The 144179-nt window shown below is 47.9% G+C and overlaps 3 protein-coding genes across 5 annotated transcripts; 1 reads left to right on the top strand and 2 right to left on the bottom strand.

Moving 5' to 3' along the window:
• Positions 1–45651: 45651 nt before the first annotated feature.
• CNIH1 (cornichon family member 1) lies at positions 45652–71074 on the bottom strand. Its single transcript, XM_088447523.1, has 5 exons — positions 70887–71074; positions 66848–66916; positions 63234–63346; positions 48559–48702; positions 45652–47545 (listed from the first exon to the last, which is right to left on the bottom strand). Exons 1-5 carry the CDS (start codon positions 70965–70967, stop codon positions 47518–47520), a joined length of 435 nt encoding a protein of 144 aa, XP_088303649.1. The 5' UTR covers positions 70968–71074; the 3' UTR covers positions 45652–47517.
• A 9710-nt stretch (positions 71075–80784) lies between these two features.
• GMFB (glia maturation factor beta) lies at positions 80785–104973 on the bottom strand. 2 transcript variants are annotated; one of them, XM_088447520.1, is made up of 7 exons: positions 104609–104973; positions 99267–99363; positions 89654–89703; positions 87655–87704; positions 85880–85962; positions 84440–84513; positions 80785–83435 (listed from the first exon to the last, which is right to left on the bottom strand). In XM_088447520.1, the coding sequence occupies exons 1-7, from the start codon at positions 104828–104830 to the stop codon at positions 83364–83366; spliced, it is 648 nt and encodes a 215-aa protein (XP_088303646.1). In that variant the 5' UTR covers positions 104831–104973; the 3' UTR covers positions 80785–83363. The 2 variants fall into 2 exon arrangements, with proteins under 2 accessions (XP_088303646.1, XP_088303648.1); XM_088447522.1 differs by lacking the exon at positions 104609–104973 and adding an exon at positions 104436–104585.
• On the top strand, positions 104792–138211 carry CGRRF1 (cell growth regulator with ring finger domain 1). Of its 2 annotated transcripts, none has more exons than XM_088447519.1 (6): positions 104792–104931; positions 108221–108360; positions 112785–112962; positions 125166–125313; positions 134064–134171; positions 135045–138210. In XM_088447519.1, exons 2-6 carry the CDS (start codon positions 108297–108299, stop codon positions 135345–135347), a joined length of 801 nt encoding a protein of 266 aa, XP_088303645.1. In that variant the 5' UTR covers positions 104792–104931; positions 108221–108296; the 3' UTR covers positions 135348–138210. The 2 variants fall into 2 exon arrangements, with proteins under 2 accessions (XP_088303645.1, XP_088303644.1); XM_088447518.1 differs by lacking the exon at positions 104792–104931 and adding an exon at positions 105204–105373 and having other exon boundaries at positions 135045–138211.
• Positions 138212–144179: the final 5968 nt, after the last annotated feature.

Raw genomic sequence — 144179 nt, 5'->3', positions numbered from 1 at the left:
TCCTCCTTCTCCTCCTTCTCCTCCTCTTTATCATCAACTTTCTCTTCCTCGCTGAGCTCCCTGACTGGGTCATCTGTATCCCGTTCTGTGCTGTAATACAGAGAGAGTCACTGTGTCAGTCATTAGGGCCGTGCTCATTAGATGGACATTTAGCAAATGATCCGCTTATTAATTTAGTTTTTCTGATGTGCAGGAGAACAAAGCACCATTTGGAGCTACATTTCCCTACTCTCCCTGGTGTCTGGGAAATCCTTGGTGTTTGGGGCCTGCAGTCAGGTGTGGCACTATGCGGGTAGTGGGGTAAGCATTGCAGGGGAGCGCTGGGCTGGAGAGGTGCTCTCCCCGGCCCTCTGCTGCTATCCAGGGGTCAGGTGTAATGGAAGCAGAACGTTCTCCCTCTGCCGCCCACCTTACCCAGCTGCAGCAGCATTATAATGGAGGCTGGCTTCTCTTTGGCTGCCACCATCCCTAGTGTTCACGCCAAGGCAGGGCACTGAGGTGCAGGCATGGCTTCCGAAAAGGAGACTGATTGGGAAGGGGTGTGTCCTTGTGACACATCCCCAATTTGTCTCTTGTGGGCGTGTCCAGCACTTACAGAGGTGCTGGGCTTCCCCCAAGCTCTTCCCTCACCGTGTGCATGCGCACAGCATCTGTGGGTGACACTGGGGAGAGGCAGCGGGTGAGCCTCAAAGCAGTTACTAAGATCTATTTGTTGATGAAAACACACTGACACTGTTCAGAAAATGCATGTAGCCATAGGGATCATTGTGCCTTATACCCAATGCAGGGGAATGTTACTAATGACCCCATATGAATGTATATATCTCTGTTAATACAATATCTACATAAAGGGGGTAAGGTGCAATTAGGGAGATTGCTGCTATGTCAGGGAGTCAGGGAGATTGCTGCTATGTCAGGGAGTCTCCCTGACAATGAGGGAGAGTTGGGAAGTCTGACTCTTCCGGGGGTCTAACCAAAAACTTGTATTCTGGGGTGTAACATCTGCAGTGATGTCAGTGGTCAGTGACAGCTACGTTACATCCTCACCCTCCTATCAGGGCTTCTTCTTTTTATCCAATAGGATCGCTTCTAGATAGATGAAAAACTATTCCCTCTGCGCCCCGCGCACAGGCTGCGCCACACTTTTCTTTTCTAAATGTATTTATGAATTATTCTCTTTTCAAAGATGTCCGTTATCACCAAGCTGCTGAATGTTTGTGCAGCCGAATCTATCAGGCGATCACCTGCATTAGCGCTGATTTATGCTGGTTATGATATGATCAGCCTGATGTGGCCGAGTTATCCTATGCATACGGAGGAGTCCTAAATGTACATACACCATAATAATAATACTGTAATACGAGCAATTATAGTATAAACATTATAACTTTTTGTTGTTAAAACCATTATCTGTCAGCTAAATATAAATAGTGCTTATATGACACTTACGTTTCCTTGGCCTCCTCTGTCGGTAAAGCAGATGACCGACCCCGATACACCAAAATCTCTGTCTCTTTTCCCTTACGGATGGTCCTTACCAGACGCATTAACTCCACCGTGGTCCACCCCATGACATTTTCTTTCTTAAATTCAATCAATTCATCTCCTGTAAATGATAACATAATTGAATATAAAATAACGTGAAGGGGTTAGCGACATACAAATATGCATTTGTCATTGTGCCCAAGGTATTAGCTTCAGCTCTTCCTTTTTTTTTATTATTATTTAGGTTTAAAACTTATTTGTAATAATATATTTAAATATATATTTTATATATCTAGGCTGTGTTTTACAACCCCCCCACCATCCCCCTGTGTCTATAGCCCCATTATAAAATAACGTCCCACCCCCTATAGGCAATAGATCCCCCGTGGACCATAAATCCTAATAATAATACCCCCCAAACCCCATTAGTAGTAGAGATGAGCGGTTCGGATTCTGTGGAATCCGAACCGCTCCGAACATTGGGGATCCGAGTCCACCCGAACCCTGTTCGGGTGTTCACCGCCTGACTCGGATCCCCGTTCGGGGCCGAACGGCGGCCGCCTGATGTCGGATTCTCACTAGAGAATCCGACATCAGGTCTCCTCGCGTGTAGGGCAGAGCGCAGTGATAGCGCTCTGCCCTACACAGACACAGACACACAGCCGCCAGCGGCAGCTGTGTGTTTGTTACAGCAGCCAATGAGAGTCACACAGACTCTCATTGGCTGCTGCACGGAGGGAGCCGGCTGGAGCTCACACATGAGCTCCGTCTTCCGGCTCCCTCCTCAGCGTGTGACAGAGCGGACGGCGCGGGAGCGGGGATACAGGTAAGTTTTATTTTTTTTATTTTTTTACTTGTCAAAGGTCCGGGGGCGCTACTGGGGGGGGGTCTGCACTACTGGGGGGGTCTGCTACTGGGGGGGGGGCTATACTACTGGGGGGGCCATACTACAGAGGGGCCTGCTACTGGGGGGGCTATACTACTGGGGGGGGTCTGCACTACTGGGGGGGGGTCTGCTACTGGGGGAGGCAATACTACTGGGGGGGCCATACTACAGAGGGGCCTGCTACTGGGGGGGGCTATACTACTGGGGGGGGGTCTGCTACTGGGGGGGCCATACTACTGGGGGGGATCTGCACTATTGGGGGGCCATACTACAGAGGGGCCTGCTACTGGGGGGGGGCTATACTACTGGGGGGTCTGCACTACTGGGGGGGGTCTGCTACTGGGCAGGGCTATACTACTGGGGGGGCCATACTACAGAGGGGCCTGCTACTGGGGGGGCTATACTACTGGGGGGGGTCTGCTACTGGGGGGGCCATACTACTGAGGGGCCTGCTACTGGGGGGGGCCATACTACTGGGGGGGCCTACTACAGGGGGGGCCATACTACAGGGGGGGCTACTACTGGAGCAGCCTACTACTGGGGGGGCCTGCTACTGGGGCAGCCTACTACTGGGGGAGCCATACTACTGGGGGGGCATACTACTGGGTGGCATGCTAATGGGGGGCATACTACTGGGGGGGCCTGCTAATGGGGGACATACTACTGGGGGGGCCTGCTAATGGGGGGCATACTACTGGGGAGCATTCAACTGGGGGCACTGCATAGTGGACCGTACTACTAAGGGGACTGCATAGGGGGCACCACTGCTGGGGGACATTGTGTAAGGGACACCGCTACTGTGGGCATTGTGTAAAAGGGTCACTACTGTGGGCATTGTGTAAAAGGGGCACTACTGTGTGTCGTAACATAAATAAGAGACACTACTTTATGGTGTAATGTGAATCAGGCCCTATGTGCGGTGTAATGCTAATAAGATTGTGCACTGTGACTCCTAGGGCAGTAGCCCACTTTGTAAACAAGTACTGTGACTCTGCTGGCCGTACCCCACTGGGTGGGTGCACTACTTTTCATTTCTGCCACTGCTGTGTGGCAATGTGTCATAGATGTGCTTTATACTGTGGTGTCTGTGTCGTTGTGCCGCTGCTTTGTCGCTTAGTAACCAGTCAGCTCACTGCAACCTTTGGCCAATAATGTTGAAAACAATATTATAAGCTGTGATATGGTCTAAATTGACTGGAAATTAATGTTATTGAGGTTAATAATACTCTAGGAAGAAAAAAAAGACCAATTTATGTGATTTTAGCTTTTTTTGTCAATTTTTGTAAAAAAATCCAAATCCAAATCCAAATCCAAATCCAAAGCCAGTCACCGCAGTTTGGCAAATCCAAATCCAAATCCAAAGCCGGACGACGAATTAGAACCAAATCCAAATCCAAATCCGGCAAAAATGGTCCGGCGCACATCCCTAATTAGTAGTAAAAAATATTTCTGTTTTCTAAACCAACCCCCCTGTAAAAACACCATTTTTCTTTGTCCCCCTCCTACCCTGTGACAAGTATGTTTTATTTATTAATTTTTACCCCCCCATCCAGCATCATATTTCTATATATTATTCCTCCCCCATTGATGCTAGATAGCCCCCCAACCCCAGGGCCAGATTAACAATGAGGCGGATGGAGCTACAACTCCAGGCCTGCACATACAAATAGGCCCATCAACATGACAGCATGATTACCAGCTGCCTAACTGGCATAAATTAAAAAAAATAAAGTATTTAAATAGTTTTTCTAGTCCCCCCCAAAAAAAATTATGCAATTTTTCTAACTCTTTGTAGTTAGTGTTCATAGTGTACACACCAAGGTAACTCTGACCACACTCACACAGCACCGATCACAACTCCTCCCCTTCTAAGTATAGGCCTTTGAACATTTTCAGCTCCAGGCCCATGTGGGCCTTAATCCGGCTCTGCTCAACCCCCATGGGCATTTTCCCCCCTCCCCCATATGCAGAGAGCAGCAGAGTGTGTGTCAGGGGGGACCGATTATCAGTCCCCCATGCTGAAGCTGATCCTTGCACTTGCCAAATAGTACTTGGAGGGGAAGTAAGTTCCTCTCCTCGCACTGTGATCCCCGGCACATGCGCCCAGGGGTGCTGTTCGCACGGCATTCTGGGACACGATTTTGGAAGTTATATCGATGGTCAGAGACCGCTTATCACTTCCAGGGGGTCCAAGGAGTCTGAGGAGATCTGTTGTGAGGAGAACGGATCTGCTATGGAAAAGCCGGGGGAAGCAGCATGGCGGCGCGGTCACATGTGATGCGACATTGACAGCTGAAGGAAGCACTGTTGGCTGCGATCACATCACATGCGACGCCGCCGGCTAATTGGTTGATGCAGATTTTGTACATTAGCGTGTACACACATGTATTTCTTATACACACCAGGGATCTTTATTCACATGATGTAATTATAGTTAGTTTGGCTGATTGGCCACAGAATTATTCCTCATAGTTCTGAATTATACTGATGTTTTTTTTGTGGCCCTTATCTAATTTTATTGTCCTTTTATTTCCCGTCTTTATGTGTCTCTTATATCAGTACTATAAATGTAGCCATTACACTGCGGCACTATGATCTGTATAAGTGTCACTACGCCCCCTATACATAGGCTGTGTGTGTTCTCCTGAGGACGGTAACATTGGCTGATAACACATGCAGCAGCTGGGATTACTATTACTTCCTTGGTTATAGGTTACTACTGCCATCTGCTGGAGAACCTGATTATGTACTATGGGGCTGATTCTCAGACAGACGCACCTGCGGCCCTTTCCCACACGGCCGTGGCAGCCTCCTTACTCCCTTATGCTAATGCAGGTATCCAGCTGTCTATGCGAGTATCCGCCCCTGTATGGCGAGTAGCTGCTAGTCTGCATGCGGAAGGCTGGCCTACCCACTCATTGTCCATCTGCAGTTGCAGCCACCATCATTAGGATCATCACTTGTGCCCGACTCAGAATCAGGTCCTATATTATTATTATCCTTTATTTATATGGCGTCATGAGGGGTCCGCAGCACCTTACAGAGTAAATACACAGGAACAGTATGTACAAAACAAGAAAACAGGGACTTACAGTACAGAACATTGCAGGACATGGACAGTACTTATACACATTGCTGCACCGGCCGTCATTATAGTCAAATACTGTAAGTAGAAGGGCGGCAGCCCCCAAGGGTTGGGTGCTGTAGGCAGCGGGGAGGAGATCAGTGGCAAAGGGGGGGTTTCCAAATAATTGGTTACAGAACCAATGACAACAAAGTCTAACCAGAATAAGCTGCAACATTCACTTTATTGTGTACTTCAAGTGTTTACATATAAATAACTATACATAATATATATAACAACAAGGCATCTGGGCATAAAACGTGCTTATGCACAATGTGTAACAGTATGTACGAACAAATGTAAACTACCAGTGCAATTTATGCCATACAGTAATCCCTTATTCATGTTATGAAACACAGTAGTGCCCCTTTTACACAATTCCCATATTATTGCCCCTTATACACAATGATCACAGTAGTCGTGCCCCTCATACAATGCCCACAGCAGTAGTGCCCCTTACACAATGCCCCCGGTAGTGGTGCACCCTATGTAGTGCCCCAGTAGTGGTGCCCCTTATGCAGTGCCCCCTATGCAAAGCCCCCATTAGTAGTACCCCCATTAGTAGTGCCCCCATTAGTAATGCACCCTGTAGTAATGCCCCTGTAGTAGCGTCCTCAATATTGATGCACCCAGTAGTTGTGCCCCCACTAGTAATGCACCCATTAGTAGTGTCCCCAGTGGTAATGCCCCCATTAGTAGTACCCCCAGTAGTAATGCACCCATTAGTAGTTCCCCCACTGGTAGTGCCACCAGTAGTAATGCCCCCTGTAGAAGTGCCCCCAATAGTTGTACCCCAGTAGTAATGCCCCCAATAGTAGTGCCCCAAGTGGCAATGCCCCCATTAGTAGTGCACCCATTAGTAGTTCCCCAAAGTGGTAATGCCCCCTATAGTAGTGCCCAAAGTCATTGACAAAATGACCGCAGCTGTAGGTAGTGCTGTTCATGCGCTGGTATTACGAATGTAACGGCGTATGCGCAGCACAGATTACAGCTGCGGTAAGGTAGTGTAGTGAGGGAAAACTATCTATTTCCAGAAAAGCTGTCATCGCAAAAATTACATCTTTTCGGAATAGATAGTGATGGAGAGGAGGAATTATTATGAATTCCTCTGGTAATTATAGAACTCCATGCCAGTACTAATCCTAATTACCTCCAGAGAATATTTAGGTATGATGAATAGTCCCCACAGTGAGGGAAGAAATAGCCCATGAGGGAAGAGGGCCCTGCTCGTGAGAGCTTACAGTATGGGATATATTTGCATTGTCATGTAAGTGCATTAGTTACTCCTTTATATTGTACTAATACAATTACTTTTCTGGCAGCACATATATCTGACTTTAGATAATACTGTTGTCTTACACATATGAATATTTATATTACCTTTTTTTAGACCACTTTGGTCACTAGGTCCATCCTTAGCTACTGTCAGAATCTCCAGAAAGTTATCCTTGTTCCTGGTGGTAGACATCCCAAATCCTTTCTTGCCCTTCCTCACAGTGACCTGCACTGTAGGAGCCAGGTTATACAGTCTGTGTGGTAAGACCTTCAATGGCAGAAAGACCCAGTTATTATTATAATCATCCTTTATTTATATGGAGCCACAAGAGAAGAAGAAATCAGTGACTTACAGTACAATACAATGCAGGACAAGGACATGGCTTATACACATTGCTGCATTAGTGATCATAACACTCAGATAAGCTATTCACTATCTTGTTATATACACTACAATTGTATAACTGCTACACAATAATGTAGACACATATCAGTCTATAATACATGACAGATATAGTGCTAAATCTGCTGATATAATCCCTCATTCCAGGGGTTCTCAACTCCAGTCCTGAACTAACCACAGCTCATGTTTTCTGGATTTCTTCAATCATGCACCAATGAGTTCATCTATTTTTCTGGGATAGCAATTGTCAAAAATCCTGAAACTGTGACCTGTTTGGGGAACTTGAGGACTGGAGATAAGAGTCGATGCCATAGATAGTTACTGGCCCTTCACTCTTGGGAAATGATTTGGTGGGGGTCCATTGCCCGGTGCACTCATATGATGGAGCAGCCACGGCCCTTAGTGCATTCCACCACCAGCAGAGGCCCCCTGATGGGCATGGCCAGTTACCCCCAAGCACAAAGTCTGGATGATCTCTTTGCAGCCCTGATCAGGACTATTGGGAGGCACTTCCACACCTCTCCCCTCACTTAGCATTTTTCTATAATTTTACTTCCTTACCAGAACATTTTAGTCAGGGGCATAATAAGATAGTAGGGGGGCCCATGTGCAGTTTCTCTCCAAGGGCCCCTCCTCTCTACCCAGCGGCCGGCAGCATACTGAGTGCAGCAGTAGACTATGGGCACTACTATACTCTAGCGCTGTGCCAAAGTCTACTGCACATGCGCAGATCATTAGGGAAATGGTGTGGCAGCCACTTATCCCAGTGATTTTCCTTCTGCTTATGCATAAAACGGTGGGAAAATGGGACGGTGATTTGTACATAACTGCTGCCACCAACGTGGGACTACGGAGAGGTGAGTATTGAAGGATGGGGTGCAGGGTGTGTGGTTTAGGACCCAGTGGCCCCTGTGCACAGCACACCCTGCACCCATTATAGATATGCCTCTGCTTTTAGTACTATATTCATACCCCTCATCTGTATGGCCAGCCCTACTTACATTCTGTATGCTATGTGGCATGCTGCTGTTATCACATGATGTTCTAATAATCCCTTTTTGAATATTTTGAAAAATGGATAGTAGCCTAGTTTATTGGTACATACTGAAATGCATGTAATAAATGACTTTTATACATACATTGACCATGTCCCCTCCATTTGTACATAACATAACTGCACTTAGCAGGGAAACACTACCCCAGAGATGGGTGTGATACTCCTCTAATATATATAATATCCTGCACAGCAACAAGCCTGTTACTAGGGACAGCTTGGGTATATGTCGGCATGTTCACAATATTGACATGTTTCAAATGTCAGCAGGTGACATGTCGGCAGTGACATCATGTGACACTGCCAGAATATCCACATTGTCAATGATGATAGTCATGATGTTGATTTTTTAGGATAAAGTTATCCCTAATATGCCTAACCCTAATTCCACATGTTTACAATGTTACTGTCAGCATTTTATTGCACTTGGCTTTGTGGTTGCTGACATGCTGACTGGATGAAGGACACTTACCTCCGCAGCCTGCCCTGAGCTTTGTACAGTCTCTTTTTCTGATTTCTTCTAAAACAACAGAAAAATTAGGAATTAGGTTCCACCCATTTTTGTGATACAATTGTAATCTATATAATACAATATAAAGCCTTGTCAGCCACCAGACCAGTGCAGTGTCTGTGAGAGTCATCTATCCTATCCGAGCCGCTATCCCTGTGTGTGGTTTATAATACATGTATTTATTTATACAGAAAGCGCAGGTCAGAGTGTCCGTCATACACACTGTGGAGGATATGCAGAGCCAATGGTAAGCCAAGGGCGGTATATACCAGCAGGGCCGGTGCAAGGTTTCCGGGTGACTAGGCGACATGTTACCAACCTCCCCTGCTCCCTCCAATTCATAATATGCCATGTGTCAGTCTCCCCAGTTACATAATATGCCACACAGCAGTGTCCCACATTCATATATACTATATAGAATATTGCACGCAGCAGTGTCCCACATTCATATACTATATAGAATATTGCACACAGCAGTGTCCCACATTCATATATACTATATAGAATATTGCACACAGCAGTGTCCCACATTCATATACTATATAGAATATTGCACACAGCAGTGTCCCACATTCATATATACTATATAGAGTATTGCACACAGCAGTGTCCCACATTCATATATACTATATAGAGTATTGCACACAGCAGTGTCCCACATTCATATACTATATAGAATATTGCACACAGCTGTGCCACAAATTCATTATATGCCACTCAGCCACAAATTATGCCATTCATTTTTTTTTTGTGGACTCAGTGGCCGCCTCCAGAGACTGGCGCCCTTAGGCGGCTGTCTAATGTTAGTGCTGGCCTTGTATGCCAGCAGCTATGAAACTACACATCCCAGCATACTTTGCCACAGATTTGCTGTTAGGGCATCCTAAGCTGTGGCAGGGCATGCTGGGATGTATAGTACCACAGTAGTGCAGCATGTTGCTTACCCCTGGCCTATGCTGTTGGGAACAGCCAAGAAGCAGCTTTATAGTGGCAGAAGTATGTCCATTAGCTCAGGGGACCCCGTGGAGACCAGTCTTTTTTTTCTTGCACAAAGAAAAAGGTTTCATAAATAAACTAGTGAAAGTATTCCGTATCTCCAGCTCTTGTAGGACATTCAGATATATTGTACATAATAAAAATCCATTTTATGTTACTATCAGAGCAGGCAGACAAGTGTGATTATATCACTATACATAAGGAACGTCCTCTTCTGCCCAGCATCCATTATAAACATGTGTCACTGCTTTCTATGCGGAGCTCACCCAGGGTGCACTAACCACTTCTGTGTACATTTATATATGATGGTCTCCAGGGCCATACCTAGCGGTGTGCGAGTGGTACTGTCTCCCAGGGGGCAGCTCCATGGGGCGGTACTGTGGCTGCCCCATGGCATCTGCACTTGGTTTGCGGGGGTGCCTGGAATGGCCATCTGCAGCCAGTAACGCTAATGCAGATGCACCCTGTAGCCTGTAGAGCCGCCTGGAGCAATCTAAGATACTCCAGATAGTGCTGTAATTCCTAGGGAGGGCAATCCAGATAGTGCTGTAATTCCTAGGGAGGGCAACCCCCCCTCAGTGTGACATCATGACAGCACGTGATTGGGGGTGGGGCTGGCACAGGGTGGCACAACGCCCTGCTACAGCAGTAATGGTCTCGCCAACTGCCAAGTAATGGGCATAATGTAAATTTTCTGTATTCTACTGCTGGAATCACAGGCAGGAGTATCATTTATGTATCCAGTAATACAGTAACACAAAGGGAAAGTCATATTTACTTACAATGGAGCAGAAAGAAAAGTGTAAAACACAAATCTCTATTAATTTATATGAAAGACCAATATAATGAAATGCAGCAAGATAGAGTAATTACCTCCAGCTAATCATCATCATTATCACCACTATTACATAACACTGTAGTCACTGATATATTTACAGGGCGACTAATATACAAGTTTCCCCATATTATAAGCAACTAATAAATGTATTTACAGCATGAATGATATAACAGTCATTATACTGAGGCCCTTTTCCTTGTTAGGTACAAGCAGTGTGGTACAGAATGGCAGGTACTCATCAGTGCCCCATGTTACAGGCATAAGGGTACATGAGGTGGGGTTTTCATAGACTAACAGGGACTTTCAACATGTGGCCCTGCAGGTGTTGTGGGACTACACATCCCAGCATGCCCTGCCATAGTTCAGTATTCCCTAATAGCTACACTGTGGCATGGCATGCTGGGATGTGTAGTTCCACAACAGCTGGAAGGCTGCATGGTGTACACCCTGTACTAGAACAACCATGCCAGCTCATATGTAACGACTATGATTTGCGGCCACTGAGAACCAGCAATACTATAAATAATAATAATAAATGACCTCTTAGCTTAGTCAGATTTGGGCACAGACACCTCCTGACATTTAGGCCTAATAAACTGGGACAAAACGCCGCCACCTATGCCCAGACATGCCCACTTTCAGGTAAGACCCGCCCCCTTTTGAGATCCATGAAAAACCCTAATTGTGCAAATAACAAAGTACCACAAATAACAATAACCGAGCACTTAACTCTCTCCGGAAGCATCGGCGGAATATGCTGAAGCGGAAACAGCTCATGGCTGCTCCCTAATGTGCCGGCCTAACTCCTCTCCTACTACTATACTAATCTAAATACTAAATCCTAAACTAAATAACTATACTAAAATGCTAACTCCTAACTAAATAACTATACTAAATACTATTCTAAATACTAAATCCTAAACTAAATAACTATACTATATACTAGTCTAAATGCTAAATCCTAAACTAAACTATAAATAATACTTATAAACAAACCTAATATAACTAAACACTATCTAAGCTTAACACTAAGGAAAATAAAACTATAAAAACTATAACCTATAACTACCAATACACTCTCCAATAAAACACAACCAGCTCCAGCAATCGCTTCTCACTCTAAGAGGCACCAGGAAACCGCATACACTCTAGTGTGCTGCCCTGGCTTACCACTCATTGTGACATCATAAGACCACTGTGATGTCATCGCACAGACATTAGCAGCAGCCATACATGCAGAAAATAAAGTATCAGACTATGGGCCGTATTTAATTTGAGGAAGAGACGGATGATGACATTTTTGCCTGTTTCAATTATCCCCGTATTAAATTTTAAAGACTTTTCGCAAAGTAAAAAAATGGGGATAACTTTTCTCCATGTAATACATGGTGGAAAAAAGTGAAGAATTGGGGTTTAGGGGTGCAGCCTTAAAAAAAATAGCCTGCACCCCTGGGAGAGTCCCATAAAAGTATTCTGTGTAAAAAAAATAAAAAAAAAGTCCTCAGGATACCCCAAAAAAGGTACTGTACCATTATTGGTATAAACCTGTCGAATAGATGTACGATGCTGTGTCATGCGCTCCCGAAAAGTCCGGGTTGTCTTATCCACATACATCAAACCACATGGGCACTGTAACAAATAGATTACATGGTCCATTTAACAGCACATGAATTTACCTGAAGGATATGGAGCAGGCTGAATGCTGTGGGCCAGTGTCCGGGTGGACAGTCATTATTAGATGCTACACACACAAGCTGCTGGTCATTTTGTAATTGTCAGTGAGAGGCTTAAGCAGAGGCAAGGGCGGACCGTCGGCTAGACACAGGCGGACGGTAGTTACCATAGCTGGATAACACCTCACCATGAAGAGGCCCCTATTTCCACTGTGACCTTAGCACAGTCTAAGCCTTTTTCTTTTTTTAAATATCTGCCCACCATAATAAACAGCCTTAAATTGACCTGATTTTACGCAAACCACACCCACAATATTTTTGTCATGTCCATTTTTAAAATTGCATTTGCTGGGCCACTTGCTTGTGTTTGCACCCCAGGCTGAAAGTTGCTAGCCAGCCCCTGCTAATGCTGCATAACACTAATGCTGCATAACACTAAAGCTGCACATCACTAAAGCTGCACAATACTAATGCTGCGCAACACTAATGCTGCATAACACTAATGCTGCATAACACTAAAGCTGCACATCACTAAAGCTGCACAATACTAATGCTGCACAAAACTAATGCTGCATAACACTAATGCTGCATAACACTAAATCTGCATAACACTAAAGCTGCATAACACTAATTCTACATAACACTAATACTGCACAACACTAATGCTACATATCACTAAAGCTGCATATCACTAATGCTGCACAACACTAAGGCTACATAACACTAAATCTGCATATCACTAATGCTGCATAACACTAAAGCTGCACAACACTAATGCTACATAACACTAATGCTGCATAACACTAATGCTACATAACACTAATGCTACATAACACTAATGCTGCATAACACTAATGCTACATAACACATGCTGCATAACACTAATGCTGCATAACACTAAAGCAGCACAACACCTAAAGCTGCACAACACTAATGCTGCACAACACTAATGCTACATAACACTAATGCTACATAACACTAAAGCTGCACAACACTAAAGCTGCACAACACGAATGCTGCAAAAACTAATGCTGCATAACACTAGGGGCTCTATTTATTAACATTATTTTTACTAAAATAAAGTGAAAAAGAGGGTTTTCACACCCTTTTCACATTATTTTAGTTTCACCTGTAGTTATTACAGGGCAATTGGAGTAGAATTAGTAAAATTCTACTCCAACCCCTAGTAACAGTTATTTTTAGTAAAGCAGATCGCATTTCCCATAATTGTAATGGGAAATGTGATCCGACCAGAGTTACTAAAAATAAATTGTAAAAAAATACCGGGGGAAGCCATGTGATAATAACGCCACCTGGAGGTGGCGTTATCCAGGGTCTCCCCCGGTTACCGGGCTCCCACTCTTCTCTAACGGGGAGAGCAGAGGCGGGAGCCGGTACCAGTAATCAGCTATGTGGTCTAAACAGACCGCAAGCTGATTGCTGTAAAAAAAAAACAAATTGAAACATTTTTTTTTTACTTACCTGAATCCAGGGACCGGTGATCGGGCCTCTGGTGATGGCTCCTCTCCGGTCAGCTGGTCTCCCATAGTGCACTGCGGCCAGGTCATCAGGTGATCGGGTCCCAGTGCAGTATGGGAAATTACCTGATTGGGAAGCCCGGACAAGATCACCGGAGGCCAGGAGGATGCAGGTAAGTGTAATGAAGGGAGGGGGGGTCGTGGGGGTCCTCAATTGCGGGGGGTGGGGCTTAGCATCGGTGGGGGGTAGCAGCGATGGTGGGTTGGCGCATGCGCGGGCTCTTAGTCGCGGTATTTTTTCCGAAAATACCGCGACTAGAGTGCGGATGGGATCCGCAGGGACAGAGCTTTATCACAAGCTGTCCCTGCAAGGAATTTATAGTAAATCCCTGTGATATTGCCTGAATTTCGCAATGCGAATTCACTTGGTAATATCACACTACAATCCGCATTCAATATGCGGATTGTAGTAAATAGAGCACTAGAGCTTTTCAACAGAGGAAGCTGAAAAGTGTAGCAATCTGGTGATACAAGTTTGCTGACCTGACATGCCATTATTCACAGCGCTCGTATATTGCAATTCCCGTAGACTAGAAATCTCTGACTGACCTATTGTGATTCATTATCGGTCTACGTTCATTCAGCAGCACCTGATGTCTGCAATATCTGAAACAGTGCTTCTAGCTATTATTACAGACACTATGACCCTGGCACAGCTACTTTTCTGAAACGGTAAGGATTTCATCAGCTCATTTGTAATGTTGCAACAGGTAATACAATTGGGACTTCAAGGCCGATAAAAGCCAGCAGTGCCCCGAGTCTCTGCGTTGACATGGACCTTAAGCTATGTTATAATTAAAAACAGCAGCACAATAGGCTGCAGCAGTACACCCCAATGCCACTCACATCAACGCACAAAAGTTTCCTGTTACATATCTAATCCAACAAAGCAGGTTGTAATATGGTAAGTGACGTGTAGTGCTGAAATTCCCATCGCATGTGCCCGATCCGTGTCCGAAGGGACTGGTGCTGTCCACAGCCAACTCCTGTGACCAGACTGCTGGGGTGTGACACAAAGAAAGGAGGCCACAAAGAGTAACCTTTGAAAGAGCTAGAGGTATTTAATAGGAACCCAGATCCAAAATCTAATGATGCGCTATGTTTATTGCTTAGAGCTCGGCCAGCAGACAAATAAACCATGTCAAGTGTATTTTGTAACTTGTCTAACGACCATTTTCATCTGTTTTCTGGCATTTAGGAGCAAATTGCTGATCCTCAGTTACTCCCATTCCTTACCAGATTTCCATTCCAACCAATCAACTAGTTGGCTGGTTGGACAGAAAATCCTTACGTGTGTACCCAGCTTAATTCACACCTCTAAGGAGGGGAAGTCTTTAGAGCATTTACTATGTTCAACCCCTATGTTTGTATGGGTTTCAGATGGGTGCTCAAAACATACTGATTGGTTCATTGGCTTCTAACAGAATGCTGCAGAGAATTTAGACTGTGAGCTCCCATGGAGCAGGGACCTGATTAATACATTCTATACAAAGAGCTGCGCAATATGGCGGAGCCCAATAAAAGGTTAAAAGTAATCACTAAGCTATATCCAGCCGGTCCACTCTCTGATCGTAACCTTCTAACCTTCTTATTTCCAATGTATCTGCTTTATTCCCACCAAATCCTACATCTGCTCCCCTGCACCCAAACCCCCATATAAGAAATCATCGCCTCTGGCTCTCGTTACCCCACCTTGTACAATCTATAGCCACCACCACCCTGAAAAATATAATAGCACAAGGTCATTTGAGCTATCCGCTAGGTATAGTTGGTGATGCCAAACAATTTTGTCCAACCGTCACCTTGACACAGTTGTCTTATAGGGTTTCCTGCAACAACGGCTGCTCAATGCAAATGGGGGATATCTGGTAAAAACTCAGCAATTGAAACTTCTAAGGAGTCTCTAAAACTCTTTCACATTTGAGAACAAGCCTAGACCATTTCCATCTGCTCCAACTATAGCATTTCGTGGCAATGTGGCCTATTTCTAGTAGAAAAAAATTGGTTGTGACATTACACCACACATCACTCCGCACCTACCTGGTGATACCTAACTGCACCTGTCCTTCTCTGACCTCCTGTCCCACTTCAAACTATTCGCCATCTCCTGTTTGATGTCTCATTGCATTATCAAAGCTTAATATGTCCAAGACTGAACTCATTGTCTCCTATCCTTTTCATGTCACAACCACTCTCCACAGTGGCATAAGTTCACCCCAGAAGCCCCAGAGAAGCCCCCCCTCCTCCTGTCACTGCCATTGACACTGTAATGAAGCAATTTGCATGCAGACAGGCTATAGATAGAAGTAGGCGGCAGCTGATGGTCTGACATGGAGCTCTCCACCAGTGTATGGTGGCTTCTCAGGTGCCGGGAAGGGGTGCCATGTATTAGGCGGCCATGACGGTATACTCCGGGTATATAATTATAGCCCTAAGTAAGGGGGAATATGTTGTGGACAATGGAGGAGGTGCCCCTTTAGAGCTGGAGCCTTGCGGAAGGCACCTCCATTGTCTCCCATAGTTCTGCCCCTGACTCCCCAGCTCTCGGGCACTGTCAACATTAGTGTTGATTTCTTGCTTTCATTTACTCCCCACAGCCAGTCACTCTCCCACATAGACCTTTCCTATCCTTTGACTCTACCAGAACACATCTCCACTCCCTCACCATCTCTCGCCTCGACTATTGCAATGTCCCTCATCTCATCTGCTGCAACCTTCTTCTCTCAGGTCTCCTCCCTCTCTCCTCTTCAACCTCTCCTTAATGTTGCTGCTAGTTTGATCTTTCCTTCAGGCCACTCTGCTTCTACCTCCAGACCCTGCTACATCCCTCCACTGGACCCCAATTCCCTACAAAATACAATTTAGACTCCTTATCCTAACCCTGTCCGCTCCCACCTACATCTCCAACCTCAACCCTTCCACCACCTACAAGAAGCCGGTGACCGTCACATCTCCTCCACATTAATCACAGACTGATGGAACACTCCCCTAGTCCCTATCAGACTCTCCCCCAAATCTCCATTGCTGCTAACGCTTACTCACTCTAATTTACTGTGGCCCAGGGGTACTCAACAAACAGCCCTCCAGCTGTTCTGGAACTACACATCCGAGCATGCCCTGCCACAGGTGTGCTAAAACTGTGGAAGGGCAAGTTGGGATTTGTAGATCCACAGCAGTTAGAGGGCTGCATGTTGAATACCCATGCTTTAGCCTATCGGACCTGTTCCCATGACAACATCCCATTTGCGTACTATCCCAAACCCCCCACTCGTATCACCTAGTACCCCACACTCCTTCCCCTCTTACTTACAATGTAAGTATTTATGAGTGAGCTTCCCCTCTCCTGGTATCATTCTGCCCTTTACATTCACATAACTAAGCCGATAGGAATATGCATGTAATTGTTTTCACATGTAATTATGTAGATGCATAAAAATGAACAAAAATACCTGGCCAACAATTTAGGATGAAGTCGCCTCCTTTAATTTCCTCACCTTGTAACAAATTAACTTGAACCAATGCAATTTGATCCCCACCACCACAAATCCACTTTTTTGTTTCCTCTTGTATTTTCTGTTACCTTTAAACATACAATCACCACCATTACCGTTCACAAGAAACCCTCTAGCCACAGATCCATTTCTCTACTCCCATTTGTCCTTGAAGCCATTGGAGTAGCTTGTTTACAGCATACTATTCCTTTATTCCCTCGGTAGTAATCATGCTCCGAAAGCAGATAAACACCTCCTTGCAAGATGGTTACCACCTTTATATTTTCAGAATTCCAAACAGGGGAGTGGCCAAAACCACATTATGTTCTATCTGCTCCACATCGCCAGCCTCCTAATGCACCTTATATGCCATCAGATCCCTCTTCATGCCATCTGTTACACATGCCTGTCAAGGTGTCATCAGAGCCCCCTCATGCACCTTATATGCCATCAAACCCTTTCACATGGCCCTTTATTTGCCATCAGAGCCTTGCCCCTTTACATGCCATGAGACCCCTTCGCATTACCCTTTATACGCCAACAGAATTATATCCTATTGGAAATCCCCAACATGCCCCTTCTGCCATTAGACTCCTAGTAACATGACATATATTGGCTTTACTGATTGTGAATCAGTGCCAAACAGTCTGAATATGGTCACAGCACCGATGGTCCTGCTCTGAGCATGAGCGCTGCGGTCATATAGTAGCAGACTGCACTCCTGAGGGAACACTCAGCAGAGGAGGCAGCAGCCGAGATGGACAGAGAGCCCGTGGGCCACTTGCGAGGTCGTGTTTGAAGAAATAATAATAATTTGTGTAACACTGCTGAGATGTGTAAACGCAAACAAATAAGACCTGTATATACTGAATTCTGAAGTCATCAACTCTATGTAAATAGTATTTTCAGAAAGTGTATATTAGAGGCCAAAAACACATGACCTGTATAAAAGCTCACAAAGTACAACCCTGAGCGTTCCTCCACACAAGTAGTCTTTATCATTTCCCACCTGGGGGCCCCCTAGCAGCCCAATTACGCTCTTTGGGCTCTATTTACTACAATCCACATATTGAATGCGGATTGTAGTGTGATATTACAGAGTGAATTCGCGTTGCGTATTCAGGCAATATCACAGGGATTTACTATAAATCCCTTGCAGGGACAGAGCTTGCGATAAAGCTCTGTCCCTGCAGATCCCATCCGCACTCTAGTCGCGGTATTTTCGGAAAAAATACAGCGACTAAGAGCCCGCGCATGCGCCGACCCACCGTCGCTGCTACCCCCACCGACGCTAAGCCCCGCCCCCCGCCACTGAGCCCCGGACCCCCGTGACCCCCCTCCCTTCATTACACTTACCTGCATCCTTCAGGTGGCGTTATTATCACATGGCTTCCCCCGGTATTTTTTTACAATTTATTTTTAGTAACTCTGGTCGGATCACATTTCCCATTACAATTATGGGAAATGCGATCTGCTTTACTAAAAATAAGTGATAATTAGGGGTTGGAGTAGAATTTTACTAATTCTACTCCAATTGCCCTATAGTAACTACAGGTGAAAACACAAAACAGCCTTTATCACTTTATTTTAGTAAAAATAATGTTAATAAATAGAGCCCTTTGTGACCTGAACACATGCAAAGAAATACATTTGTAAAGCTGCATACACACACAACGATTTTTTTAATGATTATCGTTAAACGATATCGTTTAACGATAATTGTTTGCAAAAATCGTTCACTTTCTGAGTCAAACGATGAACGATTATCGTTCATGCGCGTTCACGTTTGTAGTTTGTCGTTTGTAGTTTGTAGTTCAGTCAGACTTGTCAACTCAACGATTTTCATCAAGGGAATATGCAAAAATCGTTTGTAGTTCATAAAAATCGTTCATGACATTTAGTAAATGAACAACTTTAGTAAACGATTTTAGTAAATTTTTTCAAGGGAAAAAATCGTTTACTAAAATCGTTCATTAAAAAAATCGTTGTGTGTGTATGCAGCTTAAGTAATATAATTGCGATTAGATCAAATGTTTAGATACCACTATACATAACCACTATATATGGAAGCAATACATGCTATAAACAAGATTAAAACAAATAATAATACAATGAATTGCACATGTATATTTCTCACATATTTTAATTAATGAAAAATATAAAAATGCAGAATAAAGCTCTACTCCACGTATGCACATTACAGGGATACAGGGGTAGATCGTACTTTCTCATTTTGTTGTCAGGGTGACGCAGGGGACTAGAGATCCCTAGGACACTGCTTTCCCTATGTGTCTGATTATCACCCGGACGCCCCGTTCCGCCATTACAGAGAGTTTTTAGACTACTCATGGACATCACAGTGCGTTCCCCTGGGGGTACTAAAACCCAACACGTTGATTACAGGCTCGCAACTCCCAGCCAATCAGCACCGGGTTTGTGCCTTGAAAGCAACGCCTCTTTTCTCTGCTTTCCACGAGAGTTGCCGGCAGCCGCTGATTGGCGGGAGGCTGGGAGACGGTGAGGCGGAGTAACAGTGCCCTATCATTGTCAGACTTGTATTAGTTTGTGAACCCGGTGTCTGAAGAAAGTCTGTATGGGTGTCTTGAGGTGTGTATAGGAAGCTGGCAGGCTAAGCAGACCTCTTGACCTGAGATAGAGAATACCTCCCTGCGGTGGAAGCGAACCTGGGTCTCGGCGGAGAGATGCCGGATCGTACCTACTAGACCACCAGGGACTTCTGTGTTGGAGACAGGTTGCTATGTGTTGCAGGGAAGAGTGGAACAGTAGTTTAACCAGGCTGTTACTGGATTATTACTGAAGATATTATATAATGACACTCTGATTACTTGAGACTGTAACCAGAGATACTGGAGGGGTAGATCCCAGCAACGGATTAACCAGGCTGGAACTGGTTTGCCGCTGTAGTCCAGGATCCGGAAGCAGACCAACACCGGAATGGGTAGTGGAAACTGGTACCAGGAACAGAACAGATGGAGAGGAACCAGCAGGCTCACTGGGAGCAGGCAGGATACCGGTTGGGTTAACTGGAACCGGCAGAGATTACCTGTGCAGCCAGTGGGATAGCTGACACAGGTGAAAAACACTTGCAGAGATCCGTGCAGCAATATGGAACAAAACTGCACAAACAGGAATGCAATAGGCGAACAGTATAGCTTTCTCAGCAAGGACTGAGGATAGACATTGTACTGGCATTTAGGTAGAGTCAGCAGCTGCGATTTATACCCCTGGGTTCCCCAGGATAGGCTGAACAGAGTCAGGTGGTACAGGGAGGCTCAGGCTGTCACTCAATTAGACGCTGCAGTCAGCTGATCGGGACTTGTCGTCACTGAACTTTAGCATAGGCTTTGATGTTGTCTGAGGCCTAGCAGGCCGGGAAATACTGCAGCCTGTATGACCAGGATGTGACAGAGAGCGCTGGCAGAATAGGTAAGTGACTCGGCGGCAAGGAAAACAGACGCGGGTTGTGACAGTCATTTGCCTCTATAGGGGCTCAGCTTGCAATACCCCCTGGAAATGGTTCATTTTGCTTCAGAGTCCATGGACAAATATATCATCCCACTTACAAATTGGCGAAATGTTACAATAAAAAAAAAACACAAAAACCATAAAAGGGCGTGGCTTAGCCGGTTATGTTTAACACACATCTTTTATTACGTCGTATTACCATATGATCTAGCCATTATCTAGTGAAGCATTTTCCGTACGTATATGTTCTGGGTTCAAATTGGCGAAATGTTCGCCACGGGCATACTAGTAGGCTTATAATTTGGAATAGCAGGATGTCTGATGTCTTGTTATTATAGATGACAGCCAATGAAATCCCAACATTCTGATTGACACATTATAGCTCCACATAACTGTACAGTTGTATCACAGTCTAATGTGCCTTATAATGGAACACGGCCTGGCAGTAAGAAAGAATGGTGGCATAAATATTCATCACTATTTTAAAGAAATAAAAAACTGTCCCTAAAATACAGTTATTCAGAGCTTACAGAAAACAAAGGCCCTCATTCAGAGCCGTACGCTCTGAGCACAGCGCACGCTCTGAATGAGGGCCGGTCTCCATGAAAATGGAGCGTCCTCCTGGACGCTCGTATAGCTGTGGGTCACCACCCACAGGCTATACGAGCGCGCATTTTGATGGCCGCGATGGTCGTGACCATCGCGACCATCGAAACTGCGAGCCGGAGCCTGCGGTTGAGGTTTTCAACCGCAAGCTCCGGAGTGATTTTGGCTCTATCAGAGCCAAAATCACTCCCACTGACATCACTAGTGATGTCAGTGGGCCGGCTTTTGACGTGAGGCGTTCCCGTTGAACGCCCCCGTCAGGGAGGCACGCCCCCGGCACGCCTACCAAAGGGGGCGTGCTGTCAATCAACATTGACAGCACGCCCCCTTTGATCGGACACAACGAGCGAAGGACTTTCCTTCGCTCGTCGCGTCTGGCGCATGCGCACGACGGAGCTCCCTCCGTCGTGCGCATGCTCAGTCCAGAACATCGACCCACTTGCGAGCGGACAGCCGCTCGCGAGTGGGTCTGAATCAGGCCCAAAATACAGAAGCTATTTAGGTCCATTAAGGCAAGGCTAAAATAACACACACAAAGAGGCCCGTGATAACCTCACTGTACATCACACACTGGTCCCCTCTTCCCGGCCTGTCCCATCATGTCAGCACAGCCCAAAAAAAAGTTTTATTTGGCGGGCACATGTCCCTTTACCTCAGTCTGACTGAGCCAGCCTGACTGTCCCCATGAACCGTCTCTATCTCAGGGGTCTATTTACTACCCAGGATTGCAGCTGCCTGGAGCCACAGGCTACTGACACTGGCCTGTGAGAGGGAAGCACCCTTTGCATTTTTAAGCAGATTTGATTTACAAAGATGTTTATCAAGAGACGTCTGGGGCAAGTTACTCCCTCTAAAGGCCCCCATACATCAGAGATTGATTGCAGCAATCGTGCAATTTGCAATCAATAAAAATCTTTCCCTTTTTCAATCGATTGCTGATTGCAGAGATCCCACAATCGATTGAAAAAGGTAAAGATTTTTATACACAATCGATTGCAAATTGCACGATTGCTGCAATCGATCTCTGATGTATGGGGGCCTTTAGTCACACAGGCTGAATGCTTGTAACTTTAGTCACCGAAAAGGAATGGTCACCCCGGCCCCCCGGGGAAATGTCCATGGAAGCTCAGAAGCAAGTCTTTCATCCATCGTTACAGTCACATTTAAAAACCCACACGTGCACAGTACACATCATTTATGTCACAACATGGGACACATAATGGGCGGAGGGGCGTGATGCAGGCGAGGAAGCTAATACTGTACATTTAGTTTTGTCTGCTCAGATATTAGATGTGATTACAGAGGAATATGCTTTTACACACACAGATATGTATATATACATCAGGGCCGGATTAAGGTCTGTGGGGGCCCCTATTAAATGTGGACAAATTGGTGGCATACATAATGGGGACCTTATGCAGAATCCACAGTAGTGTTGCCCCTTATGCAATGCCCCCAGTAATGTCAGTGCTCACAGTAGTAGTGTCCCATATGCAAAGCCCAGAGTAGGAGTGGTGCCCCTTATGCAGTGCCTATTCAATACCCCATTAGTAGTGCCACCTGTAGTCATGTGACCAGTAGTTATGCCCCCTATTGCAGTGCCCTGAATAGTAATGCCCCTTTATAAATGCCCCCAGTAGTAGAGCCCCGAATAGTAATGCCTCCATTAGTAGTGCCCCCCCAGTAGTAATGCCCCCTGTGGTAGTGCCACCAACAGGGGCGCCGAGAGGGGGGGGGCGGGTACAGATTACCTGAGGGGCCCGGTGGGGGCCCGGGTCCGGCGCCGCCCCCCCTCGCTCACAGCGGCCCAGCAAACAGCGTGTGCTGAGCTGCAGTTGGAGACTGCTCATGGCTGCTGAGCAGCAGCCGCAGCAGTCTCCTATGCCTGTGCGGGGGAGCGATCACACTGAGCTCAGAGTGCCCCCCTCCCCGGCGCGCAGCGGCGCTGCAAATCTTTTTTATTTTTTCAGCAAGGAGGCATGGCCACGCCTCCCGAGATTAGGCCACGCCCCCTATTACAGGGGCCCGCCTTGGCTCTTGGCGGCCCTGGCCACCAATAGTAATGCCCCCTGTAGTGGAGCCCTGTGTATAAATGCCCCCAGTAGTAATGGCACAAGGGGCATGGCCTAATCGCGGGAGGCATGGCCACGCTCCCTTCCTGGAAAAAAATAGGCTTTGCAGCACCACGTTGGGGAGGGGGGGTGCTCTGAGCCCCCTCAGCCCTGCTCAAAGCCAGGGGGGGCACGATCAGTGTGATCGCTCCCCCCCTCAGTCATAGGAGACTCAGCAGCCACGAGCAGTCTCCCACTGCAGCTCAGCACACGCTGAGAAATGTAGAGAATGTAAGGGATGTTTCAGAGGGAATGGGTTGGTATGAGTAACCAGGGGATAGGAGGACCCCAACACCACCACCATGGAGACCCCCAGGTCATGGGGTGTGGGAAAAGGTGAGGCCCCCAGAGGAGAGAGCTGCAGGAGAAGTGGTGTCAGAGGGTAAAAGCCAGGTTTCAGTAATGGCTAGGAGATTCAGGGAGTTGGAGATGAAAAGTTCATGGGTTGGGACCAGTTTATTACAGACTGACCTGGTATTCCAGAGGGCACAGGATAGAGGGACAGAGTTTGTTGTAGAGATTTGGATGAGATTATCAGGGTTGCTGTAGTGTGGAGGTGAGATTAGTTTAGGGGACCAAGATGCATAGAGTGTAGCGATGGTGCGGTCTCCAGTGCTAGAAGGGGAGCCAGCAGAAGGTGGGCAGGAAGGGAGCTTAATGATATGTGGATGGATGTGGGGTGAAGGGACATGGGGCTCAATTTATTAACATTATTTTTACTAAAATAAAGTGAAAAAGGGTGTTTTCACACCCTTTTCACATTATATTAGTTTCACCTGTAGTTATTACAGGGCAATTGGAGTAGAATTAGTAAAATTCTACTCCAACCCCCAGTATCACTTATTTTTAGTAAAGCAGATCGCATTTCCCATAATTGTAATGGGAAATGTGATCTGTGTGCAAGTTACTAAAAATAAATTGTAAAAAAATACCGGGGGAAGCCCTGTGATAATAACGCCACCTGGAGGTGGCGTTATCCAGGGTCTCCCCCGGTTACCGGGCTCCCACTCTGCTCTAACGGGGAGAGCAGAGGCGGGAGCCGGTACCAGTAATCAGCTATGTGGTCTAAGTAGACCGCAAGCTGATTACTGTAAAAAAAAGAAAAAAAAATTAAACATTTTTTTTTTCCTTACCTGAATCCAGGGACCGGTGATCGGGCCTCCGGTGATGGCTCCTCTCCGGTCAGCTGGTCTCCCACAGTGCACTGGGGCCCGGTCATCAGGTGATCGGGCCCCAGTGCAGTATGGGAGATCACCTGATCGGGAAGCCCGGAGAAGATCACCGGAGGCCATGAGGATGCAGGTAAGTCTAATGAAGGGAGGGGGGGTCGCAGGGGAGGGAGGGGGGGTCGCGGGGGGTCCGCGATCGCGGGGGGCGGGGCTTAGTGCCGGGGGCGGGGCTTAGCGCCGGTGGGGGGGTGGTAGCGGTGGTCGGTCGGCGCATGCGCGGGCTCTTAGTCGCGGTATTTTTTCCGAAAATACCGCGACTAGAGTGCGGATGGGATCCGCAGGGACAGAGCTTTATCGCAAGCTCTGTCCCTGCAAGGGATTTATAGTAAATCCCTGTGATATTGCCTGAATTCGCAATGCGAATTCACTCGGTAATATCACACTACAATCCGCATTCAATATGCGGATTGTAGTAAATAGAGCCCATGGAGAGAGGGGTGGGAGGAGGGATTAGCAGTGAGGTAGAAGGACCCCGGTGGAGTATAAGAGAATGAAAGTGGAGTAATGGGAGAAGATGGGGAGGAAGGTAAACAGAGGAGAGGAGATAAGGGGGAAGAGGAAGTGGAGGAGACAAGGGGGAAAGCATAAAGGTAGAAGCAAGGGGCAGGACAAAAGATTAGGTAGACACTGAGTGAAGGTGGGAGTTGAAGAAAACATGGTCATGGTAAGGATGATGTAACTAGGGGAAGAAAAAGTTGAAAGTAGGAATGAAGAAAGAATGTCAGATGCAGATTTCCAGAGATGTAAGTAAGGTACAGTGTGGGAAAAGTGTGTATGTAAAACAAAAGTTTATTATTTAGTATAATAAAAGTGGAGATTTGGTGGGAGCAGAAATTAAATAATAAAATATACAGTGGTTGGAGCTAGATGATATAAGACTTAGAAACAGAGCTAAGGTAAAAGTACATTATCATAGAGGTAAACTGACATTAACACAGATAAGTAAGGGTCTAGCATGTGAGATGCACCCACTCACAGAAGCATGACATAGCATAATATATCCATTTATTAGCGAGATGTACTTAGATGCTAAAATGTAACACACAAAAATTAAATTGATACAACTTTAGTTTGTACATCTCTCATGTAAATAACAAATAAAATCTATTTTCTGTCATAGAGATAGATGAATGAAGGACTTAATTTTGACATAACATCAGGTCATCTTATACACACACGTTCCGCAGCACATATCCTAACCCACTGCTCCATGCTCCTTCCTCACTATCTACCCCATCTGTGTCACCCCTGTCTGTCTGCCCCTCCCCTTTAGAATGTAAGCTCTCGCGAGCAGGGCCCTCGTCCCTCACGTGCTTCTCCTCCCCCTACTTATAATATCATTTACTCCTAACTCCCCAATTGGCAGCTAACATTTGGTTGCTGAGGCCCTGCTGCTTGTGTTATGCAGCTACAGTATGTGTATAAACCATGTTCTGCATTGTTTTGTATTAAACTTTCTATCATCAGATGATAGATGTGACCCATAAACTTAAACTATACTTAACTCAAATAAACACACGAGACCAAGTTATGCCATTGAAAAGATAAATATAAATGGTCAGCTTTATTTTGTTACAATGGTAGGTATGGTGGCAGGAGAAAGAACGGCAAGCAATCAGCGTCAACTCGTCTTAGGCAAAAGGATATCACAACTCACGAGGGCCAACAATCCCAGACAAGGGCAAGTGTGATCTTAAAACTTGCACGGGCCAACTATCACTTTCAAAGCAAGTGATGCGGCCTCCGACACCCATGCCAATGCACCATTCATCCTGCTCGGTCGAGAGGTGCTGCTGACCCCAATAGGGTCAAATCAGCCTAATCAGTGCATTGCAGGGGTGCGCACCGCTATTACTGCCGCAAGATGGACGCTTCAATATTGCCGGTCTTTCGCTGCTCTGAAATAAAGCCGACACAAGACACAATAGGGGAGGGAGGGTGGGAGATCAAATTCAGAGAGGCAGAGCTAAGACTGTAGATTCCCCACACCCTCTCACATAACACGCCCCCTAACCTCTCATCCTATCACCACACCCTCTCACATAACATGCCCCTAACCTCTCATCCTATCACCACACCCTCTCACATAACACACCCCCCTAACCTCTCATCCTATCACCACACCCGCTCACATAACACGCCCCTAACCTCTCATCCTATCACCACACCCTCTCACATAACACGCCCCTAACCTCTCATCCTATCACCACACCCTCTCACATAACACGCCCCTAACCTCTCATCCTATCACCACACCCTCTCACATAACACGCCCCTAACCTCTCATCCTATCACCACACCCGCTCACATAACACGCCCCTAACCTCTCATCCTATCACCACACCCGCTCACATAACACGCCCCTAACCTCTCATCCTATCACCACACCCTCTCACATAACACGCCCCTAACCTCTCATCCTATCACCACACCCTCTCACATAACACGCCCCCGAACCTCTCATCCTATCCCCACACCCTCTCACATAACATGCCCCCCTAACCTCTCATCCTATCACCACACCCGCTCACATAACACACACCCCTAACCTCTCATCCTATCACCACACCCGCTCACATAACACGCCCCTAACCTCTCATCCTATCACCACACCCGCTCACATAACACGCCCCTAACCTCTCATCCTATCACCACACCCTCTCACATAACACGCCCCTAACCTCTCATCCTATCACCACACCCTTTCACATAACACTCCCCTAACCTCTCATCCTTTCACCACACCCTCTCACATAACACACCCCTAGCCTCTCGTCCTATCACCACACCCTCTCACAAAACACACCCCATAACCTCTCATCCTATCACCACACCCTCTCACATAACACGCCCCTAACCTCTCATCCTATCACCACACCCTCTCACATAACACACCCCTAACCTCTCGTCCTATTACCACACCCTCTCACATAACACACCCCTAACCTCTCGTCCTATCACCACACCCTCTCACATAACACGCCCCCGAACCTCTCATCCTATCACCACACCCTCTCACATAACATGCCCCTAACCTCTCATCCTATCACCACACCCTCTCACATAACACACCCCCCTAACCTCTCATCCTATCACCACACCCTCTCACATAACACGCCCCTAACCTCTCATCCTATCACCACACCCTCTCACATAACACGCCCCTAACCTCTCATCCTATCACCACACCCTTTCACATAACACGCCCCTAACCTCTCATCCTTTCACCACACCCTCTCACATAACACACCCCTAGCCTCTCGTCCTATCACCACACCCTCTCACATAACACACCCCATAACCTCTCATCCTATCACCACACCCTCTCACATAACACACCCCCTAACCTCTCATCCTATCAACACACACTCTCACATAACACACCCCCTAACCTCTCGTCCTATCACCACACCCTCTCACATAACACGCCCCTAACCTCTCATCCTATCACCACACCCTCTCACATAACACACCCCTAACCTCTCATCCTATCACCACACCCTCTCACATAACACACCCCCCATAACCTCTCATCCTATCACCACACCCTCTCACATAACGCACACCCTAACCTCTCATCCTATCACCACACCCTCTCACATAACACGCCCCTAACCTCTCATCCTATCACCACACCCTCTCACATAACATGCCCCTAACCTCTCATCCTATCACCACACCCTCTCACATAACACGCCCCCCTAACCTCTTATCCTATCACCACACCCTCTCACATAACACACCCCTAACCTCTCATCCTATCACCACACCCTCTCACATAACATGCCCCTAACCTCTCATCCTATCACCACACCCTCTCACATAACACGCCCCTAACATCTCATCCTATCACCACACCCTCTCACATAACACGCCCCTAACTCTCATCCTATCACCACACCCTCTCACATAACACACACCCTAACCTCTCATCCTATCTCCACACCCTCTCACATAACATGCCCCTAACCTCTCATCCTATCACCACACCCTCTCACATAACACGCCCCTAACATCTCATCCTATCACCACACCCTCTCACATAACACGCCCCTAACTCTCATCCTATCACCACACCCTCTCACATAACATGCCCCTAACCTCTCATCCTATCACCACACCCTCTCACATAACACGCCCCTAACTCTCATCCTATCACCACACCCTCTCACATAACACACACCCTAACCTCTCATCCTATCACCACACCCTCTCACATAACATGCCCCTAACCTCTCATCCTATCACCACACCCTCTCACATAACACGCCCCTAACATCTCATCCTATCACCACAACCTCTCACATAACACACCCCTCTAACCTCTCATCCTATCACCACGCTCTCTCACATAACACGCCCCCCTAACCTCTCGTCCTATCACCACACCCTCTCACATAACACGCCCCTAACCTCTCATCCTATCACCACACCCTCTCACATAACACGCCCCTAACATCTCATCCTATCACCACACCCTCTCACATAACACACACCCTAACCTCTCATCCTATCACCACACCCTCTCACATAACATGCCCCTAACCTCTCATCCTATCACCACACCCTCTCACATAACACGCCCCTAACTCTCATCCTATCACCACACCCTCTCACATAACACACACCCTAACCTCTCATCCTATCACCACACCCTCTCACATAACATGCCCCTAACCTCTCATCCTATCACCACACCCTCTCACATAACACGCCCCTAACATCTCATCCTATCACCACAACCTCTCACATAACACACCCCTCTAACCTCTCATCCTATCACCACGCTCTCTCACATAACACGCCCCCCTAACCTCTCGTCCTATCACCACACCCTCTCACATAACACGCCCCTAACCTCTCATCCTATCACCACACCCTCTCACATAACACGCCCCTAACATCTCATCCTATCACCACACCCTCTCACATAACACGCCCCTAACTCTCATCCTATCACCACACCCTCTCACATAACACACCCCCCTAACATCTCATCCTATCACCACACCCTCTCACATAACACACCCCTAACTCTCATCCTATCACCACACCCTCTCACATAACACACACCCTAACCTCTCATCCTATCTCCACACCCTCTCACATAACATGCCCCTAACCTCTCATCCTATCACCACACCCTCTCACATAACACGCCCCTAACATCTCATCCTATCACCACACCCTCTCACATAACACACACCCTAACCTCTCATCCTATCTCCACACCCTCTCACATAACATGCCCCTAACCTCTCATCCTATCACCACACCCTCTCACATAACACGCCCCTAACTCTCATCCTATCACCACACCCTCTCACATAACACGCCCCTAACTCTCATCCTATCACCACACCCTCTCACATAACATGCCCCTAACCTCTCATCCTATCACCACACCCTCTCACATAACACACACCCTAACCTCATCCTATCACCACACCCTCTCACATAACACGCCCCCCAACCTCTCATCCTATCACCACACACTCTCACATAACACACACCCTAACCTCTCATCCTATCACCACACCCTCTCACATAACATGCCCCTAACCTCTCATCCTATCACCACACCCTCTCACATAACACGCCCCTAACCTCTCATCCTATCACCACACCCTCTCACATAACATACCCCCTTATCCTCTAGTCCTATCATAGCTTCCGATCCACTGTCAAAACAAGCACTAACATTTTGAACTTTATTAACCCTTCTATCCCTGACTAGAAGTTTATGTGCCCTTGGTTCTAGCTCAAACCTCCGTTATCTTACTATTAACTGTTTTCTTGTGTGCTCATTTATGTACTATGTAAGGCGCTGCTGTAGCTTCACCGATATGCAGAGCTGTACACATCTATGCAGCCCATCCACCTATTACTATTACAGCGTTCGGTTTACGTCTGGTCAGGTTTGCGGCTTTGTGCCATGGATCCGCTATTCGTGTTAGCTGTTTTGAGAAGCTAGCTAAACAATGTGGGATGCAAGTGTATAAAAAGCATGCCGGCTTGCTAAGGAGTCAGGCTTACAGTACCCTCACTGCTGCTTGGCTTCCCATGGTGATAACGGTGCAAGCGCAAGAGTTCCTGGCAGTTATTTGTAACTTCAGTCCGCGCCTGTGAGGTGTCCGGAACTAGCACACCTTGCTAGGTGATTGCTGCCAGTCTAGTCAGTTCCTGATAGCTGAGTATCCGCTAGTCCTTGACTCTGTGTACTGACCTTGCTATTGTGCTCCTGTCTACTCTTTCTTGCTACTCCCAGTTAAAACTCCAATGTGGCTGCCAGCGTACCACACCCTCGGCTTCCATATTCATACTTTGCTCCTATTACATCCCTGTGTTACTGATATTGGCAGCAAGTATACCAGACCCTTGGACAGTATATGACCATTATTCTGCTATGCCCCTTGGCTTTCTCAGTTTGCAAACGCACCAGATCTGTGGACTGTGCCTGTGTTCATACCCTCCTGCACTGTACAGGTGCAATACGTTATTATATTAAACAGTTGGAAATGCTACCTTGTCTTGTATATGCTAACTACTTGCTGCATAACATCTCCAGCTTCATACCTAGCAAGAGCTCTGGCCGTTGAGCGCCCTTCTTCGAATATACCAAGGTAGCATCATTACCCCATTTACGTGAAGCTACTCGCCATCATCATCAGCATGCATGAACACCAGTCTATACTTGGTGCAAATCAAACCCATGTATACCCTACCAACCAACTCTGCATAACCTGGAGATGCTGTGACGAGCCCTCGCAGAATTTGCCAACACAAGGACCACCCGTTACACCTCCTCAGTTGCAAGTGGTGGTGCACTTGAAATGCGTGGGCCCCTGTATAGCTGTATTTACACACGCCATCGGTTCCTGCAGGGTGTGCACAGTGGGAAATCACGTGAGATGTAACATTTCCTGACAATAAGAGGCAATTAGGCAGCTGTTGTTCCAGCCAATGCAAGCCCAACAAAATCCCTATATAAAATATGTTTACAGTGCTATATAACCAGAGTCCGGGCTCTCATAATAATATAGATAAATTCTGGCTTAGGGGGATGATGTTCTACAAACAGACTGAATGGGCTAAGCGTACTAATGGGCCCGTATGGCCGTCTGTTCCTGCAGCAGTGACACTAATAAGGAAATCCCAGCCAGGGAGTAATACATACCATTTACAGGGCTTACTTAGCCCATTCACACACATGGTTGATATTAAGGATATTGCATTTTTATTGTCAGATTTTTCTATTGCACAGTCGTTTAGGATTAAGATAACCATCAAGTAATATTGGAATGTGTTTATGCAGAGTCCATCAGATATTGATTGTACTGAATCTGCCATGTGGTCAGTGAGACCCCCCAGAGGGGAGATTAACAATCATCTTCTGCTGCAAAACGGTGACATACTTCTGCGCTTTATACATCGTTGTTTTCTGTGCATGCGGTCAAGTGTTTTGTTCTCCCTCAAGTGTCCGCCACAAACATGAGTGTGTGCAGCTTTCAGCGTAGGGATGTGTACTCGTGGTACCAACAACTGTTCTACAGTCCTCCCCTTCACCACAGGCTTTTTATATAACAGACTATTTCTGATTAGGAAAACGGAACCTCTACTGTCGGTCTAGTGGCCTTCGACACCCCAATGACGCCAGTCACCAGCTGGCAAGCGTGCTCTAACGTGCCATCACTGATCTGATCCCAGGCCACAGGCCTGTAAGGGAAACAGCATGGACAGTGGACAGTGTAGGCCAGTTCACATCCATGGTCTGAAGGTGAGGAATGCCTTTCCACAAAGTCCCCCACCAGTGCTGCCAGGACTCAGACAGGCGGATTCTTGTGGCGAGATTTGTCTGACCCCGTAGATACTTTGGCATTTCAGAATGGCAGATCAAAGAGATCTTGATCCATGTTTACTGAAGGTTGGAAAGGCTACTTTAAGACCAGGCTCATGGGCGGTGATTTAGTTGCCAGTATGTCTTGCTGAACCCGCTCACGTAAAACTTTTAGAAAAAGTGGACCAGGGAGTGGAGGGATGGGATCAGCAGTAGTTAGGACAGTGGCGTATCTATAATGAGTGCAGGGTGTGCGGTGCACATGGGCCCCCGGGTCCAGAGGGGCCCCACACCGCACACCCTGCCATTTTTCCGGTGTTCTGCGCATGCGCAGTAGAATCTGGGCACAGTCTAGTGCACAGAGTCTACTGAATCTGAGGCGGCCGGCCAGCCGCGTCAGTCGGCAGCTGGTTGTCGGGAAGAGAGGAGGGGGCCCGGCCCGGGGAATGCACACAGGCCCCCTCCTCTCTTATGACGCCCCTGAGTTAGAGCCAGAGGCAGGGCATTACACCTGGGGAGAAGGGGGGTACAGACCATACTTGCCGACTTCTAAAAGTCTATATGTATATTCCCTATCACACACACAATATCGTACATTTTTGATGGTAGCCAATTAACCTACCAGTATGTTTTTTGGAGTGTGGGAGGAAACCAGAGTACCTGGGGGAAACCCACGCAAACACAGGGAGAATATACAAACTCCACACAGTTAGGGCCGTAGTTGGAATTGAACCCACGACCTCAGTGCTGTGAGGCAGTAATGCTTACTATTACACCATCTATGCTGCCGTGTGTGTGTCTGTGTCTACAACAATACATATACAGTATATGCATACACACACATGTATATGTATACACATATGAGCTTATATATACACACACACACCAGCTTGTCTACTCAAAGCTACAAGTTGAACTTTCCTGCACAGCTATTGTCATGATGTGTAAGCCAAGGGCAGCCTCTGCTGTTCCAAATAAATAGGCTTCACGAACAAGGTTTATACTGAGCAACTGATCAGAAATTCCTATGTATAATAAAGTGGATGGAATTAGGTACACTGTACCCGGTAAGTATTGTTCTGTAAAAGTAATAGAAGGTAGAAGCTGCATGGCTGGATTCTTGCCATACAGCCAATGAGCCAGTTTTAGAACTATTTGCATTGGACCAAGCATACAGCCAGACCCTATCAAATCAAAATGGGACTTATATCTATCAGATACCAACCTAAGATAGCAAATCCATACAGGGACTGTCTGATCCGCAAATGGTCAAATCTGGTAACCACCATTACATACTGCACTTAGACTAAGTGGTCCGTCTATGAGTACATGGCAAGCTTTATCTTCACAATGATTGCACACAAGTATACTTAGGGCTCAATCCTATTAGGTGCGAGATCAGTCCTACGAGCTTTTCTAATTGCGAATTACATGTGCAATTCAATTCCAAACTCACATTGCTTTTTCAAAGAAGAATCACTGATTTTTGTACGTCCAGCCCCCTTTCCCCCGAGCAGGTGAAAAGTTAGGGAAAATCTTTATTTTAAGGTAGAAATGTCAGGACACTGGGCCTGATTCAGACCCGCTCGCGAGCGCTGAGTGCTCGCAAGTGGGTCGATGGTGGCCCAGTGCGCATGTGCACAACGGAGCCTGCTCAGTCGTGCGCATGCGCGAGACCCGGATAGCGACGGGCAAACCGCCGCTCCGGGTCTCGTACCAAAGGGGGCGTGCTGTCGATGTTGAGTGACAGCACGCCCCCTTTGGTGGGTGTGCCGGGGGTGTGGCTGCCCAGACAGAGGCGTTCCCATGGGAACGCCTACCGTCTAGGGCCGGCCCCACTGACATCACAAGTGATGTCAGTGGGAGTGCTTTCGGCTCTGTTTGAGCCGAAAGCATTCTAGGGCTTGCGACAACGAGACTCTACCACAAGGGTCTCGTCGCAAGCCCGATGGTCGCAATGGTCTTGACCATCGCGACCATCTTCCTGGCCGCTCGCTATAGCTGTGGGTGGTCACCCACAACTATGCGAGCAGCCAGGAGGCCACTCTAAAAATCAAGAAGGACGGCCCTGATTCAGAGCGAGCGCTCTGTCAGAGCATCCGGCTCTGAGTCAGGCCCACAGTGCAGAACATCTGGTACAACCTTCTAAATGCATAATCAAATACTTGAATGGGTTTAAATAGCATAATTTTACCAATAAAAGTTTCCAGGTGAATTTCCCTAAAAAGCTCAATAAATAGTTAAATGAGGTGGGACAGGTATGTGGAGGTGTAAATGATGTGGGACAGGTATGTGGAGGTGTAAATGATGGGGGACAGGTATGTGGAGGTGTAAATGATGTGGGACAGGTATGTGGAGGTGTAAATGATGGGGGACAGGTATGTGGAGGTGTAAATTATTGGGGACAGGTATGTGGAGGTGTAAATGATGGGGGACAGGTATGGGGAGGTGTAAATGATGTGGGACAGATATTTGGAGGTGTAAATGATGTAGGACAGGTATGTGGAGGTGTAAAGTGATGTGGGACAGGTATGTGGAGGTGTAAATGATGGGGGACAGGTATGTGGAGGTGTAAATGATGTGGGACAGGTATGTGGAGGTGTAAAGTGATGTGGGACAGGTATGTGGAGGTGTAAATGATGGGGGACAGGTATGTGGAGGTGTAAATGATGTGGGACAGGTATGTGGAGGTGTAAATGATGGGGGACAGGTATGTAGGGGTGTAAATCATGTGGGACAGGTATGTGGTGTAAATGATGGGGGACAGGTATGTGGTGGTGTAAATGATGGGGGACGGGTATGTGGGGGTGTAAATGATGTGGGACAGGTATGTGGTGTAAATGATGGGGGACAGGTATGTGGAGGTGTAAATGATGTGGGACAGGTATGTGGAGGTGTAAATGATGGGGGACAGGTAAGTGGAGGTGTAAATGATGTGGGACAGGTATGTGGGGGTGTAAATGATGTGGGACAGGTATGGTGAGGTGTAAATGATGGGGGACAGGTATGTGGTGGTGTAAATGATGGGGGACGGGTATGTGGGGGTGTAAATGATGTGGGACAGGTATGTGGTGTAAATGATGGGGGACAGGTATGTGGAGGTGTAAATGATGGGGGACAGGTATGTGGAGTGTAAATGATGGGGGACAGGTATGTGGAGGTGTAAATGATGGGGGACAGGTATGTGGACGTGTAAATGATATGGGACAGGTATGTGGAGGTGTAAATGATGGGGGACAGGTATGTAGAGGTGTAAATGATGGGGGACATGTATGTGGCGGTGTAAATGATGGGGGACAGGTATGTGGAGGTGTAAATGAGGCGGGACAGGTATGTGGAGGTGTAAATGATGGGGGACAGGTATGTAGAGGTGTAAATGATATGGGACAGGTATGGTGAGGTGTAAATGATGGGGGACAGGTATGTGGAGGTGTAAATGATGTGGGATAGGTATGTGGAGGTGTAAATGATGGGGGACAGGTATGTGGAGGTGTAAATGATGGGGGACAGGTATGGTGAGGTGTAAATGATATGGGACAGGTATGGTGAGGTGTAAATGATGGGGGACAGGTATGTGGGGGTGTAAATGATGTGGGACAGGTATGGTGAGGTGTAAATGATGGGGGACAGGTATGTGGGGGTGTAAATGATGTGAGACAGGTATGTGGAGGTGTAAATGATGGGGGACAGATATGTGGAGGTGTAAATGATGGGGGACAGATATGTGAAGGTGTAAATGATGGGGGACAGATATGTAGAGGTATAAATGATGGGGGACAGGTATGTGGAGGTTTAAGGGATGGGGGACAGGTATGTGAAGTGTAAATGATGGGGGACAGGTATGTGGAGGTGTAAATGATGGGGGACAGGTATGTGGAGGTGTAAATGATATGGGACAGGTATGTGGAGGTGTAAATGATGGGGGACAGGTATGTAGAGGTGTATATGATGGGGGACATGTATGTGGAGGTGTAAATGATGGGGGACAGGTATGTGGAGGTGTAAATGATATGGGACAGGTATGTGGAGGTGTAAATGATGGGGGACAGGTATGTGGAGGTGTAAATGATATGGGACAGGTATGTGGAGGTGTAAATGATGGGGGACAGGTATGTGGAGGTGTAAATGATATGGGACAGGTATGTAGAGGTGTAAATGAGGGGGGACATGTATGTGGAGGTGTAAATGATATGGGACAGGTATGTGGAGGTGTAAATGATGGGGGACAGGTATGTGGAGGTGTAAATGATATGGGACAGGTATGTAGAGGTGTAAATGATGGGGGACAGGTATGGTGAGGTGTAAATGATATGGGACAGGTATGTGGAGGTGTAAATGATGGGGGACAGGTATGTGGAGGTGTAAATGATATGGGACAGGTATGGTGAGGTGTAAATGATGGGGGACAGGTATGTGGAGGTGTAAATGATATGGGACAGGTATGTAGAGGTGTAAATGAGGGGGGACAGGTATGGTGAGGTGTAAATGATGGGGGACATGTATGTGGAGGTGTAAATGATGGGGGACAGGTATGTGGAGGTGTAAATGATGTGGGATAGGTATGTGGAGGTGTAAATGATGGGGGACAGGTATGTGGAGGTGTAAATGATGGGGGACAGGTATGTGGAGGTATAAATGATGGGGGACAGGTATGTGGAGGTGTAAATGATGGGGGACGGGTATGTGGAGGTGTAAATGATGGGGGACAGGTATGTAGAGGTGTAAATGAGGGGGGACAGGTATGGTGAGGTGTAAATGATGGGGGACAGGTATGTAGAGGTGTAATGATTGTGATAGGCATCAGGATTCTTGTGCCGGTAATATCAATGCCAGCATCACGGCGGCTGGGATACTGACTGTGGGTCTGATTCAGACCCGGACGCTATTTGTGGCTGCTCGCTGGCTAAAAGGGGCCGGCTATTTAAATCATCCGCTCGCACTGCGTCGCGTAAAGCCGCCCACTAAGTAATAGCGAGCGGCCGCACTATGCGCTCGCACCTGTATAAAGACGCCTCTTTGCCACTCGCAACACACGTCATCTCCGGCAGTTGTAGGATTAATCGGGAACATCGAGAGCCATCGGAGCTGCTCCCAGCGCTTGTGGTAGCCTTTTCCCACCACAACATTGCGAGCAGTTTAGGCTAAAATACAAATCAGTGACGTGTGTAATGACGCTACTTTGCTAATTATGCACACACATTACACGTATGGTCTCTTCACTTTTTCATGGACTTCTCTCACATCGCATTTGGCAGTCAATTCGCAAACCTCCGCTGTGAGTACCGCGAACAGGCATTTTTAATTGGATTGGAGATTTCTCAAATGTTCTCAAGTATGAAAAAAAATTGATACTTGCAGTTTGCACCTAATTAGATTGAACCATAAATCTCCATTCAAGATGTCGACAGCAAAGGGTTGACATTGATGTTGACATGGTTAAAAAGTTGACATAATTAACCACGACCTATGGAAATTTGTCAACATTGCTGTTCGGGTTAAGGACAGAACTATGGCCCTCATTCAGAGCCGAACGCTCTGAGCAGAGCGCTCGCTCTGAATGAGGGCCGTCCTCCATAAAAATGGAGCGTCCTCCTGGACGCTCGTATAGCTGTGGGTCACCACCCACAGCACATACGAGCGTGCAGGATGATGGTCGCGATGGTCTTGACCATCGCGACCATCGCCAGTGCGACCAGAAGCCTGTGGTCGGGTTTTTCGACCACAAGCCCTGGAGTGATTTTGGCTCTATCCCTTGGGAACGCCTCCGTCTGGCAGGCACGCCCCCGGCACGCCCACCAAAGGGGACGTGCTGTCAATCAACATCGACAGCACGCCCCCTTTGATCAGACACAACGAGCGAAGGAAAGTCCTTCGCTCGTCGCGTCTGGCGCATGCGCACGACGGAGCTCCCCCCACCGTGCGCATGCGCAGTGCACACCATCGACCCACTTGCGAGCGGACAGCCGCTTGCGAGTGGGTCTGAATGAGGCCCTATATTTCAATAATGTCAGCATAACATCAGTGTTGACATAATGAACTTATCATAATAAATGTCGACATTTTGAATAGTTGCAAAATATACCACACTCTTCAGGACTGCCTGTTCCCATCACTGGGTACATCTCATCTGCACATCCACCGCCCCCACATTAAGCTGGTTTTGTGTCTATACCTCTATCCCAGGTTACCCCTCTGGAAAATCCTGCCCTTGCAGTACTGCAGGTACCCTGGCATACTGTAGGACAGCCCTGGCCAACCTGTGGCTCTCAGGCCTACAAGTTCTAGAATACCCCCCACCGATCAGAAGCATGCTGGGACTTGTAGTATCACAACAGCTGGAGAGCCACAGGCCGGCCAGGCCTGCTGTAGGACACAGACAGGCGTTCTGGGCTTAGGACACCTGTGTCTGGTTTTTGCAACGCCTGTAATTGATATTGCGGTCATTGCTGCCCCCTGCAGGACATGACGCAGATTCACAGCTCCAGTCAAATCTCTCTGTCCACGGCTTTATATCGGAAACGCACAGACACAATGACATCATCAGCTCTCTCATTTAGGTATTGCAGATACACAGACCCTATTTCTTCTGATATTGGTCACTGACAAATGCAGCTGGCGTCATCTTTGTGTTGTCTGCAATCGCAGTAGCTGTAGCAATGACTCCTAGCCGAGGGCCAGTATGCTGTGTTAGATGTTTTCATGGATCATTTATTTTAGCACAACATATTTACTCCATGGCAGCCCTAAGCTGGGTGCACACTACACGATTTGTCGTGCAATCACAGAACCTGCGACCATTCCACATGACCATTGTGTACTATGTACACACCATTCATCTCTCATTCCACATGACCATTGTGTACTATGTACACACCATTCATCTCTCATTCCACATGACCATTGTGTACTATGTACACACCGTTCATCGCTGGGCGAATTATTGTGGTCGTGTCGTTCCATCCCATGTGCTGCACATCAGATGGGACGATGTTCGGTTACATTAGCCATGTAACGATATAACATCGAACGACGGACGTGCAGCTTGTTTATAGGCGTGATATTGATACATAGCAGTGATCTATCAGCGGATCATTTTAGTGTGTACCCAGCTTTACTCATTTGTATTTTTAGTTTATTTTTTCATACTTCATTTTATTACATTTAATATTTTTCATATACATTTTTTTCTATAGTAGTATAGAAGATGTGCCTCAAAGAACACCAATAACAAACTGCTCACTTCAATCAGATATATTATAAAAGTCCAATATATAATTAGCTCATAATCCAATTTACAGTATTAGAAATTCTTGGAAGAGATGCATCCCATGGCCGACTTGTCCACTTTCTGCATGGTAAAGACTTTGGTGTGGCTTTTCTCCCATATGATTGGATTTCCTTAATAGGAAGATAAAACTCCTTATCTTCTTTAGGAGATAGATATCTAAAAATAGACCCTTGCACCAAGAATACACCCAATAAAGGCCCAAAGGCCACCATTAATATAAAAATATTTGGAGGTGTGTGTCGCCACCGTTGGGGTTGGTTGGGGGGGGGAGAGGCCAGGATCTTTGTCAGCTGACAGAAATTTCTTGGCCTGTCCTGGGCAACTGTGATCCCAGCAGAGGATCACACATATGCAGCTCGGATCAGTAATGCATTCAGGAGGCAGAACGCCTTCCGCTGCATGATATTAGTGCTACCATGTTAGCAGCTGCGATAGCAAGTCCGTCCAAGCCTGAATCACCCCCTAAATAAGGTAGATTTTACAATGACGTGTCTTTATCTGCTGGCTGCTCCGTGGGCCGTCTGCACGTTGTAAGCTGGTGGGAGGCAGTGAGTCGATCACCACTGCACTAGAGGCTGGAGCCCACTTTAACAGGTGGGTACACACTAGGACGATTGCATACACACTTACCAATCGTAGCCTCGATGTGACGTGCCCGATGTCACAACTTGGCGGGCGTTTACATGTACCTGCCCAGTTGTGATCTCAGTCACCCGCGGCCTCTGCAACAAGTGTACGGGAGATCGGCTAACCGCCCGTACACACAGCATGACGAGCCAATATATCATCCATCGGCTGTGCTGCACATCTGACGAGATAAGTCTGTGAATGATGTAGTTCACAGACATATCGTCTGTACACACTGGTCTACACATACGTGATATATCGGCCGTGTGTACCCATCTTTATAATTCTAAGGACGTAAGTATGACACATCCAGCCAGATTATACTACACATGGCAGGACGTTAATAATCTGCAACTGTTTGCTATATGGAACGCCATAAGAGACCCGGTACAGTAATTGTTTAGTTTGTTACACTTTTTTTTGTGTTCACAGTGGGATGTTGCAAGTACGCTGGTTTATAATGACAAAGGTCCCATATGGGGATTGAAACGTCAATGTCTGCTCAATTGCAGGCAGTAGGTGATGAATGAAAAACTTTTTTTTCCCACTGGACTTGGTGAGAGCCCTTCTATTTTTCTATATTGAAGTGGATCCATTAAGCATACACACCTAAACCCTGTATAAGTGGCACGCACGCGCGTATTCTAAAACTGTCCGGTGGGCGCTCAGTGGTGATTATTTCTGACTATTATTCAAGCCAATAAATATATTCAAATGTCTTTGCAAATCTTATGTGCTAATCCGAAGTTCTTAGTGAATCTTTCTTATTCCCCACCAAGGAATCTTTATTCAAAATGGAGAGATGGAAAATAAATTATTTGCAACAGTTTAAAGGTTGTAAAAGGCTGGTCTGTAGATAAATGTCTTTTTAATGCCTTCGGATCCTGGATCTAGACCATTCCACCAGAAAACCCCCCAAAAAAACACCCATGGCCACCTATTTTGTAAAAAATATTGTCATCGAAAAATATGCTTGTATAGCATGCATAAGCAATGCAGTATGACGCCACTTGTGGCATGATGGTACACGTCTTCCTGTCCTACCCTCATAGAGGGTGTGAGCTCGACAGTGGCATCACCTAGTGGGGAACACTTATGTAATGTTCACCCTACGCGTTTCATCTCAAAAGAGACCTTCTCTGGTAAAGCTAACGCCTGTTGATACACTGTATCTTTATATAAAGCAATGTATACTAATCCTTAATGGGGACTCACTTTAAGCATAAGGTGGAGGGGTTCTACTCCAGGACAAGAGACCCACATGCATTCCATGCTGTCTCCTTGCCCGTCCCATGGTTTATACGTTTCTCCAAGTGGTGTTGCTGCCGTGAATACAAAAAAAAAAGGGGGCGATAAATGCAGTCAATGACTACGAAAGCGTCTGTTAGCTCAGGAAGGGGTTTTACCATCGGAATTGAACACAACTGGCTTTAACAGAGTGGCAGTGGAAGCCATGATTATAAAGACAGAGGGGTTCTTGGGCAGAGCGAGAAGTACAGTGCTCAGTGCCAGAAAGCCTGCAAAGTCACCGACTACTTTCTTTCAGTTGGCTCGTTTGTTGCAGGATGGTTTGGATAGCAGATTACTATCGAGTTCCTTAAAGGGCCAAGTCTCTGCGCTTTGTCTTCTTCCACACGAGGCTGGCACTCTAATTGGAAGCGCAGACTTTTGCGCAAGAGCTGATGCGTTTGCAAAGGCCATTGAGCTCCCCACTAGTTCCTTGCATTTAGTGCTGCCAGCGTTACAACAGCCTACATTTGAATTACTTGTATCCGTGGATGTGAAGTGTTTCTCTCCTGGTCATTTCCACAGCCTGAAGGGTTTCAGAACTGGGGGCTTTGCAAATGTCCCCATATGGTGTTTTATGGGGCTGTTTCGCTTAAGGTGGTTTCTAGGTCCCATTTAAATCATGACCTCACGATTTCATTATCAGGACAGAATCAGTTTACAGAGGAAAAGGAGCTCATCATACAGATTACAAGGCTGCAGAAGATCAGTCCGATCTGCACACTGATCAGAAGGTGATACATATGTCTGTATTAATGACTAAATAACTATGGAGAAGTGGAGCCATTGTAAGGCGCTGCGGAACACTTGTGGCACCATATAAATGATAATAATAATAATTAAAGACACTTTGACCAATCAGAGCCAGTGGAGAACAGAGGAAGCCTATAAATGGCATCACAGTAGATAACGATAACCAAAACCCGAGGAAGTCACATGATCGGTGATGAAACGCTTTGGACCACGCCCACCCACTTGTTACAATGTATGCTGCATGATAGTTTGTATATATCTATATTCTATTTTCATTGATTTAACATTATTGGTAACTTTGTAACTACAACTGTTGCAGGCACTCCACTTGGAAGAGGATCGGTACGGGATGCCGGTGCTCGGTTTTCTCGGAAGACAGAATCCCAACACCAGCATCCTACAGGGTTAGGATACAGACAGCCGTCCGTATCCTAACCCTCCTTCTAACCCTGCTACTTACCTTCAGGATGCCGGCAGTAGGGATTGTGATAGGTGTAGGGATTCTGGCGCCAGTATTCTACACGCCGGGATATTTGCTGCATCCCCTTGGAAGTGGTTAAGGTGGTGACTAGGTTTAGCAATAAAGCTCTGAGACAGTATGATCATTCCCCAGCACCTCTCACCTGCACACGGCATATCGGCACAGAAGGGACCCTCAGGAACAGCTGACTACACACAGTAATCTGGGTAACACTAGTTCACCTCAACGGTCTAACAGCTTAGTGTCCAATGACTACCTGAGGCCAAACCATTGATGTTTTATTGAGGCAGATCATCATTATGGTGGCAGGAAGAATCAGGGCACTTTGTTTAAGCACACAGTGGATATTTTTTTCTAACACACAGTCAGCCTGTATGACAGAACTCTGTGGGACAAACTGATACCAGCGAACAATAATTTACTGTGTAAAGAGATCATCATTTAGTATTTCCGGTGTGAAACTGGACACGGTGGAATTGCTACATAAAATATTCTGTTTTTGCACAAGGATTAGAGGCTGCCGTCACTACAGTACTGAACATAAGGTGGATATATTTTTAAAGCATTAGTTGATATACAGTCAGGTGCATAAATATTGGGACAGTGACAGAATTTTCATATTTTGGCCTCTATTCACCACCACAATGGCTTTGAAATGAAACAAACAAGATGTGCTTTACCTGCAGACTTTCAGATTTAATTTGAGGGTAATTACATCCAAATCAGGTGAACGGTGTAGGAATTACAGCGGTTTCTATATGTGCCTCCCACTTTTTAAGGGGCCAAAAGTAATGGGACTATCAACTCAAAAGCTATTTCATGGACAGGTGTGGGCTGTTCCCTCATTATTTCATTATCAGTTAAGCAGGTAAAAGGTCTGGAGTTGATTCTAGGTGTAACATTTGCATTTGGAATCAGTTGCTGTCGACTCTCAATATGAGATCCAAAGAGCTGTCACTGTCAGTGAAGCAAGCCATCATTAGGCTGAAAAATCAAAACAAACCCATCAGAGAGATAGCAAAAACATTAGGTGTGGCCAAATCAACTGTTTGGAACATTCTTAAAAAGAAAGAACGCACCAGAGACCTCAGCAACACCAAAAGACCCGGAAGACCACGGAATACAACTGTGGTGGATGACAGAAGAATTATTTCCCTGGTGAAGAAAAACCCCTTCACAATAGTTGGCCAAATCAAGAACACTCTCCAGGAGGTAGGTGTATATGTGTCAAAGTCAACAATCAAGAGACGACTTCACAAGAGTGAATATAGAGGGTTCACCACAAGATGTAAACCATTGGTGAGCCTCAAAAACAGGAAGACCAGATTAGAGTTTGCCAAACATCATCTAAAAAAGCCATTACAGTTCTGGAACAACATCCTATGGACAGATGAGACAAAGATCAACTTGTACTAGAGTGATGGGAAGAGAAGAGTATGGAGAAGGAAAGGAACTGCTCATGATCCAAAACATACCACCTCATCAGTGAAGCATGGTGGTGGTAGTGTCATGGCGTGGGCATGTATGGCTGCCAATGGAACTGGTTCCCTTGTATTTATTGATGATGTGACTGCTGACAAAAGCAGCAGAATGAATTCTGAAGTGTTTTGGGCAATATTATATGCTCATATTCAGTCAAATGCTTCAGAACTCATTGGACAGCGCTTAACAGTGCATATGGACAATGACCCGAAGCATACTGCAAAAGCAACCAAAGAGTTTTTCAAGGCTAAAAAGTGGATGTTATGCAATGTCCAAGTCAATCTCCTGACCTACATCCGATTGAGCATGCATTTCACTTGATGAAGACAAAACTGAAGGGAAAATGCTCCAAGAACAATCAGGAACTGAAGACATTTGCAGTAGAGGCCTGGCAGAGCATCACCAGGGATGAAACCCAGCGTCTGGTGATGTCTATGCGTTCCAGACTTCAGGCTGTAATTGCCTGCAAAGGATTTGCAACAAAGTATTAAAAAGTGAAAGTTTGATTTAGGATTGTTTAGTTTGTCCCATTACTTTTGGTCCCTTAAAAAGTGGGAGGCACATATAGAAACCGTTGTAATTCCTACACCGTTCACCTGGTTTGGATGTAATTCCCCTCAAATTAAATCTGAAAGTCTGCAGTTAAATCACATCTTGTTTGTTTCATGTCAAAGCCATTGTGGTGGTGAATAGAGGCCAAAATATGAAAATTCTGTCAATGTCCCAATATTTATGCACCTGACTGTATATATACATATCTATATATCTGTCTGACAGTTGCCTAAGGGTGCATGATCATTATTTGTGTTTACTAGACTCTAGAGTAGGGGTATCAAGCATGCGGCCCTCCAGCTGCTGTGGGACTACATATCCCAGCATGCCATGATAGTTTTAGCATGCCCTAATAGCAAAACTGCAGCAGTGTATGCTGGGAGGTGTAGTTACACTGCAGCTTGAGGGCCACATGTTTGACAGCCCTGCTCTAGAGATACTGATAACCTTTTAGCCCTCTATGGTGGGAACAAGAGTGTCAAAGCAGATGATAGGGTCAGGTCTACGTTGGGGCAGGGAAACCGGTTCCTTTCGGGCGTGTGGTTACAGACCAGTGAGCAGCACTCCTCGGTGCATCCCGTTACAAAGCTTTAAAGGTTCATTGTTTTCAGCTTTGGTCAGAATGTGCTGCACACAACTCTGAACATACCCACCAGAAGAGGCAGCGCATCCCAAATGACACGGAAAGGGATATTTTTATACTTGTTAAACCCTTTTCTCTGCACCCACTGGCAGACACAGAGCACGGCTGCCTCACACGGATTTCCCTATTAAGGTTTAATAAAGTTAAATGTTTCTGTCTCAAGTTTATTCTCTCTCTGTGGTGGATTTGTCCTGTAGGGCTTGGTTACAAAAATCGTTCTCTGCAGTATATGTATATATAAAATAGAATCAGCATAAAGGGTTTGTATGAAGTCAGAAGTCCTTATGGAGACACGAAAGGCGAGGCTTTATTCTTTATTCCTGTGATTGACAGGCAGGGAGTGTTTGGGAGAGGTAACGGGGAGTGTGTTAAAAACGCAGGCGTGCCTCGAATGTATCTGTGGGCATCACAGCCTGCATATGCGATTCCGTACCCAGGAAACGGCGGTACAGCATCTCAGATGCTGCGCCCATTCCAAGTGACCATAGATTCACCCAGATAGTGGATGTTTGCATGATCTGCAACCAATACTGTATGTGTCCGGAGTTGCGGACAGCTGCGATGGCTCCTGTGGGCTTCTCGGTACAAGTCCCGGCGGCTGTTCCATTATCATGATTTTATAAATCCTCAGCTGCGGCAATATTAGCGTACAATCCTGAATGAGGCCCATCATACTGTGCCCCCCGCACAATGGATTCAGAGAATAGGATTTAACGTAAACATAATAATGCGGCATAAGATCACATCTAGCACAGAAAAACTACATTATAGGAAGCAGTCTGGTGAGGATGTCATCTCCTGCCTTTTATTGGTATTTTATATTGCGTTGTTGTATTCTTCAGATCTAGAATAAAGGCATTTGGGGTGCTTGGAATTGAATACATGGAAATGTGAGCCATGCACAGCGTGTTCTATATAAAGAAGATTATACAAAACAGTAACCAGAATGTATTCAAATAGAAGAACAGATGGAATTTTATCCTGTGTGACAGATGTAACGTGATGAAATGTCAGCAGACGGGGTATGGAGTCAGCGCTGAGTGCTTATTGGTTGGTTATATAAATACGCTTATATATAAATTACACTTGTTTTCTTATATTCACACGCAAAAGGGTAAAACTTCCTTAGGAATTTGCTACACTGGAAAATAACTGAAATTACAAAAAGGGTCCTCAGCAGCGACGTACGGAAGCATTAAATGCCGGTAAGTTCTAATTGTCATGGGTGTGAACTACCCTGCATGGGGGCTTGTTATCCAGCCCCAGAGACCCCGTCATCGAGAACTGCAGCCTCACAAGTCCATCTGCAAAAGGCTCATTTTGAATCAAAAAGGACAGAGAGAGAGAGAGAGAATATTTTCCCAGGATTGTTATTACACATCAAACCTTGTGGTCTCATAAAAAAAAAACAGGGGGATTCTACAGAGCGCTAAACATATACTCCGAAAGACAGATTTCATGGGTTGAGCATTTAAATGAAACCGGTACGATCTATAGCAGTTTATATAAACGGTGCTGCAAGATGTTTCGCAAAAGCAAAAATATAACGGTAAATATACTGAAGAAATAGCAGAAAATAACATTTTTGTTTTGCAGAAACAGCTGCAGAGTGAAAGGACGATAAATATACACAAAGTTTCCCAGTCTTCACAAAAGAGGAGGAAAAACAAAAAATTCTTCCTGCAGACACAAAAACGGGTCTCTGCATTAAAAAAATTGGAGAAGCCACGTTTCCCCCTCTAGTACATGGAGCCTTGGGGACCTCCTTGTCTGTTGCGGCAGTATCTTGTAGGATCAAATGCTTGGTGTGTGTATACTTTGCATGCAATTAACTGGAACCTGCATCTTCAGTGACATCTCCTTACGAGCTCACCAGCACAAAGATCATGCTACAAGGAAAGAAAGGCGAGACGTTACAGGATTATACAAAAGGCCGCACTACTGGCATTATTAGGGCTATTACAGTATAACAGGAAAGAACAAGATTCCCAGGGGACGGGAGAGAACGATTTTCATTGTCCCCAAACTGTCGCCAGTGATGTCATTGCGCTTTCATTCCAAGAGGAAATCCAAAATGACTGCTGGGGATGGGTATACATCCCCCATAACAACTATTTATGGTCATCAGTGTGATTAATAAAAAATAATGCAGTCCAAGAACGACGATGGGGATCGGTGGAAAGTACAGGGGTCTATTTACGAAGCAGTGTTAGGAGACAGAGTGAAAAGTGATAAGAAAGTGATAAGGTGCCAGGCAATCAGCTCCCAACTGTCATCTCACAGGCTGTGTTTGAAAAATGACAGTTGGGAGCTGATTGGCTGGCACCTTATCACTTTCTTATCACTTTTCACTCTGTCTTCTAACACTGCTTAGTAAATAGACTCCATAATCTCCATCAACCTGTCTTCCAATAGTTATAGGTCATCCACATTTGAAAAACGTGAGTCCCCTCATTAAATTAATGAGACATCTTAGCAGCTATTGCCTGCTGATCTCATTATCCTGGCACTACATATGCCTAGTCACCCCTATAACTGCACTTGGGGCAGCACCCACATTTGAACGATGAGAGAACCTAAATGCCAGATTTCCCCCATCTTGTCTTAAGTAAGTAGACAAAAAAGGGGACCCCTCATTCAATGCAGAGGGCCTGCTAGTTAGAAAATAAAATGATTATGCCCCATTGGCCAATCCCATTATTCCTGCACATTGTAAGAGTTTAACTCTAAACGGTGATGATGAGAATTTGCTATGAAGAGCACGTACATGCTGGATGCAGCTTTTCTGCTATATTGGAGATGTGGATTCTAACCCTGAACCGAGAGCCGCAATGCATTCTAATGATTCAGTATTACTGTAGGGGCAGGGGCAATATTACACACGGCCTAGAGCAGCACGTACCCGTAAAGATAGTAGAAAAATGACAGCAGGTAAAAAGCTAGTTTGCACCATCCTTCCTTTTGACAATATGCCAGGATATCTGCGTTCATAATGGTTGTGGGGTCATAAAGTCCAGGTCCGCTCATTACAGGTCTGCTCATATACCTGGAAACCAGAAAACATCATTAATGGGACGTCATATGGAAACATTCACACAAAGTAACCAAATTGTTTTCTTTCTTTTAGTAACAATCTATGTATAGTTGCTTAACATTCAGTTTGTGAACCTGTCATGTTGGTTATACATAAATCCTTCTGACAATCCTTAGACGGCACCAGGTGCATAACACGTTTCCAGTCACACAGACACTTAGCCCTGATCACTACATTACATTCTGAGAAGGTATCTGATTGGTTAAGTATTTGCTTTAAGTTGCCCCCTCACTTCAAACACTAAACGGGTGTTTTCAGGGGGGGATGTCCCACAAATTTTCCTTAATAAATATGTCACAAGACCATCCATCACAGAGACCCTCATGTGTTAACGCAGGATTCAGCTACAGCAAACAGACCGGAGTACAGCTAGTGGGCAGACATAGGAGACCATCTTTCTCTCCACCTATGTAATACTTGCATATAACCTTTTATATTGTTGGTTCTATGTTCCCAGCAGAATGTATAGTATCTATCCTACATCATCAGACCAATGCTGACAGTGTTGCTCTCTCCCAGAATCCTTTATGACTAACATGCGGGAAAGTCTGGTGCACTCATCACTTTCTCCTCACCAACTCTTCCTGTTCCCTCTTCTCCTCCCTTCAGCTATCCGACATCAAAGCACACTCCTGAGACAATGCATGAAATAGGGGAATGGTCTCAAAAATAAAAGCAGTACTGGGAGCCCAGGGCCATATACGTTAACCCAAGGTTACCTTTGTCAGTATAACATCTGGAGTCTCATCCAGAACTAAAATTACCCCGTTACATCTTCACAGCTAGGTTTTTCTTTAAGAAGCTGATTGGCGAGACGTTCTGCGCCTCGGGCGTATGACCCTCTCGCCTGGGACTGTGAATGGAGAAGCAGCTCCTGGCATCGGGTTCGTCAGTGCACGTATGCGCACAATGAGGACCGCTATCCGGATCTTGAGACCCTCCCCCCTGTGCCTATAGAGGGAAATCATCTCGCACCAAGTGCTAGGTGATTAAGTTACCTTGTTGTACATTATTGCAAACCTCGCTAGGGAGCCCTCTATATTAACCTTTGGCTCTCTATAGTGACTATCACATGTACCTACCACTAGGATTCGAAATTTTAATATATTCTCATTTACACCTGACTGGTACAACAATTTTCTGATTGGTAATCCACGTCAACTATATAGAACCGAGTCTAGAAGACTCTCTATATCAGGGGTATTCAACGTGCGGGAAACCAGTTACGGTGGAAGTCCAAATCCGACTTGTAGTTCCACAGAGGCTGTAGGGCCACATGTTGAGTACCAGATATATACCTATATGCTCTATTTCACATGTTATATTTTGTCATGGCTTTTCTTCCTTTTGGTGACGGCATAATTAATGTAGCACACGACTTCCTTTATGTCTGCTTGGATCCCTCGTGAATCAGACACTGGGGACATTCCCTAGCATACTACAGCAGAATCTCTACCGATGCCATTTCTTAGCCAGTGGTCAGTCATCTACACTCCCAATAATGATATCATCGCCAACATGAAGTCCCAGCACGGGCAGCCAGGAGTTGAGTGATGACACAGAAACTGACTAAGAAAGTAACTGGAGGGGAGTCCCAGGGGAGGGAGCCATATTACTAACACCAGAAGTTAGCAGCACAATTAAAACAGTCAAATAATTCTTATTTTATTGAAAAAGCACCCAAAATAAACAAGATTACTTTTTAATAAGTGTATAACGAATTATAGCAATTACAGACCTTTGTTCAGTGCTGCCTATGACTATTTACCCACACACCAGTACTGGTTAAAACTGTATATACTGTACTACCCACACTTATTCCACTGCCACCTACTGCCATGGGCAAAAGTTTTGAGAATGACCCAAGTATTGGTTTTCAGAAATTCTGCTGCTTCAGTTTTTATGATGGCAATTTGCATATACTCCAGAATGTCATGAAGAGTGATCAGATGAATTGCAGTTAATTGAAAGTCCCTCTTTGCCATGACAATGAACTTAATCCCAAAAACAAAATTTCCACTGCATTTCAGCCCTGCCACAAAAGGACCAGCTGACATCATGTCCGCGATTCTCTCGTTAACACAAGTGAGAGTGTGTACAAGGCTGGAGATCACTCTGTCATGCTGAATGAGTTAGAATAACAGACTAGAAGCTTTAAGAGGAGGGTGGAGCTTGAAATCATTGTTCTATGTTATCCATGGTAACCTGCAAGGAAACATGTGCAGTCATTATTGCTTTGCACAAAAAGGGCTTCCAGGCAAGGAGATTGCTGCTAGTAAGATTGCACCTAAATCAGCCATTTATCAGATCAAGAACTTCAAGAAGAGAGGTTCAATAGTTGTGAAGAAGGCTTCAGGGCGCCCAAGAACATACAGCAAGCTCCAGGACTGTCTCCTGAAGTTGATTCAGCTGTGGGATCGGGGCACCACCAGTGTAGAGCTTGCTCAGGAATTGCAGCCGCAGGCAGGTGTGAGTGCATCTTCACACCCAGTGAGACGAAGACTTTTGGAGGATGGCCTGGTGTCAAGAAGAGCAGCAAAGAAGCCACTTCTCTCCAGGAAAGACATCAGGGACAGACTGATATTCTGCAAAAAAGGTACAGGGATTGGACTGCTGAGGACTGGGGTAAAGTTATTTTCTCTGATGAATCCCGTTTCAGATTGTTTGGGGCATCCGGAAAAACACTTGTCCGGAGAAGGAAGGGTGAGCGTTAACATTAGTCCTGTGTCATGCCAACAGTAAAGCATCCTGAGACCATTCATGTGTGGGGTTGCTTCTCAGTCAAGGGAGTTGGCTCACTAACAATTTTGCCTAAGAACACAGCCATGAATAAAGAATGGTACCAAAACATCCTCCAAGAGCAACTTCTCCCAACCATCCAAGAACAGTTTGGTGATGAACAATGCCTTTTCCAGCATGATGGAGCACCTTGCCATAATGCAAAAGTGATAACTAAGTGGCTCCGGGAACAAAACATTGAAATTTTGGGTCCATGGCCAGGAAACTCCCCAGACCTTAATCCCATTGAGAACTTGTGGTCAATCCTCTATAGACAGATGGACAAACAAAAACCCACAAATTCTGACAAACTCCAAGCATTGATTAGGCAAGAATGGGCGGCCATCAATCACAATGTGGCCCAGAAGTTGAGTGACAGCATGCCACCGCGAATTGCAGAGGTCTTGAAAAAGAAGGGTCAACACTGCAAATATTGACTCTCTGCATAAACTTAATGTAATTGTCAATTAAAGCCTCTGACACTTATGAAATGCTTGCAATTTTACTTCAGTATACCAAAGTAACATCTGACAAAAAGGTCTAAGAACGGAATCGGTATGAAATACCACCGGCCGCATGGCCGGCGGTTCGATTCCCGGCAGCGCCTGGCCGACGAAAGCAGAGTTCCCGGCAGCAGAAGCCCGACAGCGCTGGAAACCCCGATAGTCGATAGGTAAGTGTTGACTTACCTAACCCCTTCACCCTATCCCTCCTTAGGGGTGCCTAACCCTAACCTCCCCCCCCCCCCCCAAGTGCCTAACCCTAATCCCCCCCCCCAAGTGCCTAACACTAACCCCCCCCTTCCCCGCTGCCTAAACCTAAGTCCCCCAAGGGGGTGCCTAACCCTAACCCCTCCCTCCCCCTAGCCTAGCCCTAACCCTCCCGGGGGGGTGCCTAACCCTAAGTCCCCCCTGGTGCCCTAATCCTAACCCTCCCGCCTCCGCGGCTGTCCGCTCGCGGCGCCCGGCGTCGGGGAAAACCTACCCTACTCCCACCTATACTACTCACACTAATGCACCCTCACACCTTCCCTACTCCCACCTATACTACCCACACTAATACACCCTCACCTCAACCCTACTCCCACCTATACTACCCACATTAATACACCCTCATACCTACCCTACTCCCACCTATACTACTCACACTAATACACCCTCACACCTACCCTACTCCCACCTATACTACTCACACTAATACACCCTCACACCTACCCTACTCCCACCTATACTACTCACACTAATACACCCTCACACCTACCATACTCCCAGCTATACTACTCACACTAATACACCCTCATACCTACCCTACTCCCAGCTATACTACTCACACTAATACACCCTCATACCTACCCTACTCCCACCTATACTACTCACACTAATACACCCTCACACCTTCCCTACTCCCACCTATCCTGGGGGTGGAGACTCTGCAGTGTGTGCTGTCTGAGCTGTGAGGAGGTTGTGTGGAGGAGAGCTCTAGCTGCTGCAGGTGTGTCCCGTGTCTGCAGGGAGACTCCCTGCTGGCTTCCCCAGGGGGATGGATCCTCCTGGGGGAGAGTGCTCCCGACGTTCAGCCCGTGGCTCGGGCTCTAAAGCAAAAGCCAAAGCAAAGACTCGTGGTGTCCGGATAACTAGTGCGGCAGGCCAGTCCGGATCATCAGGAAGCAGCATGAGTGACAGTGGAGGCAATATCATCAGCCCGGCTTCTGTGCAGTTGGAACCACAGCTTGTTCCCCCTATATCTGAGGGTGCTCCCCTATGTGATGGAACAAAGGGTCGAGCAGTGCTGGAAGCTACCTACCCTGTCGGTGTGGCCCCAGTGAAGAAACTGGAGCCACAGTCGGATTCCCACAAACTCTCCCTGGGTGCTCCCCTGTGTGATGTAACACAGGGTGGAGTGACAGCAGCTACTGTCTGCCCAGGGGGTAGTGAAGTATGTGGGGGGGTGAGGCCCCTTGATGCCTTGGAGAATGTTCCTGGATCCCCTGGTGATACTGGGATGAAGAGGAAGATGAGGAGGAGGAGGAATCATTTGATAGCTTCTCTATTGAGGAATTACAAAGAGAGGCAAAGCGTATACAGACCAGAATTAATGATAAGAAGAAAAAAAGAAATACCTGCTATAAATGGGAGAAACCAGTGTTAAAAGAATTGAAACCCTTTCTGTAACTCTGGGAAGGGTTAAAAATAAATTGCAAGAAAAGCACTTGGAAAAAAAGGAAAAGCAGATGCAAGCAGCAGTGAAAGGGTTACCAGATCATGCAAAGGTCCAATCAAGGCCGACACCCATGGAGACAGGTGTTATCAGTGTACCTGGTGATTGCAGCAGCAGCACCCCACAGCCTGTTTCTGCAACTGAAACAAACCTACCAGCTGATGTCCAGGCAGAAGTATGCAGCTGGAGGCAGCAGCAGTAACGGAGTCTAATACAGCTGATGACCAGGCAGAGAGTATGCAGCTGGAGGCAGCAGCAGTAACGGAGTCTAATACAGCTGATGACCAGGCAGAGAGTATGCAGCTGGAGGCAGCAGCAGTAACGGAGTCTAATACAGCTGATGACCAGGCAGAGAGTATGCAGCTGGAGGCAGCAGCAGTAGCTGAGTGTAATACAGCTGATGACCAGGCAGAGAGTATGCAGCTGGAGGCAGCAGCAGTAGCTGAGTGTAATACAGCTGATGACCAGGCAGAGAGTATGCAGCTGGAGGCAGCAGCAGTAGCTGAGTGTAATACAGCTGATGACCAGGCAGAGAGTATGCAGCTGGAGGCAGCAGCAGTAACAGAGTCTAATACAGCTGATGACCAGGCAGAGAGTATGCAGCTGGAGGCAGCAGCAGTAGCTGAGTGTAATACAGCTGATGACCAGGCAGAGAGTATACAGCTGGAGGCAGCAGCAGTAACTGAGTCCAAATACAGCTGATGTCCAGGCAGAGAGTGCAGAGAGTATACAGCTGGAGGCAGCAGCAGTAGCTGAGTGTAATACAGCTGATGACCAGGCAGAGAGTATGCAGCTGGAGGCAGCAGCAGTAGCTGAGTGTAATACAGCTGATGACCAGGCAGAGAGTATGCAGCTGGAGGCAGCAGCAGTAGCTGAGTGTTATACAGCTGATGTCCAGGCAGAGAGTATACAGCTGGAGGCAGCAGCAGTAGCTGAGTGTAATACAGCTGATGTCCAGGCAGAGAGTATGCAGCTGGAGGCAGCAGCAGTAGCTGAGTGTAATACAGCTGATGACCAGGCAGAGAGTATACAGCTGGAGGCAACAGCAGTAGCTGAGTGTAATACAGCTGATGACCAGGCAGAGAGTATGCAGCTGGAGGCAGCAGCAGTAGCTGAGTGTAATACAGCTGATGTCCAGGCAGAGAGTATGCAGCTGGAGGCAGCAGCAGTAGCTGAGTGTAATACAGCTGATGACCAGGCAGAGAGTATGCAGCTGGGGGCAGCAGCAGTAGCTGAGTGTTATACAGCTGATGACCAGGCAGAGAGTATACAGCTGGAGGCAGCAGCAGTAGCTGAGTGTAATACAGCTGATGACCAGGCAGAGAGTATGCAGCTGGGGGCAGCAGCAGTAGCTGAGTGTTATACAGCTGATGACCAGGCAGAGAGTGCAGAGAGTATACAGCTGGAGGCAGCAGCAGTAACTGAGTCCAAATACAGCTGATGTCCAGGCAGAGAGTATACAGCTGGAGGCAGCAGCAGTAGCTGAGTGTAATACAGCTGATGACCAGGCAGAGAGTGCAGAGAGTATGCAGCTGGAGGCAGCAGCAGTAGCTGAGTGTAATACAGCTGATGACCAGGCAGAGTGTATGCAGCTGGAGGCAGCAGCAGTAGCTGAGTCTAATACAGCTGAAGATGCAGTAAATATGGAGGATAAAGTTATGACAGAGGTGGTGGTGGTTCTGGTGCTGTGATTGCTGATTCCCAGGAGAAGTCCGTGGCAGGGGACACAGTGGAGATGTCTTGCGAGCCTGAGGTGGAGGATGTTGTGGAAAAGGTCGCTTTCGGTGAGCCGGCTGTCCTGCAGGTGAGTAACAGTGTGCCGGGTGCTGGGGGTAAGGCAGGTAAGAAGTGGCCGGTGACGGCTGAGCCTGACATGAACTATTTCCACCTGTAGTGATGGCAGATGGCGGAGCCAGGAACACAGAGGGCGCGGTGTCCAGGCTCAAATGGAGGTTGTTATGGCGGAATTAAGGCTTGAGGAAGCTTTATAGAAAAGTAGCACTGAGGGGGGATCTCCAGGTGAATCTGCAGTGGCAGGTGAATTACCTGTTACTGGGGAGGCTCTGGGGATTGTACCCGGAGACGTGCAGGGCGAGAAGGTTATAGGTACAAGGAGGTTTCCGCGTGGTAGTTGTTTAGGAGGGCGCATAAAGGAAAGACAATTTGCACAAGGAATGCCTGCATTAGAAAAGACTGGGCTGCCGAAGGAGCAGATTAAAGTAATAGAAACTGTTTATGGAGATAAAATGCTTGTACCAGCCAGGGCTGCAGAGGCAGCTAAAATAATTTGTGATGATGTAAGAAGGAGAGAGGGTGGGGGGAGTGTGGTAACAAACGTATCGGACAAACAGACTGTTCCTGGAAGTATATCGTATGCTAAAATGGTGACAAGATCTAATGCTTTCAATATGAATGTGAATAATGCTGGTCCACAAATGCCGGGTGCAGCAGGCCAGGTTGGAAAAAAAAAAGAGAAATTTAATCCGGTGGGCAGGAGAGGGGGAAGTTCCTACAAGAGAGACTTTCTTAAAAATGATCTTTGGTCTGGGGTTTAAACCCTCAGATTTATATGCTTGCATACACCCAGTCAAATCTGCAGAATTTGATTTGAGTTTTTTATCCTACCAGGGACTACAAGTGTTCTGGACAAAATGGCAGGCATGTAAAATGTCAAAACCATATGATATGTACAGAGTAAATTTGGTTACAAAGCATGATAAAGTGAAGGTGCATATTCTAGTGAGGAATGAGTCCATTCCTGTACAAGATATTGCGTACTGGTTGTCCAGATACAGTCTGACCTAAGCAAATGTGGATATACGATGGGGATATGGGGGGGGGGGAGCTTGGAAGGCCCTGGTAAAACTGCGTCATTCTGACAGAGAATTCATCCATGTACCGTCTGCTGCGTACATTGGTAGGGATCGAGTACAATGCTTCTACCAGGGTCAACCAAGAACCTGCTTTAAGTGCTGGGATTTCAGGCATCTGAGCAGCGAATGTAACGTGATAAAATGTTCATTGTGTAATACGATTGGCCATGTATCAAGAGAATGTGGGGTGGTCAAATGTAATTTATGCGGGGAAGAAGGCCACCCGTATAGCAGGTGTCCTCGGGCCAGCCATAATAGTGGGCAGGAGCTTAGGTAAGAACCAAGAAGGGAGGAGGAGGTGGTAAGACAAAAAGAACCACTAGGTGTAGATGAACATGTAAAGCAGGTGCAAGGGAAACAGGTAGAGGAGGCACCTTTTCAGGAGGTAAGGAGAGGAAATAAGAAAAAGAGGAAAGGTGAAGTTGTGCTAAGCAACAAATTTGATGTATTTTCCTCTGATGAGGAGGAAGTAATGAGGAGTGGGGGTGAATTGATTTTGGTAACAGGGAAGGATAAGAAGCAAGGACAGTGACAAAGAAAGTTAATAAAATTGGAGGGGGGGAGGAAAGGAATAAAAGGAGGAGAAAGAGATCAGATCAGGAGGAAGGTGATGGGGAGGGATTAGAGTGTGACCCTGCTGGAACTCAGCTGGAATAGGAAAATATGTGCAGTTTAGGGAGTGTGGTGGAGGAAGTGATGGTGATAGAGACCCAGGGTATGGAAGAGGATAGGGTGGCTCAAGGTGTGTCCCAAGGCTCCTGTGTAGGGCCGAGTCAGGTACAGGTACCTGGTACTGAGCACCAGGTTATCAAGTTTGTACCCAAACCTCCTGATCCTGGGCCTTCTCGTACGGGGAAGAAGGTCCCTGTAGATTGTCAGGGAGTGAGGGAAGAAGGGGTAGTGACAGTTGTCGCTATGGAAGAGAAGGCTGGCCCGAGTAGGGTTAGCTTGTAGTTTTGTGGTGGATTTGGTGCTGGGAATTGTGCAAGGTAAAAGTAAGCAAGGTCTTGCATTTAATAATCTATACATCATGGATCCCCAACCCATACGATGTGCCACGATTAATGTGGCTTCCGAAGTTTCTGAACGTGCTCGTATAATGGCCTTTGATTTTTTTCAACATGGTTGAGGTTGATTTTTTGTTTTTGCAGGAGACTAGGATTAGTAAATTGGATCTCCTCCACAAAGCGAAGCATGAGTGGAGGAGGGGTCCTTCTTACTGGTCTCTTGCAGCCGAGCCATACGGTGGGGTGGCAGTGCTTTTTACTGACATGGTAACTGTGTACAAGGTTATAGAGTTGCAAGCAGATAGATTTATGATTTTGGATATCAACATGAAGGGACAGGACCTTAGGTTAATTAATATTTATGGTACTCAGTCACAGTGGGATAGGAAATGTCTCTTCATGGAGATAAAACCTTTTCTTTTTAAGGCCCAGCAAGTTGATTTTAATACAATAATTAGGCCAAAAGATAGGGGAGGTTCAAAGAAAACTCTGGGCTATGACTCCAATTTTTTAGTTAGCATGATTAGACAGGCGGGTCTGGTAGATGTGCATATTCGGCATTTCCCAGACCTCACAGGTTTCACCTTTTTTAGTGGTAGTCATAGATCTAGAATAGATACGTTTTTTGTTAAGGAATCTTCAAAGACCTCATCTTTAGGGGTGAGGATAGTGGAGTTTTCCGACCACGCTTTTCGCTCAGTGACTTTGAATGCCTCAGAAACCCCTCAGAAAGGGTGGGGCCTGTGGCGATTGAACTCAGAGCTTCTGGAACAAGAGAGCGTTAGACAGTCCTTTAGGGTCTTCTTTCAATCTCAGGAGACACTTTTGGAGGCGGGTTGGAATAGATCTGAGTGGTGGGAGGTGATTAAAAAGAGAATCCGGAAGTTTTTCCGTGGGTCTATTGCTAAAAAAAACTTGTTAAGACGTAACATCTACCATAGCCTGAGAAAGAAATTGGATCTCTTGATCTCTGAGGAGGGAGATAGTGGGGAAATCTCCCGGGTGAAGGCTCGGATGAAGGAGTTTCAGTACAACCGACTGGCATCCTTAGTTCTGGAGAGGGATTATGGAACATACCACTCGCCAGATCCCTACCAGAGCTGTAGGAGGTCAGTTGATGCCAAAGAGATCAGGGGACTGAAGGATGGACAGGGTGTTCTTCATATTGATAAGAAGGGCATTCTGGAAGTGATTGAGTCCTATTATTCAGATCTTTTATCTGAGCATTCACTCATCAGGGAGAGGATGGAGGAATTTCTGAGGACGACACCAGGTTTGGGTTCTCAGGTTGTTTCTTCTGAATCTTTGGAGAGTGATATAACGGCAGAGGAAGTTAAGATAGCGATAGAGGGGTTAAACTCCAAAAAATCTCCAGGACCGGATGGTTTAACATCTGAATTCTAAAAGACCTTTTCAGACCTCTTAATTCCTCGCCTTGTGGAAGTATTTAATGAGAGCCTGGATGAGGGAGTCCTCCCTCCTTCCATGAGGTTATCTGCCCTTATACTACTGTCTAAAGGAAAGGATCCGTCCCGTATTGAGAACTGGCGCCCCATAGCCCTTCTTAATACAGACAGGAAGATTTTGGCAAAGGTACTGTTCAATAGGCTATCGGAATTTTCTGAGCTGTTGCTTTCCCCCTCTCAGCACTGTACGGTGAAGGGTCGTAGCACCTTTAGTGCTGTCCTAGGTGTCCGGGAGGTCATTGAGCAGTGCAGGGCTGAGAAGTGTGGAAAGTATTTACTGGCATTGGATCAATCTAAGGCTTGTGATCGGGTAAACCATGAGTACCTTTGGGCCCTACTGAAAAGGTATGGTCTTCCAGAGCGGGTGGTGAATTGGCTGCAGGCTATTTATCGTCAGGCCGAGAGCTTCCCACTTGTAAATGGTTGGGTGGGTCCCACTTTTGGGGTAGGCTCTGGTGTTCGTCAGGGATGCCCCCTGAGCCCCCTCCTATATCTTTTTGGGATTGACCCCTTTGTCAGAAGGGTAGAGCACGAACTGTGGGTGGGGTGCAGCTGAGCTCAGAGTTTCCGCTAAAGGTGGTGGCCTACGCAGATGATGTCACGGTGGTTCTCTCCTCACGGATAGAGGCCCGTGATGTGGAACATCTTATCTGTGAATACTTTGAAGCCTCGTGCTCCAGGGTAAACCGTGAAAAGTGTGAAGTTTTCTGGATGGGGAGGAGGGTGATGAATTTTGCCTTCCGGACAGCTTCCCTCGGGCCAGTCAGCAGATTAAAATTCTAGGCATAACATTTGACCATGGTGACTATGCCTCCCTAAACTGGGATAAGAAGCTGGAAGATGCTACCAAGAAGGTAGAGAGCTGGAAGAGATGGAAATTATCTCTGAGGGAAAGGGTTGACTTGTGTAAGACTTACTTGATTCAGATTTTTTTATATGTCAGTTATGTGTGTTTTTTGCCTCAATCTATGTGATCCAGATTGAATTCCTTGTTTTTCCTTCTGTTGTGGGGAAACGGGGTCAATATTGTCAGGAGAAACATCACCTACAGACCGAGGAAAGACGGAGGTTTAAATATGGTAAACCCCGTTGTCTTTTTTGTAACAGCCTTTTTAAAATTTAGTCTTGGGAGTTTGATTTTAGATGCTCCCCCTCGGTGGGTAGAGGGATTTAGATTCTGGATGTTCCCCTTCCTCAGGTTGTGGCTAGAGGGTGGCCAGGTGAAAAGCTTTCGGATTCGGTGTGGTTACCTCCCGATCTACGTCATCCAGAGTTTGAAGGTGATGAGGCGTTTTGGCATGGTGGTGAGTGAAGTCAAAAACTTCTCTAGAAGGGAGTTGGAGAGAAGAATTTTGCAGACTCACTTCCATGACCAGCTGTCCCTGAGGGACTGTCCGAGTGATGTCGCTTCGGCCGGGTTAGCTGTTAAATTCACAGAGGATACCGCAGAAGTTTAGAGACATTGCTTGGCTCTCTTTTCACGGAAGACTTTATGTTGGGGAGAATCTCAGGTGGAAGTGTGTCAATGATCGTGGTTGCCCACGGGAGGAGTGTCCAGGGGTGGTGGAGACGATGGACCACTTTCTGCTTGAGTGTCCCTTTAATGTAAAGGTTTATGAGGAGGTGTCAAAAGCCATTGGTATTCCGTGCCTTTCGGGGCTTAGTTACCCTGAGTGGGTTTATGGGGTAGTCAGAAGATACGGTGGATTTAATTTAGTCACGATTTATTTAGTTAGTTTAGCAGTTAGATTTCACACGTGGAGCGCACGGTGTCAGGTGTCCATAAGGAAAAAGGTCCTCCCCTATAGGAATGTGGTGGGTTTGATTCTTCAAGAGGTGAGAAGGATGATGGATCTGGATAGGGAGGGGTTGGATGCTGTCGGCTGGTCTCGTCGGTGGGGCCAGTTGAAACCCCCTTGAGTGGGTGGCAAACAGTCTCTCTGAAATCCAGCTTTGGGTTTTCTTTTCTCTTTTTTCACTCCCTTGTAGATGTTTTTTTGAAGTATTTTGTTTTATTTATGGAAAGGTTTGCATACATCTGCCTGTAGGTGTTGGTGATGGGTAATATAGTTTAGGGTTTGATGTATGATTTAGATAGTTTCCTTTTACTTGAGGTGGTTTCTAAATCCTTGCTTAGTTTTCCCTTGCAGGTGGTGGATTGTATATAGGTAGTAGGGTAGATAAGTGTTTGTATTAGGTTAGGAAAAGTATAATATGAAGTAATATTATGGGTTTTTTTTTTGCCTTTTTTATTAAGTTTTTGATTTTATGTAATTATTTATTTACATTTTATGTATTTATTATTATTATACTTGTTGCAAGTTTTAATAAAACGAAGCATGACCTATACTACTCACACTAATACACCCTCACACCTACCCTACTCCCACCTATACTACTCACACTAATACACCCTCACACCTACCCTACTCCCACCTATACTACACACTAATACACCCTCACACCTACCCTACTCCCACCTATACTACCCACACTAATACACCCACACACCTACCCTACTCCCACCTACCCTACTCCCACTAATACACCCTCACACCTACCCTGCTCCCACTAATACACCCTCACACTTACCCTACTCCCACCTATACTACCCACACTAATGCACCCCACACCTACCCTACTCCCACCTATACTACTCACACTAATACACCCTCACACCTACCCTACTCCCACCTATACTACACACTAATACACTCCACACCTACCCTACTCCCACCTATACTACCCACACTAATGCACCCCACACCTACCCTACTCCCACCTATACTACCCACACTAATACACCCTCGCACCTACCCTACTCCCACTAATACACCTACCCTACTCCCACCTATACTACACACTAATACACCCTCACACCTACCCTACTCCCACCTATACTACCCACACTAATGCACTCCACACCTACCCTACTCCCACCTATACTACCCACACACCTACCCTACTCCCACCTATACTACCCACACTAATGCACTCCACACCTACCCTACTCCCACCTATACTACCCACACTAATACACCCTCACACCTACCCTACTCCCACTAATACACCCATACACCTACCCTACTCCTACCTATACTACTCACACTAATACACCCTCACACCTATCATACTCACACTAATACACCCTCACACTTACCCTACTGCCACCTATACTGATCAGCTCCACCTCTGGGGGCTGACAGCAGGCGCAGAGAAATCTTACTGAACACATGCATTGGTTGGTGACTCTCATTAATCATCTCTGCCAACGGGCAAATGACTAAAAGCAGATCATTACTTCAGTGTAATACAGGCGCTTTTCAGAACTTATCTTTATCAAAGAGAGGCATCCAGGCGTTGTGTGCAGTGTTTTTCAGTGAGGCTGTAAAACTCCAGCACATGATAATGAAGTCTGCGTAATGAATGTACTGCATGTCCATCGCAGATAATCCCGTTGCCTATCAATCCAATATTGCCGCCGCACATGAACTGTTTTTCTGTGTTACTTACCACTGTGTGATAAGTGTATATAATGTGTATGACATAAGCAAACTGGTAGGCATTATAGACATTATTGAGACATCTCCACTGTGTGACATACATGTATGCAATAACACATCACGTTAGGAGATATGGTAACGGCTACAAGGTATGAATAATTATATATGTAACTGGCGGTTGATGTAAGTGCTGCAGTATTTTATATAGGTATCGGGAGAGATTTGCAAACATTTGAATATCGCTACAAAAGACTGGCAATACTTTAGGATTATGTATCACCAGGATAGAGGTTTATGATTTAAGTGGTATTCTCAGAGAAAATTACCTCTCTCACCAGGATACCACTATCTATGTTAGGGAATTGTGTCTGATCATGATAGGATCAAATAAAAGTTAAGGTTTAAATAGTTAAGAGTCGTCTTTTTCTGCATTGTTTGGCGATTACACATTGCTGTCAGCGCTGGACAGCGAATAGGTGCGAATTACAGAAGGGGAAAATTACTCTAGGGGAGCGATAATGAGTTTAATGGCGGCAGCTACCCTTACACAGACAGCGTATTAGAGGGGGAACCAGTAGTAATGGGTGACAAAGATGGACACGAAATAAGAGCTTTCGGATGACGACAGAGAAACGTTACCTCCAAATATGGTAAGCCAGAAGCGGCATGTTCAAACTGAGCGTGAGCCACTCCGCAGCGCACAGGAACATGACACAGAAGAAGGCGTGGATGAGGTACTCCGGGAGCACGAGCTGCAAGAGAACACACACACACATGATCACTTACACACACGTGTCCATGCACTCAGAATATATTCCTGACCTCCCCATCTAAGGTCTCCGGCATGTACAGCGTCCCCTGTAGACACACAGTGCCTGATTCTGAGCCGCACACTATGCCGATGTTGGACGTAGTGGAGCGATTTTTTTTTTGCGTCTGAGTCGCACCTCGTATGGGCCTTGATTGCGCTCGTATAGAGTCGAAGTTGCGATTTGAGACGCGCGCACGCAGAAATGTACTGAAAATGTGCTGGGCGTTCCTGGGCGGGGCCAGGGAGGTGGCTATCCAGACGCGCGGAGATGTACGGAGACGTACACAGATGGAAGATCTGCGCCTACTATAAGGTTGGTGCAAGTTTGGATGGTAGCGCCTGAAGACACAGAAAGCACGATTGTATCGCCTGGGGACGTTAAACGCGGGCGTCTCAGTCCTTGCACACTCATACACATGGATGTACATCAGTCATTGGGCTTGTAGCGGTATTAGCATAAAATCGCAGACGTCTGACTGGCAAAAGTCGCGCACACAGTCGCCCTTGGGTCTGACTCAGAATCAGGCCCTGCAGCATCATACCAAATTCTATGTAGAAATCAGCAGCACAGTCTACCGAATTCCTCGTGTCGCCAGTGACCATTATAGATGTATTTAACTGGAATTTTATATAGGCTCCCATTTGCTGACCTGACCGTCCCCAATCCCTACCGACCTTTAATATGGAAACAAAAGTATGACTATGTAAAAAAACAATTTTATTTCCAAATATAAAGTCAGTACCCTTACCTCCAATACAGAGGCCAGATTGACAGGGGTGAGGGTCACAGGCACCAAACATACTCTGGATAGAAATATAGGATACACTTTGTAATATTAGATATGGGAAACATAGAGAGGTCACAGGTTCTGTTTAAGACACAGCGGCCAAGGAAGGAATCTCAATGCTCTCATTTCAGGTCAACTCTATCAGCATTTATTCTGCATAGAAAAAAGGGACTGAAAAAAAAAAAAATCACATGAACAGCGAGTTACACCCTTAACCGATAGCGCCTAATCCGTAGCAGTGGCACCGGATAAACACTCTCTACAGCTGCAGCAGAACGCTGGGAACTACAGACGAGCTGCAGATTGGAAGAGCCAGCTCAGAGCGCACAGATGGAAAACGTTTCAGCCACACGCACATCTATGAGAGGGCTGAATAATAATGAAATAACAGCGCATGTTCCATTGCTGCAACCAGCTGGGCTACGAGCGATTATTCACTTAATCTGCAGCTGGATCGGGAGCACGTACAATAATACAGGCTGCCTACCCCAGGCAGGAGCTAATCCGTGCACATTCCTGTGTTAATATCGCACTTTCCATGCATATTAATAGCCTCGCAGTGAATAGAAAGATGTCACAGTAAATGTAGACATTTGTTTTACCACGAGTGTGAGAATGAAGAGACTTTTGGGAGAAGTAAAACTGTGAAATGCCTTCTTAATAATCTGATGCTTTAGCTTCTGATAGAAACAAACTCGTGCTCTGCCCAATACAGTGACTGCGGATACCAGGGAGCAGCGCTGCGGACTCCTAGCACAGTTGGAACGTTGGACCTGATTCAGACCCGGTCGCTGGATGCGGCCGCTCGCTTTCTGCGTATGCAAATTCGGCGAAGTGACGGCATGGCAGGCGATCGCACGGCAAGGCATAAGCGCGCCCACTATGTCTTGGCGAGCGATCACTTTATGTATGTAGACGCCCATTAGCATGTCTTGAGACGCCCACTAGCGCACGTCATCTCCAGGAAGTGTCTGTTAACATTGGTACATCGAGAACCATCGGAAGCGAACGCAGTGCTTGTGGTAGATGCTACCCTACCGCAAGCACTGCGAGTAGTTCAAGTTAAATTACACCTGCTGCCGCGTCAAATGACGCACCTTTGCTAATTATGGACGCCCATTAAACTCCGTTTCGACGGTCAGACACGCCTGCGTTTGCAGCACCACTCCCCCGTTCACAAGCACCTTCCCCTGTTACCACCCACAAACGGCATAATCTGCCACTCAAAGTAGCGGCCAGTCTGTGTGCTACGAGCGCTCGAATCCCCATCGCATAGCCTGGCTTGCGCACGCGCATTGCGAATTATACGCATGCGCAGATGGGCGAATATCAGTTGCATCAGGCCCACATGGGGCTCTGCCAGTTCTGTTACATGGAAACGGCAAATGTTGTTCTTTAACATTAAATAGCTGCATAGGGGTGACGGGGGGGAAGGTTGAGGAGGATGATTAGATCTTAATGTTTCAGTGATCCCTCTGCGACCACAAGTGAGGATTAGAGATCATTTAAGATTGGATTTAGCAGAAACTTGGCATTGTCGGTTTAACTCGGCCAGTTTGTAACCACTAATGAAACACTAATCAGGTACAGTGGACACAAATTACCCCAGAAGGCATTAAACAGTCACTCGCTATAAGTCAACAAGCAAAAATAAAAGTTCTTTCATATGAGAGGTGAAACCGATTTTGCGAAAATTCCGTGGATGGAGATGGAACGGGCATTCCAGAGAATAGGGATAGGGGGAGGGGGAGATGGAGGGGGGGACAGGGGGTCATACAAACTGATGCTCCTAAAAATAAATGTAGCAATTGAACAGTAAACTGAATGTACACACCTTGAGTGCAATTTTCACTCTTTTAAGCTTTTTCAGCTTTTCAAATGTCTTTTGTTTGCGACAAAGTAAAAAGCAGATTGAAAGAACGTTAGTGTGACAGCTGGTGATAGCACAGGAGATAAAGTACCACACATCTCATCTTACAGGCAGGAAGCAGACACAGATGCAGTCACTGAAAGGCACTGTCCCACTTTACAGGCAGCTGTCCTCCTAGCGGATTACATAGGCGACTGCTTCAGTGGAACACAATAGTTGGATCTCCCCTACATCAAATGGAAACCTAACCGTGTGGATGATAATGCCCCATATATACATATATTTTTGGCATCAGTAACAGATGCTGGTAGGAGAGTTACTCTAAAAGGTGCGTAACACTCTAGACCAGGCCTGGCCAACCAGTGGCTCTCCAGCTGCGATTAGGGAATGCTAAAACTCTGGCAAGGCATGCTGGGACTTGTAGATTCACAACAGCTGGCGAGCCAGAGGTTGGCCAGGCCTGCTCCAGACGATATTTTCCCCGCGGGTCGTACATCACGTCTTCAGATCCTGCCTACAGCAGGCAAGATCTGCCAATCTCGTTAACAAGAATCAGGTGGTTGGTCAGATTGGACGGTTTCTGCAAGATATCGGGGAGTTCAAGGGAAATCGCTGACTACATCGCATCTTCTGCGAGTCGTCTGGTGTGTAAGCACCTCTAGGTAACCGAACTGCCCCATCCATGGAAACTACGATGCAGGTGCCAATGACCGCAACATACACAGACAAGACCTAAGGAGAGTACTCTGGCAAATGAGCATTAATGATCCCATGTAAAACTTACCGGGTTGAGAGTGTTACACTGGTCTATAGGATTTTTGTAGTCTGTTTTCAATTCATCAAATGCAATTATCTGAAAGCAAAGAAAATAATTAAAGCACACATGAAATTGTGAGTATCATCTAGAGAAGTGTTACAGTAGAGATTAGGAATCCAGTGTTGGCAGCTTCCTGCCGCTGTTTATAAAAGCTGCATTTAAAGAATACGACCTAAAAGTTCTCTCTCCGGAACTGTAATTGTTAGGTGGAGACTTGTCTATCGAGAGTAAATTGATCAAGGCCCTGTCAGGCTCACTGGGGCTGACGGAGAGAGTGAGTGGCACGCCAGCTTATCTCCCGTATATTTACTCCCTGCACACGCTCAGGAACAAGCGTGCATTACTGTGTATAGGCAGACTCACGCTCGGTCACACAGCGGCAGCTCATGCAGACCAGGGAGCCGGCTCACATGTACCTGTGAGGAGGGGTCTCTTTTGCACCTGCTACAGGGCAGTTGTGAAGTAAACAAGGTGTGTGTGTGTGTGTGTGTGTGTGTGTGTGTGTGTGTGTGTGTGTGTGTGTGTGTGTGTGTGTGTGTGTGTGTGTGTGTGTGTGCATAGGCTAGTTTTCCATGCACTTTCACAGGAGTCATTTACGCCCATTTTCCACCAGCCCCACTGGGTGCAGCAATATGCCCACTAGGGAGAAAGGTTGTAAACAAGCAGCACGGTACCAGTGTGTGCACGCCGACTGCGGTAACACTGTGCGGGTATCAGACCTCTTTAATAGCAGAAGACACACAAAAGTGAACACAGACTAAAAGCACCATGGCCTTGGAAAGTACAGGTACAATACTCTGCAGCCTATGTACACTATCACTAGCATCTGGGCGTGGACTCACAATAAATCGGACTTTTCCTTGATGTAACCACACAATGGACCCTGGACTACAATCATCGTGTGTCGTAACAACTGGAGTGATCGCTGCTCAATTAGATCCAGGACAGAAATCAAAAGCAATGAGAATTAAATACATAAATTCTAAAGCTAATAGTCACCAACTATTGTATTATTATTATTTTAAAGCAATAGTTTGTTTTAAGAAGATACTGTTGTGTGTGGCTGCCAGGCAACAGGACCCCAACCCAGGCAATGAGTTGTACAAGCCCCCATTCTCATGTACAGAGGGTATACATTCAACCCAATCTGTCTACAAGTGCCAAAATAAACCCCCTCTATCTCAACTACAAGAGACCTCATATAATCAGTTTATGGCTAGATTGGTACCGGCTTGTAATGTATAATATACTCCCTTTGAGTACCATTACTGTTTCCAAAAGAGCAGGGTTATTCGGTGGCACTACAGCTATTGTGGAACTGCACATCCCAGCATGCCCTGCACAAGTGTTGCTATTAGGGCATGCTAAATCTGTGGCAGGGCAGGCTGGAATGTGTAGTTCCATAACAGCTGGAGGGCTGCATGTTGAATACCCCTGCAAGGGAGACTCCACTGATTATTTTTCAATTTACATACTAAAAAAAAAAAAAAAACTGGCAGAGTTCTATCTCCTCCGCGCCAGACCACCCCCCACAAATACAGATTGGTGGGGAAAGGAGCAGGGTCACTAGGGAGGTAGGTCGCACTGACCACATACAGTGGTTATAAAAAGTTTTCACTCGTTTCATATTTGCCGAATTTTAATTTTCTCACATCAGGAAACCAAAAGTGCAGCAACCGGGATTTCTTACCGATGAGCAACACAAAATACTCTATAAAGCACAATTATAACAAAAAAAAAAAAAACTCTGAAGCTTTTTCTTAAATAGTTAGAAATACAAAACTGCCTAAATTGTAGTTAAAATGGATACTAACATTTTATTAAACATGTGACCTGGCAGAAACACAGTGAGAACACGTCAGTATACATTGATTGCGATTTTGGTGGATACTTTACAGAAGACAGGTGCATGAAGCCATCACCATGGATACACAGTATTTCTTTCAAACTCAGTCCCGCACTTTGCGGTCAATACACGTAGGGCTGAGTGACGCAATATACCGCTGCACCGGCACAGAAACACCATTAACGGAACATCGTCTGGCCCCCATCACGCAGATTTTTGTACCCAGCCCTGTGTCACTGCTAACAAAAATCTGCAAGCCTTGGGCTACTGTAAAGCCGCGTAGACACTGGACGATATTTTTGAACAATATATCGTTCATATCGTCCAGTGTGTATGCACTCACCGACGAACATTGCGCGCTCCAGCGGGTCGTTAAGGAGATCCCCAGTCGTCTGTACATGCAGCCCAACCTGGGGATATCGTTATAAATTCCATGCAGTCCATCCCTCCCCCCCCTGTCGTTGCCGACATCGGCAAGTGTGTATGCACTCACCGATGCCGGCACCCTGGCCCATCGCGTCCAATATCGGCGAATACACACATTGTCCAGTATGTATGCGCCCTTAGTGCCATATATGTGCAGATTTTTGGTTAATAGCAGTGATAAGCAATTTGGTCACTTATTACAGCATTTAGGAAAAGGACAATTTAAGACGCACCAACATGACACCCCCAAAGATGACAGCCGACATTGTGGAACTGGCAAACGTGTAAAAAAACGCAGTTATAACGATCACATATATGAGCAGATAGCGAATACTAAGTTTTCATATAAGGGTTCGTTACATTATAGGGGCAAATTCAATTAGCCACGGGACTTACCGTGGCCTTTTCGTTCCCGGTTCAAGAGCCCCGGAGCTATTTAATTACTGACCGCGGTAAACCCTGAAGGGTGCACTTACTGCGGATATCGGTTTGCACCTCAGGAGGGTGAGAACAGAAATCGGTGTTCGGTGCAACTTCAGAGTCACCGCAGACTTCATGAAGGCAGTAATGGCATAGCTCCACGCATTTAACCTAAAACGCCATGCTGCGCATTAGACACGAGCCTGCCACGAGATATAATTTAATAGATGGGAACTAAACCTGGGGGGTAAAAACATGTGGCTAACTGAATTCCCCCCCCCCATATTCTGCATTCCATGATACAATCTTATGGTGCATACACACGGTCAGATTTTTCCTTCAGATATGAACGATAACGATTTAAAAATCGTTCAGTCGTTCATATCTGAAGGAAAATCTGACATGCCTGAACGATGGACGATCTACAATGCGCGTTCCCGTTTGTCAGATAACGATATCTGACATCTGATGTGTTTGCAGTCAGACTTGGACGATTCCATTCATTTTAATGCAGTCAAAAATCGTTCAATCGTTCAAAACTTTGGTAAAATCGTTCATCTGACAAGTCTGACAAATCTGACCGTGTGTATGCTCCATAACACTGCGCAGAAAGCGGACGCACACGGTAGTGGCATTATACGGATCCTATGTATACTATTTCCAGTACATGGATTTATCACGATTCCCTTCCCTGCGTTTTCCGATGCGGCGCTGCTCCAGGGCAGGCAGGTGTAGGGCGCCATCGGAAGCCAATGGTTAGCAGCCATCAACGTTGCCGATCCGATGAAAAGGCTTTTTCCATTCGATGCCAGGACTGAGATGGATGCCGCCATCGCGTGTTTCTTTTCCGATACCTGCAGATGTCACTCTCGCAGGAAGGAGAGACGCCATCTGTGTACAGCAGTTATACATTGCATATGTGTGCCACCCAGCGTGCCACCCTGCCATCCATGGTACAACCACAGCATATAATGATCTATATACTATCAGTAAAGGACAATGGGTATTATGTGTATACACCTTACCCTATGCCCGAGGCTCTTTCAGAAGCACAGGGTCTGTCACCACCACCCCCCCACTGTCCCCATCTCTGCGGGACAGACCCGAATTTGAGTGCCCCCGGATGGGGCGGGGCTTATGCTGTCCCAGCTTCACATGGTGGAAGAAGACTGGAAAGTGTTGTGGAACTACAAGACCCAGCATGCCGTGCTGAGGCTGCCGGGCACCGAGGAGACAGCGGGCAGCCCGGGGGGTGAGGGGAGGGGGGGAGATGGGCTCTCCAGTCTCCGCACCCGCCCGGCTACTAGTACTTACGTGCCAGATGGCGAAGAAGATGAGTGCCGCGGTGAGCAGCAGGGCCAGCATGTAGCAGAAGGCCGCGAACGTGAACGCCATGTCCAGTCCGGGAGCCCAGGAGGAGGAGAGCGGCCGGCGCGGGGGGTGCTGGGAGAAATCATTCACCGGGAGCTCAGCCCCGCGGGAGCGCGCACGTCGCCGCCAGAGGGAGGGAGACTGAGCCGAGAGCGCGCACGACGCAGCCAGAGGGAGGGAGACTGAGCCGGGAGCGCGCACGTCGCAGCCAGAGGGAGGGAGACTGAGCCGGGAGCGCGCACATAGCAGCCAGAGGGAGACTGAGCCGGGAGCGCGCACGTAGCTGCCAGAGGGAGAGAGACTGAGCCGAGAGCGCGCGCATAGCTGCCAGAGGAAAAAAGATTGAGCCGGGAGCGCGCACGACGCAACCAGAGGGAGAGAGACTGAGCCGGGAGCGCGCACGTAGCAGCCAGAGGGGGAGAGACTGAGCCGGGAGCGCGCACGTCGCAGCCAGAGGGGGAGAGACTGAGCCGAGCGTGCACGACGCAGCCAGAGGGGGAGAGACTGAGCCGGGAGCGGGCACGACGCAGCCAGAGGGGAAGAGACTGAGTCGGGAGCGCGCACGCCGCAACCAGAGGGGGAAAGACTGAGCCGAGAGCGCGCACGTAGCAGCCAGAGGGGGAGAGATTGAGCCGGGAGCGCGCACGTCGCAGCCAGAGGGGGAGAGACTGAGCCGGAAGCGCGCACGACGCAGCCAGAAGGATAGATACTGAGCCGGGAGCGCGCACGTAGCTGCCAGAGGGAAAAAGACTGAGCCGGGAGCGCGGACGTAGCTGCCAGAGGGAGAGAGACTGAGCCGGGAGCGCGCGCATAGCTGCCAGAGGAAAAAAGATTGAGCCGGGAGCGCGCACGACGCAACCAGAGGAAGAGAGACTGAGCCGGGAGCGCGCACGTAGCAGCCAGAGGGGGAGAGACTGAGCCGGGAGCGCGCACATCGCAGCCAGAGGGGGAGAGACTGAGCCGGGAGCGCGCACATCGCAGCCAGAGGGGGAGAGACTGAGCCGGGAGCAGGCACGACGCAGCCAGAGGGGGAGAGACTGAGCCGGGAGCGGGCACGACGCAGCCAGAGGGGGAGAGACTGAGCCGGGACCGGGCACGACGCAGCCAGAGGGAGAGAGACTGAGCCGAGAGCGGGCACGACCCAGCCAGAGGGAGAGAGACTGAGCCGGGAGCGCCCACGACGCAGCCAGAGGGGAAGAGACTGAGTCGGGAGCGCGCACGCCGCAACCAGAGGGGGAAAGACTGAGCCGAGAGCGCGCACGACGCGGGCTGCGGAGCTAACTGGCCCACTAAGGTTGTAAGCGCCTGAGTGAAACAAGCCCAGGGCGGCTCCTGTACCGGTGCTGTAACCGTAATAGGCCGCGCCAACGACAAACACTGCCGGCAGAGGCCCTCCGCGCCACCCTCCCCCTCCGCTAAAGGTACTTTACACGTAGTACACTGTAGCCGGAGAGGAAAGTCGCTTTCAGACATGATGGTATAAAGTATGTGACCCCTCTCACCAATTGTTTAAAAAGGCGAGAGACCACCCTGCAGCACCGCAAGGGCTTTAGCAGAAAGAACAGGGACAGTAATAAGGCTGACATGTAAAGTACAGGCAGCAGCGTTAGCACAGTCACATACAATGCAAAGAAACTCAATTCCTGCACTAACCAGCGCTGATAAATCAACTACACAGACAGAGAGTCTGGTAGGACACAGCCCTGCATACACAGACCTGACCACAGCGGAGGAGAGGTATGCGGGGGGGACCCAGACCACGATGCCTCCGTCCAGACTTCCAGCAGCGTTCACCATGCGTTCTTGAAGATGGCCGCCAAGGAGCAGAGAGGAGGCTGGCCTGGGGGAGGAGCGCTGCCACAGGGCCAGTCGGCGTGTTGCAGAGAGGGCTGTGAGACAGGGAAGGCGCGCTCCCCTGGCATGCATTTAACCCCTGGGACGCCGCAGCGCTACCGCTCTGCTGCGGTCCCAAGGGGGTAGTGGAAGCGCAGGTTACATACCTGGCTCCACGCTGCTGCCAGTCCCCAGGGAGCCCCCTGCCTGGGGACTCTGGACCATGTAACAGCGGGGACCCGCCGCTTACCTTGCTGTCCCCCTTGATTCCGGCCATGGTCCGGAACATCTGGGGTCACCGCTAGCTGTGACCCCAGATGCTCACCAGCATCCCCGGATTGGTACCGGCGGGGGTGTAGGGAAAACAGCATGGACGTCAGGACTGACTGTCCATGCTGTACTTCCAGATGTGCAGCCACAGCTGCATGTGGAAAACTTCAGGGCTATTCTAGCACCCACTCCAACAGGTGCACCCGACTCCGGCCGGGCACCAAACTAAACTGAGATGCCTTGGCTCGGGGGCGGGGTATAGGAGGGGGACCCTAGTGCATCCTGGGAGGCTGAAAGCTTAACTCTATGGTGCCCGATGACTGACGTCACACCTATACCCCAAGGTATCCTGTGGATACCCTATGGACCCTGAAGTAGAAATAGTGAATGCAGGAGATAAATGACTGCATGAATTAAAGCTTTTTTGAGGTGTCTTATGTAAAATGTGTGTATTCCTTAGACTGAACGTGGGCAGCAGAGGACAGTATGGAGTTAAGAGGACCCTTGGGCAGCAAAGCGTGAGGGGTAGGAAACAGTGATATCTGGTGGGTTTATTAGGTCATGGGGACAGAGTACGAGGTGAGATTACACAAAATGAAATGGCAGAAAGACATTCAGTAACGCGGACGGAGACTGATGCGAGATCCGGAGAGAACTTCTAGAATAATTTCTACATTGTCCATTTGCAGTGGTTTGGTTTTTTGCATGCGCGTCTTCTGAACAAAATATACTCCCATTTGCTCGTTACTGGTGTTATCTATAACACATAATACATTTTATCCAAACATCACTCATCCCGAAACGATCGCTACCTTTTTTTCCCCCCCCCCCCCACCCTAATAAGTTTAATTCACAGGACGGAATATGTATATATTTAAAAGGGATACCTACCATTTATCATCCCAGCCTATATATTCTTCAGATGTGAAGTGATCGTAAAATATAAAATGTTGATCATACACATCAAAATGTACAAATGGCCACCTGAAATGAAGACGCAGGCATTATATCATTTCCAAATGTATTTAATTTGACCAAGATAAAGGATGCACAGCAGCGCTGGCAGGAGTAGAACAGCGATATAGCATTCTGTAACCTGGGACAGGTGGCATTGGAGGTTTTATTAAATACGTTGCAAATATCTACATTCTTTTTTGTGTACAGAAAGGCAAAAAAAAAACATTCCGCAAGTTACATCATTTGCTGAATCTGCGTCTGATGTGCTATATACACAGAGTGCCTGATTCACTACCGTACGCAACTGCGAATACGCACTCATTTGGACGATATTGCAGTGTGCGAAGCTGCCGGTAAGATCGCAGAGGCTACGCAGGCCCATCGCAGTGTCAGTGAAAGGAAGTGCTGTTTGTGGGTGGCTGGTCGGGGAAACGCAGGTGTGCCACTGCATCTGCACGCCGTAGCAGGATCGTGCATAAATTATCCACTGCGATGCCATACGCAGCCTGAGATCTCATAGCGTGCATGTAAGTTAGCAATTTCTGAGTAAGGTCAGGGCTCGTGCCAGTGTGCGTGAGGCTGCGATGGTACCGATTGTTTCGCAGTCTTGCTAAGCAGTACGTATGTGTGCTGAGTAAAGTGGGTGTCCTCGGTATACGGTAGTAAATCAGAACCAGAGTACAGTGAAATCTACCAGCCAAGTAGTGCCATACTGTAAGGGAAAGGTTTATACTAGGTTACATATTGTGGAATTCAGGGAATCGGGATGATGACTCAGATATTCGGCAAATGGCAGCTACCATACCGGTACAGACTCAGCCCTCGGCTACCAAAGCAATAAAACAGAATTCTGTGCATCAGTTTCAGTTCCCCCATCAAGAACTTCCATAGGACTCTCTGCTGCAGGAACATGGAGGAGGAATACAAACACAGACGAATATGACCTGTGCCTTAAAGCCCATCACTTAACACAAACTGATTCGTGGCCACGTGCGCAGTTTTACAGTCACATAGATGCCGCATTCTGGAGGTGTAAATGGATTACGTGGTGACATTTTCACTGTTTCCCTATTTAACATTATCCAACAACTACATTAGGGATTCAGACCTTTTAATAATGGAAAAAACAAGTTATTCTCAAATGCCTGTGCTCCATGGTATCAGGGGATGCACACAGCACCATCCCCATCGCAGGTAGATGAACAGGGACACAGACATCCTGATGAGTTTTTTTTTTTTTTCTCTCTCTCCCCCTCTCCACACCGAGACAGATACTATACACTACAGTAGGTACAACAGACCTATGACAGAAGTGTAACAGTGACCTTTCACAGGTGCTGACCCCCACTCCTATCTGCAGGGTATCGGAGTGCTGACAATGGAATCGTAGAAGTTCCTTGTATATTCATGGCCGAACACTATATATGGGAAACTGTATCCTCTGTAATAAAACATTTAGGAAGTTACAGCCTAAATGATTTCCTACTAGTCACACAGTTCCGCTGCGCCCTCATGCAGCCCGGTCACTTCAGTTATAGGGCCGTATTCAATTAGCCGACAAAAGTCGAAAAAGGTTTCGCCTGTCGCACTTTTCATGTTTTGGCAGCAGAAAATTATCAGGTGCGCCCCCGCTATTCGCCATATTCAATTCCAAAGGACGCAAAAACGGGTCCCAGCGAAAAAGTGCTGTAAAACAAAAAAAACAAAAAATGGGGAAATCAGCCTGACACCCCCCAAAAGATGCACTAACATTGGGGGGGATCAGTGTAGATGTCCCTGAATAACCCTACTGAAGCTATTTGGGGTACTTAAGTGCTGTCAATTGCCTCTAATTAGCACCTTTGCACAAGTGGTGAAGAATAGCATTAAGCAGTTTGTTTGTTTCTTTAAATAAGTTGCCCCAGCAAATTTGGGGTACTTGAAAATGGGTGCAAGCATGGTTTAAAGTGAAGTTTAAAAAAAAAAAAAAAACGCACTTTCAGCAAGCACCTGCAATCAAAAAAACACCTCCCCCATACTTGCAGACCCCCCAAAAGTCTATTTAGCTAGTTTGCAAGTTTGTATCCCCACTTTGCACTTTTTCACCCCCATTTACAAATCAGACTTGCGCCTGCGTCCCTTGTCCTTGACCCGTACACGGGCAGCTTGTGATTGTGACGGGACGCCCTCATGTCCAGCTCTGGCAGCCCCCACTTGTCCACGAGTAGTTGGAATACCTCTGGATGAAGTGACCATTCCCCGGGATGCATGTCGTAACGGCTGAGGAAGTCTGCCTCCCAATTGAGGACTCCCGGGATGAAGACTGCCGAGAGAGCTGGAAGATAATGCTCCGCCCAAGCCAGGACGCGGGACACCTCCGACATCGCAGCTCGACTGCGAGTCCCTCCCTGGTGATTGATGTACGCCACTGTGGTGGCGTTGTCCGACTGCACCTGAACGGCCCTTCCGTGAAGAGTGGTGCCGGACGACAGCAGGGCTCTGTACACTGCCCGCAGTTCCAGGATGTTGATGGGAAGAATCGCTTCCTCCGCCGACCAACGACCCTGAAGTGACAAGGAGCCTGTCACCGCCCCCCAACCCCGGAGACTGGCATCTGTCATGAGCAGAACCCATTCCGGGATCCAAAAAGGGCGCCCCTCGAGGAGATGAGCCGTCTGTAGCCACCAGACCAGGGACAGACGCACCTCCGAGGACAACACCAGCAGCTGAGAGCGGACCCTGTGTGGCAATCCGTTCCATTCTGAAAGAATCAGCCTCTGCAGGGGCCTGGAATGGAACTGGGCAAACTCCACCATGTCGAATGCCGACACCATGGACCCCAAAACTCTCATCGCTGAGTGCACCGACACTCTGCCCCTGCTCAGACAACTGTGAATCCGCAGCTGTAAGGAGGAGACCTTCTCTGAAGTCAGAAAAATCCGTTGCTGACGAGAGTCCAGCAGGGCCCCCAAATGAACCATCCGCTGTGATGGGATGAGGGAGGACTTCTTCCAGTTGATCAACCACCAGTGCGCCTGTAGACAAGCGACCGTCAGGTGGAGATGCTGGATCAGTACCTCCGGGGAGCTTGCCAGCAAGAGGAGGTCGTCTAGATACGGTAGCAACCGTATCCCCTGGCTCCGAAGGTGAGCCGCCATGACCGCCATCACCTTGGTAAATACCCTTGGTGCCGTGGAGAGACCAAAGGGTAGAGCCCTGAATTGGTAGTGGTTGTGGAGAATAGCAAACCGCAGAAACCGTTGGTGCGATGTTGCTATAGGCACATGGAGGTAGGAGTCCTGGATATCCAGGGACACCATATAATCCCCCGGTTCCATCGCCAGAATGATGGAACGCAAAGTTTCCATCCTGAATTTGGGAACCCTGAGAAACCTGTTCAGGGACTTCAAATTGAGGATGGGGCGATGAGAGCCATTGGGTTTCTGCACCAGAAACAGCGTAGAGTAATACCCCATCCCACGTTGAGATTGTGGTACAGGTATAATGACCCCCGCCATCAGCAAGGCCTCTATGGCTTCCTGAACCTGCAAGGCCTTGGTTTTGTCCCGAGAAGGACTCGTGCAAAAAAACTGGCGAGGCGGCCTGTGCCGAAAAGACAGGGCGTACCCCTGGGAGACCACTTCTCGCACCCAGGCATCCGTGGTGGTATTGTGCCAGCACTGGGCAAATTGAAGAAGTCGGCCTCCCACTCTGGGGTCCCCCGGAGGGAGGCCCGACCCATCATGCAGAAGGCTTATCTTCTTGCTTGGAAGAAGGGCGCCTAGCACTCCAGGCTTGCTTCTTTGGCTTTGAGGCGGTCTTGGTTACGAACTGCCTCGGAAAGGACTGACCCTTTGCCTTGCCCTGAACCCGAAAGGAGCGAAAGGCCGAGCTCCGGACTTTAGCAGGTGTCGTAGCTGAAGGGAGGAAGGCGGACTTGGATTTTGCCAGGGTATCTACTATTTTGTCCAGGTCCGGACCAAATAGTAACTCTCCATTAAAAGGTAAGGCCTCCAAGCCTTTCTTTGAATCAGCGTCTGCTCTCCAAGACCTCAAACACAAGGATCTGCGAGCAGACACTGCTGCCGCCGAAACCCTAGAGGTCAACAGGCTAGCATCCAAAGATGCTTCTCAAATGTAGGAAGCGGCATCTCTCATCTGTCCTAACAACGCCCTCTGGACATCCGGAGCTTCATCCGTAAACGTATCCTCCAAGGCGTTGGCGCCACCCAGGAGATGGCCATGGACGGCCGGGCTACAGCCCCTGAGAGAAAATAAATAGACTTTAGACAAGTCTCCACCTTCCAAGGAGGATATAGACGGCAATGGCAAAGTAGCACTCCTGATGAGGCGTGTTACATGGGAATCGACCGCAGGCGGAGTTTCCCATTTCTTACAATGCGCCCCCGGAAACGGATAATTGGACGCAAACCGTTTCTGTGGCAGGAATCGCTTACTGGGTGTCTGCCAGGCCACCGCCATGTGATCCGTCAACTGATCAGACAAGGGGAACGCTGCAGAAGTAACCTTAGCTTTTTTAAAACTAGGATACCTCGACTTGGGAGCGGGAGCCTTATCCTCAATCAGAAGAATGGCCCGCACCGCCCTAACCAGAGCCCGCACATTGATGGAAGACTTAGTGTCTACCTCCTGGACTGAGGCATCTGAGGCTGAGTCATCCTGCACCTCACCATCATCCGAGGACCCCTCAGAGTCCGAAAAATGCGCAGCCTGTGCCATAACTGTGCGCTTAGACGCCCTGGAGGGCTCGTCACTGCGCAACATCGACTGAAAAGCCGAAGATGCTGCCGCCAAATCTTGGACAGTGTGGGAGAGTGCATCCACCCAGGGTGGAGGAGCTGCCACAGGAGCCTGAAACGGCACCACAGCCTGCTGCGCCACAGGGGTGGATTGTATATACATTGGCAACCCCGCATAGGGACCAACAGGCTGAGACCCCGGGGGAGTCTGCAATAATTGTGGGACACCCGGGGAATGGGGGATGGTAGGCTGGGGCAACGCCCTAGTAGGGACGGCAGTCGGGACCGACAGACGGTCCGCGATGGACACCAGCACCTGGGAAAACATCGCCCATGGTGGCTCCTGCGACATAGGAGGTTTAGACGTACCAGGGATCGCCTGGCACCGTCCGCACAGGCCGTCCTGTGACAAATCCTCCCTATCCACTCCTGCAGAACAGCGCCTACAGGAGAACAATACCGGAGCCACGGAGTGCTCAATCTCCTCCTCAGACATGACAGACTATATAATTAAATATACAGTTATGACATAGGAAGAAAACATGCGCACTCCCCAGTGTGCTGGACAACAGCCCACAATATGGCCCAGTGTAGCACACCACTGTATGTGACGGACCTCACAAATACGTGATCTATATAAGTGAGGTCAGTAGAAACACCCTTCCCCCGCACACCTGTAGGGCTTGTAGGAGAAGGAAAGGGATAGGTATAGGCTGACAGTAAGTAGAAATTAGCACAGACAGGCAGCACTAGCAAAAGTCACATACCATGCAGGAAGATATACTCACTGCACCTTTCCACTACAATCACCCTCCCAGATTCAGTGTCTGGGAGGGCTATAGTGCTGTGTACACTGTCCTTGTCAGGGGAGAGGTACACAGGGGGACCGGTCCGCGTGCTCCCTGAGAGTATCTGCGCTGCCACAGAGAAAATGGCTGCTGGAGACCTCAGAGGAGGAGTGGCCCGAGTATCTGCAGCTCAGCGACGCCAGACTACGTGCTGAAAGGCGCGCTGAACTGAGGGGAGGAGCCGCTAGACAGGGAAGGCTTCCTCCCCTGGCTAGCATATTAACCCCCAAGGTTGCCGGCATCCCACTTGCCGCTTTATTCACCCTGGTGGTCTAGCGGGGTATGCCTCCACTGGAGGGGGAGCCCGCTGCCACCGCTAGCGCCCCCGGTCTGTCCCCTAGACCGGGGGCATGGGACTGCATTTAAAAGGAACCCGCGCACCGCCGCTAATCAGCGGTGCGCGGCTTACCTGGATCTCCCCGGCGTCTCCGGCAGCAGTCCCGGGGGAAACCAGAGTCTGGCTAGTACAGACTCTGGCTTCCCCCGTCGCGATCCCCAGTTCAGTGCTGGCGTCGCGGCGCCAGCAGGGAGAAGGAGCGGCAGCGTGGGCGTCTGTACAGACAGCCCATCGCTGCCGCTCTGGAGAAAAAAACTCTAGTAAAAAAAATAAATAAAATTAACTAAGTTTAAAAAAGCTTTAGCCCCCCCCCCCCCCCCACCCGCAGGGTGACCCGACTCCGGCCGGGCACCATCTTAAACTGAGGTGCCTGTGGCTCGGGGGCGGGGTATAGGGGAGGATGGACCCAAGTGCATCCTGGGAGCAGCTAAAAGCTTTAGCTCCGTGGTGCCCGAGGATCCAGCTATACCCCAAGGTCACCCTGTGGACCCCTATGGACCCTGAAGTAGAAAAGCAAATTACCGTGTAAGGAACTTTTACCTAGTAATTTGCTGATCAACACGGGTCCTTTTTCTGTGTGAAAGGGTCAACCCAGGTCGAAATTCCAGAGACTTCAACCCTGGTATATACCAGCAATTTCGTCCCAGGTTGACCCTTTCTTACAGAAAAAATACCCGGGTTGATCAGCAAATTACCAGGAAGAAATATATGACCTGGTATTTTGCTTTTCTGTGTGAAGGGGGGGTTCAGAATGGGACCGGCAAAACGACCCGGCATTCAAATGCTGGGTAAAATTTAACTCTTGGCGTAATTCCGTTTTATAGAGTAAACTCAGTTGAATGTATCAGTAGACAAACTTTACATAACAAATGTCAAAGGTATTTTTTATTTTTTTTAATATTTGGACATATAAAGTATTTGCTTTGTATACATTTATACACAGTAAGGGGTAATTGGAAATACATTTGCAGGTATAAGGGGGTACGTGATACAAAGGTCAGAGAAAACACCGCCAGCCAACCCAACATACTCTGGAATGGATAATAGGTGCAGGAGTTCAGCCTATACTGGTGCCATAGGGCATCTGTAATAGAAATGCCACCTATCAGCCCCTCCGATCACGGAGGGCCAGGAACGCCTCTCTCTATCCGTAATGCTGAACAGCTCGGGCGTGGATTATATACTGGTCCATATCATTATGGAGTGTGGCGACTGCGCCAACTCTCTCCTGATCACAGCGAGAGGAACGTCTATAGGCAATGGAGGATATGACTGGCATAGAAAAGCTCATGGGATGAATACTCCATTAGTTATAGGTCACAGCTAATTATGTACTAGCTCTGGCCTTTTTCCCTGAAGATAAAAGGGTCTTGATCACTTACATTGGGAGGTGGAAGCTGAGAAAGGTTCTTGTGAGTGGACAGTGAGCGCAATCTATGCCATTTAAAAAGTCATTTTAAGTGTATCAATAAAAAGTATTTACTTTTAAAATGAAGTGTAAAAATGCTTAGTGATCCTGCCGAGGTGCGGCAGCGCCCATTACCCAGAAGACATGGAGCTTACAGAGCCAATAACCATTCAGAGACAATTGCTGGGCTACACCAGCACCTACAGGCCAAACAAGAAAACATTAATGCTGATAAAAGCCCATTAGTGTTGGTGGGCTACATTCTGTTTTAACCTATAACACCATCAAAACGATCTTTGAGAATGGCGCATACCTAAATGGGAACTTGTTTTCAATAAGTATCTGAAATATCCGTGGACATGTATGTAAACATAAAACTCAGATCAGTGGGTGGGGGGCAATCAGAGCAGTGCCAGTAACAAGACAGTCATTAGGACCACACTGTCATTTTTCAATGCTAGGAAGAACAAGCAAATGCATTTGTTACAGGAATTTAAGTGCTCGATTTCACCAGTGCATACCCTACAACTATCCATATGGTCCCTATTTGGGGGCACTGTCCCGCTGTCACAGTTGGGAAGCATAACTATTCACTACTACTCCGCAGCCTAGCACAGCACTAGTGAACGGGTTACAGGAGGGGGCTACCTGCCAGGCTAACACACTTTTCAGCGCCAGACACACAGGAGGTCTTGGCCACTCCCCCACGCTGATCACCGCCAATGTTATAAGGTATGTCCGATGTATTCACCAGCGGGGAGAAATATGAACACATTGCAGTCTGAAAATCACATAAAGGAACGTTACAGCAGTGCCAGTTACATCGGAGGTGGATTATAGACCCGTTTCCATCCCGTAAAAATTCCAGTAAACCTACATAATAAATTCCAGTGTTATAAACACCAAGGAAACATGGAAAAAAAAAAAATAGGTGGAATTTGGAGTTAAATGGGAAAGGTGCAATATGAAATGCCTACATCTAATTGTAAATTTAGCCTCAACATGCAAACCACTAGCGTCACATACAGAGTTACTACTCATTCCTGAGTAAGCTCACATGAGGAAGCTTGCAATACAATTCCCTGCCCTGCGGGGGCGCCAGCTGCCATTGTCACAATGCTACTGACAGGCTATACACAGTACTGTACAGAGAGACCCCACCACCAAACAAATAATAGCAAAGTTCACTGCTCATTACAGCATCACTGACCCATGGAAGAAAAAATATAGACCATCAACCACTACAAAAACAGCATTCGTTGACATTAGTAAATAAGAAGTTTACAGTCATAATAATTTGGTCCAGTCTGTAAAAATGCCTCAAAAATGTGAAAGTTACATGCGGTAAATATCACATCCTGTAACCCAATGCAGCCGCCACTGAGGAGTCGGCGAGAGTAGCGCAAGTTACTCTAATGGAAACAAGTTGTCGGTTGCCATGGGTTACAGTATATGCATAACATCTGCGCCATGTCATTAGAATAGCCAAATCGCATTTAAAAGTGGCAGCCATCAATTCTAATAACAGGTAGTTTGTGTGTTTTTGGAGCCTAAATCCTCCCCCCAAAAGTGCTCCAGTGTGGTCAGGGTTATATATAAATATTCCATAAACATCTGTCACTGCGAGTGGCTCCCCGTGTGGTCAGGGTTATATATAAATATTCCATAAACATCTGTCACTGCGAGTGGCTCCCCGTGTGGTCAGGGTTATATATAAATATTCCATAAACATCTGTCACTGCGAGTGGCTCCCCGTGTGGTCAGGGTTATATATAAATATTCCATAAACATCTGTCACTGCGAGTGGCTCCCCGTGTGGTCAGGGTTATATATAAATATTCCATAAACATCTGTCACTGCGAGTGGCTCCCCCGACCGTAGGGCAGTGACAGAGTTAAGCAGCTCGCTGTAGCAAGCTATCATTTCTCTACCAATGTATTATTATATAAAGTCTGCACATGTTGGAGAGTTGGGGGGGGACACAGAAATAATAAGTACTTCAGGCTCTTTTGCATAGAAAGATACAAGTTAGTGGAAAAATCCCAGTTTCTCGATCAGCCATTCTTCCGTCAGGTCCTCAGTGTTTCTAATCTCAAATACCTTAAACATAAACAAGAAAAGAAACAAAAAAGGATTAATTTGGTTTATTTTGTGTGTGTGATAAATCAGCCCATCCGACGGACTGGTGCGATTTGGCTGCTTTATCGTACTGTTTATGGGCATGATATATCGGATGATGCGCGCACCCGTGGGGTCGTACATGGCACCCCCAGACCTTCAGTCGATAAGGGGATGCGATGTGCGATCCCATGCAGCGCTATGCGGGTGGGGGGAGAAGGGAGCCAGCATATTGGATGTGGGGACCGCCCGATAGTTCGGGCATCGGATCCCCCGTCGCATTGCAACTTGTATGGCCAGCTTAAAGTTATTCTGCAAATCTGAATTAGGTTTGTTAAATAATGAGCTGTGAAACTACAAGTCCCAGCAAGCTTGGAGCAGGCAAGGTCTGCTGGGAGAGGAAACACGGACAAGGTACATTGCAGAATTGTTCACCTGGCTATACCAAATAAAGGTCTCAGGCACTGCACTACCCATAGGGCAGTATTATAATCATCTGTATAACATGCATCAAGCTGACAGTCACTGCTCACCATCTCCCAGCGAGGTCAGTACAACCATTCTCCTGACATACTCTGTGCTGCTGTGAACAGTCTCACAACTACACCATGTTATCTCTTGTTCGTCTGTGAGGCTTTTAGTTTTGGATCCATATAAAACGTATCAATTGTAAGGATCAGAAAATGTGTCTAGCTTGAAGCCGGGTACGCACTATATGATGTATTGCACGATATATCGTTCCGACAGAAATCTGAAAGATATCGCACACATTATATGTTGTGTACGGCTGATCAGATGTTCGTCACATTGTCCCTCCCGCTGTTCTGCACGGCAGATGGGACAATGCAATGAGTGACGCGGTGCATACATTGCGCCTGATGTGTCGTTACATCGCATCGCCGCTGGGGGTCGCACCATCGCATGCCGTGTACCCAGCTTAAGCATTTCATCATTGTCGAGGTAAGGCAGGTCTGAGGAAGGGTCACCTTTGTGAGCTCAGCTTGCTGGACAAGTTTGTTTTTGCTTCCGGCATACATCATCTGCTGCTCCGGTTTGCAACCTAGATTTGGGGAGGGGGGAGAGAAAGAAAAAATAAGAAAAAAACAATGTTATTCCTGTAATTGCATAAAGATGAATAAAATGGTCCATATTCAGAAGGTTCACATTCTCAATGTTGTTATTTTGTAGACTTGAATGTGCCGAACTAAATACATAAGGTCGACATTAACATGCCGACACTAGAATGTGAACACAGTTTTTTCATGATTTTTAGGGTTAGGCTAAAATAAAATAAAAAAACCCCAAGTGTCGTCATTTTAGTGTTGACATGTTAAATGTCCCCCTGTCAATATGTGTCAACCTAAATACATGTCTACAGAATGATGGTTGACTTAATGACCATATAGACCTTTCTACTGTCGACATTCAGAATCAGTCGACTTTGTGGTGTCAATCTTCAAGAAAAAAAAAAAAAAGATCATACTTTAAAGATGATAAAAGTTATATTTTTAACAACACACCCCCCCATGTCAGACACTCGCCCTACAGTACGGCATTATTGGACGATTTGTACGCTGTACCAAACACAAGACGTCTGACATTGAAGATCTCAGACACCTTATTAATGAGAGCTGATAGGACAGACAGCAATCACTGTCTGACAACAGGAAGTGCCGAGTATCAATAAGACGGAGCTTGAAACGTGGAACTTCTCCTGCAGGTCAGGACTGGAAAACACAGTTTGTGACCAGTTATCAATGGAAGCACCCAAGATAGTCATGGCGTTCCCTTCTGCTGGTCAACTGGCGCATCTCCCTGAGAATCTTACACAACCTCTCCAGTAGGGAAGCCAATCTCACCCCATTTTTGTAAACCCAGGATCGAATTGTACAAAGATATCCCCCACCCCCTGCAGGCATCCCTCTCCCTCCTCCCCTGTCACTTACTTTAGTCACACAGCGGTGGTCAGAGGGGGCTTCTCAGCTGGTGCATTGTCCAGGCCCCTCCCAGGCTCAGCTGCGGTCCAGTGATGCGGCTGCTCTCAGTCACTGATTGGCTGGGAGCACGCAGCATAGTGATTATGTCACTGCGCAGTGCACTCCCAGCCTATAAGTGCCGGAGAGCAACTGCGTCACGTGACTCCATCTATTCTACGGGCAGCTTGGAGAGCCCGAGAGGACCCTATAGTGCGACCAGAACCCAATCGGTAAGTATTATCCCACTGCCCCTGGCCCAATCAACAGTGCGTTTTGAATTGCATAATAATGATTATAATGCAGGGTGTTTTTGGGACTCAAAAACATCCGGGAACAGCTTCCCTACTTTCCACAGGACTGGGCTAAACACTATATATCATATTTCGGCACAATTGCCATTTCCTGAGTTTTACATACTTCTGCCCCATTACACAGAATGAATACACTCACCCACAGGGCTGGAGAAGATAAAGCACAACGGGTAGGAAACTCTCCCATCATCATGTTGGTACTTGTAGCTATACACTATGAATGTTATTTCAGGTTAAGGAGATAACAGTATGTACATAGAACAGGTAAACAGACAATAATTCAACTAAAAAGGGAAAAGATTGCCCGTGGTGCAAATTCTAATCAAACATAGAATTACAATAGCTGTTTAAATGAGCAAAATATATCTGTGGGATGCATAGAGACCAAAGTACTCTCTTAGGGTACTAAGGGGCATATTCAATTAGACGCGAAAAGTCAGAAAGGTTTCGCTTGCCGTACTTTTCACCGACTTCGCCTGTTTTGGAGGCGAAAACTTTTTGTGCACGGCCCCGCTTTTCACCCTATTCAATTTCAAAGGACGTGAAAACGGGACCCAGCAAGACGCAAACAGACGAAAAGTGCTGTCAGATTTGTGGAAATCAGCCCGACACCCCCCAAAAGATGCACTAACATTGGGGATCCCTATAGATGCCCCCAAATAGCCCTGCTGAAGGTATTTGGGGTACTTAAATGCTCTCATTAGCTGCTAATTAGCGTCTTTGCACAAGTGGTGAAGAATAGCATTTAGCAGCTTTTTTGAGAAAATAACTAGTCCCAGCAAATTTGGGGTACATGAAAATGGGTGAAAGTATGGTTAAAAAAAGAAAAGTAGCAAAAGTGACATTTTAATAAAGGTAAAAAATGCACCTGCAATCAAAAAAACACCTCTCCCATACTTGCAGACCCCCCGAAAGCTTATTTCGCTAGTTTTTAAGATTATAGCCGAACTTTGTACTTTTCCGCCCCCTTTTTCAAAGTAATTTTTTGTGGTGTTCTTTGAAGGATTTTTTTTGACGCAGTTATGCTTTGGGGGCTGTCCCAAGGGTGCTGAGTGGTTTCCCGACGTTTGCACCCCAAAACCGCAATTCTGCACTTTTTTTCACCACCTATTCATAGCCCAATCTTTTACACCTATTACATTGCATTACGTTTACGCGTACGCGAAAACTATTTGGAATTGTAAACGGCGATAAGTTTCCGCCTGGCGAAATGACGTCATCTGCGATACTTTTTAGCTGAAAACTGTTTTTTTCGCATCTAATTGAATACGGCCCTAAATAGGCAAACACAGACAGCCGGCACGTTTATGCTCACACTATCAGCTATAAAAGTACCAATGAGATTTAATATTTGATATTGTATATCTGCAGGGATGTAACTAGGTATTTGAAGGCCCCATAGGAAATGTTTGTAAGGGCCCCCATGTACCACGCAATAGTGAATAATGTCTATAACTCATGTAACTTTGACAAGGAAGATGGGCTTTCAGAATGTCATGTGATGATAGAGGACACAGAACTCATCCAAAGCCTCCCTGCTCACTACAACATGTGCTGTGTGACTGTGGTTGCCGTGGTAATTGCTTGGCACAGTGGAAAACCTGCAGATTTACCAATCATTAATAGCAGTCTGAAGAAAAACCAATACAGATGTAATTACCAAGCTGCTTCTTACACAGTGATATGTGTAGGGGCGGTGGGGAAGGACTACATAGACAGACAGGGGATTGCTGCTTTGGAGTCATAGAAATGATTGACATATTCAAATCAAAATCAGACACACGTGACCTGCTGCCGCAGCTCCCCCAAATGTATGGCAAGTGTAAACTAGAAGTACACCCGAGCCATTTGCAGGGGACGCATGTTCTGACTTAGTAGCTGTATGCATGCAGATGGTCACAAGTGAAAGGATATCTGGGTTGTCTCTCTGGAAGTTCGTCTTTGAGCTCATCTGGAGAGATATCCTATGAACAGGAGGAGAGAGAGAGAACAAGCAGTAATTATCAGGGGCAGGTGCGCAGTAATTGCAGAGCTGGATCAGCCTTGGGGACGTTCCTGGCAGGTTACAGTGTTTTAGTCGTAGGTGTATACAGGCAGCAGTAACAGCACCAGCTGCACAGATCAGGAGGACTGTATGGCTGTAACACCTGCATCGGTTCTCTCCCAGCCTGTAGCATGATCTCCCTCGGTTACTGATGAAAGAGGAGGCTGTAGGATAGACTAATACATTGGTCATCTCACACACAGGTGTACTGCCAACTTCTGGAGCCTCTGGGACAGTATAAACAACCCGTGCATTATAGATTAAACTGGAAGCCGCCCACAGCTAACTGGTGCTCAAGGGAGAATGGATTTTGGAGCGGCTATTTGGGAACTACATTCTAAAGCTGGCCACACACTAGACCAACTTGCATCCAACCATCCAACTAGTTGATTGGTTGGAATGAAAATCTGGTAACGTATGGGAGTAACTGATGATCAGCAATTTGCTCCCAAATGCCAGAAAACAGATGAAAATGGTCGGTCAGACAAGTTTGTTAAATGATTGATCTAAACAATTTGTTCAAACAACAGTTTTTGTCCATTTTCCAGCGTTTGGGAGCAAATTGCTGATTGTCATTTGCTTTCATACCTTACCAGATTTTCATTCCAACCAATCAACTAGTTGGATGGTTGGATGAAAGTTGGTCTAGTGTGTGGCCAGCTTTAGTCAATTGATACATCAACCCAGAAAATGACTGTCCCACAGGATGCTAGTGACTAGAACACACAGGTCATAGGTGAAATAAAAGAAATATACCTACAGGATTTGATATGGCCGTGTGTTCAGTATATATGCATCATGATCACACACACACACACGTGATCGATGCCCAACCACATTTACCATCCGTACCCAATCAGATGCTATTTAGGGCAAATTAGATCTAAAACAGCCCAACTGTGTCACAATCTTGATTTGTATCGGTAACAATAAATCGGGACGGACAATGCCAGTCTCTGATATTGGGACGTCACATGCTCCAATATAACAGTGCCCCCAGTGGACACTTTAGTATACACAGTGTGAATATGAATATGCTAATTCAGAAAGAATTCTAAACCAAGAATGTAACTTTATTTCAATGAGCAAGAAACGCATTTAAAAAGAGAGTTTAAATAAAGTTTTGTTTCATTAAAACTGATTACAAATCAGTGGTACTGTGCTATAGTACAACATTAGAGATATAGGGGTCTATTTACTAAGCCTTGGATGGAGATAAAGTCCCAACTAATCAGCGCCTACCTGTCATGTCACAGGCTGTGTTTGAAAAAAAATGACAGTTAGGAGCTGGTTGGTTGGGACTTTGGCCCTCATTCAGAGGCGGTCGCAAGAAGCGAGCGCTCACTCTGAATGAGGGCGGGCGCTTGACTTTTCAAGTGTGGCCTGCTGGTCGCTAGCTAAGCTGTGGGTTACCACCTACAGCTTTAGTGACCGACCAGGTTGATCGGGGTTTGCGACGAGACCCTAAGGTTGGGTCTCGGCAGCCGCAAGCCCCAGGGAACTTCCTGCTCTGATGGAGCAGGAAGCTCCCCACTGACAACACTGCTGATGTCAGTGCGGCCGCCCACAAAACGGCAGGTGTTCCTTAAGGAACGCCTCCGTTTGTGTAGCCACCCCCCCGCCCACAAAACAGGGTCGAGCTGCCGATCAACATCGACAGCCGCCCCTTTTCTAGTGAGCTCCGGAGCGAGAGAATTTGCCACTGTGCGTGCGCAGGGTCTAAACATCGACCCGGTTGCAAGCACTCAGCGCTTGCGACCGGGTCTGAATGAGGTCCTTTATCTTCGTAAAATAAATAGACCCCCATAATCACTACACTGATTAACAAAAGTTTAACGAAACAGACCAAACAGAGAACATCTTACTGACCTCGTGTTCCTCTTCTAGGACCACCAGACGTCTGTCCTTGTCTATTTTCACTGCAGCAGAATAAAAGGGGAGAGGACACAAATCAGCAGTTGTACAATAATCCTCAGCCCAGTTACAGTTAATAAAATAGCAATATATCAACAATTCCAGGGAGAAGAGTCAGCTGTGCAGACCCACCCAACAGATGACAACATTAGGACTGGTTTCCATTTAAAGACCAACCACACTTTAATCCATAACCACACACGGATAACTAGCAGATCACTGTTTCTGAGCTGTGTAACTCAGCATTAAGGGTTAAAAGGTGCCCTCAACTGAAAACAAGTGTAATGCCTCATCTAAATTAGTAACTAGCTCACTCCAGATAAAGATGGTGGTTAAAGAAGGGTAGGATATATCTTTTTTCGACATTCATGTCAACATGGTTGTTGCATCGACATGTGGCACGTCGACATCAACATCAACCTTGTGGAGATTGCTCATGTCGACACTAATGAAATGACGACATGATTAGAATGTCACAAAGATAGACACTCGGCTGACCCTGGCGCTCACCATGTGATCTGTGTGCAGGTCAGGAGTTGGTTGTAGCTTCCCGCAAAGAAAAATTTGGTATTATTCTTCAAGGATATATGTATAGAATAAAAAGGGCTGAGCAAACCTTGAATTATTACCCAACAATTCGTTACTGTATAATCAGTTCAAAGTTTATTACAACACTTATCACATGTTGAATAAAAAGGTATGATTAGCAATGCTATAAAACATTTCATTCATAATATTCACCCATAAATGCAATGTAGAACATTGAAATTATCTAACACACCTACAGTAAGAGTCATTATATTACTATATATATTTGTTGTATCTTGCAACAGAGAAATAAAAAAAATGCTCTACAATAACGTTAAAAATCAGATGTAAACAAAGGGGGTCATTCAGACCCGTTCGGGAGCAAAGGACACTCGCAAACGGGTCAATGTTGCCCCACTGCGCATGCGCACGACGAAGGGAGCTCCGTCGTGCGCATGTGCGAGACCCGGACTGCGACAGCCAAGCTGTCGCTCCGGGTCTCGCACCAAAGGGGGCGTGCTGTCGATGTTGATTGACAGCACACCCCCTTTGGTGGGCGTGCCGGGGCGTGGCTGCCAGACGGAGGCGTTCCCATGGGAACGCCTACCGTCTGAAGCCGGCCCCACTGACATCAGTAGTGATGTCAGTGGGAGTGATTTTGGCTCTGAAAGATTTTTGGCTCTGATAGTCTTGACCATCGCGACCATCATCATGGATGCTCGCTATAGCTGTGGGTGGCCACCCACAGCTATACAAGCGTCCAGGAGGACGCTCCATTATCATGGAGGAGGGCCCTGATTCAGAGCGAGCGCTCTGGTCAGAGCGTCCGGCTCTGAATCGGGCCCAAAGTTCCAATGATCAGAGCCTAAGCTAAAGCTGCATAATACACACGGTACGATCTGTACCACCGACGACAGGACAGATCTCTCTGTGACGTCATCCTGCCACATCTATGAGCAGGCAAAGCTGGCAATGTCGTGCAATTTGACCTGCGTGTACGGACGGTCATGGATATTGTTATCGTTCATGCGGGAACGCGCATCGTTGGTCGTTCACTGCATAAAAATGAACAATATATCATTGAACGATATCGTTAGTAGATATCGTACCGTGTGTACGCACCTTTAGGTGTGCATAGATATTATTACCGTCATCAGAGGATTTCAATAATATAAAGAAGCTGTATAGAGCGTTGGTGGATGTTCTTGTTAGCCAGGAAGGTCGAGCTGGATAATTGACCAAATCCTATGCTGCTGGTTAGTTTGCCGATTCATGGGTCGGTGTAAATAAGCAGCCCTGCTAATAAAGCTGCCGCTGCTGGTAAATATTTACCGCTCCTCCGAGGCTCCATTCTGAATATATTTGTATTGTGCCTGCAGGTCTATAATCAAAAAATCACAGTGTGTGTGACACGATCTATGCAGGTGCAGAGCGAATGCTCCCGATCTCCGTGTGCTGAGACTGCTCGTCATTACCAGGTGTGACCGCCGTTTGTATAAAGCCGTCTGGATGAACGCAGTACTGCGGCTTCCCTCAGTTCTCAGCTGCTAGCCAGCGACTGGCCACAGTCTGCATGCAGCGAGTAGATCGGTGAAGTACAATTGTATACTCACTCTCCATAGGACAAATTGCGTCCACTGATGGCTATGAGCACAGAGGGCCTGATTCAGACGCGCTCGCGAGCGCTATGCGCTCGCAAGCGGGTCGATGGTGGCCCAGAGCGCATGCGCACGACGGAGCCGGCTCCATCGTGCGCATGCGCGAGACCCGGATAGCGAAGGGCAAACAGTCGCTCCGGGTCTCGTACCAAAGGGGGCATGCTGTCGATGTTGAGCGAAAGCATGCCCCCTTTGGTGGGTGGGTCGGGGGCGTGGTAGCCCAGACGGAGGCGTTCTCATGAGAACGCCTACTGTCTGGGGGCAGCTCCACTGACATCATGAGTGATGTCAGTGGGAGAGCTTTCGAAAGCACTCTTGGGCATGCGGCAACGAGACCCTACCACAAGGGTCTCGTCGCAAGCCCGATGGTCTTGACCATCGCGACCATCATCATGGCCGCTCGCTATAGCTGTGGGTGGTCACCCACAGCTATGCGAGCGGCCAGGAGGCCGCTCTAAAAAACAAGAAGGCCGGCCCTGATTCAGAGTGAGCGCTCTGTCAGAGTGTCCGGCTCTGAATCAGGGCCAGAGTTCTGTGCAAAAGGTGATGTAGGATATATTCCGTAAAAAGCTCAACGCGTTTCTGTGCTCCTTGTAGCACTTTCGTCAGGAGCATAATATTTTATTTACTTTTATCCCACATAATTTGGGATAAATTCCCGTACCTATGTGTTCACATGGCTGCAGCAACTACAAACAGGCTATTTAACGCGGGTCTCTTTTTGAGCCTGCTGAGGCTCGGGAAACAATCCTCGTTACTGTGGGCTGCCTTCGGCTCTAATTGAATAGCCCTCACTGCTTCAATAAGCCTGCATTAAATTACCGCGTCTAACTGACTTCCCCTCCATGTGCGCTGTGGGTATGGAATACAATAACTGTAGTTCCTACATCTTACTAGAGGGATAAATACATCAAAATAATACTCTTCATAGTCCATATTCTGGGAAACCTCTGTACAAATTTGTAACCAGCAACATAAAATGTGTCATCGGTTACCAGCCTCATCAGGGGGATAAAGAGATAATATATCATCCCAATGAGCCCATGTAACAGAATCATATCTAGGCATTAATGCGGAAATAATTTGCTGTTTACTGGGCTAATAATAATAATAATATCTCCGTTATGAGATAATTATAGAACTAATTACTAGGAAAGTGTTGAACAAGAAAAAAATAAAAAATAAATAAAAGCTAAGGTGCGGCCCGCGTATAATCAACACTGGTGGCTCTGCAAGCGTGGTAAAGGCACAGATGCACTATGGCGAAGTCACTAAAGGGGCCTACACACTTGGCGATGTGCTCACAATTCGACATTGTGTCCGATTTCCCCTTGAACTCTCCCCAGCAGCTCCCCGGCAGTCGTGGGCACGATTTGGTGTTAAAAACCTGTCCAATGTGACACACGATCTATCGTGCCTCCCAACTCTTCCAGTGCATCGTGCCTCCCAACTCTTCCAGTGCATCGTGCCTCCCAACTCTTCCAGTGCATCGTGCCTCCCAACTCTTCCAGTGCATCGTGCCTCCCAACTCTTCCAGTGCATCGTGCCTCCCAACTCTTCCAGTGCATCGTGCCTCCCAACTCTTCCAGTGCATCGTGCCTCCCAACTCTTCCAGTGCATCGTGCCTCCCAACTCTTCCAGTGCATCGTGACGGAGATTGTCAGATCTGCCCTACAGCACGGCAGATCTGAAGATGCGATGTGCGACCTGCGGGTACGCGCATCGGCATCGTGGGTGGAAACTCACGATTTGGGCATATTTTACACGATTTGTCGTCACGATGCGTCGCAATGGAGCAAATCGTGTAAAAAAATAAAAATCGCCAAGTGTGTAGGCACCTTAAGAACGGGGCCTAACAAGACACTAAGCACAATTTGAAGTGATGTCTTGCTTTGACCGCTAAGCACATTCCCCTCTCGGACTCCGATCGCTCGAACAAAGTAGTGATGCAAAAGGAGACCAGGCACGGACCTATGTAAGCCAACGCTACGCACAAAGATTACATACCAAACATCTGCTTCATTATAATTTATTAATTACCCTCACGGAGTAATCATAACAGTCATGTCAGCGGCGCTATATGTGTACAGCCGGTTATCACTCCCTCGCACCTGCTTACACATCATTAAAAAAAAAACACACAAATTATGTTGTATAATTTGCCTCACACCATGAGCACCGTCGTCATGGCAGCAAAAGCTACAGAACAGATATAAGAACCCCTTTTCTATAACTGCCACATGTATATATAAACGCCTCTGACATTGGGTGCTCCCGGATTTTCTGTACATGCATAACCACACTGATCTATAGTGCATTAACAAAACCTTGCTCTCAGCACTTGGCTCCAGTGCCGGAGTTCCTTCATTCCGTACAGACGTGCAAATTTGCTCTAAGTCAGGTTCATCCAGTCCTCAGCACACGCTAAGTGCAGAGCTGTGTCTGTACATGACACGTGGGAAGATTAATGAGGCATTTCTACATCAGGCACAGAACAGGATTTCTAGTCTTATCGCAGAGCTGCCAACATTTCCGTGTGCTGCCTGTTCTATACAGAGCATAGAAGTATCAGAAGTACTATGTGAGCAATACGATTATAGGGTCAGTAACGTAAGTTGGAACAGGCAGTGTGGAGTCCGGACTACGTCATGTCCATTTAACACTGGTAAAATTAAAGCTTTATTTAAATAGGAATTCGCAGAGTGTATAAGGCAGCGGTTTTCATACACTGGTGTGCTGCGAGCGGTTGTGAAGTGAGCCGCCTGACCGCCGGGCACATTTTACAATAGCGTGGCCCGGGCTGACGCTGAGCTCCTCTGGGAGCCTCAGGCGTGCCCGGGCCGTGAACTGCCTGGACGCGGCGGCGTGACATCACAGGTCACGCACGCCGCGTTGCCCGCCCGCTCCGCCAGTGACCCAGCCAGCCCAGCTCTGCCCGCCCAGCCTGCTATGCCCGCTCCGCCAGTGACCCAGCCAGCTCTGTCCGCCCCGCCAGTGGCTCAGCAGTTACCCAGCCAGCTCTTCCCGAGGGCCAGTGACGCAGCCAGCTCTTCCCACCCGCCCCGTGCCAGTGACCCAGACAGCCCGTCCTGCTCGCAGCCAGCCAGCCCTGTGAGGTAAGCCAATGTTTGTTTGTTTTTGTTTTTTTGTGGAGAGTAAAGTTTTTTTTTTTCTCTGTGGAGGCCACTGTGTTTTTTCTTTGTGGAGAGCAGTGTGGGTTTTTTATGTGGGTGCCAATGTGATTTTTTATTTTTTTACTATGGGGCCAGTAAATGCGATTTGTTTTATACCTCTGGGGCCAATGTTGTGTGGTTTGTTCCTGCAGGGGCCAATGTAGTGTGTTTTGTTCCTGCGGGTGTTTGTTCTTTCATAGGTAGCGCACGCCGTATTGCCGGATGGTGTGCCTTGGCAATCTTAAAATTTTGCGTAGTGTGCCTCGACTTGAAAAAGAATGAAAATCACTGGTATAAGGATTAGAAGTCTAGATTCAAAAAGAAAAGAGAACAAACCACATTTAGAAACATACAATGAAGCTTGTAGTGGTCAGACGTGAGGACCAGCACAAAAATGTATTCATGTGAACGTTTCACTGAGGCACATTAATGAAAAGGAGTCTCATCCTATGAGAGACTAGGCGGCTCAGTTAAATCCGTACGGGCTAGGGGTGTATAATTATTACTTACAGGATACTGGTCGGGAGCCTGAGCCAATGCAACCACACACCTCCCATCCGCACACGCACACCGCTCCCCATCCTGTCCCAGGAGACTGTGATCAGGTGTCTGTAGAAAAACTTGATGTGTGAAAGGTGCTTTCAAAATTGCAGAATACAGGACATCTTCAGGGGTTTAGCCCAGGACTGAAGTCTGGGACTCCACCAGGCATACCTCTGGCAGGGTGGCAACGCCAGGGCATGGTGCCTTCCCATTCACATTAATCTCTCCTCAGCACAAAAAAGAAACAGGTCTATGATGTAACTAATCCAAATTAGACAAATCAGGGCTATAATCTAAATGTTCAACTAGAATATCCTGCACTATGGTAAAGCTGCCATAAAAACATATATATATATATGACTAAGCGCATCTATACTTTACACTTCACTATCACCTTTTTTCATGTGATGCCCTGGGGATGGTCCTTGGCTGGATTCTTTTGGGGTGCCCTGCGCCTCAGACGTGAACCCCTGAATGTTAGGGATGCCGGTATGGAGGAGCCTTGACGCTGGCCCGGCGCTTCATCATATATTTGCAAATGTATGTAACGAATACCTCTGAATTTCTATTATCATGTAGGGGTCAAGTATTTTTGCAGTGTGCTGGAGAGAACACCCCTTTTTTCTATGGTAAAACTGCAAACCCACATTTTTTTTTATATATGTTAAAGCGAGATTAATGTCACTTTCCAGGTTCTGCTGGGGAAGATGTATATGGCTGCTAACATATAGTCAGCATCTCATTCATCTCCCAGGCTCGGTTCCGTTCGGTTTTAAAAACCGAATCTTATTGGCTATCCAAAACTCGTGACAGCTGATACCCAATAAGATTCGGTTTTTAAATATATGTGTGTACATACACACACATAATATATATATATATACACACACACACACACACACAATAAACAGTGGGGTTTTGGTTCATGAATTGATCAGTGCATTTAAGCTTGCAGCCCCCGTCACGGGACCCCACTTTACTGCAAGTCCCTACTCTATTGCTCAGAATTATAACATGGACATAGCCATCATATTAGTGTTATACTCAGGGTATGCTATCAAGGTTTAAAGCTCACAGCAACTTTGCTTTTAAACGTGAGACCGTTACCAAGCACACCTGTTGCAAAGCACCTAGGAAAACAGCTGACACAAGTTACATTAAACTAGTTAAAAGGGGTGCATGAGAAAATGTGATCACAAAAATTATTAATTATAAAAATTAATCATAATAAACAAAAAGCACTAATCCACGGCACTCAACATTCCTATATTTGGGGTGCAACATGGTAGGTGCATTTAAGCTTGCAGCCCCCTGAGCAATAGAGTAGAGACTTGCAGTAAAGTGGCGGCTGCAAGCTTAAATGCACTGATCAATTCATGAACCAAAACCCCACTGTTATTATGTGTATTATTATTATTAGTGTTAGTATATTATGGTGAGTGCAGAGCCCCTGTGATTTCTATTTAAACAGTGTGGTCACATACCATGTTGCACCCCAAATCTAGGAATGGTGAGTGCCGTTGATTAGTGCTTTATATTAGATATAGATAGATATAGAGATAGATAGATATATATATATATATATATATATATACACATGTAATGTGACATATGGAGAAGATGTATATGGCAGTCACATGACACTTTTAAACCGTGAAATCACGAAAAGCTGCTTTAACCCACAAACCCAAAATAAAACAACACCATGTTAAAAAGGGGAGAAACAATAAAAATGATAACACTGAACCGCTCCCTACATCTCTAACCTCATTTCCTATCAGACTCCCTCCTGCTTTGTTTTGGCAGTGACTGCTGCCACATCCCCCTTTGCTACTCCCAAACCATGGAATTCCCTCCCACACCCAATTAGACTTGCACCCAGCATCCCACTCTTTAAGAATACCCTCAAAGCTCATCTTCTCATATAAGCTTACCACTCTTCCCATACTTCTCCAGACCTTCATTTCAGCAACTTGGAATGCAAGCTCTTGTGACCAGGGCCCTCCTCTCCTTTTGTTTTCCCTACAAAGCGTACTAATTCTACATGGGTTATCGGGACAGAAAAAAAAAAAAAGGTGCTGGACTTCACTCACAGCCCATAGGAGTGCCAGGGGAAAACGTGCAAGGCTTTCCTCCTGGTATTACCTGACATGTCATGGCACAGTTGCACAAGGTTCGGATACTTAAATGAATCTGCCCCTAATGGGAGAGTTCAATAAGAAGCAGCGGCACATGTCGGCCATTTACGGTAGCGCTGACATCGCAAGTTTTCCCTTGTACCTCTATGGGGTGTGAAGTACAACTTACGATGTCAGCAGTATGCAATGCGAGAACAGCTTCATGATGTGTCGGAAAATACAGACGTGCCCTCATACATCTAGCCTCAATGCAAAATGCTACTTATGGCATTGCCACTAGCGGTAAATACTGGGTGAGTTACAATAACGCAAGAAATGAACAATTATATAAAACTAGCGGCGCTGTTGTTAATCATGAGTAACCATAAGCATACAGCGTACACGACCAGCCAGTAACAATAGCTGTTAGCAAAAAAACTATTTAATAGATGAATATAAAAGAAAAATAAAGCCTACGAATCTGCAGGAACCAAAAACTACTAATAATAATCTAAAAATATATTTAAAATTAATACTATTCAGCTTGAACAGATGACGTTAGCTACCCGGGCCAGGCTCCGGAATTAAATTCAGCCTTTTAACAGGCCCATAAGAACCAAAAGCAGCTCCCATAGGTTTCTAATATTTGCGTACCCCCCCCTCCCTTTAAACAGCAAGTATTATTTGATAAATATACCACTTAGTACCCAATGCCTTGCTCACTATGAGTTTCGGATACAGACAAGTCATATATGTAGGGTTTGGGTAGCTAAGAGGCATGGGGGGAGGTCTGATGCTATGTGGGGGTATTATATCGGCATCTGAGGGGCATGTGGACTTATGGGGAGCTCTAAATCATAAATTATGAAATGGTCAGGTAGGTCCCCAATTTTTTAAAGTGAGGTGGTCTCACATATTTTGTTGCTCGGCACGATGACTGAACAGATCAACAAAATATGCGAGACCCCCTCACTTTAAAAAATTGGGGTAAACAAAATAAAAAGATTTTTTTATTTGATTTTATTTGTTTAGTCGATCGCATATACAGGGTAGGTGTTTCCCTAGCTGCTACTATTTATACTAGGTTGAGCGCAGCCTGACATATTCACCTTTTTTTTAAAAAAATTGGGGACCTACCTGACCATTTCATAATTTATGAGGTCATTGTTATTATAGATTGTCTCCTGCAGATTTGTAAGTTTTGTTTTTCTTTATATTAAATTAGTCCTTTTTTTTTTTTTTTAACTGACCAATATTGTTACTGAATAGTCATAAACACGTTTTTGCTTATAGTCTTAATTGTACTTCACAATTTAGCCACTCATTATTTAATAAGGCTATTTTACAATGTTAATAACTTGATTCCAGTTTTTTACCTTTGTAAAAAAGTTTCACTTTCATGGCTTCAAAATGTTCAAGAATGTTGGGGGGGTGTGGGGGGGGGGGGCGCTATTACTGCAATCATGGGCACTAATAGGGAGTATGTGATTACTGATAAATGGGCCCCTCAGTGACACATGTACAGGCTGTAATTGGAGCATTGACTCACTAATAATTGCAGCATTGTTGGTCTCTTTGCGAAAGCGAAACTTCTTCAGCTTCTCAACAAGTTGCTCCTCCACTTCACATACAACCAGGGACTCACTCTGCAAATAACAGGAGAGAAGATCACTCTGTAACCTGCAACTATAACACCCATCAGCAGAGGTGTCAGGAAACGAGAAAGCATCTGGAGCCAGGGAAAGGTCTGGTGTTGGGAAGCTTTGGCTGGTGATGGGTAGGGGCGGCTGGCATTGGGTGGGCAGCAGGTTTTGGAGAGGGGCAGGGCACTTGGTAATGGGGCAGTTGGTGTTGGGGAGGATTGGGGATGGGTATACTCAGGAGGAGGAAGAATAGGAGGTAGCTGGTGTCGGAAACGAATAGATGCGGGACCGCTGGTGTTGGGGAGGGGTGAGGAAGAGCTGCTGTTGTAGGGGAACTGCAGCTGGTGATGGGGCAGTTTGTGTTAGAGAGGATTGGGGAGGGGGACAGTTGGTAATAGGGAGGGGCGGCTGGTGATGGGTGGGCAGCAAGTTTTGGTGAGGGGAAGGGGCACCAGCTGATGGGGAAATTGGTACTAGGGAGGGGGCAATTTGTGTCAGTGAGAACTGGGGAGGGGAACAGTTGGTGAAGGGAAGGGGTGGGGCACCTGGTGATGGGATAATTGGTACTGGGGTCGAGGGCAGTTGATGATGGGGAGGAGTGGCAATAGACGGGGGAAGGATTAGGGGGCAGTTGGCAGAGGTGGCTATAACAGGGGGGAAGGGAAAGGGGGTAGTTGGTGATGGGTGGCTATAGTCAGTGGGAGCAATAGAAGGCAATTGGTGAGGATGAGGAGGCAGTAGGTATTGGGATGGGACAGTTGGTGTTAGGGTGGATTAGGGAGGAGGGCAGTTGGTGTTGGTTGTGGGGAGGGAGTGGAGGTGGTGGCTATAGTCAGAGAGATAGGAGGCAGCTGGTGTTGGGGAGGATTAGGGAGGGGGCAGTTGGTATTGGGGAGGGGAACATGTGGTATTGGGGAGGACAGATGATGTTGGGGAGGAGGGCAGTTGGTGTTGGTTGTGGGGACTGAGTGGAGGTGGTGGATATAGTCGGGGAGTTAGAGGGATAGAGTGCAGTTGGTAATAGGGGAGTGGATATAGTCAGGGGGGATAGAGTGCAGTTGGTGATGGGTGTATATAGTCGGGGGGGATAGAGTGCAGTTGGTGATGGGGGGAGGGTGGACAGAGTGTAGTTGGTGATGGATATAGTTGGGGGGATAGACAGTGCAGTTGGTGATGGGTGGATAGGGTGCAGTTGGTGATGGGTGGATAGGGTGCAGTTGGTGATGGGTGGGGGTGGATAGGGTGCAGTTGGTGATGGGTGGATAGGGTGCAGTTGGTGATGGGTGGGGGTGGATAGGGTGCAGTTGGTGATGGGTGGGGGTGGATAGGGTGCAGTTGGTGATGGGTGGGGGTGGATAGGGTGCAGTTGGTGATGGGTGGGGGTGGATAGGGTGCAGTTGGTGATGGGTGGATAGAGTGCAGTTGGTGATGGGTGGATAGAGTGCAGTTGGTGATGGGTGGATAGGGTGCAGTTGGTGATGGGTGGGGTGGATAGGGTGCAGTTGATGATGGGTGGGGGTGAATAGGGTGCAGTTGATGATGGGTGGGGGTGAATAGGGTGCAGTTGGTGATGGGTGGGGGTGAATAGGGTGCAGTTGGTGATGGGTGGATAGAGTGCAGTTGGTGATGGATAGGGTGCAGTTGGTGATGGATAGGGTGCAGTTGGTGATGGGTGGGGGTGGATATGGTGCAGTTGATGATGGGTGGGGGTGGATATGGTGCAGTTGATGATGGGTGGATAGAGTGCAGTTGATGATGGGTGGATAGAGTGCAGTTGATGATGGGTGGATAGAGTGCAGTTGCTGATGGGTGGATAGAGTGCAGTTGCTGATGGGTGGATAGAGTGCAGTTGCTGATGGGTGGATAGAGTGCAGTTGCTGACGGGTGGATAGAGTGCAGTTGCTGATGGGTGGATAGAGTGCAGTTGGTGATGCGTGGGGGTGGATAGGGTGCAGTTGGTGATGGGTGGGGGTGGATAGGGTGCAGTTGGTGATAGGTGGGGGTGGATAGGGTGCAGTTGGTGATGGGTGGGGGTGGATAGAGTGCAGTTGGTGATGGGTGGATAGGGTGCAGTTGGTGATGGGTGGATAGGGTGCAGTTGGTGATGGGTGGATAGGGTGCAGTTGGTGATGGGTGGATAGGGTGCAGTTGGTGATGGGTGGATAGGGTGCAGTTGGTGATGGGTGGATAGGGAGCAGTTGCTGATGGGTGGATAGGGAGCAGTTGCTGATGGATATGGTGCAGTTGGTGATGGATAGGGTGCAGTTGGTGATGGGTGGGGGTGGAAAGGGTGCAGTTGATGATGGGTGGGGGTGGAAAGGGTGCAGTTGATGATGGGTGGGGGTGGAAAGGGTGCAGTTGATGATGGGTGGGGGTGGAAAGGGTGCAGTTGATGATGGGTGGGGGTGGATACGGTGCAGTTGGTGATGGGTGGGGGTGGATACGGTGCAGTTGGTGATGGGTGGATAGAGTGCAGTTGGTGATGGGTGGATAGGGTGCAGTTGGTGATGGGTGGATAGGGTGCAGGTGGTGATGGGTGGATAGGGTGCAGGTGGTGATGGGTGGGGGTGGATAGGGTGCAGTTGGTGATGGGTGGGGGTGGATAGGGTGCAGTTGGTGATGGGTGGGGGTGGATAGGGTGCAGTTGGTGATGGGTGGGGGTGGATAGGGTGCAGTTGGTGATGGGTGGATAGGGTGCCGGTGGTGATGGGTGGGGGTGGATAGGGTGCAGTTGGTGATGGGTGGGAGTGGATAGGGTGCAGTTGGTGATGGGTGGATAGGGTGCAGTTGGTGATGGGTGGATAGAATGCAGTTTGTGATGGGTGGATAGAATGCAGTTGGTGATGGGTGGATAGAATGCAGTTGGTGATGGGTGGATAGAATGCAGTTGGTGATGGGTGGATAGAATGCAGTTGGTGATGGGTGGATAGAATGCAGTTGGTGATGGGTGGATAGAATGCAGTTGGTGATGGGTGGATAGAGTGCAGTTGCTGATGGATATGGTGCAGTTGGTGATGGGTGGGGGTGGATAGGGTGCAGTTGGTGATGGGTGGGGGTGGATAGGGTGCAGTTGGTGATGGGTGGGGGTGGATAGGGTGCAGTTGCTGATGGGTGGATAGGGTGCAGTTGCTGATGGGTGGATAGGGAGCAGTTGCTGATGGGTGGATAGGGAGCAGTTGCTGATGGGTGGATAGGGAGCAGTTGCTGATGGGTGGATAGGGAGCAGTTGCTGATGGGTGGATAGGGAGCAGTTGCTGATGGGTGGATAGGGAGCAGTTGCTGATGGGTGGATAGGGTGCAGTTGCTGATGGATAGGGTGCAGTTGCTGATGGGTGGGGGTGGATATGGTGCAGTTGATGATGGGTGGGGGTGGATATGGTGCAGTTGATGATGGGTGGATAGAGTGCAGTTGGTGATGGGTGGATAGGGTGCAGTTGGTGATGGGTGGATAGGGTGCAGTTGGTGATGGGTGGATAGGGTGCAGTTGGTGATGGGTGGATAGGGTGCAGTTGGTGATGGGTGGATAGGGTGCAGTTGGTGATGGGTGGATAGGGTGCAGTTGCTGATGGATAGGGTGCAGTTGGTGATGGGTGGGGGTGGATATGGTGCAGTTGATGATGGGTGGGGGTGGATATGGTGCAGTTGATGATGGGTGGATAGAGTGCAATTGGTGATGGGTGGATAGGGTGCAGTTGGTGATGGGTGGATAGGGTGCAGTTGGTGATGGGTGGATAAAGTGCACTTGGTGATGGGTGGGGGTGGATAGGGTGCAGTTGGTGATGGGTGGGGGTGGATAGGGTGCAGTTGCTGATGGGTGGATAGGGTGCAGTTGGTGATGGGTGGATAGAGTGCAGTTGGTGATGGGTGGATAGAGTGCAGTTGGTGATGGGTGGCTAGGGTGGATACGGTGCAGTTGGTGATGGGTGGATAGAGTGCAGTTGGTGATGGGTGGCTAGGGTGGATAGGGTGCAGTTGGTGATGGGTGGATAGGGTGCAGTTGGTGATGGGTGGATAGGGTGCAGTTGGTGATGGGTGGATAGGGTGCAGTTGGTGATGGGTGGATAGGGTGCAGTTGGTGATGGGTGGATAGGGTGCAGTTGGTGATGGATAGGGTGCAGTTGGTGATGGATAGGGTGCAGTTGGTGATGGGTGGGGGTGGATATGGTGCAGTTGATGATGGGTGGGGGTGGATATGGTGCAGTTGATGATGGGTGGATAGAGTGCAATTGGTGATGGGTGGATAGGGTGCAGTTGGTGATGGGTGGATAGGGTGCAGTTGGTGATGGGTGGATAAAGTGCACTTGGTGATGGGTGGGGGTGGATAGGGTGCAGTTGGTGATGGGTGGGGGTGGATAGGGTGCAGTTGCTGATGGGTGGATAGGGGCAGTTGGTGATGGGTGGATAGAGTGCAGTTGGTGATGGGTGGATAGAGTGCAGTTGGTGATGGGTGGATAGAGTGCAGTTGGTGATGGGTGGATAGAGTGCAGTTGGTGATGGGTGGATAGAGTGCAGTTGGTGATGGGTGGCTAGGGTGGATACGGTGCAGTTGGTGATGGGTGGATAGGGTGCAGTTGGTGATGGGTGGATAGAGTGCAGTTGGTGATGGGTGGATAGGGTGCAGTTGGTGATGGGTGGATAGGGTGCAGTTGGTGATGGGTGGATAGGGTGCAGTTGGTGATGGGTGGATAGGGTGCAGTTGGTGATGGGTGGGGGTGAATAGGGTGCAGTTGGTGATGGGTGGGGGTGGATAGGGTGCAGTTGGTGATGGGTGGGGGTGGATAGGGTGCAGTTGGTGATGGGTGGATAGGGTGCAGTTGGTGATGGGTGGATAGGGTGCAGTTGGTGATGGGTGGATAGGGTGCAGTTGGTGATGGGTGGGGGTGGATAGGGTGCAGTTGGTGATGGGTGGATAGGGTGCAGTTGGTGATGGGTGGATAGGGTGCAGTTGGTGATGGGTGGGGGTGGATAGGGTGCAGTTGGCGATGGGTGGGGGTGGATAGGGTGCAGTTGGTGATGTATATAGTCGGGGGGGGGGGGGGGGGGGGGAGAGATAGGAGCAGCAGCTGGAGTCATACAAGTTTCCAGCTCTCGGGCTGTATGTGCTGCCTGGGAGTCTCTCGGGAATGGAGGGGAGGGGTACAGGCGGCAGCAGCAGCACCAGCCACTCCCCTGGTCGGTCCCTGCAGCCCCCTCCTCCTCCCGGGAGTCACCACCATTTCCCCGGGGTTCAGTCCTGCAGCCTCCTCACCATGTCCAATCCGCAGCGACAGAATCCTCGGGTGTCGCCTGTGTCTCTGACTTCTCCACAGCCACCCGGTATGGCAATACGCGTCACGTGAGGTCGGAAACGGCCAATCACATGGCAGAGCTGGAAGCCGCGGGCGGAGTCAAGTCTTTCGTGACAGACGGACTCCGAGCGGCCATCTTTTAAAAGGGCGCGTTTACTTCTATTCCCCATAATAATCACCATTTAGCGGCTGCGCTCATTTCTCTCACGGAATATCAAGGCTGAAAATAGCCCCTGTGACTGGAAAGGTCCTCCTGGAGTGGATGCTCTCATTATACCACATGGTATGGTATAAGAATACTCCTATAACAAGTAATTCCCTCCCCAGCCGTATGTACGTGTCCTGTCGGTTTACACTGCGCGCGAACGTTGGGCTATAGCCGTGTTATCACCCTAGCATCGCTCAGACAAATGACTGTGCCCAAGTCAAAGATGGCCGGCACGCACTCGTTGACATTAAGACATGTGACCTATACGTTGCCTCACTGATGACCAATCACCGAGGAAGAATGGAAGGGCGGCCGCTGGCTATGGCTCCCCAGCTGGGCCAAAACTATGAGGACAGGCAATTTCGCGCATCGAGCTGCTGGCACTTAGAAGAAAACGTCTGGCTGATTCGGCTATGCCAGCGATATTCCTGGCGACGTTATACGAATATTCGCCCCTTTTCTACATCGCTGTGGTGCTTGTCTGCTTCGTAGTGACGTGTGGGCTAGTGCTGGGGTGGTAAGTGGCCAGTGAGGGGTTGTGTCTGCGCCTCTGCCATCTGATGCCCCCTCTTCAGGGCTGTGTGAGCTGGGCCAGGGTGCAGGCAGGAGGCCAGTGCCAGGCAGCCAGCTGCTTTCTACTTTGTGGAACTACATGTCCCAGCCTGCCAAAGTAGTCATGGTAGATTATTCACAGGCTGTTCATCCCACATTGGATGTGGGTAAAAGCCAGATCCATACTAAATGCATAGAAAAAGCTGGATCCATACTAAATGCACAGAAAAAGCTGGATCCATACTAAATGCACAGAAAAAGCTGGATCCATACTAAATGCACAGAAAAAGCTGGATCCATACTAAATGCACAGAAAAAGCTGGATCCATACTAAATGCACAGAAAAAGCTGGATCCTTTTTTTATTTTTTCTGGATGTGTGAGTGAATTTAGGACCTCATTCAGAGCCGCTCGCTATTTGCGGTCGTTCGTTTTCTAAAAAGGGGTGGCTATTCAAATGAACCGTTCGCACTTTGCGGTCTGTTCACGCCTCTAAGTCTGAACGAGCGAGCAAAACTTGCGGTTGTAATTTTGAAAAATACGCCCCCTGGCCGCTCGCACCATACGTCATGTCCGCTCTTTAATAGATTAATCGAGTACATCGTACAGCGTATGAACTCGCTATTCTTAAGGTTGGTTTTTTCAACCGCTATTTTGCGAGCAGTTCTGAGTTAAAAAAAAAAAACAAGTGACGTGGTCAATGACGCTGCTGGATTAATTATGCACTCCCTTAATACGCCCGTTTTGACCTTTAAGCACGCCTGCGTTGTGAATTTCACTCCCCGTTTTCAAGCACCTTCCCCTGTTACCACCCACATACGCCTCCTTCTGTCACTCAAAGTAGCAGGCATTCGCTATATAGCGAACAAACGATTTTCGGCCGCACTGACTGGTTCGCGCATGCGTATTAAAATCCGTACGCATGCGCAGATGTGCGAACATCGGTCAGTACGAATGAGCGGCCGCTTACGAGCGGCTCTGAATGAGGGCCTAGTGTGGATCGGGCTTATTTGATATGTTTAGTATAGATCTGGCTTTTACACATCCCCTGTCTCTCTGACTTCATATATAAACACTGACGTTAGCAGCAATTTCCCCGCTTCTGTACCTTATACATGTCTTCTATACTAAAAGTAGGCAATCGCAACAAAGCATCTGCACCATTATACAAGTTACCCCAGCATGTACAATTCGTCATAGCAGCTCTCAGACATATAAGACACATCTGGCCTCCCTGGCTCCCACCTCTCTCCACTCCAATCTGTCCTCAGTGCTGCTGCCTGGTTCATCTGCCTCCCCTCTCCTACAAACCCTACACTGGCTCCTCTTCCCCTTCAGAACCCAATGCGAGTGCCTCACACTCACTTACAGAGCCTTCACCCAATCCTCTCTCATTTACATATCTGACCTCATCTCCCATTACAATCCCGCCCGCCCACTTCGCTCAACAAATGCACGCCGCCTCTCATGCCAACTGATTACTTCCTCGCACTCCAAGATATTGCCCGTGCTGTTCCCTACCTCTGGAACTCTCTCCCTATCTGACTCTCAACCTCTACAGAACTTCAAATGGGCTCTCAAGGCCCACTTCTTTGTTATAGCCTTTCAGCTCTCATCCTAACCTACTGCTCCATGCTCTCCGTCTAGCCCATCTGTCACCCCTGACTGCCTGCCCCTCCTCTGTAGACTAAGCTCTGACGAGCAGGGCCCTCTACCGTCATTTATACCATCATCTCCTCTCCACTTCCTACAGTGGCACCTATCCCTTGGGTATTATGACGGCTGATGCAGACCATGTCCATATCCTGCAATGTTCTGTCCTGTAAGTGACTTAGGGGTAAATTCAGTAACTGCGCACGTCATGTGCTGCATTTACCGCTTCCTTGCATGTAATAATGCAGGGAAGTGATCAGAATGACAGGGGTATCGGTGCCGCTATCCCTAGATAGGGCGCCGAAGTGGGGAGGCAGCATATGAACGGCCAGTGGCACTGATCGTTCCGACATCTGCAGCTATCGATTTCGACAGCTGCAGCTGTCATTACCACACCACACAGCTCTGTCGGCTGTCTGTTCTTACAGGGATCATTCATACAGTAAAGATTTATTTCTTTTTCTTTCAATTATCTGCGGGTGCCGCCGAGAGCTTCTGACCAGAGCATGCACAGACTCGCTGCAAGCGCTGGTCAGGTGACAAAGGAGGGAGAGTGTGATTCGCTGGATAGGTGAGTTAACACTCCCTCTTCGGCAAAAGTTTTTTCTAATACATGGGGGCGGTGTCTTGACCTGCTTCACCTCACTTTATCGCCCGTTAGAGGGCCCCTTCATACATCTCCCCAACAGTTTCTTATTTGTCACCATGGAGTCTCCATACTGAGCGCCGGCTCCTGAAATGGAGGGGCACCAGCTAAGCAGCGTCTTACCTTTGAAGTTGCTACAGTAGCTTCATGTTTATAATGGGCTGGTGGGAGGGTGCCAGGCTATAATGCCACAGCCCAGCGCTCCGTTACACATCAGGTAAGGAATAAGGCACCTGGAGGGAGGGGGTAGTACTAGGGTGTCTTATTGGGAAGGAGAGCGTCTTGGACCCCAGGAAATCACACACACACCCTGCTCTCTTATGACACTTTTAATTGTATTTAGATTTTTTGTTACCCATAGAATCGATAAGCTGCGTTCTCATAAATATTGCTTCTGCCCCCATAAAATGGCTGCTACCACTGTAGCATTTATAATTCATGTACGTTCTTGCTTTGGCTGCTGTATTGTGTACTGTGCAATGTTTAGCTCCGTGTCCTTTGCCTCCTGCTGCAGGTTTGGTCTGGAAGTTCCGGTCATACTAAGGAACTCCGATGAAACAAACTCCGATACCTTCATCTCTAAGAGGCAGATGAAACAAGTGAAGAATCCCTTTGGCTTGGAAATTGTTAATCCGGATCTCGCCACGATTGAGAGTGAGTGATCCGACGCTATAACCGGACACGGGGGTATTTATATCAAAGTGTAACCCGTAGCTACCAATCCACAATGCACATTTACGCTTTATACTCACAATTTGCGTTATGATGTCCTAATCCACAAGGATAAAAGAGAATTATCTAACGCATACTATTTACAAAATCGCACCCGGACAAGCCGCACAGCCAGAGTTGGAAATGTAATTGTATTTTCTTGCATGCAGGGTAACTACTGGCTGCTTTTCAAAGTCGCGCACAAATACGAGGCAGCTTTATTTGTACACTGCGATTTGGATGTCCGTTAGGGCGCTCACAACCACCCTCCCAGCTCTGAGTCGGTACACACATGTCCAATGTGCAGCCCAACGTGGCCTTGACAAGCTGAGGAGTAGCTCCCTGTAGCCGTATTTTCTACTATCTCCTAAATGTGGCCATTAATGGTAGACATGTCAGAAGCCATATTGTTTATGCCGCCAATGTTATTAGAACTACAATGTTCCCAGCACAGTGGAACTTTTATTCATGGAAACACGTGTTCTGCCTGATCTTAGCGTCTTGTATGAGGGAAACTCAATTCTGAGCGATGTGCGCGGAGTGCCGCCGTACAGGTGGACAAGGACACTCTGCGAACGGTATTTCTTGCTTATATTTCCTTACAAACATACAGGTGCGCGGGGAAATTAAATTTTTTTTTTTTTTCTATCACATTAAATGGTAATGTGTGCTGCCGTCTGGCGCTCATATTTTAATGCACGTGCATCCAATTGCGCAAATGTGCCAGTTTTTTCATACATTCATTTGCAGGGGATATAGAGGTTGGCGCTGTCTGACTGGGGAAGGCGGGTTGCAGCTCAGGTGACATCGTGTCTAGCCTTGCACTTAAGTGGATTTTATTTTGCAGCACAGGATTATTTAATTGAGCTGGCGCTTCCCAGCTAAATTCCTCAGCGCAAGTTTAGACCGAAAAAAAAATAAATAAATAATAGTGCGTACTGGCCCGGATTATTCCAGGTGTATATTATACTGCAGTTTTGTTCACCTATGGTAAAACTAGGATGTGCAAGCTCGGATAGGTTCGAATTTTCCCGCCAACTTCGGATTTTTCCCGGCAAAAATCAGGTCTCAGAAAGAGGCAAAACGTCATCTTTCATGGACAAAAGTCCATAGAAGATGATGTTTGTCCATGAAAGATGACGTTTTGCCTCTTTCTGAGACCCAATTTTTGGCTGAGAAAATCCGAACTTGGCGGGAAAATTCAAACCTATCCGAGCCTTCACATCCCTAGGTAAAACACACATGGATCCATCAAAAAATGCCTGATCCAGCAGGAGAATTATTACATAGGAGCTCTCTGTGGGTCTGTGTTACACCTATAGCTTATTCTAAGGGTAGGTGCACTGACACTCGTCCCCGGAACGGAACATGGGAGAAACATAGGGGTCAATCCAAATAGCCGCAAATCCATTGTTCGCTCTTCTGCAGCCTGAATTCTGCTTACAGTCCATAGGGCTGCAAGTAAATATGAGAGAACCGTGAGGGGTGCGAGATGAGGTGCTGTTACCGGTGTTCTTACGCCGTGGCGACGGCAAATCGCACCCTTCGCGGCTAATTGGATTGACCCCATAGTGCAGTGATTCCCAATCTCGGTCCTCAAGGCACACTAACAGTCCTGGTTTTAGTGATATCCATGCTTGAGCATAGGTGGTTAAATCAAAATAACTGCAGTACTGATTAAGGCCCTGATTCAGAGCCGGACGCTCTGACCAGAGCGCTCGCTCTGAATGAGGGCCCACCTCCATAAATATGGAGCGTCCTCCTGGACGCTCGTATAGCTGTGGGTCACCACCCACGGCATATACGAGCGTGCAGGATGATGGTCGCGATGGTCTTGACCATCGCCAGTGCGAGCTGAAGCCTGCGGTTGAGTTTCTCAACCGCAAGGCCAGGAGTGATTTTGGCTCTATCAGAGACAAAATCGCTCCCACTGACATTACTAGTGATGTCAGTGGGGCCGACTTCTGACGGTAGGCGTTCCCTTGGGAACGCCTCCGTCTGGCAGGCACGCCCACCAAAGGGGGCGTGCTGTCAATCAACATCGACAGCACGCCCCCTTTGATCAGACACAACGAGCGAAAGAAAGTCCTTCGCTCGTCGCGTCTCGCGCATGCGCACGACGGAGCACCCTCCGTCGTGCGCATGCGCAGTGCACACCATCGACCCACTTGCGAGCGGACAGCTGCTCGCGAGTGGGTCTGAATCAGGCCCTAAGTCTCCTGTGCTCAAGCATGGCTATCCTTAAAACCTGGACTGTTAGTGTGCCTTGAGGACCGTGGTTGGGAACCCCTGCCATAGTGTATTCTGAATAGTTGTCATAATGCATGTAGCAGAGGTTTCCAAACTCCGCCATTACAGTCCATGTTTTAAGAATATCTATGTTTGTGCACAGGTGACTTAATTACTACCTCAGTCAATTTGATTTGACCATCTGGACTGGATATCCTTAAAACATGGACTGTAATGGCGGATTTTGGGAACTCTGGCATATAGTGCACGATGGCGATTTGCACGATTTAAGTTTCATTAGGACACGCCCGCTTCCTCACAGTGGTGACTAGAGATAAAGACCTTAGGCCTGATTCTGGGTCCGACCAATCTGCGGCCGCTTCCTCGTGCTGGTGCGAGCATCTGACAATCTATGCCGATTATCCATCCGTCTTCATGTGGACGGCTGCCCACTGCTTTTCCAGCCATATCTGTCATCATTAGTATCAAGGCGTGGTCTGTCAACATTCGGGTCGATCCCTCCGTACTTTTAAGCAGCGTCCATGTGCGTAATGCCTGGTACTGTGCGTGCGCCGTCTGCATTCGCTTTCTACAGTGAATTTTGCAGGTATCTACAGGATCAGTTCACATTTACACTAGTGTCCTACTTAGATCATACCTATATATAATCCAAGACAAATATGTACGTGCCCTAAATCACTTCACAGCATTCTGTATGGAGGCACTTTGCCAACAATCTGCATCTTTTGGCAATGTCTTTATTTTCCCCAGCGTTAGTGTAACCGTTAAAGGGGTTGCTCACATTTGGAAATTGGGAACTAGGCTGCACCACAGCTACCAGCACAGGAGGGCGCAAACAGTCCAGTCCTCTACCGTGTGACCTGGCTTCACGTAACAGGCAGACGGTGGATCCCCTTGTGCTATAACGGTGAGGGTTGCCTAAGTGTGGACAACCCCTATCAGATGAAATCAGTCACTTTCAATGAAATGCCCCAATTGCTTGGCAGCCCATCCTAACCTGTGATGGTCACTGTGGGCCTCATTCAGAGATACGTGCAGTTATAGCCGCTGGTGCCTATGTTTGCGGAGCCGCGGTGAGGCACTGAAAGGCCCATTATCGGGGTCTCTGTACGCCGTAGCACCGCCGGTGATTCTTTACTCCCCACTATGGCAGGTGCAATTTCTCCGTCTGAACACGGCCTCTGTAGCCGCGGCTCTGCGCCTGAAAACGCAGCAGCTTTCACTAGCGCGCCCGCGGTACACACTTAACACAGATTTTATTTTTGCGATAACTTCAGACCATCCCCCTTGCACGCCCATGGTTTTCCCTCGCCAGTTCTGATACCAGCATTGCTGAACGCAATAGCGCATTTGAGTGTTAACTCAAGTGTATTTTTATTGCTTTTCAATAAAGAAAAATACATAGAAACTATATATTCAAAAATATTACACGTGTGTACACTCAGGGCAAAGCATGCGCCGTAGGGGTTTTTAGAATATTTTGCGCATGTGCAGTAGCAATTGCTCGTTTATTTGAACATAGGCGTTGCGTGCACTTAGCGGGCACTCGTGCATCGGGCCCTTTATGTGGTCATTTATATAAGTGCAAAACTGCGGTGACCCGTAACAGAGAAAAAACAACAGACAAAGGGACCTTTGCTTTCCTGGCCATTTGGTTATGGAAACTTTTATTGCTCAGTGTGATTTCCAGCACATTTCTATCTTTGCACCTATTGTAAACAACTGCATAGCTGTCACCTAGGCGGCACTGGGGGTTGGGTATGGGATGGCGGTGCTCGGAATTCCGGCGGTCAGACTCCTAACCAGGTTATAATGCCGACGACTAAAGGTAAGTACTGCTATCCTAACCCTCCCTCCCCGGTGCCTAAACCTAACCTCCCCCCTAATGCCTAAACCAAACTCTCTCTTCCCACACCATAAACCTAACCCACCCCCAGCCTAACCTCTCCCCCTAGTGCTAGCCCTAACCCCAATACTTACCTTCGGGATTCCGGCATCGGCATTCTGACTTCCGAAATCCCAGCGTATTTTTTGTTTCTATTCTAAACGGCGAACGACCATTTATTTAATGACGCTTTTTATGTGATGCTGATTCCGTGTTTCTTTGTTATTCATAGCGGGAGTAACACTGAGACCACACTGCCTGGAGAAGTGCGTCTTGTCCTGTTACTGGGCGTGCAGCGTACAGAACGTACAGGGGGCTCTGCAGAAACATGTCTACCGTTCCCAGATAACGTCCCCCGGAGCTCTGGAGGATGCTCTGTACAGCGCCTACCTGCATAAAGACCAACATGTGTATCCTTCCCATGTTACCGGTGGTCAGGATGGCGCCACGTTAATGCGGTTCAGTAATGGTATTTTTTCGGGAACTCCTCACTAAATTGACAAACTGAACATCCTGGGATATAATCCATGCACATTCCATAATACTAAAGATGAATAATACGGCGCTATCAGTTAGAGAAATAAACAGGCGGCTTGATAATATCATCAGGTAAAATTATTTATTAAAAACTAAAAGGTGAATAAATAATTAAAGCATAGACATAGAGAAAACAAACATGAAAAAAATACACCCATAAAATCAGCAGCAAACATTGTGAGCAATCATTACGTAGGATTAGTGTCCTAGGATATGGCCCCAAATATAGGACTGCAAGTATTGATGTTCTTGTATTATAAAGGAAGCAGTTTTGAAATAAACTCACTTGTCAGGCCAAGATGAAACGGAAGCATAATACCAGTCCATAATAGGTCCCAACAGGTATTAGCAAGATGTCCTTGCAAAGTTGTATAGTATCCTGGAGTCCTAGGCTGGATCCGATCACTGAGGAATGAAAATGGTCCTGGCAGAATAAAGTGTAGTGCAGGGGTTTCTATCCTGGTGTCCTACAAATATGGTAAGTCCTTAGTATATCCTACAATTATGGTAAGTCCTTAGTATATCCTACAAATATGGTAAGTCCTTAGTATGTCCTACAATTATGGTAAGTCCTTAGTATGTCCTACAAATATGGTAAGTCCTTAGTATGTCCTACAAATATGGTAAGCCCTTAGTATGTCCTACAAATATGGTAAGCCCTTAGTATGTCCTACAAATATGGTAAGTCCTTAGTATGTCCTACAAATGTGGTGAGTCCTTAGTATGTCCTACAAATGTGGTGAGTCCTTAGTATGTCCTACAAATGTGGTGAGTCCTTAGTATGTCCTACAAATGTGGTAAGTCCTTAGTATGTCCTACAAATGTGGTAAGTCCTTAGTATGTCCTACAAATGTGGTAAGTCCTTAGTATGTCCTACAAATGTGGTAAGTCCTTAGTATGTCCTACAAATGTGGTAAGTCCTTAGTATGTCCTACAAATGTGGTAAGTCCTTAGTATGTCCCACAAATATGGTAAGTCCTTCTTAAAGCATTTCGCTGAGTGGCTGTCGGCTTCTTCAGAAGCTAATGTACAGTTTTTTTGGTAGGGAAGTTTCACTCATCACAAAATTGACAAACTGACCATCCCGGGATATAATCCATGTACATTCCACAATACAGGACATTAATGTGCAGAACATGGGTAAGCGTGGTTAAGTCGGTTGCATGTGTTAGAGGGGGGCCATGAAGAGCCCCTGAAGTTTTCGTTTTGCAGCTGTGGCTGCACATCTGGAAGTACAGCATGGACAGTCAGTCCTGACGTCCATGCTGTCTTCCCTACACCCCCGCCGGTACTAGAACGCCGGTACCAATCCGGGGATGCTGGTAGACATCTGGGGTCACAGCTAGTGGTGACCAAAGGTGTTTAGGACCATGGCCGGATTTAAGGGGGTAAGCAGGGGGGTCCCGCGATGGGTCCCCGCTGTTACATGGTCCAGAGTGCCCAGGCAGGGGGCTCCCTGGGGACTGGCTGCAGCGTGGAGCCAGGTACTAACCTGCGCTTCCACTACCCCCCTGGGACAGCAGGACCGCGGCAGAGCGGTAGCGCTGCGGCGTCCCAGGGGTTAAATGCATGCCAGGGGAGCGCGCCTTCCCTGTCTCACAGCCGGCACCTCCCCCGCTGCACACAGCCCTCTCTGCACACGCTGACTGGTCCTGTGTCAGCGCTCCTCCCCCAGGCCAGCCTCCTCTATGCTCCTCGGTGGCCATCTTTCCCAACGCATGGTGAATGCTGCTGGAAGCCTATGATCTGAGGAATCGTGGTCTGGGTCCCCCCGCATACCTCTCCTCCGCTGTGGTCAGGTCTGTGTATGTAGCGCTGTGTCCTACCAGACTCTGTGTCTGTGTAGTTGATTTATCAGCGCCGTTAGTGCAGGAATTGAGTTTCTTTGCATTGTATGTGACTGTGCTAGCGCTGCTGCCTATACTTTTACTTTCTAACTGTCAGCCTTATCACTGTCTCTGTTCTTTCAGCTAAAGCCCTTGCGGTGCGGTGCTGCAGGGTGGTCTCTCGCTATACTAAAAATATTGGTGAGAGGGGTCACATACTTTCCACCATTATGTCTGAGAGTGACTTTCCTCTCCAGCTTCAGTGTACTACGTGTAAAGTACCTTTAGCGGAGGGGGAGGGTAGCACGGAGGGCCTATGCCGGCAGTGTTTTTTATTGGCGCGGCCAATTACGGTCACAGCACCGGTACAGGAGCCGCCCTGGGCTTGTTTCGCTCAGGCGCTTACAACCTTAGTGGGCCAGTTAGCTCCGCAGCCCACGTTCTCGCAGATGGGATTGTCCCAGCAATCAGTGGTGTCGTCACCCATGCAGGGTTTCCCGAGGCAATTGGTGGTACCCCGCAGTCTCCCTATTTCCCCTCTCCCGATCTCTCAGGAGCCGGCGTGGGTTAATTCCCTGACTAGTTCTGTACAGCACTTGTCGGAGGTGTTACAAGGGGAGTCTGTGTTGCGGCCACATAGCGGCCGGTGGCGTCTCTGTCTGCTCCTTATGAGGATGACGAAGTGACGTCTGATGATGGGGAGATTCTGGATCTTTCCGACCAGGAACCTCTCCGTACTAAGGAGGCGGACGCTAGGTCCAAGGTATATATTCCTGGACTTATTCGGGCAGTCCGCACAGCCTTGGTGAATGAGGACGAAGTTCCTCCGGCGTCTAAATCCAAATATGCCTTTTCTACTTCAGGGTCCATAGGGTATCCACAGGATACCTTGGGGTATAGGTGTGACGTCAGTCATCGGGCACCATAGAGTTAAGCTTTCAGCCTCCCAGGATGCACTAGGGTCCCCCTCCTATACCCCGCCCCCGAGCCAAGGCATCTCAGTTTAGTTCGGTGCCTGGCCGGAGTCGGTTGCACGTGTTAGAGGGGGGCCATGAAGAGCCCCTGAAGTTTTCGTTTTGCAGCTGTGGCTGCACATCTGGATGTACAGCATGGACAGTCAGTCCTGACGTCCATGCAGTCTTCCCTACACCCCCGCCGGTACCAGAACGCCGGTACCGATCCGGGGATGCTGGTAAGCATCTGGGGTCACAGCTAGCGGCGACCCCAGATGTTTAGGACCATGGCCGGATTCAAGGGGGGCAGCAAGGTAAGCAGCGGGGTCCCGCGGTGGGTCCCCGCTGATACATGGTCCAGAAGTCCCCAGGCAGGGGGCTCCCTGGGGACTGGCTGCAGCGTGGAGCCAGGTACTAACCTGCGCTTCCACTACCCCCCTGGGACAGCAAGACCGCGGCAGAGCGGTAGCGCTGCGGCGCCCCACGGGTTAAATGCATGCCAGGGGAACGCGCCTTCCCTGTCTCACAGCCGGCGCCTCCCCCGCTGCACACAGCCCTCTCTGCAACACGCCGACTGGCCCTGTGGCAGCGCTCCTCCCCCAGGCCAGCCTCCTCTCTGCTCCTCAGCGGCCATCTTCAAGAACGCATGGTGAACGCTGCTGGAAGTCTGGACGGAGGCATCGTGGTCTGGGTCCCCCCGCAAACCTCTCCTCCGCTGTGGTCAGGTCTGTATGCAGCGCTGTGTCCTACCAGACTCTGTGTCTGTGTAGCTGATTTATCAGCGCTGGTTAGTGCAGGAATTGAGTTTCTTTGCATTGTATGTGACTGTGCTAGCGCTGCTGCCTGTACTTTCCATTTCTGACTGTCAGCCTTATTACTGTCCCTGTTCTTTCTGCTAAAGCCCTTGCGGTGCGGTGCTGCAGGGTGGTCTCTCGCCTTTTTAAAAAAATTGGTGAGAGGGGTCACATACTTTCTACCATCATGTCTGAAAGTGACTTTCCTCTCCGGCTGCAGTGTACTACGTGTAAAGTACCTATAGCGGAGGGGGAGGGTAGCGCGGAGGGCCTCTGCCGGCAGTGTTTGTCGTTGGAGCGGCCTATTACGGTTACAGCACCGGTACAGGAGCCGCCCTGGGCTTGTTTCGCTCAGGTGCTTACAACCTTAGTGGGCCAGTTAGCTCCGCAGCCCGCGTTTACGCAGATGGGTTTGTCCCAGCAATCAGTGGTGTCGTCACCCATGCAGGGTTTCCCAAGACAATTGGTGGTACCCCGCAGTCTCCCTATTTCCCCTCTCCCGGTTTCTCAGGAGCCGGCGTGGGTTAACTCCCTGACGAGTTCTGTACAGCACTTGTCGGATGTGTTGCAAGGGGAGTCTGTGATGCGGGGACATAAACGGCCGGTGGCGTCTCTGTCGGCTCCTTATGCGGATGACGAAGGGACGTCTGATGATGGGGAGATTCTGGATCCTTACGATCAGGAACCTCTCCGTACTAAGGAAGCGGACGCTAGGTCCAAGGTGTATATTCCTGGACTTATTCGGGCAGTCCGCACAGCCTTGGTGATTGAGGACGAAGTTCCCCCAGCGGCTAAATCCAAGTATGCCTTTTTTAAGGATGTGAAGGGTGACGCCACAGTCTTTCCTCTTTCGGGTCAGTTGGTGGACCATTTAGAGGAGGCGTGGAAACAGCCTGGCAAAAGATACCAGCCGCAGAGGCGTCTGGCGGTGGCTTATCCGTTCTCGGATTATTATTTTGCTAAGTGGGAATCCCCTCCACAGGTGGATTCTCATGTGACACGTCCGTAGTGCCACATTACCAATGCCATCCATGTCCTCCCTTAAGGATGCTACGGCCATTTGCTGGGTTGCCAGAGCTATGGAACGCTGGGCGGATACGTTGGAGGCGTCCTTCGATTCCGGCTGAGCAGGCGGAGTTGATTGGTAATCTCCGTGATTCGGCCACTTATATCAACGAGGCGGCCTTAGACATTAGTACCCTGGCGTCTCGAATTTCTTCGGCAGCGGTGGCTGCTCGTCGCACCTTGTGGTTGCGATCCTGGAAGGCGGACGCTGATTCCAAAAAGGGTTTGGAAGCGTTGCCATTTAACGGAGAAGTTCTCTTCGGTCCAGATCTGGACAAGATTGTAGCCACACTGGCGGCAGCTAAATCGGCATGTCTCCCGTCGGCTGCTGTCCCTTCTGGTTCAGGGCCTTCGTCCTTTCGGTCTTATAGGGCCCAGGGCAGGCCCAAACCACAGTCTTTTCCCCGATAGGCTGGCCCCAAGAAATCGGCCAAGCCCCGGAAGCAGGCCTGGAGTACCAGACGTCCGGCCCCTAAGCCAGATGACAAGCCTGCGGCCTGACGGTCCGGGCCTCCTTTTGGGGGATCCCAAGGTGGGAGGCCGCCTGCTGCAGTTCGCCCGGTGTTGGTCGGTCACCACGACAGACACTTGGGTTCTCGAGGTGGTCTCCCACGGGTATGCCCTCTCCTTCCGGCACAGACCCCCGGATCGATTTTTTTACCACGGGTCTACCATCAGACCGGAACAAGGCCACGGAGCTGCGGAAGGTCTTGCACACTATGCTCCAGGCTGGAGTTATAGTGCCTGTTCCATTCTCCCAGAGGGGCCAGGGTTTCTATTCCAATCTCTTTTTGGTGCAGAAACCCAATGGGTCGTATCGTCCGATTCTCAACCTCAAAGATCTCAACAAGTCTTTGCGGGTGCCGAAGTTTCGGATGGAGACCCTACGGTCCATCATTCTGGCGTTGGAACCTGGGGACTACATGGTGTCATTGGACATACAGGGTTCTTACCTGCATGTCCCTATTCTTTTGCGCCATCAACAGTTCTTCAGGTTTGCAATCCGCAGCGACCACTTTCAGTTTCGGGCGTTACCTTTTGGCCTGGCGACAGCACCACGTGTGTTCACCAAGGTTATGGCGGCTTCTCTGCGGCTGCAGGGAGTCCGCATGTTGCCGTACTTGGACGACCTTCTCTTAGTGGCAGTATCGCCGGAGCTCCTTCTGCGTCACCTGGACCTGACCATTGCCCTACTGCACAGGCATGGCTGGTTGATAAACTGGCAGAAGTCCACTCTAATCCCGTCTCAGCGGATTCTGCACCTCGGAGCCTTATTGGACTCGGGACAGCAAAGGATCTTTGTTACGGGGGAAAAGATCTCTGCCTTACAGTTGAGGGTGCGCAGTTGTCTGCACAGCCGCCGGGTGTCTCTACACTCGGCAATGAGGTTACTGGGCTCCATGGTGTCGGTGTTCGACATGGTGGAATATGCCCAGTTTCACTCCAGACCTCTGCAGCACCTTATCCTGTCCAAATGGAACGGACTGCCTCAGTCTTTAAAATCCCAGACAATAGTGCTCACCCCGGAGGTTCGCCTGTCCCTTGCCTGGTGGTTGCAGACGACCCATCTCAACAAGGGTCGTCCGTTCTGGGTACCGAATTGGGTCCTGTTGACAACTGACGCCAGTCTTCAGGGCTGGGGAGCAGTTTCGGGTCCACACTTGTTCCAGGGCAGGTGGACTCCGACAGAAGCAGAGCTTCCAATAAATATCTTGAAACTCCGAGCGGTCTTCAATGCTCTCCAGCAGGCACATCGGGTTCTCCAGGGTCGCCCAGTGCAGGTACAGTTGGACAACGCTACCACCGTGGCCTACATAAACCGGCAAGGAGGAACCCAAAGTCGGGCGGCTCTCGTAGAGGTGTCTCGGATCCTGGTATGGGCGGAGCGCAATCTTCCGGCCATATCAGCTGTCTTCATCCCGGGAGTGCTAAATTGGGAGGCGGACTTTCTCAGTCGCCAGGACGTTCATCCGGGGGAATGGTCCCTGCACCCGGACGTTTTTCAACTGCTGGTGGACAAGTGGGGTCTTCCAGAGATCGACCTCAGGGCGTCCCGGCACAACAACAAGTTGCCGGTGTACAGGTCTCGCACAAGAGACGAAAAGGCGTCTCTGGTGGATGCTCTGTCCGTCCGGTGGACGTTCCGGTTCGCTTACCTGTTTCCTCCGGTTTCCCTTCTTCCACGGGTAATCTGGAAATTCAAACAGGAAGGAGGGATGTTCCTGTTGATAGCTCCCACGTGGCCCAGACGGCACTGGTTCTCAGACCTTCAGGGTCTGTCCGTGGACAGTCCTCTGCGGTTGCCGCTACGACTGGACCTTCTGTCGCAGGGTCCTTGTCTTCACCCGGACCTGACTCGGCTGTCTTTGACGGCGTGGCTGTTGAGACGGCCATGTTAAGGTCCAGGGGGTTTTCCAGCTCTGTAGTGCGTACCATGTTAAGAGCTCGGAAACCGTCTTCCGCGAGGATATACAATCGCATATGGTTTCCTTCTGGCGATAGCTTCGGCCAGACGTGTTTCTGATTTAGGGGCTCTTTCTTGTAGACCCCCTTTCTTGATTTTTCATGGGAACAGGGCAGTGTTACGCACTCGTCCTGAATTTCTTCCCAAAGTTGTTTCCCAGTTTCATGTTAACGAGGAAATAGTTGTTCCGGCTTTTAACTCACCTGGCCTTTCAGTGGGTGAGGCCACTTTGGATGTTGTGCGGGCCTTAAGGACTTATGTTGACCGCACTTCTTCGTTTAGGAAGTCGGACGCCTTGTTTGTCCTCTATGGCTTCCGTAAAAAGGATTGGCCTGCTTCAAAGCAAACTTTGGCAGCCTGGATCCGTATGGCTATTTCTGAAGCTTATCTTCATGAAGGCCTGCCGGTTCCTCCTTCTGTGAAGGCTCATTTCACTAGGTCTGTGGGTCCTTCGTGGGCAGCTCGACGTGGTGCCTCTGCAGTCCAGATCTGCAAGGCTGCTACGTGGTCCTCTGTCCATACCTTCGTGAGGTATTACAGGTTTGACACCTTCGCCTCTCAGGATGCTTCCTTCGGGCGGCGGATTCTCCTTTCAGCACAGGAGCGTCCCCACCCTTAAAGGATACTGCTTTGGGACTTCCCCAAGGTTTCCTGTGGATACCCTATGGACCCTGATGTAGAAAATATGAGATATGGTAAGAACTTACCCTTGTTACCTCTATTTCTACGAAGTCCATAGGGTTCCACAGGACTCCCGCCCTGTCCCACCTGTGCTGCAGATGGGCTTTGCTCTGGTCACCGGTTTTTCCGTCTCCCTCTGGTGAGAATGTGATTCTTGTGTGTGTCCAGATCTTTTTTCTCTCTCTTCCTTCTCCTCCTCCGGCCTATGGCTTGGTACGTAACTGAGATGCCTTGGCTCGGGGGCGGGGTATAGGAGGGGGACCCTAGTGCATCCTTGGAGGCTGAAAACTTAACTCTATGGTGCCCGTTGCCTGACGTCATCACCTATACCCCAAGGTATCCTGTGGAACCCTATGGACTTCGTAGAAATAGAGATAACAAGGGTAAGTTCTTACCATATCTCATATTATTTTGCTCCAGTAAAATGTCTTTAAAAAGACAATTCCTCAGCGTAAACTGTTAGTAATGTCACAGCGTACAGAAGCTACACAATCCTCAGTGTAAAGTGTTAGTAATGTCACAGCGTACAGAAGCTACACCATCCTCTGCGTAAAGTGTTAGTGATGTCACAGCGTACAGAAGCTACACAATCCTCAGCTGACCAAGAGGCTACATACAGTTGAGCTCACAGTGCCCCTAGTTTTATACTATTCTGGCACTGGATACAGCAGCTGGAATACCAACCCTCAGCCTCTTTAACCCAATTAACATTCAGGACTGTGAACTAATCTTTTTATAAATATTCACATTTGCGATCTTGCATCAGGACACCGTGCCTTTGCAATGTGGAGCTCAGACTAATTCACAGCAATCTGTCGATTGCATCCCTTGGAATACCGAACAGGAAGGATGACCCCCACCCCCCCATAGGGTACACACCACGGGCCACTGTCTCTGTATGTACGGTGACCAACCATCAATAGTTTTCTACCAATGTTTATAAACCATTGACCATAGAGGTTGTGTGCCTTGATGGACAACCTTACAGCTCCAGTGTTCCTGCAGGAAGCGATTATCATTGTAGAATGCTGTAGCCATGATGACCAGTCACTCTCTCGCCAGATCCTCCTCCTCTGATACTCTGGTTTCCTGTAGAGTGGGAGAGAGAGCGCATATAGGTGGGGCCGTCTAATAAGCTGCACATTAACTGATTCTTGGCAAGTACACTTTGGGTATTGGGTGATGAGGGAGGCATGGCCAAATCATGGGAGTGTGGCCACGCCTACCCAGCACAAAATAAATGACGCACGTTGCTGAGGGGCACCCAGGGGGGGGGGGGGGGCATTCTTCCACCTGCATAGCTGGCCTGGGCTTCTTAAACAAGCCTGGGCCCGGGTAATTAGTACCCTTCTCTCTCCTTTCTCTTGGTGCAGGCATGTGTGATTCTGGTGTGTGGCACAGACTGGTTAGTGGTAGTTTTCCGGGAATAAGATTGTGTATTCTGACTGGTGTGATCCGATCACAGGCCGGTACAGTCATCTGTGGCGCACAAGCCTACGCAGCCTTCTGTACCGAAGAGAATGGTTATAATAAGCTCTGCATATCCTAGTGTGCGGTATCATGTGTCGGACACCACATGTGTGTAACATAGTATGCTGGTCATTGGGGTTGCACAAAATCTTTCACGTTTTGCTAGTCATTGTTAGTTATGATGTTGTTATTCACCAATGTCCATAGCCCCACCCACAGCGCACACCTATAAAATGTAGGGATGTGCAGGCTCGGATAGGTTCGAGTTTGCACGTGGAGTTCGGATTTTTCCCTCCAAAAAAACGGAACTCCGAACGAGGCAAAACGTCATCTTACATGGACGAACATCATCATTCCTGGTCTTTTGTCCAGGAATGATGATGTTCGTCCATGTAAGATGACGTTTTGCCTCGTTCTGAGTTCCGTTTTTTTGGAGGGAAAAATCCGAACTCCACGTGCAAACTCGAACCTATCCGAGCCTGCACATCCCTAATAAAATGTTTACATATAAAACTGATGGACCTGACTGCGAGCGTTTATATGCATTTATCCACCCTGCGTTAGTGCGTGTGATGTGACGTCTTCTATCTGGGGCACCAGGTGATTTCCTTTTTTTTTTTCTCACATTTACAATTGAGCGTATTATGTAGAGAAGACACATAGGACTTAATTCATTACGGATTGCAATAGCGATTACGTACGCAGAGCAACTGCGATAGTATGCTAATCCATTGCGATCGCTCTGCCGCCGCTGCACCACATAAGGACGCCCGCTTTACCTTACACACAATGTTTAGCAAGACTGAGAGACCATCAGTAACATGGAGTACCATCACAGCCTCACACACACTTACACAGGCTCTGACCTTACTCAGGAATTACTAACCTCATCACACACAGTGATTAAACAAGACTGAGACACCATCAGTAACATGGAGTACCATCACAGCCTCACACACACTTACACAGGCTCTGACCTTACTCAGGAATTACTAACCTCATCACACACAGTGACTACACAAGACTGAGACACCATCAGTAACATGGAGTACCATCACAGCCTCACACACACTTACACAGGCTCTGACCTTACTCAGGAATTACTAACCTCATCACACGCAGTGATTACACAAGACTGAGAGACCATCGGTAACAAGGAGTACCATCGCAGCATCACACACACTTACACAGGCTCTGACCTTACTCAGGAATTACTAACCTCATCACACGTTACACAAGACTGAGAAACCATCAGTAACATGGAGTACCATCACAGCCTCACACACACTTACACAGGCTCTGACTTTACTCAGGAATTACTAACCTCATCACACACAGTGATTACACAAGACTGAGATACCATCAGTAACATGGAGTACCATCACATCCTCACACACACTTACACAGGCTCTGACCTTACTCAGGAATTACTAACCTCATCACATACAGTGACTACACAAGACTGAGAGACCATCAGTAACATGGAGTACCATCACAGCATCACACACACTTACACAGGCTCTGACCTTACTCAGGAATTACTAACCTCATCACACGCAGTGACTACACAAGACTGAGAGACCATCAGTAACATGGAGTACCATCACATCCTCACACACACTTACACAGGCTCTGACCTTACTCAGGAATTACTAACCTCATCACAAACAGTGATTCCACAAGACTGAGAGACCATCAGTAACATGGAGTACCATCACATCCTCACATACACTTACACAGGCTCTGACCTTACTCAGGAATTACTAACCTCATCACACACAGTGATTACACAAGACTGAGACACCATCAGTAACATGGAGTACCATCACAGCATCACATACACTTACACAGGCTCTGACCTTACTCAGGAATTACTAATCTCATCACACACAGTGATTACACAAGACTAAGAGACCATCAGTAACATGGAGTACCATCACATCCTCACATACACTTACACAGGCTCTGACCTTACTCAGGAATTACTAACCTCATCACACGCAGTGATTACACAAGACTGAGAAACCATCAGTAACATGGAGTACCATCACATCCTCACACACACTTACACAGGCTCTGACCATACTCAGGAATTGCTAACCTCATCACACACAGTGATTACACAAGACTGAGAGACCATCAGTAACATGGAGTACCATCACAGCCTCACACACACACTTACAGAGGCTCTGACCTTACTCAGGAATTACTAACCTCATCACACACAGTGATTCCACAAGACTGAGATACCATCAGTAACATGGAGTACCATCGTAGCCTCACACACACTTACACAGCTCTGACCTTACTCAGGAATTGCTAACTTCCACGCACGCTATCTGGCCTCAGGCTGCGCATGGCATCACAGTGGATAATTTATGCACGCCCCTGCAACAGAGTTCAAACGCACTGGCACGCCTGCGTTTCGCCAACAGCCCCCCGTCACCACCCACAAACGGCACTTCCTGTCCATCACTGCGTGGTCACTGCAATCGCAGCAATCGGCTGGTGGCATAAGTATTAGCATTTGCGATCCAAGCTGAATCAGGCCCATAAACAATACATTTACTAGTTTGCTCTGACTTCTCTTTAGGGAATCTTTGTACTCAGCTGGTCTTGTGCTTGGGGTGGGCAAAGCCATTCTCTGAGCCTCCTTCCCCCACCACCAAATAAATATACTGGGTGCAAGTAAGGCCAGCAGGACATGAGTGAGGTAACGCAGTAACCGCTGTGTAATTGTATCACAAATGTGGTGCAGTGAGTAAGACCACCCTTCCTAATCACTGTCTGCTCTGTACAGTATTTTCCTAAACCCCCATTCAGCATCCAGAAACAAAGCAAAGAGGAAATATTACTTCAGCTGCCAGAGGAGAAGAAGATAGAAGGTTTTGGCCCCCTGCCCCGGACTTGTTATCCAATTATAGCACTGCTGACACTGGCTGATGCGAATGACCGGGAGTTATATCCTATTGTAAGTCTGCACTACATTAATATATATACATACACATAACTGATTGATGTATATTTTTACCCTAATCAGGTTGTCGTAATTATTCTGTAATAATGAGCAGTCTGTGGTTTGTTTCGGCCTGATCGCATTTTATGATGGTGCTGTATAGGGAAACCCCTGACTGGGAGATAGTTCTCCGCAAGTTTTCCAAACTGGTTATAGAAAGTCCCTGTCTTTCCTAGTCCTGCTCACAGCCTTGTTTTTTACATGGCACCTGCTGCAGGCACACAGCAGGGGCAGACATTCTGTATACTGATGAGCGGGCAGCCTACAGACTGAATAGGGATCACAGCTATCCCCCTAGGTCCATGCAGTCTGTCCAACATCAGTATTATAGTATTGTAGTCAGCGTCATAGCTAGACGGCAGTGCGCCCTGTGCAGCACTGCCGCCCCCTCCTCCCCCCCCCTGAGCTCTTACCCTAACTTCCGAGGGGAGGAGGGAGGGCGGGATCTTGCGCCGACTTTCAGTGACCCCTGTCCGGCGCGCACCACTGCCGGAGGTCTCTATCTGCAGACCTCCGGCACAAAGAAGTATGTGGCCGGTGCCGCTGGAGGATGGCGCCCGGAGCACATGACCCCTCAGCCCCCCCCCCCTAGTTACGGCCCTGTTGTAGTAATGGTTATTCAAGATTACACAGTCGTGTTTGTTAATAGACAAAATAAGATGCTACAGGGCGCTGTCAGATATAAAGATTTAGGGGGTCATTCAGACCCACTCGCGAGCAGCAGTACGCTCTCAAGCGGGTCGATGTTCCCCACTGCGCATGCGCATGACGGAGGGAGCGCCATCGTGCGCATGCGCGAGACCCGGGGAGCGACGGGCTTTCCATCGCTCCGGGTCTCGCACCACAGGGGGCGTGCTGTCGATGTTGATTGACAGCACGCCCCCTTTGGTGGGCGTGCCGGGGGCGTGCCTGCCAGACGGAGGCGTTCCCATGGGAACGCCTACCGTCTGAAGTCGGCCCCACTGACATCACTAGTGATGTCAGTGGGAGTGATTTTGGCTCTGATAGAGCCAAAATCATTCCAGGGCTTGTGGCAGGGAGACCCTACCGCAGGGTCTCCGTCGCAAGTCCGAAGGCCGCGATGGTCAAGACCATCGCGACCATCTTTTTGGCCGCTTGCATATGCTGTAGGTGGTCACCCACAGCTATACGAGCGTCCAGGAGGCCGCTCCATTTTCATGGAGGAGGGCCCTGATTCAGAGCGAGCCCTCTGGTCAGAGCGTCCGGCTCTGAATCAGTCCCTTAATCAGTAGGTTATAATACTATAAAAAATGTGTAATATCACATACATATATGAATACAATGTAAAAACAAATATTGGCAAAAATCAGGCTCTGACTAGGAAGTTCAGGTGCAGCTCACAGCTGCTGTAACTATCAACTAATTACTCAGACCAGACAGTGCTGAAGCACCAGGGCAGAGAGAGCCATGCCATCCAGGGAAGAGAAACTGCTCAGCTGGCTGCCATATACAAAACAACGGATGTGGCACACAAGCATTACTGTCTCCCGAGGAAGCCGCCGATTACATATGAGGCGGAGAAACGCATAGAGACCTTTCTGGTTTATCCAATCTATTGACCGCTCAATACTGACATCAAATACCCCCTGGCCTGAGATCGAAGGACTTGCCATTTAGGACGGCAGAGCGGGTGAGCTTTCAAATTTGATACCTGTTACTCACCTGCCTGTATACACAGCACAGCGCTGTATGAGAAGCCGCAGTAACCAGGCGCTCACTACACCAGCCGCTGATGCAGACAGCACGTTGCTATATGAATCACTGCATAAAAAATCAAGTACACAGCTTATTACATCAGCTACGCTGGGAGATGTCTATGGTTGTTGAATGACATTGTCTATTACTATTTGAGCACTTTATATTCACCAGCGGTTCTATATATACTTTCTCTCCTCATTGAAGGGATATAAAGGAACATTTTGGGCCTGATTCAGAGCCGCTCGTAAGCGACCGCTCGTTCGCTCCGAGCGATGTTTGCCCAACTGAGCATGTGTACGGATCGTAATACGCATGCGCGAACCAGTCAGTGCGGCCGAAAATTGTGTGCTCGCAAAATAGCGAATGCCTGCTATTTGAGTGACAGAAAGAGGCGTATGTGGGTGGTAACAGGGGAAGGTGCTTGAAAACGGGGAGTGGAGATCCTATCGCAGGCGTGCTTAAAGGTCAAAACGGGCGTTTTAAGGGTGTGCATAATTAATACAGCAGCGTCATTGACCACGTCACTTGGTTATTTTATAGCCAGAACTCGCAAAATTGTGGTAGCAAAAACCAACCACAAGAATAGCGAGCAGTTCATACCCTGGTCGATGTACTCGATTAATCTAATAAATAGCGGTCATGACGTAGGATGCGAGCGGCCAGGGGGCGTATTTTTTTAAAAAAACAACCGCAAGTTTTGTTCGCTCGTTCAGACATAGAGGCGTGAACAGACCGCAAAGAGCGAACGGTTCATTTGAATAGCCACCCCTATTTTCTGAACGAGCGAGCGCAAATAGCGTCCGGCTCTGAATCAGGCCCTTTGTTTCATTATCATGTTGCCATTTGGATTAAAGCAAGACCAACTGGATACATTTATCTACATATGTAGACACAGGAGTGTTTCACGTTTGGAATCTTTTAAAGCAGGACGCTGATCTCCAAGATACAGTATCTCTCTTTTTGTTTTCAACCCTAGAATTGTTTCTTGACAGGAAGGGGGGCATGGTCATAGACTTTGATTTTTGGCAATATTTGTTTTTACATTGTATTCATATATGTATGTGATATTACACATTTTTTATAGTATTTTAACCTACTGATTAAATCTTTATATCTGACAGCGCCCTGGACCATCTTATTTTGTCTGGTTTTCAGTATTTGTGGGTTGATATATCTCCCACTTTGGTGCTTTGGGCTGCAGTCAGGTTCTGTACACTGTAAAATATACAAATATTAAAAAACTTGCGCTCCATTACAAACAGTGCTGCACTGACCACGAGGATGGTCATCAACACCCTCAATAAACCAGAAAAAAAGTACCAAGGTACAAACAACTTGCAGTCAATTGCGCTCCTCCGGGATACAGGGATTCCCAAGGTACAGGAAAATTCCAGGAAACCCTTGTCCTTAATAATATTTCACAGTCCTCTTCAAGAACCTTCTCAGCCTTTGGATAAAATAATTCTTCAAACGGATAAATATGTGTTTTTCCTCAAAAAGAAGGTATATTCGCAATATAGTGAAGCGTGAAGCATAGTTTATTCAAATTTAATACAATAAAAAATATATAAAACAATCTGACAAAATAGCAGCGTACCAGAATGTGTGGGGTGTATAGTAGCACCCCATTTTTTGTAATGAGTAAAAGTAAAGCTGTAAACCTGTCCCTTGTGAGGTGATTCTGTCTATAACAGACTGAACGAGAGAAGCTATAAGTATTGTTCAAAGTGTCACGTCACTGGGGTGTTGGAGATTCAGATCGGGACCCTTAGGATTAGCTTTGGCAGTAGGAGAGTAGATTGAGGCCTTTATTAAGCTTCTTCTCATTTGGACCAGTTCTACTGATTGGTGTACCACTGAGACTGAACAGATATGGCCTGAGCAGTGGTATAGTCTGTAGGTAAACTGAAGGAAGTGCCAGTAGCACGATGGATACAGTCTATAGGGCATGCTGGTCCTAAGGCTGCAGTATAGTGAAAGCAGGCCCCAGGTGCAATAGAAACCGAGTGCTGGTAGTACTTGTGGCAGACTGCAGGAGGCGTAGATACTGGGTGCTGCACACAAAGCAGGCAGCAGGCGGTATAGTTCACATGAGATGACACCACCGGACCCAGTAACGGGGACTTGGACCCTGATGTATGACACAAAGACAATGTATAAATCATTTATTCAGTATATTATCTTTGTCTCTGCTTTACGGATGAAGACTATTCTAATGTGTCCAACATTGTGAGAAGTATTGTTAACGGCTATGACTGCTGATGTCAGAGGTTTGTACAAGATATTTCCCCTTTATACACGCAGCTCATGTATAATAGTTATACTAATCTTATGTCATGGACGCTGCTTTGGTCATGTACACAGCCCTCCCCCAAACCCCCTCACGACCAATTGCATCACCCGCCTGCTAACAGACTCAAAGGGGGTACAGTACAGGATGGCGGCGCTCAGGATAACGGTGGTCAGAATCCCAATGCCGGCATCTTGACAGGGTTAGGATACCCACACCTGTGGGTAAGTATCTTACCCTTTACCCTAACACTCCCAACCTGCAGCCTAAACCTAACCCTCCCCCTAGTGCCTAACTACTAACCATCCCTCTAGTGCCTAACCCTCCCCCTAGTGCCTAACCACTAACCCTCCCCCTAGTGCCTAACCACTAACCCTCCCTCTAGTGCCTAACCACTAACCATCCCCCTAGTGGCTAACCACTAACCCTCCCCCTAGTGCCTAACCACTAACCTTCCCTCTAGTGCTTAACCACTAACCCTCCCTCTAGTGCCTAACCATCCCCCTAGTGCCTAACCACTTACCCTCCCTCTAGTGCCTAACCACTAACCCTCCCTCTAGTGCCTAACCACTAACCCTCCCTCTAGTGCCTAACCACTAACCCTCCCCCTAGTGCCTAACCACTAACCCTCCCTCTAGTGCCTAAATATTAACCATCCCTCTAGTGCCTAACCACTAACCATCCCTCTAGTGCCTAACCCTAGTGCCTAACCACTAACCATCCCTCTAGTGCCTAAATACTAACCATCCCTCTAGTGCCTAACCCTCCCTTAGTGCCTAACAACTAACCATCCCTCTAGTGCCTAACCACTAACCCTCCCCGTAGTGCCTAACCACTAACCATCCCTCTAGTGCCTAACCCTCCCCGTAGTGCCTAACCACTAACCATCCCTCTAGTGCCTAACCCTCCCCGTAGTGCCTAACCACTAACCATCCCTCTAGTGCCTAACCCTCCCCCTAGTGCCTAACCACTAACCCTCCCCCTAGTGCCTAACCACTAACCATCCCTCTAGTCCCTAACCCTAGTGCCTAACCACTAACCATCCCTCTAGTGCCTAACCCTCCCCCTAGTGCCTAACCACTAACCATCCCTCTAGTGCCTAACCCTCCCCCTAGTGCCTAACCACTAACCATCCCTCTAGTGCCTAACCACTAACCATCCCTCTAGTGCCTAACCATCCCCCTAGTGCCTAACCACTAACCCTCCCTCTAGTGCCTAACCACTAACTCTCCCTCTAGTGCCTAACCACTAACCCTCCCTCTAGTGCCTAACCACTAACCCTCCCTCTAGTGCCTAACCACTAACCCTCCCCCTAGTGCCTAACCACTAACCCTCCCCCTAGTGCCTAACCACTAACCCTCCCTCTAGTGCCTAAATATTAACCATCCCTCTAGTGCCTAACCACTAACCATCCCTCTAGTGCCTAACCCTAGTGCCTAACCACTAACCATCCCTCTAGTGCCTAAATACTAACCATCCCTCTAGTGCCTAACCCTCCCTTAGTGCCTAACAACTAACCATCCCTCTAGTGCCTAACCACTAACCCTCCCCGTAGTGCCTAACCACTAACCATCCCTCTAGTGCCTAACCCTCCCCGTAGTGCCTAACCACTAACCATCCCTCTAGTGCCTCACCCTCCCCGTAGTGCCTAACCACTAACCATCCCTCTAGTGCCTAACCCTCCCCCTAGTGCCTAACCACTAACCCTCCCCCTAGTGCCTAACCACTAACCATCCCTCTAGTCCCTAACCCTAGTGCCTAACCACTAACCATCCCTCTAGTGCCTAACCCTCCCCCTAGTGCCTAACCACTAACCATCCCTCTAGTGCCTAACCCTCCCCCTAGTGCCTAACCACTAACCATCCCTCTAGTGCCTAACCACTAACCATCCCTCTAGTGCCTAACCATCCCCCTAGTGCCTAACCACTAACCCTCCCTCTAGTGCCTAACCACTAACTCTCCCTCTAGTGCCTAACCACTAACCCTCCCTCTAGTGCCTAACCACTAACCCTCCCTCTAGTGCCTAACCACTAACCATCCCTCTAGTGCCTAACCCTCCCCCTAGTGCCTAACCACTAACCCTCCCCCTAGTGCCTAACCACTAACCATCCCTCTAGTCCCTAACCCTAGTGCCTAACCACTAACCATCCCTCTAGTGCCTAACCCTCCCCCTAGTGCCTAACCACTAACCATCCCTCTAGTGCCTACTAACCCTCCCCCTAGTGCCTAACCACTAACCATCCCTCTAGTGCCTAACCACTAACCATCCCTCTAGTGCCTAACCATCCCCCTAGTGCCTAACCACTAACCCTCCCTCTAGTGCCTAACCACTAACTCTCCCTCTAGTGCCTAACCACTAACCCTCCCTCTAGTGCCTAACCACTAACCCTCCCTCTAGTGCCTAACCACTAACCCTCCCCCTAGTGCCTAACCACTAACCCTCCCCCTAGTGCCTAACCACTAACCCTCCCTCTAGTGCCTAAATATTAACCATCCCTCTAGTGCCTAACCACTAACCATCCCTCTAGTGCCTAACCCTCCCCCTACTGCCTAACCACTAACTCTCCCTCTAGTACCTGGTATTCTGGCTGCCAGTGCAGATTTTCCTGATTTACCAGACAGGTCTACCCCAACAATGAAACATTGGCTAGAGACTGGCCGGAACTCCTGCAGTATCCTGGTTTTTGTTAACAGAAATCTGATTATTTTACACAAATTCTGACATCGGCTGCGCTTAGATTAAAACAACCAGAGACCAGGGCTTTCCCGGACTGCGAGCTTTGCCACAAACAACTGAGTCACCTCTGAGCTGGGGAACTTGTGTTCCTGACATCGGAGCTGGATAAAACAAACGTGGAGCTGGGCGTTCTGCTGACACAGCCGCTTCACTAATCAGCAGCAGGCACTTAGGGAGCCCTGTACATGTATGAAATAACTCGCGGGGGTGAATTCCAGCTTCCCAGCCAGTTCTGCTGAGCGGTATGTTCCATGTTTTCCAGTCACAGAGCGTCATTGTCCAGCGTGATACTCCTGCCAGTAAGTAGAGGCTCATAGATCAGCCAGGAACGTCCCTGCTTCACTGACAGCACATTCCCTGCACTGCTGATACAGGTACTGAGTAAGCGGCATCACTGCGCTGGACACCCAGCCACGCGTGGTGTGATAACGCTGCCATAAAGGGCCTCATTCAGAGGTGGGGGCAGGAGTGCCCACAGCTGCGTCTATTGACGGTCGCTCGCCTGCGACTCTCCTTCCCCTATGTACATGCCTGCGTCCTAATGTGCAAGGGCTGAGACGCTCACAGCGTCCAAACACGCAGTAATACCGCTGGATGCGTCCTATATGAGCAGCCAATGGTCTGTGTACGCAGTCACTGTCACTCCTGCCACACTCCCATAATAAGACGGAACATCTCTGTATGCACTAAGCCAGTGTTGGCTAACCTTGACACTCCAGCTGTTGTGGAACTATATATCCCAGCATGCCCTGCCACAGTTTTAGCATGCCCTAATAGCAAAACTGTAGCAGTGCATGCTGGGTTATGTAGTTCCATAACAGCTGGAGTGTCAAGGTTAGCCAACACTGCACTAAGCCATCTCCTTGTCACTGCCTAGCGGGGGTAGTCGGAACAATTTTATGCTGGGGGGGGGGGCATAAAACCGTTCGGACGCCCCTGTGTCCCCCCTCCGTACCTCTTACCTGTTGCTGGGTGACTGTACCCGGGACGGCCTCTGCTCCTCCCTGCAGCTGATAGTCACCGCCTCTGAGTTGACTCGCTCCCGCAAAAGCCCATCCAGCACTGACGCAGACCACCGTCTCTGGGCTCTGTTTCCTCGGGGACCGGACGGGCGGCTGAGGGCGGTCAGGGGCTATGCGTTATAGCAATAGGCTGCACGGAGGAGGAGGAGGTGTAATGTGCGCTCTTTAAGTAAAAACACTGCACATTACACCTCCGTGCGGTGCAGGGGCCGTACAGCTAATTGCTATAAAGCAGCCCATGACCGCCCGTGGCCGCGGCGCTTTTCAAATGTCTGGGGGAGGGGGGAAGCTGCCCCCCCTAGCCGCCCCACCGTTCCTATGCCCATGCCACCCATGAACACCCAATATATTTTCAATGCACGTCTCCCTGTGTGTTTGTAACTACAACAACGACTTCGTGGTACGATTATGACCCATACGCTGTAGCAAAAATGGCTCCACTACATCTACAATCGGTAGTGCGTCAATCCGTCCACCTCTGTGTCCACCGTCCGTCCACCAAAGTGTGTTGTCGTTAAGAATACAATTCAAACATATTGTACCGTTATCAAGCATGTTGGTAAATGGGGGTCAGGACACGATTACTAACGATGGTAGCTTTTCCGCGTCCGCTGGGAGAGATAAAAGAAACCTGGTGTCTCCGCCATGGTGAATGGCCAGCCAGGTGTCCGATTCTGTGGGCGGCATGCATCATATTGAATGCGATACATCCCACCACTGATTTTTATGCGCAGTGGTATTCAGGGGAAGCACAGACGCACTGGGACCAGCGGAAACCTGCCCGGTTTGCTGCGCCTCTTTTCGGAATCAGACCTCAGCAGATTCTGTGCAGTCTCTCGTCGGTTCACAGATCATCACATAGGAATAACCAAGCTTGTATGGGATTGTTTCCAGGCTGCCTTTCTTTTTCTTCACGCTGGAATCTTTTTTGTGACAGGTGTCAATGCTGAGCGTGATCCATATTCCTGACAGAAGCTACAGGCTCCCGTGCAGGATCCTTTACCAGTATCTCCTGACTGTGCAAGGTCAATATTACGACCTGAAGGTAAGACACTATCTGGGAACTGTCTGAATGGTCACCGGGTTTCTAGTTGTGAAAAGATTAGATGAGGGCAGAGGTTCCCAAACGCCCTCCTCAATGCTCCCCAACAGTCCAGGTGTTAGAGATATCCATGCTTGACCACAGGTGACGTAATTAGTACCTCAGACAATTTGATTAAACCACCTGTGCTCAACCATGGATATCTCTAAAACCTGGACTGTTGGGGAGCCTCGACGACCGCATTTGGGAACCTCTGCATTAGGGTGAATGCTCTGAGGTCACTGGACTCTCCTAGCTGTTACCGAAAATTTAATAGTCTGCGGTCTGCCGGCATCGCTGGGTTCCGTGCGAGACTTGGAATATTCACGCTTGTGTGGCATTATCTTGTAACCATCTTGCATTAAATTAGTGACTTTGTTAAAGCAGGGATAGGCAACATGGATTTTTTTTTTTCTACAGGAGCCTCAATCCAGAAGGGGGGTGCAAATTATCCTTGGGTGCAGGTAGCAGATCATATGAAATCAGATTAACAGAGCAAATCGTTCGCGCATCAAAACTTTACAAGTTTGAATGACTATGCCGTGCTTTGCAATTTCATCTTTTTGGAACCGGCTCCGCAGCTGTTTAATTAATAAGGCATCATTTCTATTTCCATCATAGACGTGGTCAGGTGATGTGAGGTGCTTGGCGGATAAATAGATGCACTTACAATTGTCCCATAACAATGCAGTGGGGAGAAAGTACTCCTTTATATTTTACTCTTCAACGCAGCTGTGGTGGAACGCTACCTCCAGACTGCACGGTAGATGTTATGTACATGCATTATACATTATATATCTTTGTCGGGTTTAACTGACCTTATTGTACTTTATCCAGCAACTTTACATGTCTGCAAGTGATCATCCAGCAGAGGCGGCGGAGGCCATGGGAGAAGAGGGCTCCCTGGAGAGGGACAAGGAACTGCTCCAGAAGTTGGGACTGTCGGAGGATGATCTGCAGGAGGACAGCGGCAAGGACTGTGTTGTGTGTCAGAACGACACCGTGAATTGGGTACTTTTACCATGTCGACACGTGTGTCTGTGCGACGGATGCCTGATGCGGTTCCTGCATTGCCCAATATGCCGGCAGTTTATACAGGAGTCCTTTCCTTTGCGCTGTAGGACTCCACCAACCGGCTGACCGAGCTCTGCAGACCATACCCGCCGTTCTGCAAAGATAGAGGGTTCTGTTCACTAGGAAGCGGGTTTTCAGAGCTGGCACAACCACTGAAAATCGGCGGCTTTAAAAAACCCGTTGTTTAGTAAATATGTCCCAGATTGACTTGCGGTACTGAATCCTGATCAACAAGACGCATAGCATTGATCTGCTATAGCCAGTACATAGGTCAATACTGTGAAAACTTCATGTTTGAAGAATCAATTGTTCACCTGCCCTAGCTCCTATATAGAAAGAATTACCCATCCTAACCCCCCCCCCCCCCCCCCATTCCCACACTGCAGGCAGCCAGTTTTGTGTAGCACCAATACTTGTGAGAATGACAGTGATTGGTTCACTAGGTATGGGAGGCCGCACCGAGAGAAAAGTTCCTGGTGAATTTATTGCCGGTCTTCCCTAGAATCCCTCAATACGGCTGCCTGGTCTATGGGTAGGCTGTAACGTGAAGCATGTGTTTTGAAGGAATATTTATAAAGTGTTATCAGTAGATTACTCCTATATGTCCATCATGTCTAATTAACTGATCTCTTCCATTTTATGGGTCTGATAACTTTGCCTAAACTTCGCCCATGTCTGTACCTCTGTCAGTGTGAGGCGCACCACCCCCCATTTCATCTCGCACTGGTGCCCTTGCTTACTGCGGAATTGGTCAGACTTTAGACCAACCTAACTTGGGATAAAATAAGCCCCCACCCCAGATCCAACCAGACCATTGCCCAGAAACGCCCACTTTTGGGTAAAACACCGCCCCTGAATTTGGGACTGTCTCACCTAAACCGGGCAGGGGAGATTTGCCAAGCTGAGCCAGCCAGGAACATGCACTAGGGTTTGGAAGATGACATTTTCACTAGTATTGAAGGTAATAACTTCCATTATAGACATCGCAAGCGCTTCCTCTATACATTCCGGCCAATAGGGTTAGTCGTTATTTACCTCTGATGTCAGAGCGCAATGTATAGTATATCTCTTAACTGGGCGTGTTTTCTTCAATTCAAGTCCATTTCCCTGGTCTGTCTGTTTATCCCACAAGTAACACGCTGAGCTCACATGGCTTATTTCCATACGAGGAACCTCTACCTATAAGGATCACCTCATATACACAGTGAGAAGGTTATTTACTAACAAAGCCGAAATGTACAATAACCAGCAGCCACGAATTAGACATTCGCTCTCATTGTCTAATGTGCGCTGCGTCCACCATGCTGGCTGCTTACTGGTAGATTTTTGTAATTGCTTTGAAAATAAGCCGTTGTGCATGTTCGCCATGTCTGATTTACGGAGAGGAAACAAACCACGGACTGAGGAGTATTAATATCTTTTATTCATAAGGCGCCACAAGGGTTCAGTCGTGCCGTGCATAGTGGATGGAACATGCAGCTAAATGACATGGCACATGGGAGATCTAACGGGACAGCTACAGATCTACAAATGTACACGTAACAACCTCATTATAAGTTCCCACCATTGGACGATCTCCCTCGTTCCATCAGACTATCCCCCAGCCTGCATTGCTTCAAGTGTGCGCTGAAAACCCACCTGTTCATAGAAGCATATCCGCTCGGCACTTACCCATGTGACCACGTGGTCTACCTCACCCCCATACACTCTCCAGTTCTCTCACCCCTGCTCCTGCCCTGAGATCCCCTTACACTGGCTCAAGCCTTATGTCTTCTCTTTAGACTGTAAGATCCATGAGCAGGGCCCTCCTCCCTCCTGTTCTCATTACCCCCGTCTCTTGCACACCAGGTACACTCTACACCCCCTCCCTGGGTTCTCTGCCCCATTCAGACGACCTAGACCCGTTATCTGCGCCCGTAGTAATAGCTACAGGTTCCGGCTTACGCTGAATATTTCCATTGCATCTCTGGCATCAGTGGCTGTGCTGAGGTTTGTAGTGCTACTTGTTACTTGTCTATTGTACTGTACTGCACTGTTTTACCCTGTCTTATTGTAGTGCCCTCTGTAGGGCGCTGCGGACCACTTGTTTCTCCCTATAATTAAACTTTAATATTATTTATAACTTTGTTTTTTTATTAGATATTTTACTTGCAGATCTGTAAAGACCACAAACTATGATGAGTGATGTGTCATTTTAATCTAATTTGCCACCCTTGTTACCCCTTGGCCTACCTAGTACACATTTATAGGGTGTATTGTTACTTTATTGCACCTGTGAATGTGTACAGTACTGTAGGTAAATCCCGGGCAAGAGTTATTGTCACATGGTCATTGGTTATTTTAAGTAGCGCCCCCAATTATGCAGCTGCTGCCCAGGGAATTTGCGTCATTCACATCAAATCCTGCCCCCTTGGAGCTTACAGTCTAAATACTCCACTCACATCGGGCTCTGGTCAGAAACTAGACTCATGAACAAAGTGCTTTAAGACAGCAGTGCTAACCACTGTGCAATTGCGCTGTTTTATTTCTCATTATCAACTTCTGTATTAAAATGCACCTGTTGCCTATACATAGAGGAAATCATTTTTGCACATACAAAGTGTATAAGGATGCAGCTTATCGGTTCCCTGCCAGTGACGTGGCAGAGATTGGTACGTGGGGCGGTATTACATTGCCCTTGAGAAACGACCGCTACAATCTGATTGTTACGGGTCACAGCACTGTTATGTTATCTAAGCCCCAAGCCCGGCCTGTAAGAGATGTTTCACATTAGTGAGGGTTAATGAGGAGGTAATGAAATATACCATAAGGCAGGTGACTGGACAACACGCCTGGTTCAAGACAACTGGGATTTTCCGCTCAGCTGTCCGGGAAGATATTACGTTGCCTCCAGGGACCAAAGAAACTGTCCTCAGCTGAAATGATGTCAAATAAAAGTCATTTTGTTTTCTGCCTTATAATTATTATTATTTAATTTAATATACAAAACATTTCGCAAAACACAGCAAAATGCAATAGGTTGACTGGGACAAAAGGTTGACACACTAAAGGTTGACATGTAAGAAGGTTGACAGGTACAAATGGTCACCATTAAAATGGTTGACACAAAAAAAAATAGTCAACACATGATGTTTGTTAGGGTTAGGCACTTACCCTGATCGTTAGGGTTAGGCAACAGGATGGAGGGTTAGGGACCAGAAGGGACGGTTAGGGTTAGGCAACAGGATGGAGGGTTAGGGACCAGAAGGGACGGTTAGGGTTAGGCAACAGGATGGAGGGTTAGGGACCAGAAGGGACGGTTAGGGTTAGGCACCAGGAGGGAGGGTTAGGGTTAGGCACCAGGAGGGAGGATTAGGGCTAAAAAAATCATGCATCGACCATTTTCACGTCGATCTTTTACATGTCTACCTTTAGTGTGTCGACCCTTTGTCCCTGTCGACCTATTGACTGTCTAACATCTGGTGTCTAGACACTGTTGACCTTTTTACTGTATATCTGTTAATCCACACCCACGGGTGACCAGAGAGTCGCTGAGACGGGAGAAGAGACAAGGGGGCAGAGCACTGGTGACATGGAGTGTGCAAGGGAGGAGCACGGGGAGGAGGGCCCTGCTCATAAGAGCTGACTATCTAAGGGGGAGGGAAGTACAGTTGAAGGGCGAACTGGGCAAGATAAATGATGGAGGAGAACATTATCGATTATCAGGGCTGGTTCACTAATAAAAAGGTAAGTTTTAAGGTCATGTTTAGAACAGCTGAGGCTGGTGGAGAGCCTGACTGGGCGAGGGAGTGAGTTCCACAGAGTGGGGGCACCTCTAGCGACATCTTGGAGGTGAGCGTGTTAGGAAGTGACCAGGGCGGAGGAGAGGCATTGGTCAGCGGAGGGAGGAAGGGAGTGTGGACAGAGATGGGGTTGGAGGGAGGAGAGAAGTGATTTAAGGCTTTGAAAGTGAGGGTGAGAAGCTTCAACTGGATTCTGAGCAGCAGTGGTTGCTCAAGGAACAACCACATGGGGCACCCTGCCACAGGGGGCGCACTGCAGGCCTGATAAGGGACCAGCACTGCGGTTGGGACCTGGAGTGGTTAGATTTCATGGGCTCTGTTGTGAAACACAATGGAGGAGGTCTTCTGAGCACAAAACGGGGCGGGTGCACAGGCTGGAGTGCATGACCTCTACCACCTGTTGACTCCTCCCCCTCATACTTGCAGCCCCGGGATCCTCTTACTATGCTCTGGCTGGGGGAAGCTGGGAGCAGCTCTTCACAAGCCCAGAATGGATAAAGAGCAGAACAGCATCGGTGCGGGAGTTTTTTGTTGTTTTTTAATGAGCATACTTCTATATCTCTGGGTGCGGCTGAGGCTGGGTTTATTCGGGGAAAGGCGACCACTATCTCGCCTCTAGGCACCCAAGGCCAGGTATGGGCGTACTGCATAAATCCAATAAGGAGCAATGGCATATTGGGGCATTGACATATAGGCCAATGGAGGCAGGTTTTAACTAAATATTAAATATTTTTACTGTTAATAAAAGTATTAATTATAAAGATAGTTGGAAGGAGGGGCTGGGCGATCCAAACATTCTCACACAGGGTGCTAGTAGACTTGGGGCCAGTGAATCAGGTTGCAGAGGGGGGGGAGGGGTTCAGGCAGAAACTGTACGACGGGAGCGCAAAAATGAGATGAGCAGCAGCAGAGGGAGACCGTAGAGGATGAGGTTACAGTAGTCTAAGCAGGAAATGATAGCACGAAGGAGCTTTAGTGGCATATGAGGTAAGGAAGGGATGGATTCTGGCGATGTACCGGAGCTGGAGGCGGCAGGATTGAGAGATGGCAGAAAGTGTGGGGACGATGGCAGAAAGTGTGGGGACATACAGGAGGAGATGGCAGACAGGAAGTTGGAGCCGCAAGAGAGAGAGAGAGAGGTCAGAGGAGTTAGAGTTGAATGTCATCAGCATAGGGAGGTTATTGAAAACCAAAGGCACTTAGGAAGTTTCCAAGGGAGGAGGTGCAGTTCAAAAGAGAAGGGGGCAAAGAATGGACCCTTGGGGGTAATTAAGGATGAGTAATTAAGGTGAGTAATTAAGGATTAATTAAGCTAATTGGAAACTTCCAGTTGCTTAATTAATCCTCATGGGGGGTGTCACCAGGGTCCCAGGGCAAGTCCCGCTGATTTATACTACAGTTATCGATTTTACGAAAAATCAGACTTGCTCTGGAGGTGCAAGAAAAACAACGCAGTGATTTTCAGCAAAACCCGGCGGCTGCGGGAAAAAAAAAAAAAGCCCGTCCGCAAATGGATTTCCACCCTACCTGATGCAATTTCACTGTAGTTAAATAAATTAGTTGCAATAGTCTGGTAGTTTACTAAACGCACACTAGGGGGAGTCTGGAGAATGTATCATAAGTTCCACTCAATAGCTTTTCATCTTCAGCTGTGGCTGTCACAACAGCAATCAATGTTCTCATTCATTACTATGCAAATGAGGAGAGAAACCTCCATTGCACAGTAGTGTGTCACTGGCATCTCTTCGCCTTTCCATGGTATCCAAACAAAGGGCCTTATTCAGAGGTGGACGCAAGTGGTGTCAGTGCTGCGTCTCCGAGCCGGTATGCAAATGCTGGAGGTTAGGTGCTGTCTTTAGTAATGAGACGCTCACCTCCGGCTTATCAGATCCGCTGCATGCCTCCGAAAGACGCAGCATCAGATCACCACAGGCAACATCGCGCGGACATCTAAGTAACCTTAAAGTTACTCAGGCTGTCCACTGCTACTAAGCTGCCGAGGCCAGTGATCCTGCATCAGAAGATGCAGCTGCTGGCTTCAGCGCACCTCAAAAATGGGGGCACCCTGTCCTATTTTCTTCAAAACTCTCCCCCGCCCCCCAGAAGGCTGGAGACTGTCAATCAACCGACGTCTGCAGCCACACTGCGTCCGATGACGCAGGAACAGGTCTGCACATGAGCCGTGAGGCTCCTGCGCATCCGCAGATCTGAAAGCATCGGTCAATTGCAATCGAATCTATTTAGCGCCCACATCTGAAACTGCACTAAAGGGCGTTATTCAATCAGAGGGAACATCTAGGGAATTTATATATACCCAACCGAACCCCAGCCCGGTGTGTGTAACAGTGGCTGCAATACTCCCACGTCTAGTATTATAATCAATCTATTTTTCAGTCACATTGATAAACTACCTATATACAGTATATATTGTCCTAGGATTTCATGCCTCAACAACACTCCACAGTGGCTGCAAAACCTGCTTGGCGAGTGGAAGGTGTGGGACCACTAGCTCTGTAATCATTTGTCCACCTGCTGAACGCTCTGATTCAGGATGGACATCGGAAGCCAATGATTAACAACAATCGAAGTTCCCCATCCGATCGAGGAGCTTTTTCCATTGATTGTGGGTATTCGATGGTTGCCAGCCATTTGATGCAGCTTTCTGATGCCCATGCGATGGCTGACAGGTTTCTATGCAGCTGCGGACACTCGGAAGTGATGTCCGCAGCTCAGCCAGTTTGCACATGCGTGGAGCTTCTGTTCATGCGCACATAGTAACCATCGATGGCTATACCATTGAATGGTTTTGATGCAACGGCTAGTAGCCATCCCCGCCCCCGCACTGAGGCATACGGGAGCGATCATGCACGACCTGTTCTGCACATGTGCAGAACAGGTCCTGCGCACGCGCAATTTCACGATAATCATGAATCTGCGTTTAGCATTGCACATACGTGCAGTGCTACATCAGGCCCTTTAGGGCTCAGGAGCTGAGAACACTGCTCACTGCATGTACTCGCTATGTACGTGTGCCCCATTGTTTATGCACAACTCCAATGTTTTCTGATCGGCGAATGCACAGGATCTGTACTGCGCATGTGCCGATCTCTGTCTGTGATGGCGGTCGCAGTGTTCCCTAAGACGGAGCATGATTGACATGCCGCGGCTATTTGGGGGTGGGGGAGGCGATGGTGAGCGTTTTAAAAAATGGGAGCGTGTTGCCCCTGTTCCTGATTTTTAAGCTTAGGCTTACTCAGATGGCCGATGGTGATCCGATGCTGGGCCTTCGTACCTACAATACCGCAATGGGCGCCTTTTGCCTTCGGACACTTCCTGCGGAATTACCATATTTTTGCTTCACTGCTGCATCCAAAGACAAACAGCATACAAGCCCATCGCCCACATCGCCCAGCGTTGCCGTCTTGTTCCACGCAGAGAACATAACATGAGAAAATGCCTACAAAGTGCTCATGTGAATACAATAATTTTTTTCTATAATACCTCACAATGCACAGTATACAAAATAATGTAATCAGTAATGAATAATAATTAGTATAATAATACTTATTATTAGTAGCAATTGATCGTAGACTGGGTATCCGTCACTGTAACTTATAAAAAGAAAAAATACTGGCGAGCCAGCTGAGCAATGCCGGCCGGGCGCCGTATAAATCTCTTATCGCTCTTAAAAAGAAAAAAACAGGATACTGGACCGAAGCGGTAAGTTGTGCCCCTGTGCGAGCCAGCGATGGTGATAACAGAACAAGGGGGAGATTTATCAAATCTTGGAGAGAGAGGCCCTCATTCAGAGGCGGTCGCAAGAAGCGAGCACTTGTTCTGAATGAGGGCGGCCGCTTCTTTTTTTTTTGTGCGGCCTCCTGGTCGCTAGCTAACCTGTGGGTTACCACCCACAGGTTAGCGACTGACCAGGATGATGGTCAAGACCATCGCGACCATCGGGGCTCGTGACGAGACCCTAAGGTTGAGTCTCGACAACCGAATGCCCCAGGGAGAGCTTCCTGCTCTGATCGAGCAGGAAGCTCCCCACTGACATCACTGCTGATGTCAGTGCGGCCGCCCACAAAACGGTAGGCATTCCATAAGAAACGCCTCCGTTTGTGAAACCACCTCCCCCCCCGCCCAGCCTACAAAACGGGCCGAGTTGTCGATCAACATTGACAGCCGGCCCCTTTGTAGTGAGCTCCGGACCCGGGTTGCGAGCGCTCAGCGTTTGCGACCGGGTCTGAATGAGGTCCAGAATGTGGAGAAGTTGCTCATAGCAACCAAACAGCTTCTGTTGTTTTACTACCACAGCCTGTAACGTGACAGTTAGAAGCTGATTGGCTGGTACCTCATCTCTCTCCAGGATTTGACAACTCTCCCCCCAAGTATTACGGTGGCACAAATGCCAGTGCCATACTTTGCATAGGTGAAAGCCGGCGAATCACCACCAACGATAACCCAAATTGGGCCAAGCGATTGCAAGCCCTGTTGCCAACATTTGTTTTCCCTCGCTAAATAAGCCCCACGGTTCAGGCCACTAGGCTGATTTGGGCATGCAACGCGTGGATTACTCAAGTCGTTATTATTTAAAAGTCGTGCAAATTTTAATGAATAAATAAATATTTGGCCAAAATCTCACCAACCACAAGTGCATGAAATTTCTACACGATTTAAAGCATAAATATTGTCTTCTGTGATTGGTAAAAAGGAAAGAAAAGGAAAAAAAAAACAACAACGGTAAAAACTTAGTACATAAAGGCTTTCATTCATCAACGGGCGCACATGCAGGGGGAAAGGGGCGGAGACAGAGGAAGCTCGCTTCATATTACAGACACCACATTCCTTCAGCCTCCACTCATTAACTAGTTACCTGCTGACGGGGCCCTTGTACACTGGTCTCCTCTCTGAGAGGGGAGAACGCCTTGTGCGCTAGTTCCCCTCTGCACCTGACCTACTGTAGCTGCAAGTTTTCTAGCAAGATACAAAATAATAACATAATTATTAATATAATATTAATAATGATTTTTTTTTTGCTTTTCGTAGTCCCTTGTGCATTATGTAGTTATCCCCCCCCCAAAAAAAAAAATAGAGCAGGGTCCACCTCCCCTTGGAG

The sequence above is a fragment of the Taudactylus pleione genome, unplaced genomic scaffold, assembly GCF_031769625.1.
Source record: "Taudactylus pleione unplaced genomic scaffold, aTauple2 ptg000433l, whole genome shotgun sequence".
Lineage (NCBI taxonomy): Eukaryota > Metazoa > Chordata > Amphibia > Anura > Myobatrachidae > Taudactylus > Taudactylus pleione.
This window is presented reverse-complemented; position numbering and strand designations above follow the sequence as displayed.

What these genes read in the sequence shown, in the direction of transcription:
- CNIH1 (XM_088447523.1), bottom strand. Translation starts at nt 70,967, where the DNA reads ATGGCGTTCACGTTCGCGGCCTTCTGCTACATGCTGGCCCTGCTGCTC. An exon ending in TCTTCTTCGCCATCTGGCAC is followed by an intron (nt 66,917 to 70,886) that starts GTAAGTACTAGT and finishes CTTTGCTTTCAG; the next exon opens with ATAATTGCATTTGATGAATT. An exon ending in AGTGTAACACTCTCAACCCG is followed by an intron (nt 63,347 to 66,847) that starts GTAAGTTTTACA and finishes GTTCTCTTGCAG; the next exon opens with CTCGTGCTCCCGGAGTACCT.
- GMFB (XM_088447520.1), bottom strand. Translation starts at nt 104,830, where the DNA reads ATGGTGATTATTATGGGGAATAGAAGTAAACGCGCCCTTTTAAAAGAT. An exon ending in GTCGCTGCGGATTGGACATG is followed by an intron (nt 99,364 to 104,608) that starts GTGAGGAGGCTG and finishes TGTTATTTGCAG; the next exon opens with AGTGAGTCCCTGGTTGTATG. An exon ending in TATCTTCTCCAGCCCTGTGG is followed by an intron (nt 84,514 to 85,879) that starts GTGAGTGTATTC and finishes CCCCAAATCTAG; the next exon opens with GTTGCAAACCGGAGCAGCAG.
- CGRRF1 (XM_088447518.1), top strand. Translation starts at nt 105,270, where the DNA reads ATGCCAGCGATATTCCTGGCGACGTTATACGAATATTCGCCCCTTTTC. An exon ending in GGATCTCGCCACGATTGAGA is followed by an intron (nt 108,361 to 112,784) that starts GTGAGTGATCCG and finishes TGTTATTCATAG; the next exon opens with CGGGAGTAACACTGAGACCA. An exon ending in GTCAATATTACGACCTGAAG is followed by an intron (nt 134,172 to 135,044) that starts GTAAGACACTAT and finishes TACTTTATCCAG; the next exon opens with CAACTTTACATGTCTGCAAG.